The sequence below is a fragment of the Capra hircus genome, chromosome 4 (assembly GCF_001704415.2).
Source record: "Capra hircus breed San Clemente chromosome 4, ASM170441v1, whole genome shotgun sequence".
In the NCBI taxonomy this organism is placed as follows: Eukaryota; Metazoa; Chordata; class Mammalia; order Artiodactyla; family Bovidae; genus Capra; species Capra hircus.
In genome coordinates, this window is record NC_030811.1 from 32,335,284 (window position 1) to 32,479,462 (window position 144,179).

At 38.9% G+C, this 144,179-nt stretch overlaps 1 protein-coding gene across 1 annotated transcript; it reads left to right on the top strand.

Moving 5' to 3' along the window:
* Positions 6,185–88,727, top strand: IQUB (IQ motif and ubiquitin domain containing). Its single transcript, XM_005679403.3, has 14 exons — positions 6,185–6,307; positions 7,391–7,494; positions 11,530–11,933; positions 14,205–14,339; positions 18,667–18,828; positions 18,915–19,087; positions 19,290–19,445; positions 38,571–38,781; positions 56,633–56,808; positions 70,220–70,390; positions 75,118–75,294; positions 81,173–81,421; positions 82,451–82,636; positions 88,467–88,727. Exons 3-14 carry the CDS (start codon positions 11,534–11,536, stop codon positions 88,647–88,649), a joined length of 2,379 nt encoding a protein of 792 aa, XP_005679460.2. The 5' UTR covers positions 6,185–6,307; positions 7,391–7,494; positions 11,530–11,533; the 3' UTR covers positions 88,650–88,727.

Sequence of the window (144,179 nt, forward strand, 5' to 3'; positions counted from 1 at the left end):
TGGAAAACCATAGCCTTGACTAGACAGACCTTTGTTGGCAAAGTAATGTCTCTGCTTTTGAATATGCTATCTAGGTTGGTCATAACTTTCCTTCCAAGGAGTAAGTGGTGAAGATGATATGCAATGTGAGGTTTTTAGCCATTTTGGTTGAGTTACTTGGGTGTTTCTGGATCACTCCCATGAATACATATTAAAATGTGTCTGATTTTTCTCGTGTCTTCAGTCAGTTCAGTAGCTCAGTTATGTCTGACTCTTTGCAAGCCCATGGACTGCAGCAGGCCAGGCTTCCCTGTCCATCACCAACTCCCAGAGCCTGCTCAGACTCATGTCCATTGAGTCAGTGATGCCATCCGACCATCTCATCCTCTGTTGTCCCTTTCTCCTCCTGCCTTCAATCTTTCCCAGCATCAGGGTCTTTTCCAGTGAGTCATTTCTTTGCATCAGGTGGCCAAAGTATTGGAGCTTCATTTTCAGCATCAGTCCTTCCAATGAATATTCAGGACTGATTTCCTTTGGGATTGACTGGTTTGATCTTGCTGTCTAAGGGACTCTCAAGAGTATTCTCCAACACCATAATTCAAAACATCAATTCTTTGGCACTCAGCTTTCTTTATAGTCCAACTCTCACATCCATACATGACTACTGGAAAAACCATAGCTTTGACTAGATGGACCTTTGTTGGCAAAGTAATGTCTCTGCTTTTTAATATGCTGTCTGGGTTTGTCATAGCTTTTCTTTCAAGGAGCAAGCATCCTTTAATTTCATGGCTGCAGTTACCATCTGCAGTTATTTTGGAGCCCAAGAAAATAAAGTCTGACACTGCTTCCATTGCTTTCGCATCTATTTGCCGTGAAGTGATAGGACTGGATTCCATGATCTTTGTGTTTTGAATGTTTTAAGACAGCCATGTTCCCGTTCCCCTGCCTCTGTGTTTATAAAAGCATGTGTTGAAATGTCACTATTTTCAGCCTGAATCCCTTGTGTGTCTCTTGAGCACTGCCACCCCATAAGAAAACAAACTTGTTGTATTAAGACAATTAGGATTTAAGGAAAGCCTATTCCAATTCACTATTTTTCTCATAATTTCCTTCACTAAGAAGTGGCTGCTGCTGCTGCTGCTAAGTCGCTTCAGTAGTGTCCGGCTCTGTGCGACCCCCTAGATGGCAGCCCACCAGGCTCCCCCCGGTCCCTGGGATTCTCCAGGCAAGAACACTGGAGTGGGTTGCCATTTCCCTCTCCAATAAGAAGTGGCTAATAACTTCTAAATAAAAACATACAAATAAATTTGTCCAGTCCCCATCAATAATTCCTGTATTACATTCCCACTTTGACTTTGTCAAGGAGGAAGACATTTTCCTCTAGTCTTCTAGGTTCTTCTGACTGGTCTAAGACTTAAAATGACATGACATGGAATGGTAGTGCTCAAGAGTCACACAAGGGACCAGGCTGAAAATAAGGACATTTCAACACATGCTTTTTATAAACACAGAGGGAGGGCAATGGGAATATGCAAAGCACATATAGAAACATGAAACAGAAAAACAAAATTAAAAAAATTTGGTATATACTCTAAAGCTCAAATTTAGCTTGCTATGTACTGCTAGTGAATTTTCCAAATGGTCTTTCAGCTTACATTAGCTGCTAAACTATTGTGTGCTTACATGAAATGTATAGTGGATTAGCTTCCTTCTATACATAACTAGCTGAAAAGTATCTTAGGGATTTCTCATAATCTTCAAATATGTTGGTTTCTTTTTCAAGTGAACATTTTAGCCATTTTTAAAGATAAACATTACTGTTTTATGATAGAATATTTCACTTCTTTAATAAGCAAAGGAGGCTTAATTCATTTTCTTAGGGTAAATTCCCTGTCTAAATTATAAACTTCAAAAAATTTTTAAAAATGGAAAGTTTTTTCATAACTCATTTGCAAGTAAAACCTGATTGCATTGATATGAGGCTGTTTATGGTCTTTATCCCACTTTAATGTGATTATGAATATATTTTGCAACAGAAGTATTAATATATTTGATTCTGGAGTATTTCCCCAGACCCATTGAAAGTTTTACAGAATATACAGTATATATCCGTGTGTGTTTTAGTCACTCAGTTGTGTCTGATTCTTTGCTACCCTGTGGACTGTAGCCCGCCACCAGGCTCCTCTGTCCATGAAATATTTCAGTCAAGAATACTGGAGTGTGTTGCCATTCCCTTCTCCAGAGGATCTTCCCGACCCAGGGATCGAAATCTGGGTATCCTGCATGGCAGGCAGATTCTTTTCAATCTGAGCCACCAGGGAAGCCCAGTATATATTCATATTGCCATTCAAAATAGTGTAGGAAATGGAACCCCACTCCAGTATTCTTGCCTGGAAAATTCCATTGGCAGAGGAGCCTGTGGCGGGCTGCAGTCCATAGGGCCCCAAAGAATCAGACACAACTGAGCACACCAAAAAATCTGAAAGAACCTAGATTTCAAACACATCTGTCCCTTACGGTTACAGAAAAGGGACTATGTACTTCTAGCCCCTTAAGCTCATGAAGGTATAATGATCCAAATTCAGTTCATAATGATAATTTCCAAAGGATAATTTTCAGGTCCTTGGCTTAAATTCTTCTAATGCTTTTTTTCTCTAATTCAGCCATTTACATCAAAATATATTTTAGCCTGATGTAACAATGGGAATATTTTGAAATGCTTGATTTCATAAAGCCACTAGATGGCATCTTTGTAAAAATAAATGTTCATTGAATAAATAAAGGCTGAGATAAAAGTGGATTCCTATTTCATGAGAAACAGTGGTAAGTTATTTTGGGCAATAAATCCTGAGAAAACTGCATAGATTTATTGTGAAAAGTAAAATGGAAAATGGTATTTTGAATTACCTTTCCATCTCCAGACTTGAGGGTCTGATTGGTTGTTTTCAGCTGGCATTTACATCTATTTTGTATAACCAAACAATCATATACTTGTGTATGTATGTATGTGTGTATATATACATGTGAAAGTGAAGTTGCTCAGTCATGTTCGACTCTTTGTGATCCCATGGACTGTAGCCTACCAGGCTCCTCAGTCCATGGAATTTTCTAGGCAAGAGTACTGGAGTGGGTTGCCATTTCCTTCTTCAGGGGATCTTCCCAACGCAGGGATCGAACCCGGGTGTATGTGTGTGATTTTAATGTGCTTTGCAACCTAAGTAGACATCAATTAAGTTAGGCTTATATTGTAAAACTGAGTTGTATAACATTGCCTTCATCAGTTCAGTTCAGATGCTCAGTCGTGTCCGACTCTTTGTGACCCCATGAACCGCAGCTCGCCAGGCCCCCTGTCCATCACAAACTCCCGGAGTCCATCCAAACCCATGTCCATTGAGTCGGTGATGCCATCCAACCATCTCATCTTCTGTCGTCCACTTCTCCTCCTGCCCTCAATTCCTCCCAGCATCAGGGTCTTTTCAAATGAGTTAGATCTTCACATCAGGCGGCCAACGTACTGGAGTTTCAGCTTCAACATCAGTCCTTCCAATGAACACCCAGGACTGATCTCTTTAGCATGGACTGGTTGGATTTCCTTGCAGTCCAAGGGACTCTCAAGAGTCTTCTCCAACACCACAGTTCAAAAGCATCAATTCTTTGGTGCTCACCTTTCTTCACAGTCCAACTCTCACATCCATACATGACCACTGAGAAAACCATAGCCTTGACTAGATGGATCTTTGTTGGCAAAGAAATGTCTCTGCCTTTTAATATGCTGTCTAGGTTGGTCATAACTTTCTTTCCAAGGAGTAAGCATCTTTTAATTTCATGGCTGCAATCAACCATCTGCAGTGATTTTGGAGCCCAGAAAAATAAAGTCTGACACTGTTTCCTGTTTATTTGGCATGAAGTGATGGGACCAGATGCCATGACCTTAGTTTTCTGAATGTTGAGTTTTAAGCCAACTTTTTCACTCTCCTCTTTCACTTTCATCAAGAGGCTCTTTAGTTCTTCTTTTTCTGCCATAAGGGTGGTGTCATCTGCATATCTGAGGTTATTGATATTTCTCCTGGCAATCTTGATTCCAGCTTGTGTTTCATCCAACCCAGCATTTCTCATGATGTACTCTGCATATAAATTAAATAAGCAGAGTAACAATATACAGCCTTGACGTACTCCTTTTTCTATTTGGAACCAGTTTGTTGTTCCATGTCCAGTTCTAACTGTTGCTTCCTGACCTGCATACAGGTTTCTCAAGAGGCAGGTCAGGTGGTCTGGTATTCCCATCTCTTGAAGAATTTTCCACAGTTTATTGTGATCCACACAGTCAAAAGCTTTAGCATAGTCAATAAACCAGAAATGGATGTTTTTCTGGAACTCTCTTGCCTTTTCCATGATCCATTGGATGTTGGCAATTTGATCTCTGGTTCCTCTGCCTTTTCTAAAACCAGCTTGAACGTCTGAAAGTTCACGGTTCATGTATTGCTGAAGCCTGGCTTGGAGAATTTTACACATGATTTTACTAGGGTGTGAGATGAGTGCAATTGTGCGGTAGTTTAAGCATTCTTTGGCATTGCCTTTCTCTGGGATTGGAATGAAAACTGACCTTTTCCAATCCTGTAGTCACTGCTGAGTGTTCCAAATTTGCTGGCATATTGAATGTAGCACTTTCACAGCATCATCATGTAGGATTTGAAACAGCTCCACTGGAATTCCATCACCTCCACTAGCTTTGTTTGTAGTGATGCTTCCTAAGGGCCACTTGACTTCACAAACCAAGATGTCTGCCTCTAGGTGAGTGATCACACCATTGTGATTATCTGGGTCGCATGTAATCTTACATCCTTTTAAAATATCAAACAGTGTTAGGTCAAAGGCAGCATAGAATAGTGGTTTAAAATGGAGGATGTGCTGTCAGACTGCTTGGGTTTATTTCTGGCTTCCCTACCAAACATGTCTGGGCTTTAGCTTCCTTCTTAGAAAAAGGAAGCTGATCAGTTCTTCCTTAGTAAAATCTTTGTAAAAATTAAATTAGAAGTATAGGTAAAGTTCCTAGCAACAAATAACACAATAAATGCTAGCTATTATGAAGCACATGAGGTATTTTTTGCTAAATTTACATTAGAAATAAAATTGATATTTTCCCTCAATGATATGTGCTTCTTTAAAAACCTATAAATTCAATTGAAGGAATTTATATTGATAGAGAATAATTCTTTTATAATCCAATGATTAACAATAGCTTTGCTTCTTCAGACTTAAAAGAGGAATTATTTAATAGCCCCTATCTCCCTTTTGTCTTTGGCTGCCAGGGAAGCAAGAGCCAAGTTCTTAGTTTAACAAAAGCAAGTAGGCACCTGCTGTTGTACCTGCCTAGGTCTTCACTCTCATTTCATAGTTACATTTCCTCTAACTTTGATTTTTCATAAAGGGCAGATTGATGTCAGTATTTGTTTTGGAGAACCGTTCCATTTCACAAGTATGAAAAGACATCTTAGAGAGTGGTTACTGTCAGAACCACTTTAGTATCTAGGTAATGAGTAGATTAGTTTGCCAAGAAAGGTCCGCCTAGTCAAGGCTATGGTCATGTATGGACGTGTGAGTTGGACTGTGAAGAAAGCTGAGCGCCGAAGAATTGATGCTTTTGAACCGTGGTGTTGGAGAAGACTCTTGAGAGTCCCTTGGACTGCAAGGAGATCCAACCAGTCCATTCTAAAGGAGATCAGTCCTGGGTGTTCTTTGGAAGGAATGATGCTAAAGCTGAAACTCCAGTACTGTGGCCACCTCATGCGAAGAGTCGACTCATTGGAAAAGACTCTGATGCTGGGAGGGATTGGGTGTAGGAGGAGAAGGGGACAAAAGAGGATGAGATGGCTGGATGGCATCACCGACTCAATGGACGTGAGTCTGAGTGAACTCCGGGAGTTGGTGATGGACAGGGAGGCCTGGCGTGCTGCCACTCATGGGGTCGGAAAGAGTCGGACAAGACTGAGCGACTGAACTGAACTGAATGAGTAGGTAACAAACCCCTTCGCTCCCTCGCCCCGCCCCTCCCCCGGCCTCATTCCCTCTCTCCGCCCCTCCCCCGGCCTCATTCCCTCTCTCCGCCCCTTCTCTCCCTGGCTCCGCCCCTCCTCTCTGTCTTCCCCCAATCCCCCCACCCTTCCAGCGCGGGCACCGCCTCTTCTCGCGCGAACTGTGTCCTAGTGGGAGGGGGTGGTACCAGGGCCGTTGCTAGGAAACGGCCGGTAACAAAATTCGGCAAGTGTGGACTCCGGTTTTTAGGAGCCGGGAAACCGCTTCCACTGGACTAACTGCGTTTCTTGGTCAGGTAGGAGGATAGGTTCTGGCTGCCCTCTACTGGCCCGATCCTAGACCAACTCTGAGCGGGTGGCTAAGGCGCGGACTCTGAGGGCTCTGTGAGGGGTGCTGAAGCCGACCGGTCCCTGGGGACTGGCCAGTCCGGAATGTTCCACCTTTGCCTAAACAACTGTGCAAAGCATCCATCTCTTGGTTCCTTTTCTGGCTCCGGATCTATAATTTGGGAATGGAAGTAGCAGCATCAATCTAGGAGGTTACCTCCCCTCCAACCCCAAGTGCTTATCGTGGTTAATGACAGAGAAGCAAGACGTGTGTGCAACGCAGGTTTCCTATTAGAAACCGTTTGTTTAGCCATCTTTGTGGCCATTTACAGCTTTTAGTAAGTAGAGCGCTTCCAGACTCTCCTCTTTCACTTCTCTCCACCTAAGGTCTTTGCTGCACTTCTTAAACAACTTAAAAATTCAACAGGCTATTTCGTAGAAGGCAAAGCTGGATCTTTGTCTTACTACTTAAGCTTAGATATATCAACGAAATATACATTGTAGGTGAAAGGGGAACGTTTTTGTATGCAGTGAGAGTATTTTTTCTTTATAAACAGTTTTTGAAATTAGATAACATTTATGCTTGAATACATAATAATACAGTAAAGTTCAAACAGTAAAGAGAATGAATAGTGAAAATCTGCCTTCCACGCATGTTCCCCAACTCCTTGCCCTCCAGTTCACCTTCCAGAGTATTCTGAGCATATGCAAATATGTAGTTGTGTCTGTAACGTTGTATATAGTGGCATGTGCTTTTGTTGGGAGTCATTGGAAGGACATGACCGCGGTTTTACTCACTACCCAAGTGGGCAGTTGGAGACGCTCTCCCCCTCCAGTCCTTGGAATGTACCTTCCCTCATTGTTCCTGAAGGAGAGATGTGTTATTGAGACCAATGAAACTATACTATGACTGAATCCAGTTAAGGTCTCATAAACTCTTAGAATTTTGGTGGTGGATTTTGAGATTTACTTTCTTTAGGCTGTCCAAGTCAATCCTCTTTGTAAGTTTCCTTGCCACTTAACAGCCTGAAGTGGTCTGCCTCTTTCTTCAGTTATCCTTATCCGCTGTGTAGCAGGCTCACTTTTTTCTTTACCCAGAGAATTCTAGAGGTTTCGAACCAAGAGCTTTGTTTTTTCTGCTTAAGGGAACCATACAGTAAGTAGTAAGTTAGAACTGGCTTCTTCATTTAGCATAATTCATTGGAGAGTCACCCATGTTGTTGTGTGTATCAGTGGTTTATTCCTTTTTATTGATGGGTGGTATTCCATTTTATGAATGCATTATAGTATGTTTATTCATTCCTTAGCTAAGGAATGTTTGTGTTGTTTCCTGTCTCTGGTGATTAAAAATAAAAACTTTAATAACTTTTGTGTTGGGGCTTCCTTGGTGTCTCAGGGGTAAAGAATTGGCCTCAATGCAGGAACTGCTGGAGATCAGAGTTCAGCTGATCCCGGGGTGGAGAAGATCCTCTGGAGGAGGGCATGGCAACCCACTCCAGTACTTTTGCCTGGAGAATCCCATGGACAGAGGAGCCTGGCAGGCTACAGTCCATGGGGTCGCAAAGAGGTGGGCATGACTAAGCACGCACGCATGTGGAGGTTTTGAGTGATTGTAGTTTTTTATTCCACCTGAGTAAAGGACACAGAATTGCTGGGTCATATGATTAATATGTGTTTAATTTTACAAGAAGCTGACAGTTACCTCAAATGCTGTATCCATTTTCATTTTCACTATCAAGATACAAGAGTTTTCCACTCATATTTATACTCACTGGTTATTGTTGGGCTGAAATTATTTTTGGACTAATTTGGAATCTCATTGTGCTTTGAAGTTTCATTTCTCACTGACTAATGATATGGAGCATCTTTTCATGTGATTGTCCTTGAGGTCAGGATTAGACACAGGAAACTGAGGCAATTAGATTGAAAATTTTAGGTGGCATTTATTCTCAGGCACAGAAACACATATGGGGCAGAGCAGAGGCCTCATTTGTCTCAGTCTTGTCCTGGCCCTGCTTATTTGTGTTTTTGTGTATATTCTTTGGTGATGGATCTGCTTAAATCTTTTACTCATTTTATTTCACTGTTTTCTTTTTCCTTACTATTGAGTTTTGAGAATTCTCTATTTATTCTGGATCATGCTTGTGGTTGGTCGCTTAGTCATGTCCGACTCTTTATGACTCCATGGACTGTATCTCCTCTGTCCATGACATTTCCCAGGCAAGAATGCTAGAGTGGGTAGCCATTCCCTTCTCCAGGGGATCTTCCTGAGCCAGTGCATGTCTCCTGAACTGCAGGTGGATTCTTTACCATCTGAGCCACGAGAGATGCCCCCATATATTCTGGATATGAATCTTTTATGAAATATGAGTTTTGCAAAAAATTACATCCGAGTGTATGGTTTGACTGGATTCTTCTAGTTGTCTTTTTAAGTTCTTAATTTGTTACTATTGCCATTTAGAAGACGCCATTGTGGCCATTTTTTATAGGGAGAATGACCCACCAGATAGAAAGCATTACCTCAGATTCTCCAAAAAGGGCAGATAATTGTGTTACTAGGAGTTAAGCCTTCTTTATGCTGCTTTCTATTTATCTTGTTAGGTATATTTTTAAATTTTTCTCTATAGGAGAAAAAAAATCCAAAGATTTGTGGGTGACAGCCTAAAGAGGTTTCTTGAACTTCTTAAAAACTTGTTCAACTTTGTCTCATTTCATTTTTTTTCCTCCTTTTCTGGAATTTTAAAACTTTATTTCAGTTCTTTTATTGGTTCTTGAAATTTAACTATGCATATTTAATTTAACAGTATCTAGGATTAAGACTATCATATGTCAATTTTGTAAATAGTATAAGGAATTGATAATAGTTTATTCTCATCTTTCCCTTCCCAGGTACCTGTTTTTATTGTCTCATATTTTAATTTTCTGCTGTTTTTATTTTGTGTTGACAGTATTTACTTGGGTTTACCCATAGGTTTATGGTTTATTTGTTTGCCTTTCCTTCTTGCACTTCAGACTTATACTTGGGCCATTTTACTCCTCCTCATGCGTATCCTTTAAAAGTTCCTTTACAGCAGATATTTTGGTGATAACTTGCTTGTAAATGTTTCTGTTTTTCTCCTTGAAAGGTAGTTTTGCTTGGTGTACAATTCTGGGTTGATAGTTGCTTTCTTTTAATTAGCTCATTATTGCCTTGACTTCTGTTTTTCTGATGAGAAATTTGTAATGATTTCATTTTTCTTTCCTTTTCATTAATGCCACCAGATTAATATGACTCAAAAGAGAAGATGATATGTCCTTTATCACTGTTTGTTTTTCAGATCTTGTCTTTGTTATTCTGTAATTTAGTTATAATATATAACTATATACATAATTATAGCAATGTTATATAACATTACTAGAATTTATAGATATGAATTATTTCTATTTATCTTGTTAGGTACATTTTTATATGGTGCTTCCTGGACCTGTAGATTCATATTTTTAATTAGTTTAAAAATTTTTTCAGTCTTTAGCTTTTAAAATATTTTCTTTCTTTGTTTTCTTCTAGGACTCCAATTTGCCATATGCCAGATCAGGGGCTGGCAGACTTTTTCTGAAAAGGGCTTCACAGGCCACAGGCAGTCTCTGTTTTACACTTTTTTTTGTTTTTTGTTTTAATAGTACAAAGCTATTCTTAGCTCAAAGCAAGATATTGATAAATGCTTGGAAATATATGCTAGACTTTGTTTCTTTCTTTTTTTCATGGCCCTTAATCTCTTATATTTTTCATATCCTCTCTCTTTGCAACATTCTACATAAAATCTTTTCATTTATCTTCCAGTTTACTGCTTCTCTCTTCAGCTTTAATGCTGTATTCATTAAATTCAACAAGTATACATTTTTATTCTAAATAGTCTTTTGCTTTATTAATTTTTCATTAAAATTTTTTTTTCTCTATATAAGGATCTATGTTTAAAGTAGAAGTTCCAAACACAGCTTTCCCATCTCACTACCGTTTCAAGTTTTAATCTTCCCTGTGGTGCTGCCACAGCAATCAGCCTCAAGTCCACCTTCCCATCCCCTCTTCCTGGCAGCGTCTATAGGCAGGCTCCCGGCCACCCTGGGTCCTCAGTGCTCTGATCCAGCTCCTGGCTCTGAAGCCTGGCTCTGGGAGGCTCTGGTCTACCCTGGCCCAACCTCCTGTATACTGTCACACTGATTCCCAAGCCAAAGCCCTTGGTGGCTGTGGTTAAGGCCTTAGTGAGCTCCAAGATCAACCCACATTTGTTTGTTGGTGTGTGTGTTTTGTGGGCAGAGGTCACTGGACACCTCTGCTAGAGTTTGTGAGAGCAAAGCTGTATAGAGGGTGTGTGTGTGTGTGTTAGTCGCTCAGTTGTGTCCAATTCTTTGTGACCCCATGGTCTGTCCATGGAATTCACTAGGCAGGAATACTGGAGTGGGTTGCCATTCCCTTCTCCAGGGGTCTTCCCAACCCAGGGATCCAACCCAGGTCTCCCGCATTGCAGGCAGATTCTTTACCATATGAGCTACCAGGGAAGCCCAGTGTATACTTTCCAGCATATAGTTGCTATGGAGATAACAGGTTTCTTGATGCTTCTATTCAGTTGTAACACAGAAGCATAAATCCTGTGTTAGTTTTGTATTAAAAAAAAAAAATGGTTATAGAGACCTCCCTGGTGATCCAGTGGTGGAGACTCTATGCCCCAGTGCACAGGGCCTGGGTCTGATGCCTGGTCAGGGACCTAGATCCTGCATGCTATAGCTAAGAGTTCGCATGCCACAACTGAAAGATCCCACATGCCACAACTAAGACCCAGTGCTACCAGATAAATAAACAAATATTTTAGAAAAAGTTATTGAAAAAATTTTTCACAAGAAGAATTGGTTGGTCATTGAATAAGAAATGACAGTATATTTTAGAATGTTTTAAAATTACTTTCTTCACAGAAGATTTCTCTCAAATTTATTGTTTTGAGATTCTCTTTGGTATACATTTTTACTTTCTGTGGTGTTTTAATTAAAAATTCACCAATGTGTTTTTTTACCTAATGCCATTACTAAGAGAATATTAAATATATAATGAGCCACATTATAGTATATTGTAAGCATTACTGTATACCAGCAATTAATTTTATATTTGGTATAGAAGTTTTGTGTGTAGTGAATATACTTATTTATTTTTTCAATTCAGGACAATGTCTGAGCAGGAGGAAGAAGCTGATTCTCAGAATGCTGTTGACTCATCAAAACAAACAGAGGATGCTCTGAGGTCTATCGATATTCCAGTTCCCTCAGAGTCAGATCAAACTGAAGGCTATGAATCTGAACTAGATCCATCTGGTGGAGGCCGTGAAAAACGCATTGAGGACCTGAGTGACCAGAGCGTTTCAAGCCTGGAACTGAACGATGTCCAGCAACTCATGGACAGCGTTATGATAGCTGAACGAGCTGAAGATGGTGGAGGCTCTCTAGCGAAATCTGGGAGCGCAGTGCAGTCAGCCAGACCATATTCAAAAGCGTCCCTGACATTTATGGAAAAAGTAAAGGCTGTGAAGGAATCTCTGAGAATACCAATGAAAGATTCTTTAGCAACAGGTATTACCTAGGCAAGACAGACTAATTTTTTTTTTTTTGGCTTGATTTTTGTTTTTGTTTTTTGCTTGTCGATTTATTTTATACTTGGTATTACTTTCCCACTCCCTTATCCTATTCTGTGGCTGAGCCACATGAATCTTTTAATTTTGTGTGAAGCTTCTCCTCTATGCTGCAGTATTTCCTTTCCCTAAATAAAGGAAAATCAGTAAATCCTAAAGTGGTAGTTAATCTGTGTTTCCCAAATAAAATAGATTCTTTAAATGTTTAGGGAGAAATTTTTGAGTATAATTGTAATTCTTTTGTGTGCCATCTTGGAATTCATGCTACACAGCCAGCAACAGGTGGGATGGGAACTTGACCCTGTATTTTTCTAGTTTCTTCTCTAGTGCTCATTCCATATATCTTGTTGCTCTTATGTATTTCAATATTTCTTAGTGTTAACTTTATATTCAGCTTCAGAAAAGTCATTGTTGTCTTTCATTATGGATTAATATTAAAGACATAATGTTGATGGCATGGCATTTACAAGTTATTACTTTTTTGCTGGTAGCAAAGCAGAAGGGGAGCAGCAAGAAGGTGGTTACACAGATAATTCTACTTGGGTAGTAAAACTGACATCTCCTTCTCCTCGTTGTTCATAAGTTTTGAGAAAGTTTCCATCCATAGAGTGGAGAACATGGGCCATCATTTAACAATAACAGCAGCTTAGTCTGGCTGGTAAAATGTGGTTTCCAGGGAAGTATTAGCTCTTGCATGGTGTATCCCTCAAGTAAAGAATATAAAGGAGATGGAGGAGAAAGTAATCAAGCTCACTTATACCTAATTGAAGCTGTTATCCCCCAGTTTCATTATTTGGTGTAAATTTGGGCATCATTTTTTGGTATTTCTTCAACTATGATTATAGCTTATAACAAACACGTGGTGATTTAAAAGAAGTGGTCTTGGTCCTGTACTTTCTGAGACTCATAGATTCCTGAACACTGTTTCCCTTCCCAAAGCTTAGGAAATCACTGCCATGAAAAGTTTAACATATATTACTTGTAGAACTTTGAACCCAGGAAACAATTAAAATAGCTTTCTGATAATTTAACATCTGTAAGAGTGTTCTTCTTGAGAAAGAGCTGTGAAAATAAGCTTAAAGAACCTTAGCATCAACAATACCTTGTTACATTTCATGCTAGGATTACTGATAAATGTCTCATAGACCTTTATGAAAACTGTCATGTCAGACATCTAGAAATATACAAAACTGTTTTGGTTTGAAATGTGAACTCTTCATTCCATCTTACTTATGACATCTTCCCCATTAACATATAAAGTTTGTAGATATAAAAGTAAACAGTTTACCTCATAATAATTTTTGAAGTTTATTTCCTTCCTACAATTTGTGAACAGATAATCATTTTATAGTAATAGTTTTTCTCAATTTTTGACATGTAAGTGGCTTGATTTTTATTTTAGAGTCAGAAGTAAACTACACGATGTCTATTTTTTTGTGGCAAGTAGATTTGTGCATAGTTATTCCAGATATTTATAATAAACAGTGATTTTCTGTTTTACATTCTGCCAGTTACAGACACAGATCAATTATGGAAAGAAGAATGGACTTAGATGATCTTTTGTCATTGCAAGGTCAAAGAAAATTTTCTCTGAAAATTTCCCTATTGGTTTTTCTTAACTTCATGAATACGCATTGATTTCCCGATGCCTGTTATCGATATGTAATCAAAGCACGTACATTTCTAAGTTCAGGTCTCAGGTTCTCCCGTTGTAATACCACACAAAAACGCTTGATTTTTCTGAGATATTCCCTATGTTGATATCTGAATAGTATCTACCAGATATTGGGAATCTTTAAAAATTTAAATGATTTTAAAAGAATCTTTAAAAGCATTTTAGTCTCATTTCCTATTTCTCGTGGTATTCTGGGTGAGGAGGTAATCTCGAACATGCACAGATCCTCATAGTGGGCAGTGGAAGAGAGAGCTGAACTTCGAGCTGGAGCTGGGGGAGCAGGCGTTGACCATTGATGGTATTTCTTGAGATTATGGATTGATTTGCAAAGCAAAAATGTTGCAAATGAATGTTTGTCACTTCTCCTCCTAGAAAGTGAAAACTAACTCTTATCGTGGAGGCATGATGGGAGACATGTGGAAGCAACTTGCATTCCTTTGATCACAAATTGTCCCATAATTCTCTATCTGCATGTATACTATATGATGCTGACCCTTGCATTTAACTATGGCTCTTTCTTTCTCTTTTTATCTACAGTAAAAGTCATACTTCTTCCTGTGGGCCAGGAAATTGTAATTCCCTTTAAAGTTGACACTGTTGTAAATTGCCTGAAGGATCATTTTTCTTCCCTGTTAGGTGTCCCAGCTTTTGTCCTACAGATAAGATGTGCAGGTAAGCTTGGAGGCTAATAAAACTTATAAAGACTTCTTTAGTCTTAACATGGAAATAAGCAAGATCTTTGATTTGTAAAACTAAATATCTTGATGTTTACTGTTTGAACATTATATTGCTGCTATATACATTCTTTCATTCAACGAATTATTACTGAGGACAAAGTTCTGAATACTTTGCTAAGAACCAAAGATAGAAAGAAACATGAAATAAAATCCCTATTTTCAAGTTGCTCAAAGACCAGGAAGGAAGAAGGCATATGCAGTGGTTACTACACATCGTGTAAATGTTTTAATGGAGATGTGCTCAAAAAAAACTGTGAGAACAAGGAGGAAGAAAACTGGGAGATTCTAGAAAGCTTCATCTAATTAAAGTGATAATACTTGTGTTAAGTCCGAAAGAGGTGAGAAAACCTGGGTCTTTGGGGAAATGGTAAGAAGTTTAGAGGTACTACAAGTAAATTATTTATGGAGAGTAGGAGGAAATGAGGTTAAAAAAATAAATGATGAATGAGCATGTATAGAAAGAGAAGAGGACTAAAAATGATTTATCAGTCTTCTATATATTAAGGTCAATTCAGGTTCTGATGCTGTTCAAATTTATTTATATTTTGTGGGCAGTATGGAGTACCACGTCTTATATTAGCCTTGTACCATGACAGGTTGTAGTCATAATGACTGTGATAGAATTAAACAGATTGGCAAGGCTCAATAAATGTTTCTGTAGACTATGCCTACACAGATAATGACATTTTGTTTTTTAAAAGTTTTCATATTAACTTAAAAAGATGCCGCAAAGTTTCTAGGGCAATAATAAGAACATTTTTGGGGGGGAAATTCTAAGTGCTAAATAGGAAGAAGCCATACCTATTAGGTTCTTCCTCCTTGTCAAATCAGAGAAATTTCAAGATTATTTTTAGAAAACTATTATAATGAATGTACCCCAATAGTAAGATGTCAGTGTATTCAAACAACTGGTTATTAAAGTTTGATGGAGGGGAAAAAAAAAGTTTGATGGAGGAAACAAAGCTAAAATTTAAATAGTTTTTATAACAATGATGATACTGATGAAGATGATGTTGATGATGATGATGGCTAATTTAATGAGCTTTGGATCACAATAAACTGTGGAAAATTCTGAAAGAGGTGGGAATACCAGACCACCTGACCTGCCTCTTGAGAAACCTGTATGCAGGTCAGGAAGCAACAGTTAAAACTGGGCGTGGATAAACAGACTGGTTCCAAATAGAAAAAGGGGTACATCAAGGCTGTATATTGTCACCCTGCTTATTTAACTTATATGCAGAGTACATCATGAGAAACTCTGGAATGGAGGGAGCACAAGCTGGAATCAAGATTGCCGGGAGAAATATCAATAACCTCAGATATGCAGATGACACCACCTTTATGGCAGAAAATGAAGAACTAAAGAGCCTTTTGATGAAAGTGAAAGAGGAGAGTGAAAAAGTTGGCTTAAAACTCAACGTTCAGAAAACTAGGATCATGGCATCCGGTCCCATCACTTCATGGAAATAGATCGGGAAACAGTGGAAACAGTGGCTGACTTTATTTTTCTGAGCTCCAAAATGACTGCAGATGGTGATTGCAGCCATGAAATTAAAAGACACTTACTCCTTGGAAGGAAAGTTATGACCAACCTAGACAGCATATTAAAAAGCAGAGACATTACTTTGCCAACAAAGATCCATCTAGTCAAGGCTATGGTTTTTCCAGTGGTCATGTATGGATGTGAGAGTTGGACTGTGAAGAAAGCTGAGCACTGAAGAATTGATGCTTTTGAACTGTGGTGTTGGAGAAGACTCTTGAGAGTCCCTTGGACTGCAACCATTCCATCCTAAAGGAAATCAGTCCTGAATATTCATTGGAAGGACTGATGCTGAAGCTGAAACTCCAGTACGTTGGCCACCTGATGCGAAGAACTGACTCATTTGAAAAGACCGTGATGCTGGAAAAGATTGAGGGCAGAAGAAGGGAACGACAGAGGATGAGATGGTTGGATGGCATCATCAATGGACATAGGTTTGGATGGACTCTGGGAGTTGGTGATGGACAGGGAGGCCTGGTGTGCTGTGTTTCATGGGGTCGCGAAGAGTGGAGCACGACTGAGTGACTTCACTTTCACTTTTCACTTTCATGCATTGGAGAAGGAAATGGCAACCCACTACAGTGTTCTTGCCTGGAGAATCCCTGGGATGGCGGAGCCTGGTGGGCTGCCATCTGTGGGGTCGCACAGAGTCGTACACGACTGAAGCGACTTAGCAGCAGCAGCAGCATGTGCTAGTCCTTTTACAAAATGTTCTGTCTACATTATCACACTATCATTCAGTCTACACAACAGTCCCTTGAGGTAGATATTACTGTTACCTTTTTGAAGGGAGATGGAAGCTAAAGCTTAAGAAACTTATGCAAATTCCAACAGCTTATGAATGTCAAGAGTCTGAACTTAACTGTAGGCATGATTCCAGAAAGGGAATTTGGAACTGCTTGGCATTAACTATAAGGTAAAGTTCAAAACTGGAAAAGGAGAGTGTTTTGAGACTGGAGTAGCTAGCCAGTGGTACCTAAGAATCTTTCTTTGCATTTCATGACCTTTCGTCTTTATGTGTAAGTACCATGCATCACTGGGCTTTCCTGGTGGCTTAGATGGTAAAGAATCTGCCTACAATGCGGAACACCAGGCTTCGATCCCTGGGTTGGGAAAATCCCTTGGAGGAGGTCATGACAACCCACTTTAGTATTCTAGCCTGAAGGATCCTCATAGACAGAGCAGTCTGGTGGGCTACAGTCCATTGGGTCACAAAGAGTAGGACATGACTGAGCGATGAAGCTCAGCACAGCACTGCACATCGCCACTGGATAACAGACTTACGTCAGCAGCAATAATAAAAGCTTGATTCTGTGCCAACCATACTCTAAGATAGGTACTTTCTTCTAGTACTATAACTGAAGTTCAGGTTTGGTGGGGCTAAGCCTATTCTAGAAACAATTAGAAGAATGAAGAGAGCTCTGTATTAGTTTGGAGAGGATTCTCTATTAGTTTTCTATGGCTGTTGTAGCAATTGACAAAATTATTGGCTTAAAGCAACACATTAATTTTGGTTACAGTTCTGGGGTCCAAATATCCTAAATCAATTTCACTTGGATAAAGTCAAGGTGTCAGCAGTGCTTTTCGCTCTCTGGAGGTTCTGGGGAGAGTCTGTTTCCTTGCCTTTTGCATCTTCTAGACTTGCACTTCTTGCATTCTTGAGTTTCCTCATTTTCAAAGCCGGCAGCATAGCATATTTAAATCTCTACTTGTCATATCATCATCTCAGGATAATCTACCCTTCATAGATTCTGGGAATTAGTACATGGATATATTTTAGGGCCATTATTCAACCTATCACAAAATCCCTATAATGTTAATTTTTTAAAATTAAGAATTTAAGGTGAAATTGAAACTCAAAAATTTTTGAATGTGCTTTCTTGAACATAGCTAAAATAGACTAGTGGTATCTGACATATTTCTAAGAATGAGTAAAACAAACCTTTGCTATGTTAAATTCCTAATTGTAATTTAGGATGAACATACATGGGAAAGATTGATATAGATTCTGTCAGTATACAAAGCAGCAGCCAGTAACATTGTATGTATTTCTGTATGCCTTAAAATATAGAAATAAATTTACAGTGAATTTATGAACTAAACCAGTGGATTGAAGGTGTAAGTTCAAGCAATAAACATAAAAATAAAGTGATCATGTACCCCTTTTTTTCAGCAAGAAACAGGCTTAGCTCCACCTTGGCATGAATTAATTTATATGAATTTCTGATAATAGAAACAGAAAGGAAGGGATTCTTTAGACTCTGAGTATATACTTTTCTGCATTCAAGAGAAGGTATGTTAAACTAATCAGGCTTTCCCAGATAAGGATATGATCTATGCTTAATGTATAACACATTGTGATTCTTTTTAGAGAATCATTGCTTAGAATATGATTTTTCTCATATCATAGAATGTGTTTTTAATTTTTAAATGCTTATAGTTGCATGGTTATTGTATATTTGTATTTCTGATGAGTTGAGAGTTGTATTTTTACTTTCCTTTTAATGCTGAATTCTTGGTCAGGAATACCACCTTAATTTTTTCCATTGCGGAGTTTTCCATGCTAACAATACAGCAAGATATGGACATCATCAATATTTTTATTTGGTAATTAAACAATATACATTCATATAGGCACCTTTGATGTTTAACATTCCTTAAAATGAGTACATATAATCGTTTCTTTATCATAATATTTCTTATAATTTTATCTCATTTTTAGGAACAGTTCTTAAAAATCATGAGACACTACTACAACACGGAATTAAGCCCCAGGATGTTGTGCAAGTGGAAATGTTTTCTTCACATCCAGATCTATACCCAGTCAGAAGAATAGCTAGACCAGCTGAAGCCTCTCAGATCATAACAGTCAGAGTACAAACTGGTTTGTTATTTGATATCTTTTAGATAAATAATTCTAGAGTCTGTTTGTAGTTGAACTTTCATTTAAACTTGGTTTTATCTCCTCAGGCATTGATCAGTACCAGGAAGTAGCTGTTGAGATGATAAAATCTGATTTTCACAAACCATTTCTTGGTGGATTCAGACATAAAATAACAGGAATAGAATATCACAATGCTGGAACACAAACTGTACCTAAAAAGATTCCTGAAAAACTGAATGCTTTTTGTAGGGATACGCAGGTAATATTTTTATTTTTTCATATAGATTTTTGAAGCTGCAGAATCAGCACAGGTTATATTGTGTAGCTCTCTAAAATTAAAATCTTCTAAGGAATTATATGGTGATTAAAATAATGAAAAATACTACATTAAATATATACAAAATATGCTCTTTACTCAATTTATGTGTAGTGTGTACTTAATTTTTTTGTTTTTGTTTTAGACAGTTTTTCAGAAAGGAAAGCTCCAGCAAACTACAAATACAACGTCCACACAGATGACTAAAATTGGTGTGTATGTATCAAATATTACTGACAAACTGGTAAAACCAGGAAAATATTTTTCAGCAGCAGAATACCATGCTAAGAGATTACAGGCGGTAAGATAACTTATTAAAAGGGAAATATCAAAAAGTAAATTTATAAGCCAATTGTTTTTTGTGTATCTCTGTGTGTATTTCCCTAAGCACACTTGCTTATGGAACTCACATGGGTGTTGTTGTTGTTCAAGAAAAAATTATTCTTAACACTTGTTAACGATGGTAAGCAGATAATTCAAAAGGGAATATTACAATGGAGTTTTGAAATAGGGAAGAGAGATTAGGCTCAACTTTGAATGCAATAAGGAAAAGGGGGAAAATATAATCAAGGAACAGTGTAGCAGGGGGTCAATGAATGGAAAATTACAAAGAGAAAACATCTGGGGTATGGGGGAATCCTGGTTAAACCAGTCTAATAGGCCAGAGTGATTAGTCAACGAAGGGTGATCAGATGTCAAAGGTGGGATTTCTGGTTAAGCTGATTTAGTTGGTACGTGTGTGCATACTAAGTCGCTTCATTGTGTCTGACTCTTTTGAGACCCTGTGGACTGTAGCTTGCCAGGCTCTTCTGTCCAAGGGATTCTTCAGGCAAGAATTCTGGAGTGGGTTGCCATGCCCTCCTCCAGGGGAATCTTCCTGACCTAGGGATTGAACTCACATATGTTATGTGTCCTGCATTGGCAGGCGAGTTCTTTACCACTAGCGCCACCTGGGAAGCCCGATTTAGCTGGGCTCTTTCTAAAACTGAACAATTCATTGATGAACAGAGAAGCCCAAAAGTCAAGGCCTCGTTGGAAAAAAAGCTGAAGGGCACTTAATTAGAATGAGATCAAGAAGAGAAAGTTGTCAGTGTGTGCGTGTGCGTGTGTGTGTACACACACGTACACACACGCTAAGTTGCTTCAGTCGTGTCCAACTCTTTAGGACCCTATGGACTATAGCCTGCCAGGCTTCTCTGTCCTTGGGATTCTCCAGGCAAGAATCCTGGAGCGGGTTGATCCAGAATACTGGCTCCTCCTGTCTTCCCAACCCAGGGATTGAATTTACGACTCTTACAACCACCTGTGTTGGAGAGTTTTTCTTTTTTTCTTACCACTAGCACCACCTGGAAAGCCCAGTGTGAGTCAAGTTTTAATGCTACTAAAAAGCAGTCACTGTATCCAGTCACACCCCGGGATAAGGAACCAGAATCCTAAATGTTCCTAATCCTTCCCTTTCCTTTAATAAATCCCTTTCCTTTTTATTAGCTTTGTCCTCTCTATCCCTTGGCTTCAATCTTCCGTCCTTTGGCCTGAACCCTCTGACATTTGAATCACCTATATGGAACTTCATAAACTAATAGATCAATTGGATATTAAAATTATTTTATCTGATATTAAGAAAGTCACTCCATCACTTTTATATTATTCTTTACATGATCTGTTTTTTTTTTTTTTTTATCCTTTTGCTTTCAGTCTATTTGAGTCTTTGAATCTAGAGTATATTTCTTTTGGAGAGCATATAATTGGATCATGTCTCTTTATCCAATCTGATAATCTCTGACTTTTGATTGGAATGTTTAATAAATTTATATTTATAATGTGACTATTGATAAGACGAGTATATCAGCCATTTTGCTATTTGTTTTCTATATGCTGTGTGGCTCTCTGGTTCCCCTGTTCATTTAGTGCCTCCTTTTATGTTAAATAAGTGTTTTCTAGTACCATCTTAATTCTTTTTTTTTAATTAAAACTTTTATTTTCCATACAGTGTGTACTTTTTTTTAAAGTGTACAATTCAGTAATTAAAAAAATTTTTTTACTATGTAACTAGAGTTATGCAACCATTACCACATCAATTTTAGAATATTCTCATCATTCTAGAGAGCTTCCCTGGTGAGTCATTGGTAAAGAATCCACCTGCCAATGCAGGAGACGCGACTTTGATCCATGGGTTGGGAACATCCCCAGGAGAAGGAAATGGCAACCCACTCCAGTATTCTTGCCTGGAGAATCCCACAGAGGAGACTGGTGGGCTATAGTCCATGGGATTGCAAAAGAGTCAGACACAACTTACTGACTAAACAACATCATCATCCCAGAAAGAAAGACCACATCTAACAGTAGCCAGACCCTGTTTCCCCAGTCCTTTCTGCTTTAGACAACCACTCATATACTCTCTGCCTCTGTTGATTTGGCCATTCTGGATATTTCATATGCGTGTAATCATACAATGTATAGTCTCTGTGTTGCAACATGAGGAGCTCAGATGGTAAAGGATCTGCCTGCAATACAGGAGACCTGGGTTCGATCCTGGGTCAGGAAGATCCCCTGGAGAAGGAAATGGCAATCCACTCCCGTATTCTTGACATGGATAGAGGAGCCTTGTGAGCTACAGTCCATGGGGTCGCAAAGATTCAGACATGACTAGTGACTAACACACGCACATTGTATATACCCAATTGTATATACCTACTGTAGGTAGGTCAATATATATACACCGCATTTTGTTTATCCGTTTTTCAGTTGATGGACATTTGATTTTTTTCCCACCTGTTGGCTATTAGGAATAAAACTGCTATAATCATTCACATAAAAATTTTTATACAGGTATGTATTTTCATTCTCTTGAGTATATGCCTAGGAATGTATCTGCTAGATCAAATGGTAATTCCCTGTAACTTTTTGAGGAACCGCCAGGCTGTTTTCCAAGGCAGTTTTACCATATTTATATCACACCATCAGTGTGTAAGGATTCTAATTTCTCCATATCCTTATCAGCACTTTTGGATTATTCCCATCCTAGTGAGTGTGAAGTGGTATCTCATTGTGGTTTTGATTTGCATACCCTGTGGCTAATGATACAGAATATTTTTCATGTATTTATAAACAACTTGCATATATACTTTTAGGAGAAATGTATATTCAGATACTTGGCCCAATTTTAATGAAGTTTTTTTATTACTGCTTTATTGTTTAAGAATTAAAAAAAAATATTTGCTAAGCGGTTGCTCCAAGTATAATTTAGGCCTTTGAATATATATCTCATTTTATAGCAACATACTTCATATTAATACTAACTGAAATTCAATAAAAATTGAAACTTTGCTTCAATAGAACTCTGTTTATCCCTTCTTTGTGCTAGCTCTGCTATCATCATACGAACATGTATATTCTTTGTATGTTCTAAGTCTTATAATTCCTTTTATAATTATTGCTTCTATGCAGTTGACTTTTGTTTTTTACGTTTAAATGTATATATTTGTTTAAACATGCTCATTAAAAATAAGAAAAGCAAATAGCAATCACCTACATCTCACTTGAGTTAAAATTAACATTTCATATCATTTTCTTTCAGTTTGAAGACTTTTCTCTATATTTAAGTACACTGGTTTAGTTGATGGTATCCTAAAGGTCTCGGAGTCTCTTTTACTTTATCTTTTTCTCCTTTTCCTCAGAGTGGATAGTTTCTAATGATTTATCTTCAAGTTCATTCTTTTGCCAGTTAAAATCTGCTGTTGAGCCTGTTTTTTTGTATTTTCATTTCAGTTTTTTACTGTCAACCCCCAAATTTCTACTGGTTTTTTTTTTAATTTCTGTGTCTTTATTGATACTCCCTGACAATATATTTTAAACAAAAATTTATTTAATTTTTGTTTAACTCTAACTCTAACCCTGAACATAGTCAGTACGGTGCTTCCCTTCTGTTTTTCCAAATAGCATTGCATTTGGAATGCTAAGTTGTGTCCGACTCTTTGCAGCCCTATGAACTGTAGCCTGACAGGCTTCTTTATCCATGGGATTCTCCAGGCAAGAATATTCCTGACCCAGGGTTCAAACCTGCATCTCATGTCTCCTGCGGTGGCAGGTGGGTTCTTTACCACTTGCGCCACCTGGGAAGCCCTGCAAATGACATTAAAAAAAAAAAAAAGTAGAAAATTTCTCACTCAGATTTTTCTTTTTCTTACTTTCCATTGGGAGATAATTATGCACGGAATTTTAAAGAAGTTTCTTGTACACATAGCATTATATCATAAACATTTCTCTACCTTTTATTATAAATGATTTAATGGCATTATATTATGCCACAGTATAAACAGTGTAATTTAATTACTTTTGTAGGACATGTAGACATGTTTTAATGCTCTATAAATTGTAGTGTGCATTTAAAAAATACTTAGAGATGTTAGAAGTTGAATTACTAGGAGAAAAATGACTTTTCTTAAAGTCTTAAGATATTTCCAGTGTTTTTCAGAAATATTATACCAAATTATATGCCCAGAAACCATTTATAAGAGCCCATTCCATGCTGACTTCATAGTGAAGTGAAGTGAAGTTGCTTAGTTGTGTCTGACTCTTTGCGACCCCATGGACTGTAGTCTACCACACTCCTCCATCCCTGGGATTTTCCAGGCAAGGGTACTGGAGTACCCTTCATAGTAGCACATAACATTTAAAATTTTTTGTCTCCTTATAGATATTACATATATTTTTATATTTTCTCTCAACCTATCAATCATACTTACTTTATGATGTCTTTATTGTAAAATTTATTATTAATAATATTCCCTTTTATGGTTTTTGCATTTTATATATTGTTATAGAAGGCTGTATCACCCAATAGTCATAAATATAACTTTGTTTTAAAGTTTGTGTGTATTTGTATACACACAAATTTGTGTATCTGTATTTTTAAAAATTGACATCTTTACCCTATTAAACATTTGGAATTTCAGTTAAACATGACATATGAAGCAGATACATTTATCTGTGTTACCTCCTAGCATCATTTTGCTTCAGTAAAAAGAACTGAAAGCAGTGATTTTGTTTTTTGTGTGACAAGAAACCTGGATCTAAACTGCTATTCTAGCCCAATTAAGCCCATAACCTTGAGAGATGAGCCTTTACTGTGTCTGTTGACTCATGGTACTGAGGGAGACTGCTCTCCAGGGGGACCACAGGACTAACTTTATAGCTGACTTTATCAACGCCTGAAGTTATTTCAACCTAAATAATTTTTATTTTCTCAGTCGAAACTAATTTTCACAAAAGGAGAAGATGGAGCTGTTACAGAGTTTTGGGGAGGAGTGATGTTTTGGTGAAATTTAAGTGATACAATATTTTGATATACTGTTTTGGTATAAGACAGGTTGTGTGTAGATGGATCAACGTCGGGTCTGGACTGAGACATGGACCAGAGTCCTGTTCCTTTCATAACAAAGTTAGGAGGGAGATATGGAATGTCGTTTCTTCTCTGAAGTTCAGCACGTTGGTTGTGAATCAAGGCTGCTTCTCTCTGTCAAAATAATGTAGATCCTCCAGGCAAGAGTGGGATGTTTCATCCTTAGTGATCTAATTTCAGACGGCAAAGTTTGTGATAGATTATGATTTTAGGAAACAGAGTTTCTCAGAGTAAGAAAATCATGACTCAAAGAAGGGGTTTGTTATGACATTTTATAGCTGCAGAGTGTCCTTGGGAGAAATATTATTTCCTATTAACTTTGTAGCTGACTTTATTCATGCCTGGTATTTGAGCTCGATAGATTCTTATTTTCTCAGTCCAAACTAATTATTAATTTTTGTGGCTGGTGGCTCTGTGATGTCATTAGGAACCTGAACTCTTATTATGTTCCAATCCATTAATCTTATCATTGCTTCCCAGGCAGCACAGTGGTAAAAAATCTACCTGCCAGTGTAGGAGATGCAAGAGACATGGGTTTGATCCCTGGGTTGGGAAGGTCCTCTGGAGTAGGAAATGGCAACCCGTTCAAGTATTCTTGCCTGGAATATTCCATGGACAGAGGAGCTTGGTGGCCCCAGTCCATGGGGTCACAGAGTCAGACACAATGGAATGCATGCGCACAGGTGCGCGCGCGCACGCACACACACACACACACACACACACATCCCTTATTATTGTGAGCTTGGTACTATTGTGATGATAAAATGGTTTAGCAACCTTCAGCATAATGTCTGCATCTGCAAGAAGAAGGAAAAAGTCATGGAGCATGTCTCATGGAGGCCATTCAGCAATTTCCCCTGAAAGCCAGTGATTCAGGTTACAGCTCATTGGCCTGAACTGGGTCATGTGATTGTCCATGTTGGGAGTATGTGATAATTACATTTTTTAAGATCTATGTTGTTGCTCCTGAGTAAGATTGAAGTTTATATGGAAATAGGAGAGAAAAGCTGTTAGGTTTTCTCTACAGGTTTTCACTACAACACTTTTCAGACTCCAATAAAGTGATATTAAAGGAATAAGAAAACTATAAACATACAGGAACAAAGAATATATGATAAGAGAGAACAGTAAATGTCAGTCGATTTTTTAAAGTTCTATAAAGCAGATGGAGAAGTGTTAACTTGACTTACTTGAGCAGAGAAAGTGAAAATCTAAATGCCTGCCAAGGGGGATGGCATCAAAAACCAAATTAGTTTGCCCCATAGAATCTTGAAAGTGAATTGGAGGTTCTGTGGAAGACAGAAGTGAAATGTGAGCTGTAGACAGAGGGATTGGTTAAAATAAGAAGTAAATTTCAGTTTAATAAATTCTTCCATCTTGATTGATTCCTTTCTATATTTTGTTATGTTTATTTTATTCTTGAACTTCTAATACTAAGCTCAATGCTTAGTATTTAGTTTAAATCTTTCTTGTTGTGAATAAGATTATAGTGTGTTTGACTACTGATATTTTTCTAGTCATTCTTTCCATTCATATCATTTTGCTTTTTATTTATTTATTCTTGTTTGTTTATTACCTTTTTTGATTTGACTTAGTGACTTAGTTTACTTTTTTGATTTGACTAAACTTTTCATTTTTTTGTTTTCATAGTTTAGAAGTAGGTACTTTGTTTCTATTTTTTAGTGGCTACTCATAAAATTTTTTATTTTATTTTTTTTAATTTTAAAATCTTTAATTCTTACATGCGTTCCCAAACATGAACCCCCCTCCCACCTCCCTCCCCATAACATCTCTCTGGGTCATCCCCATGCACCAGCCCCAAGCATGCTGTATCCTGCGTCAGGCATAGACTGGTGATTCGATTCTTACATGATAGTATACATGTTTCAATGCCATTCTCCCAAATCATCCCACCCTCTCCCTCTCCCTCTGAGTCCAAAAGTCCGTTATACATATCTGTGTCTTTTTTGCTGTCTTGCATACAGGGTCGTCATTGCCATCTTTCTAAATTCCATATATATGTGTTAGTATACTGTATTGGTGTTTTTCTTTCTGGCTTACTTCATTCTGTATAATCGGCTCCAGTTTCATCCATCTCATCAGAACTGATTCAAATGAATTCTTTTTAACGGCTGAGTAATACTCCATTGTGTATATGTACCACAGCTTTCTTATCCATTCATCTGCTGATGGACATCTAGGTTGTTTCCATGTCCTGGCTATTATAAACAGTACTGCGATGAACATTGGGGTACATGTGTCTCTTTCAATTCTGGTTTCCTCGGTGTGTATGCCCAGCAGTGGGATTGCTGGGTCATACGGTAGTTCTATTTGCAATTTTTAAAGGAATCTCCACACTGTTTTCCATAGTGGCTGTACTAGTTTGCATTCCCACCAACAGTGTAGGAGGGTTCCCTTTTCTCCACACCCTCTCCAGCATTTATTGCTTGCAGATTTTTGGATCACAGCCATTCTGACTGGTGTGAAGTGGTACCTCATTGTGGTTTTGATTTGCATTTCTCTAATAATGAGTGATGTTGAGCATCTTTTCATGTGTTTGTTAGCCATCCGTATGTCTTCTTTGGAGAAATGTCTATTTAGTTCTTTGGCCCATTTTTTGATTGGGTCATTTATTTTCCTGGAATTGAGCTGCATAAGTTGCTTGTGTATTTTTCAGATTAGTTGTTTGTCAGTTGCTTCATTTGCTATTATTTTCTCCCATTCCGAAGGCTGTCTTTTCACCTTGCTTAGAGTTTCCTTTGTTGTGCAGAAGCTTTTAATTTTAATTAGGTCCCATTTGTTTATTTTTGCTTTTATTTCCAGAATTCTGGGAGGTGGATCATAGAGGATCCTGCTGTGATTTATGTCTGAGAGTGTTTTGCCTATGTTCTCCTCTAGGAGATTTATAGTTTCTGGTCTTACATTTAGATCTTTAATCCATTTTGAGTTTATTTTTGTGTGCAGTGTTAGAAAGTGATCTAGTTTCATTCTTTTACAAGTGGTTAACCAGTTTTCCCAGCACCACTTGTTAAAGAGATTGTCTTTACTCCATTGTATATTCTTGCCTCCTTTGTCAAAGATAAGGTGTCCATATGTGTGTGGATTTATCTCTGGGCTTTCTATTTTGTCCATTGATCTATATGTCTGTCTTTGTGCCAGTACCATACTGTTTTGATGACCGTGGCTTTGTAGTAGAGCCTGAAGTCAGGCAAGTTGATTCCTCCAGTTCCATTCTTATTTCTTAAGATTGCTTTGGCAATTCGAGGTTTTTTGTATTTCCATACAAATCTTGAAATTATTTGTTCTAGTTCTGTGAAAAATATGGCTGGTAGCTTGATAGGGATTGCATTGAATTTGTAAATTGCTTTGGGTAGTTTACTCATTTTCACTATATTGATTCTTCCGATCCATGAACATGGTATATTCCTCCATCTATTAGTGTCCTCTTTGATTTCTTTCATCAGTGTTTTATAGTTTTCTATATATAGGTCTTTAGTTTCTTTAGGTAGATATATTCCTAAGTATTTTATTCTTTTCGTTGCAATGGTGAATGGAATTGTTTCCTTAATTTCTTTTTCTACTTTCTCATTATTAGTGTATAGGAATGCCAGGGATTTCTGTGTGTTGATTTTATATCCTGCAACTTTACTGTATTCATTGATTAGCTCTAGTAATTTTCTGGTGGAGTCTTTAGGGTTTTCTATGTAGAGGATCATGTCATCTGCAAACAGTGAAAGTTTTACTTCTTCTTTTCCAATTTGGATTCCTTTTATTTCTTTTTCTGCTCTGATTGCTGTGGCCAAAACTTCCAGAACTATGTTGAATAGTAGCGGTGAAAGTGGGCACCCTTGTCTTGTTCCTGACTTTAGGGGAAATGCTTTCAATTTTTCACCATTGAGGATAATGTTTGCTGTGGGTTTGTCATATATAGCTTTTATTATGTTGAGGTATGTTCCTTCTATTCCTGCTTTCTGGAGAGTTTTTATCATAAATGGATGTTGAATTTTGTCAAAGGCCTTCTCTGCATCTATTGAGATAATCATATGGTTTTTATTTTTCAATTTGTTAATGTGGTGAATTACATTGATTGATTTGCAGATATTGAAGAATCCTTGCATCCCTGGGATAAAGCCCACTTGGTCATGGTGTATGATCTTTTTAATGTGTTGTTGGATTCTGATTGCTAGAATTTTGTTGAGGAGTTTTGCATCTGTGTTCATCAGTGATATTGGCCTGTAGTTTTCTCTTTTGGTGACATCTTTGTCAGGTTTTGGTATTAGGGTGATGGTGGCCTCATAGAATGAGTTTGGAAGTTTACCTTCCTCTGCAATTTTCTGGAAGAGTTTGAGGAGGATAGGTGTTAGCTCTTCTCGAAATTTTTGGTAGAATTCAGCTGTGAAGCCGTCTGGACCTGGGCTTTTGTTTGCTGGAAGATTTCTGATTACAATTTCAATTTCTGTGCTTGTGATGGGTCTGTTAAGATTTTCTATTTCTTCCTGGTTCAGTTTTGGAAAATTGTACTTTTCTAAGAATTTGTCCATTTCTTCCACGTTGTCCATTTTATTAGCATACAACTGCTGATAGTAGTCTCTTATGATCCTTTGTATTTCTGTGTTGTCTGTTGTGATCTCTCCATTTTCATTTCTAATTTTATTGATTTGATTTTTCTCTCTTTGCTTCTTGATGAGTCTGGCTAATGGTTTGTCAATTTTATTTATCCTTTCAAAGAACCAGCTTTTGGCTTTGTTGATTTTTTTCTATGGTCTCTTTTGTTTCTTTCGCATTTATTTCTGCCCTAATTTTTAAGATTTCTTTCCTTCTACTAACTCTGGGGTTCTCCAATTCTTCCTTTTCTAGTTGCTTTAGTTGTAGAGTTAGGTTATTTATTTGACTTTTTTCTTGTTTCCTGAGGTATGCCTGTATTGCTATGAACTTTCCTCTTAGCACTGCTTTTATAGTGTCCCACAGGTTTTGGGTTGTTGTGTTTTCATTTTCATTAGTTTCTATGCATATTTCGATTTCTTTTTTGATTTCTTCTGTGATTTGTTGGTTATTCAGAAGTGTGTTGTTCAACCTCCATATGTTGGAATTTTTAATAGTTTTTCTCCTGTAATTGAGATCTAATCTTAATGCATTATGGTCAGAAAAGATGCTTGGAATGATTTTGATCTTTTTAATTTATCAAGTTTAGATTTGTGGCCCAGGATGTGATCTATCCTGGAGAAGATTCCATGAGCCCTTGAAAAAAAGGTGAAATTGATTGTTTTGGGGTGAAATGTCCTATAGATATCAATTAGGTCTAACTGATCTAATGTATCATTTAAAGTTTGCGTTTCTTTGTTAATTTTCTGTTTAGTTGAGCTGTCCATAGGTATGAGTGGGGTATTAAAGTCTTCCACTATTATTGTGTTATTGTTGATTTCCCCTTTCATATTGTTAGCATTTGTCTTACATATTGCGGTGCTCCTATATTGGGTGCATATATATTTATAATTGTTATATCTTCTTCTTGGATTGTTCCTTTGATCATTATGTAGTGGCCTTCTTTGTCTCTTTTTACAGCCTTTGTTTTAAAGTCTATTTTATCAGATATGAGTATTGCCACTCCTGCTTTCTTTTGGTCTCTATTTGCGTGGTATATCTTTTTCCAGCCCATCCCTTTCAGTCTGAATGTGTCCCTTGTTTTGAGGTGGGTCTCTTGTAAGCAGCATATAGAGGGGTCTTGTTTTTGTATCCATTCGGCCAGTCTTTGCCTTTTGGTTGGGGCGTTCAACCCATTTACATTTAAGGTAATTATTGATAAGTATGATCCCGTTACCATTTACTTTATTGTTTTGGGTTCAGGTTTATACACCCTTTTCGTGTTTCCTGTCTAGAGAATATCCTTTAGCATTTGTTGGAGAGCTGGTTTGGTGGTGCTGAATTCTCTCAGCTTTTGCTTGTCTGTAAAGCTTTTGATTTCTCCTTCGTATTTGAATGAGATCCTTGCTGGGTACAGTAATCTGGGCTGTAGGTTATTGTCTTTCATCACTTTAAGTATGTCTTGCCATTCCCTCCTGGCCTGAAGAGTTTCTATTGAAAGATCAGCTGTTATCCTTATGGGAATCCCCTTGTGTGTTATTTGTTGTTTTTCCCTTGCTGCTTTTAATATTTGTTCTTTGTGTTTGATCTTTAATTTGATTAATATGTGTCTTGGGGTGTTTCGCCTTGGGTTTATCCTATTTGGAACTCTCTGGGTTTCTTGGACTTGGGTGATTATTTCCTTCCCCATTTTAGGGAAGTTTTCGACTATTATCTCCTCAAGGATTTTCTCATGATCTTTCTTTCTGTCTTCTTCTTCTGGGACTCCTATAATTCGAATGTTGGAGCATTTCATATTGTCCTGGAGGTCTCTGAGATTGTCCTCGTTTCTTTTAATTCGTTTTTCTTGTTTCCTCTCTGATTCATTTATTTCTACCATTCTATCTTCTATTTCACTAATCCTATCTTCTGCCTCCATTATTCTACTATTTGTTGCCTCCAGAGTGTTTCTGATCTCATTTATTGCGTTATTCATTATATTATGACTCTTTTTTATTTCTTCTAGGTCCTTGTTAAACCTTTCTTGCATCTTCTCAATCCTTGTCTCTAGGCTATTTATCTGTGATTCCATTTTGATTTCAAGATTTTGGATCATTTTCACTATCAATATTCGGAATTCCTTCTCAGGTAGATTCCCTACTTCTTCCTCTTTTGTTTGGTTTGGTGGGCAACTCTCCTGTTCCTTTACCTGCTGAGTATTCCTCTGTCTCTTCATCTTGGTTATATTGCTGCATTTGGGGTGGCCTTTTTATATTCTGGTAATTTGTGGGGTTCTCTTTATTATGGAGCTTCCTCACTGTGGGTGGGGTTCTATCAGTGGCTTGTCAAAGTTTCCTGGTTAGGGAGGCTTGTGTTGGAGTTCTGGTGGGTGGAGCTGGCTTTCTTCTCTCTGGAGTGCAATGGAGTGACCAGTAATGGGTTATGAGACATCAAAGGTTTTGGAATAATTTTGAGCTGCCTGTATATTGAAGCTCAGGGGAGTGTTCCTGTGTTGCTGGAGAATTTGCGTGGTATGTCTTGTTTTGGAACTTGTTGGCCCTTGGGTGGAGCTTGGTTTCAGTGTAGGTATGAAGGCATTTGATGAGCTCCTATTGCTTAATGTTCCCTGAATTCAAGAGTTCTCTAATGTTTTCAGGCTTTGGATTTTAATGCACCTAAAATTTTTGTGAAAAGTGAAAGTGTCGGTTGATCAGTCGTGTCCAACTCTTTGCGACCCCATGGACCATAGCCTGCCTGGGTCCTCTGTCCATGAAATTCTCCAGGCAAGAATACTGGAGTGGGTAGCCATTCCCTTCTCCAGGGGATCTTCCCAACACAGGATCAAACCCAGGTCTCCTGTATTACAGGCAGATTCTTTACCATCTGAGCCACCAGGGAAGCCCCAATTTTTTATACCAGATGCATATTTAATCAGGCTGTATATTTTTTTCCATGAATAAGTCAAGGACCCTAGCTGGCTTTTTTTCATTTCTTTATCCTTCTCCTTCACTCTTCCATTCAGTGAGGATTTGATATTGGAATTACAATTGTATATATATCATTATAATTTACAATATAATTATGACTTGATTATTCTTATATATTTACATTGATATTATATATGATTTTTTCAAATAATAAAGGTTATAGCCTAAAACCTTTTTTGAAAGTTTTTGTTCACTTCTTTAAATTTTCATCTTCAATTTATTGTTCTTCTTAGTGCATATTTTCTAGTAATTGTTTCAGAGATTATTATGCATTTGAGGTGAACCATGTAAGTCCTATTGAATCAACCTCATTTTGGGTTTTAGTTTGAGTGGGTATAGTAGGTTAGATTCAAACTTATTTTCAGAATTATTTTCTTTTATACCTTTGTAGCAGTTTTTTATTAAAACAGGTACAAAGATAGTGTATCTGATGTAAATGGGATTCTCAGTTCTTTGTTTCCTCTTTGTGGAAGCTTTTAGGATTTTAATCTGTAGGCCTCCCCAATGGCTCAGTGGGTAAAGTATTCGCCTATGATGCAGGAGACACAGGTTTGATTCCTGGGTTAGGAAGAACCCCCGGAAAAGGAAATGGCAACCCATTCAAGTATTCTTGCCTGAAGAATCCCACGGACAGAGGAGCTTGGCGGGCTACAGTCCATGGGGTTGCAAAGAGTTGGATGGATATGACTGAATGAGCATGAACTAATCTTATTGTGATGTACTTTAGATGTGGTGATGGTTCCTTTCTGTCTGAGTCTCTCTTTAGTTTGGTGAAATGTTCTTCCATTATATTTTGAACTATTTCTCTAATCCAACTTTCCTCATTCTGTCTGAAACCTGTATCAGACATATTTTGGTGTGTCTGCATTTATCTTCCATGTTTCTCGATTTTCTTCCATTCTTTCTAATTTTTACAACCTTTCACCCTGTGTTCTAAAAGATTTTCTTGCCTAAGTTTCTTGCTTACTGATTCCCTCTTTAGTTTAGTTCAGTTCAGTCGCTCAGTTGTGTCCGACTCTTTGAGACCCCATGAATTGCAGCACACCAGGCCTCCCTGTCCATCACCCACTCCTGGAGTTCATTCAAACTCACGTCCATTGAGCCAATGATGCCATCCGGCCATCTCTTCCTCTGTCGTCCCCTTTTCCTCCTGCCCCCAATCCCTCCCAGCATCAGGGTCTTTTCCAATGAGTCAACTCTTCGCATGAGGTGGCCACAGTACTGGAGTTTCAGCTTTAGCATCATCCCTTCCAAAGAACACCCAGGGCTGATCTCCTTTAGGATGGACTGGTTGGATCTCCTTGCAGTCCAAGGGACTCTGAAGAGTCTTCTCCAATACCACAGTTCAAAAGCATCAATTCTTCAGTGCTTAGCTTTCTTCACAGTCCAACTCTCACATCCATACATGACCACTGGAAAAACCATAGCCTTGACTAGACAGACCTTTGTTGGCAAAGTAATGTCTCTGCTTTTCAATATGCTATCTAGGTTGGTCATAACTTTCCTTCCAAGGAATAAGTGTCTTTTAATTTCATGGCTGCAATCACCATCTGCAGTGATTTTGGAGCCCCCAAAATAAAGTCTGACACTGTTTCCACCGTTTCCCCATCTATTTCTGATGGACCAGATGCCATGATCTTTGTTTTCTGAATGTTGAGCTTTAAGCCAACTTTTTCACTCTCCTCTTTCACTTTCATCAAAAGGCTGCCCTCTTAGACTCCACATATTCTGCAGATTAGCAGAATAAACTTCTATTAATAATTATTGGCTGATACTTATTCTTCTCATTGTAGTAAATCTTTAGCTGGGCATGAAACTAGAACAGGCTTCCCATGTGACGCTAGTGATAAAGAACCCACCTGCCAGTGTTGGAGACACAAGATACGCAGATTCAGTTGCTGGGTTGGGAAGCTCCTCTGGAGGAGGAAATGGCAACCCACTCCAATATTCTTTCCTGGAGACTGCAATGGACAGAGGAGCCTGGCAGGCTGTAGTCCATGGGGTCACAAAGGATTGGACACGACTGAGCACAGCACAGCACAGAAGAGGCTATAACGTTGAAAACTACATTTTACAACCTCTTTTCTATGTTGGTGAGGCCTGGGGAAAGAAATGGGAGTGGAAATGACGTGTGCCCACTCTGGATACTGCTCTTGAAGTGATTGGGTTGCAGTTCTTTTGTCTTTTTTCCCTTTCGACAGGCTAGAAGATGATGATAAATTGACCAACCCCTAAGATATGCAAGGAGGAAGCCACCTGTAATATTAACACAGAGCTTCCTACTAGCCCTAAACTGATTGCCAATCCAGGCCCAATCCCTAGATTATCACATGAGAAGGGAAAAACTGTTGTTTAAACAACTGGGTCTTAGTATTTTTAATGAGTTCAATAAGTTTAATAGCCCCCAAGCTAAACCCACAATACTGATTTTTTTTTTTTTAATTTCAAAAAGTAAACTTTGGTCACAGTCTTTTGTTGCTTCCGTTGTGTGATTCAGTGGCCTTTTCTTTCCCTCTGAACATGTTAACCCTGTCTAGTTTGGTCTTGTTTTTTGTTTCATTTTTCTCTTTAAGAATGGTTCTAAGCCTTTGGCAGGCATCAGAACATCTGGAAAATGTGTGAATATACAGAATCCATGCCTACCCCAGAGTTTCCAATTAAGTAACTCTGGGGTAAGGCCTGAGAATTTTCGTTTCTAACAATTTTCCAGTTGCTGCTGCTGCTGGTACTCTGATCACCATACTTTGAGAACCTTCGTTTTAGTGATTCTCTTCCACATAAATGTAATTTCTTCTACATTAAATGAAGAACCTTTTATATTGTTGTTTCCTCTCAAATCTTTGTCTATTCTTGGAGGTGTACTCCAGAGTATTTGAAATTCCTGATGTCCAGTGTGTTATAACATATTTCTTTATTGTAGCCTAACTAACCCCAGTGGCTTTAGGGGATGGGCAAGGCTTAATTCTGGATGGCATCTAGTTTTCTGGAGAGGAGGCTTGTATTCATCCTGGCTGTCACCAGCCTTCTGGGACCCTAACCACTCTTGTGTGTGCTAGTCACTTGGTCGTGTTCAACTCTTGCAACCCCATGGACTGTAGCCCACCAGGCTCCTCTGTCCATGGGATTCTCAAGAATACTGGAGTGGGTTGCCATTCCCTTCACCAGACGATCTTCCAGACTCAGGGAATGAACTCACGTCTCCTTCATTGCAGGTAGAGTCTTTACCATCCGAAGCACCAGGAAAGCCCACTCTTACTAACTTAGAGGCAAATACCTCCGGTGATCTCTGTCTGAGTTGCTTTAGAGGAGCCTGTCTCTTTTGCATTTATCAAGCAGTCATCTTTTTAGTTACCCTAAGGCCCCTTCTCGTCACAGGATCCACCAATTCTGGGACTGAAACATCTTAGAGACACTTCTGCGTTTTCTAGCTAGCCTCTCCGGTACATAATTAGGCTGTAGATTCCTTCAGTGTTTTCTCTCCATGGCGGATTTTCCAGTACAGAGTGGAAATCCTGCTAGAAAAATTCTGAAAGAGCCATAACACTAATTCCTTCTTCAATTTATTCCACTTGTCTCCTTTCTTAAAGGGATTTTTTTCACAGTTTCTGTTCTGTTGGAGGACTCCTTCAGTATGATCCAGTGTCTTTACTTATTTCTGCTCCTATAATTTTTATGTAATTATTAGGGATTAGGATGAGGGGAAAGGATGTGTCAAGCCTATTCTCTACTCTCAATCTTTATCTAACCTCTCTATATTTTACCTTTTTTAAAATGAGTTTCAGTTCAGTTCAGTTGCTGTCCGACTCTTTGTGACCTCATGAATCTCAGCATGCCAGGCCTCCCTGTCCATCACCAACTCCCGGAGTTCACTCAGACTCACGTCCATCGAGTCGGTGATGCCATCCAGCCATCTCATCCTCTGTCGACCCCTTCTCCTCCTGCCCCCAATCCCTCCCAGCATCAGAGTCTTTTCCAATGAGTCAACTCTTTGCATGAGGTGGCCAAAGTACTGGAGTTTCAGCTTTAGAATCATTCCCTCCAAAGAAATCCCAAGGCTGATCTCCTTCAGAATGGACTGGTTGGATCTTCTTGTAGTCCAAGGGACTCTCAAGAGTCTTCTCCAACACCACAGTTCAAAAGCATCAATTCTTCGGTGCTCAGCCTTCTTCACAGTCCAACTCTCACATCCATACATGACCACTGGAAAAACCATAGCCTTGACTAGATGGACCTTAGTTGGCAAACTTAGTAAGTAAAAAACAAAAACTCTCTCACTTATGTCACAAGCTTTTTTAGACTCTAGTACTATACTGTATCTCCAGACATATATATTTTTCTCACAATTTAATAAATACATGTTTGCTTTGGTGTTTCCACCAAGTGTAACTTATGTGCTGTGTGGCTGCGTGCTAAGTCACTTCAGTTGTGTCTGACTCTTTGCAACCACATGGACTGTAGCTCGCCAGGCTCCTCTGTCTATGGGATTCTCCAGGCAAGAATACTGGAGTGGGTTGTCCTGCCCTCCCCAGGGGATCTTCCTGACCCAGGGATTGAACGCATGTCTCCCATGTCTCCTGTACTGACAGGTGGTTTCTTTACCACTAGCGCCACCTAGGAAGCCCTACTACGTGCTTGTTGTTCAGTTGCTCAGTCATGTCTGACTCTGTGACCCCATGGACTGTGGCACACCAGGTCTTCCTGTCCTTCACCATCTTCCAGAGCTTGCTCAAACTCATGTCCATTGAGTTGGTGATGCCATCCAATGATCTTGTCTTCTGTCATCCCCTTCTCCTCCTGACTTCAATCTTTCCCAGCATCAGGGTCTTTTCCAATGAGTCAGTTCTTTGCATCAGGTGGCCAAAGTATTGGAGTTTCAGCTTCAGCATCAGTCCTTCCAGTGAAGATTCAGAATTGATTTCCTTTAGGACTGCACCATTTTTAAAAGATATGAGCCTAAGCTAATGACAAGAAAAAGTAGAGATAAATTAATATTCATAACAAGAGTAGTATTTATTGAGGACCTGTGGTGTACCAGGCTTGAGCTAAGCACTTATGTGCACAATACTGTTATTATCACTGTTTTGCAGATGAGGGTACTAAATCCGAGATGGCAGGTAACTTACCAAAAATTAACTAACTAGTGAGTAGTAGGAAGAGGGAAGATTTAAACTAATTTTTATTCCGGAGTCTGTGCTCTTAACATCATACTAACTGTCTCCTATGAAGGTATATAAACTGGAAAATTCTGAAAGAGATGGGAATACCAGACCACCTAACCTGCCTCTTGAGAAACCTATATGCAGGTCAGGAAGCAACAGTTAGAACTGGACATGGAACAACAGACTGGTTCCAAATAGGAAAAGGAGTACGTCAAGGCTGTATATTGTCACCCTGCTTATTTAACTTATATGAAGAGTACATCATGAGAAACGCTGGACTGGAAGAAACACAAGCTGGAATCAAGATTGCCGGGAGAAATATCAATAACCTCAGATATGCAGATGACACCACCCTTATGGCAGAAAGTGAAGAGGAGCTCAAAAGCCTCTTGATGAAAGTGAAAGAGGAGAGCGAAAAAGTTGGCTTAAAACTCAATATTCAGAAAACGAAGATCATGGCATCTGGTCCCATCACTTCATGGGAAATAGATGGGGAACCAGTGGAAACTGTGTCAGACTTTATTTTCAGGGGGCTCCAAAATCACTGCAGATGGTGACTGCAGCCATGAAATTAAAAAAACGCTTACTCCTTGGAAGAAAAGTTATGACCAACCTAGATAGTATATTCAAAAGCAGAGACATTACTTTGCCGACTAAGGTCCATCTAGTCAAGGCTATGGTTTTTCCTATGGTCATGTATGGATGTGAGAGTCGGACTGTGAAGAAGGCTGAGCGCCGAAGAATTGATGCTTTTGAACTGTGGTGTTGGAGAGGACTCTTGAGAGTCCCTTGGACTGCAAGAGATCCAACCAGTGCATTCTGAAGGAGATCAACCCTGGGATTTCTTTGGAAGGAATGATTCTAAAGCTGAAGCTCCAGTACTTTGGGCACCTCATGCAAAGAGTTGACTCACTGGAAAAGACCCTGATGCTGGGAGGGATTGGGGGCAGGAGGAGAAGGGGACGACAGAGGATGAGATGGCTGGATGGCATCATGGACTCGATGGATGTGAGTCTGAGTGAACTCTGGGTGATGGTGATGGACAGGGAGGCCTGGCGTGCTGCTATTCATGGGGTCGCAAAGAGTCGGACACGACTGAGCAACTGAACTGAACTGATGAAGGTATACCTGCTACTAGATTTCACAGTCAGATAGCTGTTGTATTTCTGTTAGAACGTATGTGAGAATTTATGGCATAGAGCTAAAGCTAGACACTCAGTATTTTTTAGTACTTGTTGAATTGCTATAGAAATAATCATTGTTTCTTTTCCTTGTCTAATAAGGTTGACCATATTTTATTTTCTTTAATTTAACTGTAGATAATTGTGATACAGACTTACTACAGACGATGGCACGCTAAAGTTGTGGTAGAGGATTTAAGAAGACAGAAAATGTTCAGGTTGCAGTGGGAAGCAGAGGAAGAACACAGGAAGATAAGAGAAAAAGAAGAGTGGATGAAACTGGATTATTACCGGAGGCATAATCCTCAAACAAAAGAAGATTTTGAACTTCTTTATAATGCACTAGAACGTAAGTTTGAAATAGTCTTTGCATAAAATATTAATTTTTCATTAGTAGGGAAAACAAGTTTACTAAAGACAAAAGGAAGACCTTGTTATTTTAAGAAGTTGTCTGGGGAATCTGGACTAGAAAATTTTAAAATATGAATAGTGTCTTAGATTTGGGACAGGAATTAAGGCCAGAGTAAAATTGAAAATGCTTTTATATTAACAACAGGTAAATAAACTATTCAGTTTAGATAGATAAACTATTCAGTTTTAGTGTATTATCTCATTTGATCCTTATCCCTGTGAGATAGAAAGTATTGTCCTGTCTGATTGTCTTAATGGTCTTAGAAATCTGTGAACTCAGAGTTGGACTGTCTTGAACCCCTCAGTCCAGCATCCTGCCTCTGATTCTCCTCTTTAGAGGAGATACCTTTTCTATTCCCCTCTACAATGATTATAAATATTAATATATGTGTGTGTATACACATACATAGGACTTCCTAGGTGGCAGTAACAGTAAGGAAACTACCTGCAATGAAGGAGATGTAAGAGACACGGGTTTGATTCCTGTGATGTGAAGAAGTCCTGGAGGAGGGCATGACAACCCACTCCAGTATTCTTGCCTGGAGAATCCCATGGACTGAGGAGCCTGGCGGGTAATAGTCCATAAGGTCGCAGAGAGTCGGACACAACCAAAGTGACTCAGCACACACGCACACACACACACACACACACACACACATGTATTCTCTGCACGTTGCATTTTTATGGCTTGTTTCTTCCACAGGATGTGTGCTAGTCATTGACACAGTTAAAAAGCCTTAGTTATTTGTACAAGCCAATCACTCCTTACTTTCGGCAGGATACACTATTTTTCTTGAAGCCTTTTCTCAGTGCCCAGCTTCTAATCTCATCCTAAATGTCACCTACACAAAGGCTTCTGTGACAGACAATGCATCTTGGATATCCAAATTATTATATCATGGGTCTCACTGCACCCCCAATTTTACTTTATAATACCACAATTGGTAACAATACATTTTTAATGTTAATATTTACCACTGGATTGTCAGCTCCATAAGCAAATGACTCATTTATTTTTTGGATGATCTCTTTTTTTGTACTTACCTCAACAAATATTGGTAGAATGATTAAATGAATGAACGAGGGGGAACACAAGGATGTAGCAATTCAGCTGTCTCTAGCTTCTCCTTTCCCAGCAGTACCTCTAAAGTGGAAGTAACCAGAAGAGTTATTTATTACCTTAGATACTAGAAAGTAAAGTTGCGCTCTTGGGATAACAGATAAGAATTTAAAAAATTAAAAATAGCCACAGGTTTTGTTTTTTTTTTTAGTTGAACACAACCTTTTTATCCAAAGAAATAATAGTCTTTGACATCTCTGTAATTGCTCATAACACTAACTTCAAGCAGCTTTTCATACTGTCACTTTGTTTCTTTATATACTGTGTGTGTGTGGATGTCATTTCGTGTTCTGTTACTCATGTCATCCTTTCCTTTCTAATCGAATACAATTTTAGGTGTCAGATGTTGAGTCTATTTAAGTAGCCCTATGATACTGTGCTGTTTCCTGAAGATGAAACAATTAAACACCAGGTTTAACAAAGCAATAGTATTAATACATCTGTCTCTTTTATAACATGCAAAATTGAATGGCTTTGGGAATGTGGCAGTATTTGGAGGTAACAGTTAAACTTGCTCCTGAGGTTTCTGTGTCTGCTTTCCCTTTCTCCTAATCACTGACCTCTGCAAATACTGCTTTATTTTAAATGTCACTTCTATTTCCATCTTCTCTCAGATGAAAGCAAAGTTTGTTTCTTAGTGTTAATAGTTAAATAGTGAGCACTGCTTGCAAGTTGTCTGTGAAAGGTCTTATTGACAAGTATAAAAGTAAAGTTGTATTATAGCAGGGCTCTATTCAAATAATATTCTAAATTTATAAGGATAGACCAAAAGGTATCATTGTTATCTTGTTTGGTTAACAGGCAACTGTGTAAACTAGTGGAAAATATGCTTAATGAGATTCTACCATTTCTACTTATTAATGGTATTTACTTGGACAAGTTACTCCTTACTACTAAGCCTCAGTTTCTTTATCTATAAAAGGACTTAATAATTTCTGGCGTATCTACTTCAGAGGGCTTTATAAGTGAAAAATACAAAATATTACATTTATGAGAGTACTTAAAAAATACAAAGATATATGCATCTGTAAGTTACTGTTATACAGTAAATAATTTTACATAAATTTTCTAAATTAAAGAAGAACAGAGATATTTTATATGTATGGCTAAAATTGCAACCCTCTCCAGCATTCTTGCCTGGAGAATCCCATGGATAGAGGAGCCTGGCGGGCTATAGTCTATGGGGTTGCAAGAGTTGGACACGACTTAGATGATTTATATGGAAGAAAATGAAAATGGAATTTCTTACACAAGAAGAGACATCTTTTAGTTTTCTTCTAGGCCTAAAATTCTGAATAAGAACTTCAAGGATAATATTGTTAAAGTTCTGCTTTTGGGGGGAATTAAAATTCTGGTTCACAAACTAATTTATAATAATAATTTTCATTCTATATTCTTTACTCTGGTCTTTGAAACTGTTGCCCTCTTGTGGTTCATAGTAACAATTGCATAGTTTTGTAAAACTGATATCAAAGTTTAACTTTTTCTCCAGATAACCTGTTCCTCAGTAATAAAAGCAAAATAAGTCAATTTAGGAGAATGATTTTAACTATGTAAGTTAATATGCTATATCAAAGACAAGACTATCTTAGGGCAACATTTGATTTTTATGTCTTTTTTTTTATACATATATAGCAGTATGTTGAGGGTGACTTCTTTTGTTATCTAAACTTACTGTTATCTCAGTAACAGTAGATGACCTGTAGATATCAGCCTGAGGATATTAACAGCATGGCTTGTGCTCAGAGATCTTTTCCTTGCCCTGTGACTCTGTACATACTGTTCTCTTAACTGTTCATGTCCGTACTTTAGGGCACCAGACAGGACCTTGCTCATTAGGTCTAGGCAATGTTTGTTGAATTGACTGTTCTACCCTTTGGTGATAGAAGCAAGGTCCGATGCTGTAAAGAGCAATATTGCATAGGAACCTGGAATGTTAGGTCCATGAATCAAAGCAAATTGGAAGTGGTCAAACAGAAGATGGCAAGAGTGAACATCGACATTCTATGAATCCGTGAACTAAAATGGACTGGAATGGGTGAATTAACTCAGATGACCATTATATTTACTACTGTGGACAGAAATCCCTTAGAAGAAATGGAGTAGCCATCATAGTCAACAAAGGAGTCTGAAATGCAGTACTTGGATGCAATCTCAAAACGACAGAATGGTCTCTGTTCATTTCCAAGGCAAACCATTCAGTATCAGGGTAATCCAAGTCTATGCCCCAACCAGTAATGCTGAAGAAGCTGAAGTTGAATGGTTCTATTAAGACCTACCAGGCCTTTTAGAATTAACACCCCCAAAAGATGTCCTTTTCATTATAGGGGACTGGAATGCAAAAGTAGGAGTCAAGAAACACCTGGAGCAACAGGCAGATTTGGCCTTGGAATGCGGAATGAAGCAGGGAAAAGGCTAATAGAGTTTTGCCAAGAGAACACACTGGTCATAGCAGACACCGTCTCCCAACAACACAAGAGAAAACTCTACACATGGACATCACCAGATGGCCAGCACCGAAATCAGACTGATGATATTATTTGCAACCAGAGATGAAGAAGCTCTATACAGTCAGCGAAAACAAGACCGGGAACTGACTGTGGCCCAGATCATGAACTCCTTATTGCCAAATTCAGACTGAAATAGAAGAAAGTGGGGAAAACCACTAGACCATTCAGGTATGACCTAAATCAAATCCCTTATGATTATACAATGGAAGTGAGAAATAGATCTAAGGGACTAGATCTGATAGATAGAGTGCCTGATGAACTATGGACGGAGGTTCATGACATTGTACAGGAGACAGGGATCAAGACCATCCCCATGGAACAGAAATGCAAAAAAGCAAAATGGCTGTCTGAGGAGGACTTACAAATAGCTGTGAAAAGAAGAGAAGCAAAAAGCAAAGGAAAATGGAAAGATATAAGCATCTGAATGCAGAGTTCCAAAGAATAGCAAGGAGAGATAAGAAAACCTTCCTCAGCGATCAATGCAAAGAAAAAGAGGAAAACAACAGAATGGGAAAGGCTAGAGATCTCTTCAGAAAATTAGAGATACCAAGGGAACATTTCATGCAAGGATGGGCTCGATAAAGGACAGAAATGATATGGACTTAACAGAAGCAGAAGATATTAAGAGGTGGCAAGAATACACAGAAGAACTGTACAAAAAAGATCTTCACGACCCAGATAATCATGATGGTGTGATCACTCACCTAGAACCAGTCATCCTGGAATGTGAAGTCAAGTGGACCTTAGAAAGCATCACTATGAGCAAAGCTAGTGGAGGTGATGGCATTCCATTTGAACTATTTCAAATCCTGAAAGATGATGCTGTGAAAGTGCTGGACTCAACACGCCAGCAAATTTGGAAAATTTGGCCTCAGAAGTGGCCACAGGACTGGAAAAGGTCAGTTTTCATTCCAGTCCCAAAGAAAGGCAATGCCAAAGAATGCTCAAACTACCGCACAATTGCACTCATCTCACACGCTAGTAAAGTCATGCACAAAATTCTCCAAGCCAGGCTTCAGCAATAGGTGAACTGTGAACTTCCAGATGTTCTAGCTGGTTTTAGAAAAGGCACAGGAACCAGAGATCAAATTGCCAGCATCCACTGGATCATCAAAAAAGCAAGAGAGTTCCAGAAAAACATCTATTTCTGCTTTATTGACTATGCTAAAGCCTTTGACTATGTGGATCACAACAAACTGTGGAAAATTCTTTAAGAGATGGGACTACCAGACCATCTGACCTGCCTCTTGAGAAATCTGTATACAGGTCAGGTAACAACAGTTAGAACTGGACCTTGAAAAACAGACTGGTTCCAAATAGGGAGAGCAGTACGTCAAGGCTGTATGTTGTCACCGTGCTTATTTAACTTATATGCAGAGTATGTCATGAGAAACATTGGGCTGGATGTAGCACAAGCTGGAATCAAGATTGCTGGGAAAAATATTCGTTACCTGAGATATTCAGATGACTCCACGCTTATGGCAGAAAGTGAAGAACTAAAGGGCCTTTTGATGAAAGTGAAAGAGGAGAGTGAAAAAGTTGGCATAAAGCTCAACATTCAGAAAACGAAGATCATGGCATCAGGTCCCATCACTTCATGGCAAATAGATAGGGAAACAGTGGAAATAGTGGATGACTTCATTTTTGGGGGCTCCAAAATCACTGCAGATGGTGATTGCAGCCATGAAATTAAAAGACACTTACTCCTTGGAAGAAAAGTTATGACCAACCTAGACAGCATATTAAGAAGCAGAGACATTACTTTGCCAACAAAGGTCCATCTAGTCAAGGCTATGGTTTTTCCAGTAGTCATGTATGGATGTGAGAGTTGGACTGTGAAGAAAGTTGAGCACAGAAGAATTGATGCTTTTGAACTGTGGTGTTAGAGAAGACTCTTGAGAGTCCCTTGGACTGCAAGGGATCCACCCAGTCCATCTTAAAGGAGATCAGTCCTGATTGTTCATTGGAAGGACTGATGTTGAAACTGAAATTCCAATACCTTGGCCACCTGCTGCGAAGAGCTGACTCATTTGAAAAGACCATGATGCTGGGAATGATTGAGAGCAGGAGGAGAAGGGGACAACAGAGGATGAGATGGCTAGATGGCATTACCGATTCAATGGACATGAGTTTGGGTAAACTCCGGGAGTTGGTGATGGACAGGGAGGCCTGGTGTGCTGCAGTCAATGGGGTTGCAAAGAGTTGGACACAGCTGAGCGACTGAACTGAACTGAAGTGACCCTTTGTTTTGTTTGAACTTGTGCTAATGGTGTTCTCTTTTTTAATTATTACCTCTTAATCTCAAGGTCCCTTGACTTCTAGCCTCTGGCGACTTCATGGGCTCCATCCATTGACAGATCTGACCCTGGGATTCAATATGACTCTTTCTTGGTTCTTTCCATTCAGGGTTCCAGTTTGTCATGAGAAATTTAAAAGCAAATGCATAGAGATTTCCAGTGATGGGGACAATATTGTATATTCTGCTGTTTCTTGCTTGAAAATAGCAAGTTAATTCTATATCAGAAATTTTAGAATGTGTATGGACTTTATATTTTATTACTGCCCTTTCATTTTATAGTTGAACTTGAGACCGGGGAAGATAATTGCATTCTTTCAAATGAACCAGTTGCTTTAATATCTTTTTCTTTGAGAATACTGGAGGTTACTGACATCTGTTATGGGCTGCATTGTGTTCCCCTCAAATTCAAATGTTGAAGCTCTATCTTCAGTCCTCAGAATGTGACAATATTGGGAACTAGGTTCTTTAAAGAACTAATGAAGAAAAAGCGGGGTCCTATGGGACCTGGATCCAGTATGACTTTAAGAAGAGGCCATAAGGACACGTTTGCACAGAGGGATGACCGTGTGGAGACACTGGAAGAAGGTGCCCGTTTATGAACCCGGGAGCGAGGCCCTCAGGAGAGACTGATTTAGCCGTCACCTTGATCTTGAACTCCTATCCCTCAGAACTGTGAGAAAATAAGTTTCTGTTCTTTAAGCCACCCAGACTGTGGTACTTTGTTATGACAGCCCTAGCAAACTAATGCAGGATTCCAATTTTTTTGTTTGTTTGCTTTTTTTATCATTCCCAGGGAGCAAATATTTTATGAGACTAGGAAGACTCTCTCATCTTTCTCATTGTCTTCTGTGTATAGTTCTAGAAACTGTCAAATCAGTTATAAAATCAGCTTTTTATAGCTGTTCCTGGTTCCTGTGTTTTTCTGTTCCTTATTGGTAGTTGAGTTATAGTATTTTTCTGATGCCATGTTTTAACCTTTACATGGAGGTTGTTCATCTAATAGAGAATTCTATTGGAAATAAGATCCATTATTTTCATAGTTCTAATTAGCCTCATTGGGTTTTTTTTGGGGGGGGGGTTGTTTCTTTTTTTAAAGTCATACTAATAATTTAAACAAAATGTAAAATCTGAATATATATGGATATAAAAGTATTTGAAAACATATATATAGGTATAGATTCACCTAGTTAATCTAACTGACCAGGATATTGCTTTTTGAGGTTGGCAAAATAGTTTAAATAATATTCTAGTGGCTTAAATTTATTACCAGTACCAAAAATTTCTAATGTAAAACTAGGAAGTAAAATATGCTTACTAATATCATTCAATTTTTATTTGCTTTTTGGGAACATCCATATAATCCCATGAGGTAAATATTCTCAGTTATTTCCACAAGCAAGCAATTTTCATCTTTATTCATATACTGCCTTTTAGTATATAGATATTGTCAAATTTTAAAATTTTTTGGTTGGTAAAATTACTCTTAAAAACTACTGGTAAAAACTACTCATCAATCATGGATTTTCTGGACTTCATAACATAATTTAGTTCTTAAATTTACAACCCTTTTGCTGAATACAATTTAGCTTTTAAATTCACAAATAGACCAAGCTGTACAGTATCTGAATAATGTATTCCTGGTAAAGGACAGAATGGACTCTTATGAAGAGCATGACTGACAAATCTTTGACCTTAGCAGGATGATTTCAAATTGAAATTTGAGAGGAGGAAGAAATAATCTGACGAAACTGTAAACTGGATGTCATGAAAGTTAGTGGTTTTAACAGAAGAGGGCCAGAAACAACACTTAACGGCTTCAGATACTTAACCTTTCGATGCAGAGACTAGTGTTAAAAGTAAACCTAAACTTTTAATGAAAGGAAAGTGTAAATTCTAATTAAGTAAGTTATATATAAATGTAATGTATTCTGAAATAATCTTGCAATGCAACGTGAGTAATAATCATGCTTGGAATGTAACAACTGAGAGTACACTGTACTTAACTGAATTATATGTAATAGAACGTGAGAGGAAGTAACCTTATGTCAAAGGATATTTACCCAAAGGAAGTCTTTAAACCTAATGATGAAAAATGATAGGCTTTGGGGTAAAGATAACTGAAATGAAAAGCAAAAATTCTGTCCCAGTAGAAGGATTTTATGGTCTTTCCAATGAGCGACAGGCAAAGAGACATGTTCACTTCTTTGATAAGGCATTATACCTTTCTCACTTTTGTATGTACCATCAAACCTTATAAGGTTCCTTTCAGATAATAACTGTTCAAAAATTACTGTTGAGTATTTTGAATTGGCAAGGAAGTGATAGGATTTTGGCAAGTATAATACCTGATCAGGGAACTAGGCTTTTGAAGTTCAGAGAAAAAATAGGTTTGAATCTATGGCCAGAGTGCAGTTCATGAGATTCTGAAGCTTCATCATTCTGACAATAAAGTAATAAATCATCTCTATGTAAATAGAAAGAATTGCATGTTAGCAAGGAGATTATATACTTTTTAAGTTAGTTATTACAATAAATCAAAAGAATGTCTGGAGGTCCTAAAGATCTTACTAGACCCACTCCCATAATTTACATTTTAAGATAACAGGATTAGCCAGAAGGTTTTCAGGAAGGAGAAACTGTCCTAAAGCAGGATACATTGTTGTTATAATATCCTTCAGCACAGTACAGTCTCTCAGTCATGTACAACTCTTTGCAAACCCGTGAATCGCAGCACGCCGGGCCTCCCTGTCCATCACCAGCTCCCGGACTTAACCAAACTCATGTCCATCGAGTCAGTAATGCCATCCAGCCATCTCATCCTCTGTCGTCCCCTTCTCCTCCTGCACCCAGTCCCTCCCAGGATCAGGGTCTTTTCCAATGAGTCAACTCTTTGCTTGAGATGGCCAAAGTATTGGAGTTTCAGCTTCAGCATCAGTCCTTCCAAAGAACACCCAAGACTGATCTCCTTTAGGACGGACTGGTAGGGTCTCCTTGCAGTCCAAGGGACTCTCAAGAGTCTTCTCCAACACCACAGTTCAAAAGCATCAATTCTTCAGCGCTCAGCCTTCTTCACAGTCCAACTCTCACATCCATACATGACCACTGGAAAAACCATAGCCTTGACTAGATGGACCTTTGTTCGCAAAGTAATGTCTCTGCTTTTGAATATGCTGTCTAGGTTGGTCATATCTTTCCTTCCAAGGAGTAAGCGTCTTTTAATTTCATGGCTGCAGTCACCATCTGCAGTGATTTTGGAGCCCCCTCAAAATAAAGTCTGACACTGTTTCCACTGTTTCCCCATCTATTTGCCATGAAGTGATGGGACCAGATGCCATGATATTCGTTTTCTGAATGTTGAGCTTTAAGCCAACTTTTTCACTCTCCTCTTTCACTTTCATCAAGAGGCTCTTTAGTTCTTCACTTTCTGCCATAAGGGTGGTGTCATCTGCATATCTGAGGTTATTGATATTTCTCCTGGCAATCTTGATTCCAGCTTGTACTTCTTCCAGCACAGCGTTTCTCATGATGTACTCTGCATATAAGTTAAATAAGCAGGGTGACAATATACAGCCTTGACATACTCCTTTTCCTATTTGGAACCAGTCTGTTGTTCCATGTCTGGTTCTAACTGTTGCTTCCTGACCTCCATATAGGTTTCTCAAGAGGCAGGTCAGGTAGTCTTATATTCCCATCTCTTTCAGAATTGTCCACAGTTTATTGTGATCCACACTATCAAAGGCTTTGGCTGAGTCAATAAAGCAAAAATCAATGTTTTTTTCTGAAACTCTCTTGCTTTTTCGATGATCCAGCAGATGTTGGCAATTTGATCTCTGGTTCCTCTGCCTTTTCTAAAACCAGCTTGAACATCTGGAAGTTCACGGTTCACGTATTGCTAAAGCCTGGCTTGGAGAATTTTGAACATGACTTTACTAGCATGTGAGATGAGTGCAATTGTGTGGTAGTTTGAGCATTCTTTGGCATTGCCTTTCTTTGGGATTGGAATGAAAACGGACCTTTTCCAGTCCTGTGGCCACTGCTGAGTTTTCCAAATTTGCTGGCATATTGAGTGCAGCACTGTCACAGCATCATCTTTCAGGATTTGAAATAGCTCAACTGGAATTCCATCACCTCCACTAGCTTTGTTTGTAGTGATGCTTTCTAAGGCCCACTTGACTTCACATTCCAGGATGTCTGGCTCTAGGTGAGTGATCACACCGTTGTGATTATTTTGGTCATGAAGATCTTTTTTGTACAGTTCTTCTGTGTATTCTTGCCACCTCTTCTTAATATCTTCTTCGGTTAGGTCCATACCATTTCTGTCCTTTATTGAGCCAATCTTTGCATGAAATGTTCCCTTGGTATCTATAATTTTCTTGAAGAGATCTCTAGTCTTTCCCATTCTGTTATTTTCCTCTATTTCTTTGCATTGATTGCTGAGGAAGATTTTCTTATCTCTCCTTGCTATTCTTTGGAACTCTGCATTTAGATGCTTATATCTCTCCTTTCCTCCTTTGCTTTTTGCTTCTCTTCTTCTCACAGCTATTTGTAAGTCCTCCTCAGACAGCCATTTTGCTTTTTTGTATTTCTGTTCCATGGGGATGGTCTTTATCCCTGTCTCCCGTACAATGTCACGAACCTCCGTCCATAGTTCATCAGGCACTCTATCTATCAGATCTAGTCCCTTAAATCTATTTCTCACTTCCACTGTATAATCATAAGGGATTTGATTTAGGTCATACCTGAACCTGCTTTCTTCAATTTTAGTCTGAATTTGGCAATAAGGAGCTCATGATCTGAGTCACAGTCAGTGCCCGGTCTTCTTTTTGCTGACTGTATAGAGCTTCTCCATCTTTGGCTGCAGAGAATATAATCAGTCTGATTTCGGTGTTGACCATCTGGTGATGTCCATGTGTAGAGTCTTCTCTTGCGTTGTTGGAAGAGGGTGTTTGCTATGACCAGTGCGTTCTCTTGGCAAAACTCTATTAACCTTTGCTCTGCTTCATTCTGTACTCCAAGGCCTAATTTGCCTATTACTCCAGGTGTTTCTGACTTCCTACTTTTGCATTCCAGTCCCCTATAATGAAAAGGACATCTTTTTTGGGTGTTAGTTCTAAAAGATCTTATAGGTCTTCATAGAACCTTTCAACTTCAGCTTCTTCAGTGTTACTGGTTGGGGCGTAGGCTTGGAAAGTAAAAGTGATGTATCTCAGTCATGTCCAACTCTTTGTGACCCCATGGACTGTAGCCTACCAGGCCTGTCCCTCCATGGGAGTCTCCACGCAAGAATACTGGAGTGGGTTGCCATTTCCTTCTCCAGAGGATCTTCCCAACCCAGGGATCAAACCTGGATCTCCTGCATTGCAGGCAGACGCTTTAACCTCTGAGCCACTCGGGTGGGTAGACTTTCCCTTCTCCAGGGGATCTTCCCAACTCAGGGATCGAACCCAGGTCTCCCACATTGCAGGCAGATTCTTTACCAGCTGAGCCACCAGGGAGGCCCATAGGCTTGGATTACCGTGATATTGAATAGTTTGCCTTGGAAATGAACAGAGACATTCTGTCGTTTTTGAGATTGCATCTGAGTACTGCATTTTGGACTCTCTTGTTGGCTATGATGGCTACTCCATTTCTTCTAAGGGATTCCTGCCCACAGTAGTAGATATAATGGTCATCTGAGTTATATTCAACCATCCCAGTTTATTTTAGTTTGCAGATTCATAGAATGTCGACGTTCACTTTTGCCATCTCCCGTTTGACCACTTCATATATGCCTTGATTCGTGGACCTAACATTTATGGGCCTAACATGGACCTAACATATAATCCTTAGTACAGAGTTTAAACTGAGTTGTTTGTTGTGTAATCATCAGTTCAGTGTTTAAAGGAAACAGTTTTATGTGACTAAGACTAAGGAATGTAGAGATTAAAAAAAAAGTCTGTCCTTTCTTCCTGTTTGTGAATTCCAGACCCTATCTTCTCCTTGAGAACCCCAGACCCCTCTCTCCTTGGGGACCCCCAGACTTCTTATCAGCCTGGCTAGGAATTGACTCTCTCACCATCCTCCCTGCCCCAATTCACAATGTTCAGGTGCCTGATTTAAATTTGTGCTGTGCTGTGCTTAGTTGCTCAGTCATGTCCAACTCTTTGAAACCCCGTGGACTGTAGCCCACCAGGTACTTCTGTCCATGGGATTCTCCAGGCAAGAACACTGCAGTGGGTTGCCATGCCCTCCTCCAGGGATCTTCCACATTGCAGGTGGATTCTTTATTGTCTGAACCACTGGGGAAGCCCGATTTAAATTTGAGGCTTAATTATATAAAATCCTCCCAAATTGACCTTTTGCAATTTTTATTTCACCCCATGCATTGTGATACGTAGTGCTTTTTTTTTTTTTTAATTATTGCCTTATAGTTCTCCAGGCAAGAATACTGAAATGCGTAGCAATCCCTTCTCCAGGAAATCTTCCTGACCCAAGGATCCAACCTGGGTCTCCTGTTTTGTAGGCAGATTTTACTGTCTAAGCCACCAGAGAAGCCCCTTTATTTCCATAATGGTTGATAATCATACCTTTTTTTGATTTAAGTATTATTTTTGATAGAATTTCTTACATTTCTAAGCAGATAGGAATATATTTCTTTTTTAAACTTTGTTATTAATTGTAGTTGAATTGCACTGTGTCCAAAAAAATGCAGTGTTTGTCATTTATGATTTTGGGGGTTTATGTTTTCTTCCATTCCTGCTCCTAGAATTTATTTCTTCTTGTTCAGAGTCATGTCTGACTCTTTGTGACCCTTTGGACTGCAGCACACCAGGCTCCCTTGTCCTTCACTATCTTCTGGAGTTTGCTCAAACTCATATCCATTGTGTTGATGATGTCGCCCAACCACCTCATCCTCTGTTGCCCCTTCTCCTCCTGACATCAGTCTTTTCCAACATCAGGGTCTTTTCCAGTGAGTTGGCTCTTCATATCAGGTGGCCAGAGTATTGGAGCTTCAGCATCAGTCCTTCCAATGAATATTCAAGGTTGATTTTCTTTAAATTTAGTTAAATTTTTAGAATTTACTTAAATTTATATAAATGCTTCATAGAGCTTTGAAAATAAGATATACTTTCATCTTTGATGTTTAGAGCTTGATGTATATTAATTTCAACTTGTTAATCATACTGTGGCAATTTGATTTTTAACTCTTTATTTGACTCTCATAGATTAACTCATTTATATTATGTTTATATAAAATAAAATATACTCACCACAGTAGTGTTTATAACTGATAGAAGTTTTGCTTTATATGGCTTAATGGGCTGTGATTTTCAGTATAAATATTCATGACGGTCATCATAAAATTGATGAAAGTCATACCTTTCATCATAAAATTATCTTCTCCAAGGTTTGAATTTTTAGTCTTTTCCCTCCTATTTTCAAAATATTAATATAGCTGCATCTGTTTTTTGTTGTTGTTGTTGTTCATATTTATCATCCTTTTGTGCTTAACTGTAGTCTTTGGCATCACTCTAAGTGTACCTCTGGAAAATATTATGTCATTGGATTTTAAAAAATATACATTTTATTTTCAGTCAAAAATTGAGCCATTTCATAGTTTTAAATGTAGCCATTATGCCTGATTTTGCTTCTCTCATCTTGCTTTATGCATTTTGTTTCTAATTTTTGGGTCTTTTTCTGCACAAACATTTATGATTGTTAATATTTTCTGCAATGATTTGAAATGTAAGCATTCTTTTTTTTTATTTCTTCTTAAAGTTTGTCAAAGATGTTCTTAAAAGAGGTAAACGCTCAGATGGATTTATAGCCCACCCTTTTCTCTAGTTCTGAGTCCTTGAATTAAGGTTTGCTACCTTCTGCTAGAGCGTTCACTTTCTGAGATGAGATAGCAGCTGTTTGAGGGACGACACTTGTGCCTCCTTGAGTGTTTTCCAGTGGTAGCTGCAACTATGTCTTAAAGAACTTCCCTGAAAGTTTCTACCACATGGATCACACCTCTCTCTGATTTCTAGTATTGCTTCCAGTCTCTCCTTCTCCTCCCCCTATTTCATATTTCTTGTATCATTTCTAGAAGAACATAGGAGAGGGCAGCTAGCAGCCTGTATAAAAACCTTCATCTTGTCAGAAACTTGGCATGTCGTATATTAAAAAGAAACTAGACGTGGATGGGACATGAAATTATGTCAAATTATATACAGTTTGAGAAAGGGAAGTGTTTTTGTCTAGAAAAGAGAAAATCTAAGTGGTCTCTGACAGTTATCTTTGGTGCCATGTTGTGCAGAGTAGACTGACTATGTTTTGCCTCACAGGCTAGGACTAGGACCAGGGTGAGCAAATTAAATCTGTCCACGCTGCTAGGAGGAGAATCCATCTTATATGGGGACGAGTGTTGAACTGTTTAATTTCTAAAGTTCTTTCCAACACTGTTTTTCCTTTAATGTAACTTTGACATTTTTTGCAATGTTGGATATAAAACAGTTTTCTTCCCCAGATTTAGCATGTATAAGAAATGAATGTAGTGCTTGTTAAAATAAGTATATCTGAGCCCAGAAATTTTGATTTGTTTAAGTTTGGGGTAGGATCTAGTACTCTGTATTTTCTCGGGTTAATTTTAAGTCTGTAGCGTAATCTTTAGGTAAATTAAGTCTATAAAAATGCTATTATTTGGCATTTTATGATTTACTTTTAGAGTGTATTTCATGTAACACATTCTTTAAAAATGTTTTTTTATATTGGAGTATAATTGATTCACAATGTTGTGTGAAAGTCGCTTAGTCGTGTTGGAGTGGGTAGCCTTTCCCTTCTCCAGGGGATCTTCCCAACCCAGAGATTGAAACCAGGTCTCTCAAATTGCAGGCATATTCTTTACCAGCTGAGCCACAAGGGAAGCCCAAGAATACTGGAGTGGGTAGCCTCCCCCTTCTCCAGGGGATCTTCCCAACCCAGGAATCAAACCAGGGTCTCCTGCATTGCAGGCGGATTCTTTACCAACTGAGCTATCAGGGAAACAATGTTGTGTGAGTTTCAGGTATACAGCAAAGTGGTTTATACACACACACACATGCATATATATATTCTTTTTCAGATTCTTTTCCCTCTCCCCTATAGGTTATTATAGAGTACTGAGTTCAATTACCTCTGCTATGCAGTAGGTCCTTGTTGATTATCTATTTTATATATTATAGTGTGCAACACATTCTTTGTTGATAATAACTAACACTTGTAGTGTGCAACACATTTTTTATTGATAGTAACCATCATTGTGCACAAAGCTGGTGGAAGTTATGGAATTCTAGTTGAGCTATTTTAAATTTGAAAAGATGATGCTGTTAAAGTGCTGCACTCAATATGCCAGCAAATTTGGAAAACTGAGCAGTGGCCACAGGACTAGAAAAGGTCAGTTTTCATTCCAATCCCAAAGAAAGGCAATGCCAAGCAATGTTCAAACTACTTTATAGTTGCACTCTTTTCACATGCTAGCAAGGTAATGCTCAAAATCCTTCAAGCTAGGGTTCAACAATATGTGCACCAAGAACTTCCCGATGTACAAGCTGGATTTAGACAAGGCAGAGGAACCAGAGATCAAATTGCCAACATCCACTGGATCATAGAGAAAGCAAGAGAATTCCGGAAAAACATCTACTTCTGCTTCACTGACTAAGCTAAAGATTTTGAATGTGTGAATCATAACAAACTGTGGAAGATTCTTAAAGTGATGGGAATACCAGACCACCTTACCTGCTTCCTGAGAAACCTGTATGCAGGTCAAAAAACAACAGTTAGAACCAGATGTGGAACAACAGACTGGTTCCAAATTGGGAAAGGAATATGTCAAGGCTGTATATTGTCACCCTACTAATTTAACTTCTGTGAAGAGTACATCACGTGAAATGCTTGGTTGGATGAAGCATAAGCTGGAATTAAGATTGTGGGGAGAAATATTAATAACCTCAGATATGCAAGTGACACCATCCTTTAGCAGAAAGCAAAAAGGAACTAAAGAGCCTCTTGATGAAGATGAAAGAGGAGAGTGAAGAAGCTGGCTTAAAACTCAACATTCAGAAAACTAATATCATGGCATCTGGTCCCATCACTTCATGGCAAATAGATGGGGAAATGATAGAAACAGTGAGAGACTTTATTTTGGGGGGCTCCAAAATCACTGTAGATGGTGACTGCAGCCATGAAATTAAAACACGCTTGCTCCTTGGAAGAAAAGCTATGACAAACCTAGACAGTGTATTACAAAGTAGAGACATTATTTTGCCAACAAAGTATAGTCAAAGCTATGGTTTTTCCGTTAGTCACGTATGGATATGATAGGTGGACCATAAGGAAGCAGAAAGCTGAAGAATTGATGCCTTTAAACTGTGGTATTGGAGAAGACACTTGGAGTCCCTTGGACTGCAAGGAGATCAAACCAGTCAATCGTAAAGGAAACCAACTCTGAATATTCATTGGAAGGACATGCTGAAGCTGAAGCTCCAGTACTTCGGTCACCTGATGTGAAGAGCTGACTCATTTGAAAAGATCCTGATGCTGGGAAAGATTGAAGGCGGGAGGAGAAGGGGACGACAGAGGATGAGATGATTGGATGGTATCACCAACTCAATGAACATGAGTTTGAGCAAACTCTGGGAGATGGTAAAGGACGGGGAAGCCTGGCATGCTGCAGTCCATGTGGTTGCAAAGAATTGTACACAACTGAGGGACTGGATAACAGCAACAACATTTTGGTGGTGTCCAACACTAAGTCATGTCCAACTCTTATGTTCCCATGAAATGTAGCCCACCAAGGTATCTGTCCATGGGATTTCCCAGGCAAGAATACTGCAGTGGGTTGCCATTTCCTTCTCCAGGGGATCTTTCTAACCCAGGGATAAAACCCTGCTTTGCAGGTTTGCTTTTTACTGAGTGAGCCACCAGAGAAGTCCTCAAACCCGCACTTTAAAATGTTGTAAATATTATTTTAACTTAATTCATTGGTTTGAGTTCAGTGTAAATGTAATTATTTTATAACATTTGCTGATACAATTAGGATAAAAGAGATGGAAAATGGTACTAAAAGTGCTAGTAATGAAGAAAACAATTGAAGTCAACAATTGTACATAAAACTGTCAATTTGGGTACTGGCAGAAGCAGACACCAGGATGGAGTTTGAAGTAAAGATAAAGGGAAGAGAGCAGGGAAAGACAGAGAGTCTTCAGATTGAGATAGGAGTTGACACCTGTGAAAGTTGAGAGAGGGAACGAAAAGGATGGGGGATGGAGATCCTCAGACAGACAGAACTCTGAGGCAATCTTAGCTGGCCAGATGGTCAGCTCTGATATAATAACTGGCCACAGAAGATGCCACGGTTGGGCAGCCATGGCCAGGCCCTTCTCCCATGGTTCTTACTTTTTTGACTGACAGCTTAGTGAGAAGAGTATGGCCTCTGCTCCAACATGGTGCAGATCTGAAATGCTGTAGCTGGTACTGTCAGCCACCTGCCTCCTAGCTACAGTCACTCTCTTAGAGGGAAGCTGAGCAAGACACATTCGTGGCTGCTTTAAATCCAGGCTGTCTTTTTCCCAATACTGGGGGTGTGTGTATGCTTACCTGGAGGCATAATTTGACATCATCTGTCCTGATGTCTTATGACTTGTGTTTGCTTGACTCTATTTTATTGCTGTGTCTCAGCTTCCATTTCATCCTGTTTTTTCATGTATCAGGTGTACAATATGAGTGATGCTATTCATGTATAATTTTATTTAAATTGATATAAAAATAAAATACTGCTTGTGAGGATGTGATAGTAAAAAATGCTCTGTAAAGATGTGGGTGTTTAAAAACTCAAGAGTCTTTCATATTATTCCTCTAGTCTGGCGGCAAGAAGAACTCACACGCATTAACCAATTTTTGACTGGAGCTGAAAGGAAAGCTGCTTTGTGTGAACTTCTGGAAAAAGAGACGCAGATAATTGCTTCCATTGGGAGACATAGATATATCACTTACACAGAGAACCAGGAAGCAGAGATACAAAGTTTTTTGGATAAGGTTAGTGAAGTAACATTATTTATATATGAATGTGTCCTGAGTTTAAAAATATAGAGGAATGAACTAAGGAAGACAATTACATTGTAAGAATTTTCATGAGTTTTGTTTAGTATTTTTGGTGACATAATTTTTGAAATTTTGTATAATTTTGAAATTATTGAAAGTTTGTATAATTTTTCTTCTTTTCTTATGTAGCTTTAGATTTTCACTGCTGCCTAGAATAATGATTGATAAGTAACATGAAATTAACATGTTCTTAACAAAAGAGCTTTGGCCGTGAAGGAAAACATGGAGATACCATCCTTGTGACTCTGTTCATTTAGACTTAGGCTGCCTATAGAAATTAGGTGAATTGCACACCCCACTGAAATGTAGACTATAGCAGTCACAGAATGTGTGAATCTGTGGTGCCCATAGTAAGCAACCTGGGCTAAGAGCTATGGATTAGTGTTTCTGCTTTTGCTTATCAGGTCATTAACTGACTGAAAATTTCTAACCAAAAGGATATGTGATTATTGAAAACCATGAAAACATACAATTAAGTGAAAAACTAAAGTAATTACCCTTTTGTGGTAAAACTGCCTGTTTGATATTGGATAGCTTGTTTCCATAGTGACCAATTTCCTTTTATAAACTTGTTCTCTCCAAACAATTAAAAGCCTATCCAGCCACAAGAAGAAAAGGGATGGAGTTCTTTAAAATATTTGCCGGTAATGATTCTAATAGTTATGTGATTCTTGTTATTTGAGAACATTTATTTAAAAAACCACAATTTTTGATATTATAAATGCCTCCTACTTATCTCGTATGCTCTCCTGTTTGATCTCAGTTTTTCTTTTGGCTTTAACTCCTGCCTGCATCCTGGAGCTCCCTACAGTTTCAGGCCAGAACTCTCTTCAGTTCAGTTCAGTGCAGTCACTTAGTCATGTCTGACTCTTTGCGACCCCATGAATTGCAGCATGCCAGGCCTCCCTGTCCATCACCAACTCCTGGAGTTTACTCAAACTTATGTCCGTTGAATCGGTGATACCATCCAGCCATCTCATCCTCTGTTGTCCCCTTCTCCTCCTGCCCCCAATCCCTCCCAGCATCAGGGTCTTTTACAATGAGTCAACTCTTCGCATGAGGTGGCCAAAGTATTGGAGTTTCAGCTTTAGCATCAGTCCTTCCAATGAACACCCAGGACTGATCTCCTTTAGGATGGACTGATTGGATCTTACAGTCCAGGGGACTCACAAGAGTCTTCTCTAACACCACAGTTCAAAAGCATCAGTTCTTCGGCGCTCAGCCTTCTTCACAGTCCAACTCTCACATCCATACATGACCACTGGAGAAACCACAGCCTTGACTAGACAGACCCTTTGTTGGCAAAGTAATGTCTCTGCTTTTTAATATGCTATCTAGGTTGGTCATAACTTTCCTTCCAAGGAGTAAGTGTCTTTTTTAGGACCTTGCAAATCATGTACTGAATTGCCTACTCTCTTGCTCCTTGGTTGTCCCACAGTACAACTCAAGCTGACATGTCAACCCCTGCTTCATCTCGTCTTACCATTCCTTGTCCCCTCATCTCCAAACTGAGGCTCCTATTCTGTAGCACTCACATAGTTTATCTCCATGAAGGTTTCATCATGCACTTAAGTTGCTTCAGGCAGAAACCTGGGCGTTATTCTTGATGTCCTGCTTAGTCACCATGTTCTCTGTTCTACTAGTTTAATCATTGCCTCAATTCTTTACTTCTTCCTTACTAATGGCCTACCACTGCCTGCAGGGAGGTGGCTCTGCCATGCCACATTGATGACCTTGCATGTCTCTAAACAGGCCATGTAGGCAGAGACTTAAACTGCAGCTAATGTGAGTCTTGGTGGAATGCCTTGTTCTCCTGCTGGAACTCGAGAGGGTGGGAAGCTTCTGAGATGTTATGGAGCACCTCGGCTTTCCTGCTTCCCTCTCTCTCCCTGGGAGGCTGTCATGGGAAGGTTTCACCTTGGCTGTGTGAGCTGGATACTGATTTACTTGGATCTCGGTTTCCTTCCCATCTGGATTCCTTTATGTCCCCAAATGAGGCTTTCAACCTCCAGGTTCACTTCTTTATTCCCTCCCCCATCCTCCATATTGCTGCCATAGGGACCTCCTCCCACACAGCTCCTCCCTTGCCCTCTGGGAACAAGGACTTTTATTGTCGATTCTTGGCACACTTGACCCATCCCATCATCCCTGCTCATGCACCACAGCCAGACTGTTCCAATTTCACTCAGTTGCACATTCACAGAAAAACCACATGCTCTCAGTGCTTTTGCTTCTTCTGTGGCCTCTGCATGTAGCATCCTTTCTTTCCTTCCTCAGTAACCAGCTACTCACCCTTCAAAACAAGCCCAGAGACCCCTTCTTCCGAGAAGGACTACTGACCCTCCTGCTTTAGCCTGTACTGTATACCTTCATGGTCTTCCCTGGTGGCGCTGATGGTGACAAATCCATCTGCCAGTGCAGGAGACATAAGAGACACATGTTCTTTCCTGGGGTTGGGAAGGTGCCCTGGAGAAGGAAATGACAACCCACTCCAGTGTTCTTGCCTGGAGAATCCCATGGACAGAGGAGCCTGGCCGGCTACAGTCCATAGTGTTGCAAAGAGTCAGGTATGACTGAAGCGACTTAGCACACTTGCGTGCATATACCTTCATAAGACTTCCTTTCACTTCTGTCTTAGTGCATAGTGCTCAGTTTTATCGTCAGGATTATGTCTGAATCCTCCTGGATCTGAGCTTCTTAAGGCAAGAGCTATCTTTTTATCTCCATATCCTCATATCCTAGCTCAGTGCTCATCACAGAGTATCAATAAGTGCTTGTGGAGGAAGGTAGGGAGGAAAAATAAGGAACAGAAATAATCCTTTTGTAGTTTTATATTTCAAGTACTATAAGAAAATATGCAATGTAGATGCTATCGTTTCAAATGCTTAAATATCTTCATTCTAGAAACGATGAGTCCTACAGTATGGAAGCCATAATATTCACACTTCTCCTGAATCATATTTTGAACTAAACATAATTCCTTTTAGCATGTTGCTTTTTGTTGAATCCAACATCATCACTGGGTACTGTGTTCCTTATGTATCTGATTGTTAACTATAAGAGGACAGCATGAACCCAGGGCTCAAGAAGGAGCTGGAGGCCTCTGAAGTACCAGTGGACTGGGAAGAAGGTGACACTTACCTGCCTTCTTTAAGACTGAACCTTGTGCAGGGTTTCCTGCTTGTGCTTTATCTGCTGCTTTATTTCCTTTCAGTTCAGTTCAGTGCCGTCACGCAGTGGTGTCCGAACCTTTGCGACCCCATGAATCACAGCATGCCAGGCCTCCGTGTCTATCACCAACTCCCGGAGTTCACTCAAACTCACGTCCATCGAGTCGGTGATGCCATCCAGCCATCTCATCCTCTGTTGTCCCCTTCTCCTTCTGCCCCCAATTCCTCCCAGCATTAGGGTCTTTTCCAATGAGTCAACCCTTCGCATGAGGTGGCCAAAGTACTGGAGTTTCAGCTTTAGCATCATCCCTTCCAAAGAAATCCCAGGGTTGATCTTCAGAATGGATTGGTTGGATCTCCTTGCAGTCCAAGGGACTCTCAAGAGGCTTCTCCAACACCACAGTTCAAAAGCATCAATTCTTTGGCGCTCAGCCTTCTTCACAGTCCGACTCTCACATCCATACATGACTACTGAAAAAACCATAGCCTTGATGAGATGAACCTTTGTCAGCAAAGTAATATCTCTGCTTTTGAATATGCTATCTAGGTTGGCCATAACTTTCCTTCCAAGGAGTAACCGTTTTTTAATTTCATGGCTGCAATCACCATCTGCAGTGATTTTGGAGCCCCCCCAAAAATAAAGTCTGACACTGTTTCCACTATTTCCCCATCTATTTCCCATGAAGTGATGGGACCAGATGCCATGATCTTTGTTTTCTGAATGTTGAGATTTAAGCCAACTTTTTCACTCTCCTCTTTCACTTTTATCAAGAGGCTTTTTAGTTCCTCTTCACTTTCTGCCATAAGGGTGGTGTCATCTGCATATCTGAGGTTATTGATATTTCTCCTGGCAATCTTGATTCCAGCTTGTGCTTCCTCCAGCCCAGCGTTTCTCATGATGTACTCTGCATATAAGTTAAATAAGCAGGATGACAATATACAGCCTTGACGTACTCCTTTTCCTATTTGGAAACAGTCTGTTGTTCCATGTCCAGTTCTAACTGTTGCTTCCTGACCTCCATATAGGTTTGTCAAGAGGCAGGTCAGGTACTCTGGTATTCCCATCTCTTTCAGAATTGTCCACAGTTTATTGTGATCCACACAGGCAAAGGCTTTGGCATAGTCAATAAAGCAGAAATAGATGTTTTTCTGGAACTCTCTTGCTGTTTTAGTGATCCAGAGGATGTTGGCAGTTTGATCTCTGGTTCCTCTGCCTTTTCTAAGACCAGCTTGAACATCCCGAAGTTCACGGTTCACATATTGCTGAAGCCTGGTTTGGAGAATTTTGAGCATGACTTCACTAGCGTGTGAGATGAGTGCAATTGTGTGGTAGTTTGAGCATTCTATGGCATTGCCTTTCTTTGGGACTGGAATGAAAACTGACCTTTTCCAATCCTGTGGCCACTGCTGAGTTTTCCAAATTTGCTGGCATATTGAGTGCAGCACTGTCACAGCATCATCTTTCAGGATTTGAAATAGTTCAAATGGAATGCCATCCTCTCCACTAGCTTTGTTTGTAGTGATACTTCCTAAGGCCCACTTGACTTCACATTCCAGGATGTCTGGCTCTAGGTGAGTGATCACACCATCGTGATTATCTTGGTCGTGAAGATCTTTTTTGTACAGTTCTTCTGTGTATTCTTGCCACCTCTTCTTAATATCTTCTGCTTCTGTTAGGTCCCTACCATTTCTGTCCTTTATCGAGCCCATCTTTGCATGAAATGTTCCCTTGGTATCTCTAATTTTCTTGACGAGATCTTTAGTCTTTCCCATTCTGTTGTTTTCCTCTATTTCTTTGCATTGATTGCTGAGGAAGGTTTTCTTATCTCTCCTTGCTATTTTTTGGAACTCTGCATTCAAATGGCAATATCTTTCCTTTTCTCCTTTGCTTTTCACTTCTCTTCTTTTCACAGCTATTTGTAAGTCCTCCTCAGACAGCCATTTTGCTTTTTTGCATTTCTTTTCCATAGGGATGGTATTGATCCCTGTCTCCTGTACAATGTCACAAACTTCCGTCCATAGTTCATCAGGCAATCTGTGTATCAGATCTAGTCCCTTAAATCTATTTCTCACTTCCACTGTATAATCATTAGGGATTTGATTTAGGTCATACCTGAATGGTCTAGTGGTTTTCCCTACTTTCTTCAATTTAAGTCTGAATTTGGCAATAAAGAGTTCATGATCTGAGCTTCTGGAGCCAGTTGATGATGGTTACTCCTGTTGTCAAGTATAGCTAAGAAGTTCTTTAAATTTCTCCAAGAAAGATGAGATGGGGACATTTTGTTCATGAGAATTCCTGTGAAGAAGATGTTATTTTGTTGTTATTTGTTTTGTTTTGTTTTTGTTTGGTAAATATGTTGATTAGTTTAGGGGTAAAATCTGAGACCCTCAATGATCCTGAGTATAGGAAGAATTGCCAGGTAATTGTGCCAGAAACATGGAGGTCTTTGAGTTGCTGGAGAGATAGGAAGGGCAGAACACAGTTAGAAGTCAGTGGAGCACAGTGTGGCTTCTGTAATTTCATTAATTACATCACTAGCTAATAGAAGTATTTAGTGCAAGAGGATTCTTTTTTTTTTTTTTTTTTTAATGTAAGAGGAAAAGGAACAAGAGAAATGACTAGGCCTTAACATCCAGACTGATTCAGGGCAACATACAAAGATGCAAGATCAGAAGATTGCAAAAAGGATGAAAAAGTTGGCCACAAGAACTTGTAGAAATTACTAAAAAGGGTTTTTTTGGGTTGGAGGTTTTAGAATTGGGGTTCTGAACCTATGGTTACCCCAGCTGATAAACCACTTAATCTCACCAATCTCCAGGCTAAGACTCAGAAGAAATGGACGTTTTAGCTGATGAAAGAGAACGTTGCCTCAGTTTTGACCAAAATGTTACATAGGGCAAGAAGAACACACCATGGACTGGAACAACTACACCTGAAGTCAATCCTCATTCTATGAGATAACATAATTCATCCATTCTCTAAAAATATTGACTAATGGTGGCTTTTGGCCTGCTTTTAACCTCCTATAGTAAATTGTGAAATCTTTGTTATTCTAACACAAAATTAATTTAAATTACCTTTTTGTATACAGTGCCATAATGAACATCGTAGAAAACAGTTAAGGTAGATTTTACAGTTAGTCCTTTGTTATAAATTCTGATACCAGTTCTCCTCCTTTTCATGCCTGTCTGCCTCTTCCCACCCAGCCCTACCCATGCCTGGCAATGACTTTAATAAGTATTTAGGAGGAGTCAGCACTGATTTCATAAAACTTGAAGTAACTTATTATATAGGTTTTTTTGATTGCTAAGAAAAAAATAGCTTGAATTAATCCTCAAGGCTAGACCATTTTGAAATGTAAATACTAACAATCAGGGTCATGATGTAGATTTTAAGATTCACATTTAGTGCCATAACATATGGATATGTAAAGAGAATATTTACTTTCCTATAATTTGAAAATAACTTTGGAAAATAAAATTTCATGGTTTGGTTTTAATTTAATTTCAATGTGTCTAAGTATTATATAGTATATTGAATTAATAGTTATATTTTATCAAGGACACAGAATTTCTCTTGAGTAATGAATGATTATTGTTTTGAATTAGTCCAATAAAAGCACTGAACTAATCAGTTATTAGGGGTTCTATACTAAGCCTATATTCTCCATAAAAGGGTTAATCTATTTAACCCTTTAAGATTTTTGAAGCATTATTTAAACAGTCTAATTTTATCCTATCAAACACTGACAGCCACAGGTTGTCAAATGTTAAAAACTCACAAATTGACAGAGGTGAAGAAATTCAGGTCAAGAAATTTTAAAGAAAAATCATCAACCAGTTTCTAATATATCTTGGGTGCTGCTTATCCAAACTGTGTAAAGAGACAATTTGAATTTGAATTTTTGCAAGAGGTTTTCCCTGGAGTCAAGGCCATTTATTTCTTTGAATCTCTTTGATTCACATGCCGTGTCTCAGAATCACAAGCTAAAAAACTGCAGTCTGTTAACTGTGTCATTTAGTTTTGTTTTTCTCCGCACTCAGGTGGCCAGCAGCTAATGGGATGGGAAAATGCAACCAGCTCTTGGCTCTCTCTCAGCACCACAGTACACAGGGGTGTCCTCTGTGGATGAACAAAATCCCTTGGCTGTGTAAAAGAAAAGTTGATCACTACCCAGTAGCTCTGGGGGTTAGTGTTATTCTTCATTTGTGCCCTGAGGGACTAGAGTATTAATTTAGGGAAAAGGAAAGACCTCCTCTCATAGTGTAGCCCTTTCTTCTCTTTGGTGGAAGCTTGCTGCTCTCAAGGTTTTTGTTATCTCACCACCCTCCCGTCCTCAAAGTGTGTCTTCCTGCTGTTCTTCTGTTTCTCTCCTCCAGAATCTATGCTGTCTCATTTGTTGGCACCTAAATGGAATTTATTATGTTCTTGTTTTCTGAAGCAATTTAAGAACATGACTATTGTACATCTGTTATTACAGCCACAGCATTCAAAGGAAAAAAAAAAATAGAAAAGAGAAGTAAGCAAAGTTGACATTTTCCTGCATCAGAGTAATTTAAAAAAATGCCTTAAAGACTGAAATCAAAAAAGCTTAGACTTGAAGACCACGTTATCTGTGTTGACAGTAATATATCCAAGTATCAAAACAACTTTGCCAAAGATTTTTTTAAAAATATCTTTTCAGTGTTGACAGTAGGGAACTCAAACTTTGAATCTAGGGCTCTTTGATTGTATCACTTAGTTTACTTTTAACCTGGCTAATTCTTAGTTATTCTTCAGTTTTATCTTAGATATTATTTTCTTTTCACCAGTTAAGTGCTTCATATCAACTTGAAGTTACCTGTTTACCGGCATCAGAAGCATAATCAACTTTTATTTCAATTATTTTTAAATTTTTCTATGCCCTTAGACTGGAGTTCATGAAATTGAAATTTATCTACTTGCTACCTAGTACATGGAACAATATACAGTAAACACAGTAAATATTTCTTGAATGAATGAGTGACTATTTTAGGCCCTGTGAAATACATAAAACTACATAAGAAATTTATTTCTTATACTCTGCAAGGAGAAATAGAATTAGCAAACAAAATAATTATAGAACTATTTGGACCCAAATTGCATTGCCCTGAGTTATTGAAATATAGATACTGCATATTCTGTGTGTGTGTTTGTTTTTAACAAATATAATAGAACTTTGGATAATAGTGATTTCAGTGGTTTCATACCACAGTAGTTAAGAATCTTTACAAAAAAGTTAGGATTTAAGTTAAAAATTGAACGGTAGAAAGATTTGATATTGAATATATTTGGAAACAAAGATCATTCTGTTGTTTTTTAGATTGCATCTAAGTACTGTATTTCGGACTCTTGCTGACCATGATGGCTACTCCATTTCTTCTAAGGGATTCCTGCCCGCAGTAGTAGATACAATGGTCATCTGAGTTAAATTCACCCATTCAGTCCATTTTAGTTCGCTGATTCCTAGAATGTCGACGTTCACTCTTGCCATCTCCTGTTTGACCACTTCCAATTTGCCTTGATTTATGGACCTGACACTCCAGGTTCCGATTCAGTGTTGCTCTGTACAGCATTGGACCTTGCTTCTATCACCAGCCACATCCACAGCTGGGTATTGTTTTTGCTTTGGCTCCATCCCTTCATTCTTTCTGGAGTTATTTCTCCACTGATTTCTAGTAGCACATTGGGCACCTACTGACCGGGGGAGTTCCTCTTTCAGTATACTATCATTTTCTCTTTTCACACTGTTCATGGGGTTCTCAAGGCAAGAATACTGAAGCGGTTTGCCATTCCCTTCTCCAGTGGACCACATTCTGTCAGACCTCTCCACCATGACCCGTCCGTCTTCGGTGGCCCCACGGGCATGGCTTAGTTCCATTGAGTTAGACAAGGCTGTGGTCCTAATGTGATTAGATTGACTAGTTTTCTGTGATTATGGTTTCAGTGTGTCTGCCCTCTGATGCCCTCTTGCAACACCTACCGTCTTACTTGGGTTTCTCTTACCTTGGGCATGGGTATCTCTTCACGGCTGCTCCAGCAAAGCTCAGCTGCTGCTCCTTACCTTGGACGAGGGGTATCTCCTCACCGCCGCCCCCCACCCCTGACCTTGAACGTGGAATAGCTCCTCTAGCAAGAAGAAATAAGAAAGCCTTCCTTAGCGATCAATGCAAAGAAATAGAGGAAAACAACAGAATGGGAAAGACTAGAGATCTCTTCAAGAAAATTAGAGATACCAAGGGAATATTTCATGCAAAGATGGGCTCAATAAAGGACAGAAATGGTAGGGACCTAACAGAAGCAGAAGATATTAAGAAGAGGTGGCAAGAATACATGGAAGAACTGTACAAAAAAGATCTTCATGACCAAGATAATCATGATGGTGTGATCACTCACCTAGAGCCAGACATCCTGGAGTGTGAAGTCAAGTGGGCCTTAGAAAGCATCCCTATGAACAAAGCTAGAGGAGGTGATGGCATTCCAGTTGAACTGTTTCAAATCCTGAAAGATGATGCTGTGAAAGTGCTGCACTCAATATGCCAGCAAATTTGGAAAACTCAGCAGTGGCCACAGGATTGGAAAAGGTCAGTTTTCATTCCAGTCCCAAAGAAAGGCAATGCCATAGAATGCTCAAACTACCGCACAATTGTACTCATCTCACACGCTAGTGAGGTCATGCTCAAAATTCTCCAAGCCAGGCTTTAGCAATACGTGAACCATGCACTTCCAGATGTTCAAGCTGGTCTTAGAAAAGGCAGAGGAACCAGATATCAAACTGCCAACATCCGCTGTATCATGGAGAAAGCAAGAGAGTTCCAGAAAAACATCTATTTCTGCTTTATTGACTATACCAAAGCCTTTGCCTGTGTGGATCACAATGAACTGTGGAAAATTCTGAAAGAGATGGGAATACCAGAGCACCTGACCTGCCTCTTGAGAAACCTATATGCAGGTCAGGAAGCAACAGTTAGAACCAGACATGGAACAACACACTGGTTCCAAATGGAAAAAGGAGTACGTCAAGGCTGTATATTGTCACCCTACTCATTTAACTTCTATGCAGAGTACATCATGAGAAACGCTGGGCTGGAAGAAGGACAAGCTGGAATCAAGATTGCCGGGAGAAATATCAATAACCTCAGATATGCAGATGACACCATCTTTATGGCAGAAAGTGAAGAGGAACTAAAAAGCCTCTTGATGAAAGTGAAAGAGGAGAGTGAAAAAATTGGCTTAAAGCTCAACATTCAGAAAACAAAGATCATGGCATCTGGTTCCAACACTTCATGGGAAATAGATGGGGAAATAGTGGAAACAGTGTCAGACTTTATTTTTGGGGGCTCCAAAATCACTGCAGATGGTGATTGTAGCTGTGAAATTAAAAGATGCTTACTCTTTGGAAGGAAAGTTATGACCAACCTAGATAGCATATTGAAAAGCAGAGACATTACTTTGCCAACGAAGGTCCGTCTAGTTAAGGCTATGGTTTTTCCTGTGGTCATGTATGGATGTGAGAGTTGCACTGTAAAGAAAGCTGAGTGCCTAAGAACTGATGCTTTTGAACTGTGGTGTTGGAGAAGACTCTTGAGAGTCCCTTGGATTGCAAGGAGATCCAACTTGTCCATTCTGAAGATCAGCCCTGGGATTTCTTTGGAGGGAATGATGCTGAAGCTGAAACTCCAGTACTTTGGCCACCTCATGCTGGGAGGAATTGGGGGCAGGAGGAGAAGGGGACAACAGAGGATGAGATGGCTGGATGGCATCACTGACTCGATGGACATGAGTGTGAGTGAACTCCGGGAGTTGGTGATGGACAGGGAGGCCTGGCGTGCTGCAGTTCATGGGGTCACAAAGCGTCGGACATGACTGAGCGACTGGACTGAACTGAAGTGAACTGATATTTGGAAAATATACAGAGTATTACTATATTGTAGTATCTTAAATGGGACCAAAAACTTGGAGGAAAGGTAGAATTAAATCAACAGCACAGCTGAGAAGAACCAGAATAGAGTAGATGAACTAAGCATTTCATTAAAAGGTTATTGTACTTGGATTATTACAAATGAAATAACTTATCAGCCTGCAGAACTGAAGGTATTGTTCACATTACTGGAAGAAAAGAAAAGATATTACATTTAATAGCATTTCCCTGAGTAAAACTCTGCAGATTAAGGCTTTAGACTTTAAAAGATTGCTATATGGAATGTAGCCTAAGATTGCTTATTCCTTAGAAGTTTCAAAAAGAGCTTTGAAATAAATATTATATTTCAATAACACTCTGAGATCTACCCCAAACAAGAGTATATCCATGAAAACAATATATTAAAAAAATTTCCAAGTGATAATAATTAAATCATAAAATATTTTTATTGAGCTATTTCCCCTTTATAATTGTAATAAATCTTATTAATTCTGTCTGATAATTAACTTTACATTATTTAATATTAGATTTGTGTTCTAAAAATAGAAATTAATCAGAGAGCTGCAGCTTTTCATTTGCTAGATTAAAACTAGAACTGAGGATCTAAAGTTTCTAATGAAGATTCCTAGCTCTGCACAACATCCACTTTACCTTTGATCAGAAAATGATGCCATTACTTTGAAAACATATCAAATACATTTGTTGTTAAATAGTAGTTTGGTAGTTTTCAATGTAATTGAGCTAATATGAAATGTAAAAAAAAGGTAAATTGAGGCTGTAACTAAGAATTCCTCATACTATTGTCATACTAAATAAATACAGGCTTGTCGAGTTTCTCTATCTGGCTATCCTACATTCCTGATGATTTGTTCCAATATGTGGGCTTCTCTTTAAGCTTTAAACTGAATCAAATTTGAGACTGAAATGCTTGCAAGTATGACATAAATTAAACTACAGGTCTCCCAAGCCTCAAATTATCAGTCTACAACAAATAGAGCATTGAATGGTTAGAAGTCCTGATCAACACAGTCACCTTTTTTGATAAATTATAATCAGGGAAGGAAACTCAGCACCTTTATACCTTAAAGTAGAAGAGTCACTGAGTTTTCACTATGCTCTTTCTAGGTCAACAAATCTTCCCTTAAAGTTGTGGTAGTCTTGGCAGGAGGGAACAATAGCACTGGCAAACATAGTCTTTAAATATTCTGTGGTGTCCTGAGTCAGCTAGGACTCACTATTTCCTGTCTCTGAATTCTTAGAGTGGGACTCCCTATATGAGCTTCAGGAAAAATTAACTCCGTCTTTGACCTTCAGTTCAGGAGGTTGGCTAGGTTGAGATGCACCAAGCCAGATCTGGAAATAGAAAGTGAGAATCTTACCGATCACCAGGGAGACAGGGGCCAAAGCACTACTAAGATAGCTAAATACAGATGTTTTACTGTGGACATCTGCTTTGTAAAGAACTGTGAACTTGTTATGGATTTATTTTTATGGGAAACGGAACTATAACTAAGTTCCATTTCACTATAGTTGTAAGTCTGACACATTGAGGATTGTAACAATTGTTCCGCAAAGGTTTTTCTCAATTGTCAAGGCACATTCATCCAATTCAATATAATTGAACCAAGTACACTATCTTTTTAGCATTCTAAATAGCATGTTTTCCCAAGGAGGTAATGAGTTATTTCACAAATCAATCAAGCTAACCGTCATACTTTGTTGTTGTTTAGTCACTCAGTTGTGTCCAACGCTTTTGCAACCCTATGGACTGCAGTAGCGTACCAGGCTGCTCTGTCTATCGCATTTCCTAGGCATGAGTACTAGTGTGAGTTGCCATTTCCTCCTCCAGGGCATCTTCTGGACCCAGGGATCAAACCTGAGCCTCCTGCGTCTCCTACACTAGCAGGCGGATTCTTTACCACTGAGCCACCAGGGAAACCCAGCAATCGTGCTAGTTAGTACAAATTAGTAGCAAATTCTGAATCTTGAGAAAACATTTGCACTTCTGTAGACTGAAGCTCTCTGATATTTTTCCTCCTAAATTGTTTTACTTTCCTGTGGTCTACCAATTATTTAATTAATTTCTAGTTAGAGCTGACTTAGTGACTGAACAACAAAGTTTTAGTGATATTTTTATTCATAAATCACCTGATAATAAGGTTAACTTACAGTAGACAGAATAAAATTATTTTTGAAACTTTAATTAACTGATAGTTATAATATTATTTTTTTAAGTGTTCAGCTCCAAAGACGTGGAGAAGATTTGATGGCAAAATAATTGAGATGGATACACAATTTACCATCAGAGCCAGAGAGCTGCAAAACATCTATAACTGCATCATGCTGAAGAATGTCTCTCAAGATGAGAGGCTGGACGTACTCTTAACGCTTAAACATACTGTAAAGGTACATTAACCTTCTCTTAGGTTTTGGGTGTCATATCACCAGTAAAAATATTGAATACTAAAATGAATAAGATGCTTTCTATTAAGTAATTATAAAGATAATAAATTATTAATTTTATTTTGTCAACAATATATCATTTGGGTACAATTTGGGGAGGATATGGTTTACGCATTAGTATTTGTCTAAAAGTTCTTAAACTATGTATTATGATACATACTAATGTAAATATCACACAGTGAATAGTCTAAATATAAATGTCTCTCTAATGAATGCAGATATATATAACATGAGATTAATACTCAATAAAACAGCAATTATTGTCTATATATTTTGACATTTGTGATGAAAATTTTATTTTTATCCATTTTAAAGCAGCATTTGTATATAAGTATTTTTATTTCTTTTTCCTTATCAGTTATTGACTTAAGGCACATTAAGTAGTTGAGTAAATGGGTCTGATCGAAAGTTCAGTCTCCATAGTTCTTTCGCATTACTGCCCATCTTGAAAGCAAAGGCATGAACTCAGTTAAGTACTGGCTGACTTTTCAGAGATGTGTGTCTCGTAACTATGTCTTTGAAGTTAAAGATTGTTAGGAGGAGAGGGAGAAGCAGTAGGTTCAGAGGTAGGAAATAAACATGATATCTCTAGAGGGCAATAAAATGACCAAACTGGAAAAAAGAGAGTTCCGGTAGGGAGTGCAGTAGAAATCCTCTTACCTGATGTAATTAGGACCATTAGCTGGTTAATTAAAAGAGTCAGAGGGTAGACTCACAAAAGATAAGTTGTGCATATCTTAATACATTAAACCTAACATAACCACATAAACATTTACTGAACGATATTTGATATAGGATCAAAGTCTTTAAGCATAATTCGAATTCTGATTCTATTTATTGTGGCTGTACAACCTTAGATAAGTTCTTGAATATTTCTGAAACTATTGTTATCTGTAAAATTAGTTGCTCTGAGGATATAAATATATACCTGTGTATATACTTATACATACATCTGTATATACAATATAAATAAAATATATAATTTGTATGTGTCTATATTTACAAATAGGGATCCCTCAATAAATAAGAAGTATTATTTTGATGACAATTACTCATACAGACCAGTGAATCTTGAACTTGAATATACATTAGAATCATCTGGGCAGCTTGAAAGAGAGAAAGAGTTATATAGAGAAATGGGGAGAGAGAATATAAGAATAAATTAATAGGAATGATATCTAGACCCCATTTCAGAACAGGTCAATCAGATACTCAAGTGTGATAGCAATGTTAAGATTTTTTAAAATCATTCCAGGTCATTGTAATGTGCTCTCAAAGACTACCGATGCAGATCCTTTTATTAGCCATACTAAGTATGCATTAAAAAAAACAGAACATTTTATAATTACTGACTTTACCTTCTGATTCCTTCATTCAAACTATGTTTCTTGTAGTCCCTCTTGGGAAGTTGGAGCAACTTAATTCTATTTTATTAATTCTAAATACTTCTACTTTAATCACTTAACTCTTATTTAGCCTTTCTTATTCAATCATTTCAAGTATTTTATTTAAAATGATTGTGAATTATATAAATATACAGAAATAAACATATCAAGTATATATCTGCAAATGTAAAACTACCAACCCTGTTGCCATCTCCCTGGGCCCAAAACAGGACTTTGTCAGCATCTTCCTTTCTCTTCATATTTTCAATTTACTTTCTCATCCTCTAAAAATAATTACCATGCTTTCTTTTTCTGTTTTTTTTTTTTAATGTTGTTTATTTATTTATTTATATTTGCTCTGGATCTTTGTTGCTACATGTAGGCTTTCTTTAGTTGCGGCAAGCGGGGGATACTCTCTAGTTGAGGTGTGCAGACTTCTCATTATGGTGGCTTCTTTTGTTGAGGAACACAGGCTCTAAGTGCGTGGGCGTACTTGCCCTGCAATTGGTGGAATCTGTCTGGACCAAGGATCAAGCCAGTGTCCCCTGCACTGGCAGGCGGATTCTCAACTACTGGACGACCAGAGAAGTCCCATACTTACTTTTCATGGTAGCCATTTCCTTGATTTTTCTTCCTATTTACCAAACAGTAGAATGGAAAAGACTAGAGATCTCTTCAAGGAAATTAAAGATAACAAGGGAACATTTCATGCAAAGATGGGCTCAATAAAGGACAGAAATAGTATGGACTTAACAGAACCAGAAGACATTAAGAAGAGGTGGCAAGAATACACAGAAGAACTGTACAAAAGAGGTCTTCATGACCCAGATAATTACAATGGTGTGATCACTCATCTAGAGCCAGACATCCTGGAATGTGAAGTCAAGTGGGCCTTAGAAAGCATCACTACAAACAAAGCTAGTGGAAGTGATGGAATTCCAGTTGAGCTAATTCAAATATTAAAAGATGATGCTGTGAAAGTGCTGCACTCAATATGCCAGCAAATTTGGAAAACTCAGCAGTGGCCACAGGACTGGAAAAGGTCCGTTTTCATTCCAATCCCAAAGAAAGGCAATGCCAAAGAATGCTCAAACTACCACACAGTTGCACTCATCTCACATGCTGGTAAAGTCATGCTCAAAATTCTCCAAGCCAGGCTTCAGCAATACGTGAACCGTGAACTTCCAGATGTTCAAGCTGGTTTTAGAAAAGGCAGAACCAGAGATCAAATTGCCAACATCCACTGGATCATTGAAAAAGCAAGAGAGTTCCAGAAAAACATCTATTTCTGCTTTATTGACTATGCCAAAGCCTTTGCCTGTGTGGATCACAATAAACTGTGGAAAATTTTGAAATAGATGGGAATACCAGAGCACCTGACCTGCCTCTTGAGAAACCTATATGCAGGTCAGGAAGCAACTGTTAGAACTGGACATGGAACAACAGACTGGTTCCAAATAGGAAAAAGAGTGCATCAAGGCTGTATATTATCACTCTACTTATTTAACTTATACGCAGAGTACATCATGAGAAATGCTGGGCTGGAAGAAACAAAAGCTGGAATCAAGATTATTGGGAGAAATATCAATAACCTCAGATATGCAGATGACACCACCCTTATGGCAGAAAGTGAAGAACTAAAGAGCCTCCTGATGAAAGTGAAAGAGGAGAGTGGAAAAGTTGGCTTAAAGCTCAACATTCAGAAAACTAAGATCATGGCATCCAGTCCCATCACTGCATGGCAAATAGATGGGGAAACAGCGGCTGACTTTATTTTTCTGGGCTCCAAAATCACTGCAGATGGTGATTGCAGCCATGAAATTAAAAGACGCTTACTCCTTGGAAGAAAAGCTATGACCAACCTAGACAGCATATTAAGAAGTAGAGACATTACTTTGTCAACGAAGGTCCATCTAGTCAAGGCTATGGTTTTTCCAGTGGTCATGTATGGATGTGAGAGTTGGACTATAAAGAAAGCTGAGTGACAAAGAATTGATGCTTTTGAACTGTGGTGTTGGAGAAGCCTCTTGAGAGTCCCTTGGACTGCAAGGAGATCCAACCAGTCCATCCTAAAGGAGATCAGTCCTGGGTGTTCATTGGAAGGACTGATGTTGAAACTGAAACTCCAATACTTTGGCCACCTAATGCGAAGAGCTGACTCATTGGAAAAGACCCAGATGCTGGGAAAGATTGAGGGCAGGAGGAGAAGGGGACGACAGAGGATGAGATGATTGGATGGCATCACCGACTCAATGGCCATGAGTTTGGGTAAAGTCCGGGAGTTGGTGATGGACAGGGAGGCCTTGCGTGTTGTGGTTCATGGGATCGCAAAGAGTCGGACACAACTGAGCGACTAAATTGAACTGATGCATCTCTAGTTAATATACTGTAGTGTTGCTTTTTTTGAATTTTATTTAAATGGAATGAGACAGTATTATTTTGTGCCTTGCTTCATTTGCTAAACTTTAATTTGTAAGATTTAAATTTGTTATTATATATAGCTCTAGTTAATTCATTTCTGTATATTAGATAATACCTTATTGTATGAACCAAAAGTGTTAATCACTCACAGTCACTCAGTTGTGTCTGACTCTTTGTGAACCCATGGACTGTAGCCCACCAGGCTTCTCTGTTCATGGCATTCTCCATGCAGAAAAACTGGAATGGGTAGCCATTCCCTTCTCCATGGGATCTTCCTGACCCAGGGATTGAACCTGGGTCTTCTGTGTTGTAGTGGATTCTTTACCATCTGAGCCACCTACTTTTTCGCTTATTTATGCAATCAGCTTATTTATGGATATTTGGTTATTTCTGATTTTGAACTGGTTTGAACAATGACTCCATGAACATTTCTTTAAAGCACTTTAGTAGAATTGCTGGGTTGTAGATTACGGATATCTTAAATTCCAGTAGATAATGTCAATTTCTTTTCCAAATTAGTGGTCTCCATCTATACTTATGGGGTTTCCTGGTGATTCAGCTGATAAAGAATCTACCTGCAATGCGAGAGACTTGGGTTCAATCCTTGGGTTGGAAAGATCCCCTGGAGAAGGGAACAGCTACCCACTCCAGTATTTTGGCCTGGAGAATTCCATGGACTATTCATGGGGTCGCAAAGAGTTGGACATGATTGAGTGACTTTCACTTTCACTTTCATCTATACTTAAGTTAGCAATGGTTCATTACTTTTGGAATCTAGTTTTAGCTTGTTTGGGTGATAACTTTAGAAACTAACTTGATGATGTTTAATGTTCTATACAAAATATGTATGTGTATTTTACACAGGAACATGAATGTAAACTGACTCAGGAAATCCTGGAATTGATTGACAGGGAGGTTGACCTTATGATGAGAGGAGTCAAACATCAGAATCTTGAAGGACTCAGAAAAAGGATCGCAACACTCTTTTTTCATTACATCAAAACACCTCTGTTTAATCCAGAAGTTGCAAGATACCTTAAGGTACTCTACCCTTTCCCCACCCTGTATTCCTTTATTAGAACTCTATGCTCAGAGGAGCCTGGTGCAGGCTCCTGTCCATGGGGTGGCAAAGAGTTGGACACAACTAAGCGACTTCACTTTTCATGCTATAGTAAAATGAGGTATATTCCAATTTTGCTTTAGTACTCTACTAGGGGTCCATGTGGAAGATCATCTTATTGATGAAATTTCTTTGAATTATATTTTTTCTGTTGATAAATGAACCATTTAACATTTTCTGTTTGTGTTTCCAACCTTGAATTCTCTCCTACTCTCTGGATCAAGTGTCCAGTTGAATACTGTACTATATTGAATACCTCACAGTCTCTCACACCTTCCAGCTTTTGCACATTCTGGTGCTTCCACCTGGAATGTTGTCCCTGACTTTACCCAGCCAGCTCCTCTTTATTTTTTAGGACTCAGTTCACACGTACTCTTCTTCATTAGGCCTCAGAGAGAGTTAATCTCTTCATTTCTGAGATTCTACATGCACCTTTGTGTTCCTTTATAATACTTACCACATAGTTATAATTATTACTGAGCTGATTCACGTAGATATCCTGCAAGAACTTCAAATGTAATATGTATTTGAATTAAATTGCTTTTTCCAACTCCAATATGCTTAGCCATCTTTGGAGATTTTTCTTTCTAAAAACTTTGCCATCTTAGTTTGCAAGACTATTTAAAACACGATGCAGGATACAGCATGCTTGGGGCTGGTGCATGGGGATGACCCAGAGGGATGTTGTGGGGAGGGAGGCGGGAGGGGGGTTCATGTTTGGGATTGCATGTACACCCGTGGTGGATTCATGTCAATGTATGGCAGAACCAATACAGTATTGTAAAGTAAAATAAAGTAAAAAGAAAAAGAAAAAAAAAAAAAGGAAAAAACACGTTTAGTAAATTTTTGAGGCGCTTGTTAAAGAGTTTGAAATATTAATAGTGTTGTTCCAATGATTATTTTTAGAGTAATAATCTCTAATAATTTAAGAAGCTGACCAAACATCTACTTTGCTTTTAGAAACTTTTAGAAAAAGTAAAAGTGTTTGATTTTTATATTCTCTCTTTTAATGAATTTTTGAAACTTAATTATATTGCAGGAGAACTTTAAAATGTAACAAAAGTTCAAGAGAAAAGTTGACCATCAAAATATTTATCATTGTTCTGTGTTTCCAAACTACTTTTTAGTCTTCTATGGACTTACGCAATTTTCATATGCTTGCGGTAGTATAATAGAATTCAATGTTCTATACATTCACATAACATTATACCATTTTATTCACTTTTTAAATTTACCTTTGGTAAAATCCAATGTTTTTGATAAGTTTTGACAAATGCAGTGTTGTGTAATCAACAGCCAATAGCACAATCAAGATAAAATAGTCTTTTCACCTCCCTGAAATTGCCTCATTATGCTACTTTATAATCAGTCCTTCCCCTGGATGCCTAACCCTTGGCAAACACTGTTCAGCATTTTATTTCTGTAGTTATACCTAACCCTGTCCTATAAATGGAATCATATAATATGTACAAGCATACCATGTTTTATTGCACTTTGCTTTATTGAACTTTGCAGCTGCTGCTTTTCTTTCTTTCTTTCTTTTAAGTAAATTGAAGATTGTGGCAACCCTTCATTGAGCAAACCTATTGGCACAATTTTTCCAACAGCTTTTGCTCACTTTGTGTCTCTGTGTCACAGTTTGGTAAATTCTTAGAATGTTTCAGACTTTCTCATGTTTATTATGTTTGTTACAGTGATTTGTGGTCATTGATCTTTGATGTTGCTATTATAATTGTTTTGGGACATCATAAACCTTGCCCATATAAGACAGCAAATTCAATTGCTGTGTGTATTCTGACTGCTCTACCAACTGGTGGTGCTTCCTTCTCTCTTCCTCTCCTCAGTTCAGTCCAGTTCAGTCACTTAGTCGTGTCCGACTCTGCAACCACATGACTTGCAGCACACCAGGCCTTCTCCTCAGACAACCCCTATTCCTTCAGACACAACATTATTGAAATTAGGCGAGTTAATAACCTTACAAAAGCCTCTAAGGGTTTAAGTGAAAAGAAGAGTTGCACACCTCTCCCTTTAAATCAAAAGCTGGAAATGATTAAACTTAATGAGAATAGGCCAAAAGCTAAGCCTCTTGCACCAGTTAGCCAACTTGTGAATGCAAAGGACAAGTTCTTGAAGGAAATTGAAAGTGCTACTCCAGTGAACACATGAGTGATAAGAAATTGAAACAGCCCTATTGCTGGTATGTAGAGAGTTTGAGTCGTCTGGATAGAAGATCAGACTTACCATAACATTTCCATAAGCCAAAGCTTGGTCCAGAGCAAGGCCCTAATGGTCTTCATTTTCTTGAAGGCTGAGAGAGGTAAGAAAGCTGCATTAGAAAAGTTTGAAGCTCACAGTGGTTGGTTCATGAGATTTAGGGAAAAGAGCTCTCCATAACATAAACGTAGAAGCAACAAGTTATCCAGAAGATCTTGCCAAGATAATTAATGAAGATGGCTGCACTACACAGTAGATTTTTGGTATAGATGAAATGGCCTTATACTGGAAGAAGATGATATCTAGGACTTTTATAGCTAGAGAGAAGTCAAATTCCTAGCTTCAAAGCCTTAAAGGACAGACTGACTCTCTCAGCTAATGCACCTGGTGACTTTTAAGTTTAAGCTAGTGCTCATTTACTATTCTGAAAATACTAGGGGCCCTTAAGATTTATTACCAAGCTGTTCTGCTTGTGCTCTGTAAATGGAACAACAGAGTTTATATAACAGCACATCTTTTTCTAACCATGGTTTAGTTAATGTTAATATTTTAAGCACACTGTTGAGACCTACTGCTGAAAAAAAAAAAAAGATTCCATTCAAAAAAAAAAAGAAAAGCAACTAGTAGTATACAAGGAAACTCTTAGACTATCAGCTGACTTTTCAACAGAAACTTTGCAGGCCGGAAAGGATTGGCATAATATAGTCAAAGTGAGAAAAGGGGGGGAAAAAAAAAAACTACCATCGAGAATATTCTACCTGGCAAGGCTATCATTCAGATTGGCAAGGGAGATAGAGTTTTACTAACAACCAAAGCTTAAATAATTCAGCATCACTAAACCACCTGTACAAGAAATTTTAAAGGACTACTCTAAGCAGAAAAGACTACAGCTAGAAATAAGAAAATTATGAAAGCAAAGATCTTATTAGTAAAGGCAAACATACAGTAAAGATAGTAGATCAACCACTTAGACAGCTAGTAGGAAGGTTAAAAGACAAAAGTAGTAAAACCATCTATCCACAATAAGTAATTAAAGGATACAAAAAACAAAAGATGTAAACTATAATGTCAGCAATATTAACAATGGCAGTGGTGGCTGGTGGAATAAAAATATAGGGATATTAGAACATGTTTGAATTGAAGGGAACATCAACTTAAAAATAATACATGTTGTTGTATATTAACCTCACGGTAACCACAAGCCAAAAACCTGTAATAGATAAACACACAAAAGAGAAAATCCAAACATAACACTAAAGAAAGTCATCAAATCATAAGAGGAAGAGAACAAAAGAAGAAAAGAGCAACAAAAATAATAACCATAAACCAACCAGAAGACAGTAAACAAAATGGTTATAAGTACATCCCTATCAATAATTTCTTTAAATGTAAATGGACTAGATGCTCCAAATAAAAGATATAGAATGGCTGAATGGATTAAAAAAAATACGAGAGCCATGTATATGTTGCCTACAGGAGACTTTCTTCAGATCTAAAGAAACAGACAGACTGAGAGTGAAGGGATGGAAAAGGGTATTCCATGCAAATGAAAGCAAAAAGAAAACTGGAGTGCATGCTTAGTTGTGCTTATTTGCTCAGTCACGTCTGACTCTTTGTGACTCCATGGACTGTAGCCCACCAGGCTCCTCTGTCCATGGGGATTCTCCAGGCAAGAATACTGGAGTGGGTTGCCATGCCCTCCTCCAGGGGATCTTCCCAAACCAGGGATCAAACCCAGGTCTCCTCCATTGCAGGTGGATTCTTTAATGTCTGAGCCACCAGGGACAAGATAGACTTTAAAACAAAGATTGTGCTAAGACAAAGAAGGACATTACATAATTATAACGTGATCAATCCAACAAGAAGATAACAATTGTAAATATATATGTATCAAACCAGGATTAGCTAAATATGTAAAGGAAATGCAACAAACATAAAGGAAAAGATTGACAGTAACACAGTGATAGTAGGGGATTTTAACACCCCACTTCCATCAATGGACAGATCATTGAAACAGAAAATCGATAAGGAAACAGTGGCATTAAATGACATTTTAGACCAAATGACTTAATAGATGTATGTATATGAAACGTTCCCTCCAAAAGCAGTGAAATACACAATCCTTTCAAGAGCTCATGGAACATTCTCCAGTATAGATCTCATGCTAGGCCACAAAACAAGTCTCAATAAATTTAAGAAGACTGAAATCTATCAATCATCTTTTCCAACCACAATGGTATGAGAATGGAAATCAGCTACCAAAAAAAAAAAAAAAAACCTGCAAAAAACACAAACATTAGGAGGTTAAGCAATGTGAGCTAAATGACCAATGGTTCACTGAATAAATCAAACAGAAAATTAAAAAAATACCTGGTGACAAATAAAAATGAAAAGACAATGATCCAAAATTAATGAGATGCAGTAAAAGCAGTTCTAAGAGGAAAGTTGATAGTGATACAAACCTACTTCAGGAAATAAGAAAAGAATAAGCCACCTAACATTACACCTATGCAAACTAGAAAAAGAACAAACAAACACAAAATTAGTAGAAGGAAAGAAATAATACAAATCAGAGCAGAAATAAATAAAATAGAGATTAATAATAAACCTAAGAGCTGGTTCTTTGAAAAGATAAACAAAATTGATTAACCTTTAGACAGACTCATCAAAAAAAATAGAGGTACCAAGTCAATAAAATCAGAAATAAAAAAGGAAATAAAGTTACAACCAACACTACAGAAATACAGAGGATTGTAGGAGACTTTACTATGAACAGTGTATATACCAATAAAGTGGACAAACTACAAGAGATAGAGAAAATCTTACAAATATACAGTCTCCCAAGAATGAATCTGGAAGAAATAGAAATAGTGAACAGACCAATTACCAGTAATGAAATTGAATCAGTAATCAAAAATTCCCAACAAACAAAAGCTCATGACCAGACTGCTTCACAGGAAATGGTACTAAACATTTAAAGAATTAGCATTTATCCTTCCCAAACTACTCCAAAAAGCTGAAGGGGAAAGAATATTTCCAAACTCACTCTTTGAGGCCAGCATCACCATGATACTGAAACCAGGCAAAGACATCACAGAAAATTACACACAGATATCACTCATGAACATACATGCTTAAGTCCTCAACAAAAGATTAGCAAACTGAATTCAACAGCTTTTATTTATATATGAATTTATCTACTGCCTGTAAGAAAAATTAATACAGAATAGCACCAAAAATCTAAATTCTTCTATAAATAAGTGTCAAAGGACTTTTTTTCTGTTCTTTCTGGAAGGTTTTCTTACTATTGCAACTCAAAGCCTCTAACTACTCATTTTTTTCAGCCAGTTAATTTTCTAGGTGATTTTACCACATGTATTTAAAAGTTGATGAACAATAGAGTGTTAACATTTTGACAGAGTGAATGAATATGACTTGAAATTTAAATTTTTCATAGAAAGTTAGGGAAAAATATAACTTTTAAATTAACCAACTATTTATCTCATTCTAAGATAAGTTAGCCCTTAACATTTGGCCTGGCTATTAAACTTTTCTTTCTTTCTTTTTTTTTTTTTTATTGTTTAGGTCCCTCAGGACCCACTGAAGTTCTATAGGAAAATTTACTTTTGCCACAGTTGCCAGCTCTATTTGCCTTCTGCAGAGTTTCCTGTATCATCCACCTCACACCGCATTTACCAATGTCGTCAGTGCATTAACCTTGACAATGAGAGTCGAAAACGAGAATCATATTTGAAGTACAAATGTTTACTTCAACGGCTCTACTGTTCAGAAGCTGATTATGAAGATGGTTCTGAAATTGCTTTCCTGATACAGGTATGATGAGTAAATGTTGCCAATCATGGATGAAACCTGTTCATTGATTTTACAGAAAAGATTTCTGCTTTCCCATCCAAACCTTTTAAAATAATGGTTCTTCTTCCTGTGTTTATTCTTTCTGAAGCTTGCCCCTCTGGCAGTCCTAAGTTTATATATGCAGTCCTCTTGATAAAAAGTCATTTCAAGAGCTGTAGCTAATATGGTTTAAATTTTTAAAAAGTTTATAAGCAGTTATTTCATTTCCCCCCTTGTTCTCTTTTTTTTTTCACTGAAACAATGATGTTTTTAATAACTAAATGAATTGCTTATTCTTTTTCACATCTTAATTTCCTAATTTCTAAAATGGGAATAAAATGATCTGCAAGTAACCCTGAGGATAAGCTGAAAGTTACTAATGAATTTTAGAAAATACTTAATACCCTATAAATATAAGGTAAAATTAGCATGTTGGAAGAAATACACACTGCTTTCTCTGGATGCAGTCATGACTGTGAGACTGGTAACATAGTTTGGGCAGAGTGAGCAGAGATTGGGCTTCCCTGGTAGCTCAGCTGGTAAAGAATCCACCTGTATTGCAAGAGACCCTGGTTCGATTCTCTGGTTGGGAAGATCCCCTGGGGAAAAGATGGGCTACCCACTCTAGTATTCTTGGGCTTCCTTGGTGACTCAGCTGGTAAGGAATCCACCTGCAATGCGGGAGGCCTGTGTTCGATCCCTGGGTTGGGAAGATCCCTGGGTTGGGAAGAACGAGATGGTGACCCACTCCAGTACTGTTGCCTGAAAATTTCCATGGACAGAGGGGCCTGGCGGGCTAAGTCCATGGGGTCCCAAGAGTCGGACACGACTTAGTGACTAAACCACCAGCACCACCGTGTGTGCTGAAAACCTCATGAATAATGTTTCCCTTTAAAAAATACACTGAATTTGTTTTCTCAAGGAATATAATAGTCTTAAAGAAATTTTATGGTTAGAATAAAATTTTATGTTTAGAATATTTTTATTTTAAAAATATGTTTTGACATGCAGCTACAAGATATTCAGTACCTGACAGAGAATATCTGGGCATCCCAGTCTGTGCTCAGTGCTTGGAAGGATCTCAATGATCTGGTCATGGTCAGATGGGATAAGTCTGTGGAATGGTCTCCCTGGAACTGCATTCTTCTTACCAAAGATGAAGGCGCTACTCATCTCAAACTAAAGAGTATTGAAGAGGTAAGAAAGTCAATCTGTGACCTTAGTTTGATCACTGGAATTACTAGAAGTACCTTGATTGCCTTTTAGGGCTTCCCTGATAGCTTAGCTGTTAAAGAATCCACCCACAATGCAGGAGATCTGGGTTTGATCCCTGGGTTGGGAAGATCCCCTGGAGAAGGGAAAGGCTACCCACTCCAGTATTCTGGCCTGGGGAATTTCATAGGCTCTATAGTCCATGGGGTCGCAAAGAGTTGGACATGACTGAGTAACTTTCACTTTCACTTGACTGCCTTTTACTACATTCCATGCATAATTTGAATAGTTGCATTGGATTAAGCAACAGAGAACCCATGGATAACAGTAACAAATACCTGGATGGTATGTATGGCAGAAATTGAAATTTAAAGGAGGTTAAGGCACATAAGGGAAAAGGCAATGGCACCCCACTCCAGTGCTCTTGCCTGGAGAATCCCACGGATGGGGGAGCCTGGTGGGCTGCAGTCCATGGGGTTGCTGGGAGTCAGACATGACTTAGCGATTTCACTTTCACTTTTCACTTTCATGCACTGGAGAAGGAAATGGCAACCCACTCTAGTATTCTTGCCTGGAGAATCCCAGGGACGGGGGAGCCTGGTGGGCTGCCGTCTATGGGGTCGCACAGAGTTGGACACTACTGAAGTGACTTGGCAGCAGCTTGGCAGCAAGGCACATAAGAGATAAAGATAAAACATCTGGAAGTCTTACAAGTACCTAATATGAGACCACTCCCTCCTAATAATAGCAAGTTCAAGCACATTAGTACCACAGTAAATTTCACAAGAGCCAGGGACACTGTTTAGTTTTTTGTGTCTATATCTCTAATACTTACAACAGTGTCACAGAGTAGATAATTAATATGTATTTGTTGAATGAATAAATGAATACTATCACCAGATAGGTATTATGGAACCTAGAATCTGTCCTTTGATTATTCTTCACAGGTCTGCCTAAAAGCACACTAACTTCTCAGATAAATTCTGTTCATAATTTTGTGTACTAAATGGCAGTCCTACCAATGGAGTGTAGTTCTGAGGCTTAATTTTTCATTTTCTTCCAACTAGCTAGAAGTGGGAAAAGTGCTATAAAAATTAAACACCATTTAATTTCAGTAACTTACAAGATGCAATCTGTAAAACATTTTGATGAATAGAATTGAGGGGTCCCTGATGAGTTCTCAGAAAGCTCCGTTTGCACTAAGTAAACCTATGATCCCAACAGCTGATACTGAATCTCTGCTTCCCACTGATTAAATTGCTGTACTTATTTGATGCAAGATGTCAGCTAAGGGAAAATAAAGAAATGACTTCAAACATAATAGTCATTTTGAATCATGCTCTTCCCTGTATGTGTTTTTATTGAGGAGGGGGAAGGTGTAAAGAGGAGGAAGTAATTAAATTGTTCGCCTTTTTGAATAATTTTCCAGTAGATGCCAGGATAAGAAAAACTTCACCCTAGGGATTAGAGGAAAGGGTAACAAACTGAAGCCGTGTTAAATATTATATTTAGTGAACTAAGCTGCCCCATAAATATTCAGTCACTGGAAGCCTAGCCAATACTAGCAGAATCATTTCATATAGGAACCATAGTGGAATTGAAATTCATTCCCAAAGGTGATATTCCGCTGCTTCTTCAATTAATGCGCAAACTCCCTTTGTGTATTTAATCAAGTTACTGCAGTATCAAATTAAATGTTTTATTCACATGCATTTCTAATTTCAGGATCTTACTGAATTTCTGTAAATAGAGCTCCATTTACACTAAGTAAGCCTAGTGTAAATAAAGAAGTAACTTCAAACATAATTGTTATTTCAGACAAACTAAATTGCTGTTTTATGGTTTGGGGCTGGTGTAATCTTTTAAGTATTAATATTCATCCTAGTTAAAGAACAGTTTATGTCTTGTGGCAAAGTAAAACATTTCCAGAATTTCCTAAATACACAGAGCTATTTGCTATCAAAGGGCTTCCCTGGTGGCACTAGTGGTAGAGAACCCGCCTGCCAGTCCAGGAGACATAGGAGAGGCAGGTTTAATCCCTGGGTTGGGAAAATCCTCTGCAGAAGAAAATGGCAACCCACTCCAGTAATCCTGCCTGGAGAATCCCATGAACAGAGCCTGGTGAGCTACAGTCCATAGGGTTGCAAAGAGTCGGACACTACTGAAGCGACTTAAGACACATTTGCTATCTCATTGAGAAAAAAATTACTCAACAGTTAAAATAATCTTGACTCCTACAGTCAGTCATGACACAAATTGTAGGAAAAGCATGGAAAAAGTTCTGTTCTCTGAACTGTATATGAGGTAGTTCAGTTTCTCACAGTGTGTACATTGGCCAAAGTAGGAAAATGGTGGATTTAAAGTCAGAAGATCTGACCTAGTATTTCCCCATCTGTCACTGAGGATCCACAGGACATTAGGAACTGCCTTCTTTGCTTTGTAAAATTTTATAAAAGTTAGCTAAAAACATGAATCTGGTATAGAAGATTAGAGTGCTATGCTTAATCACTCAGTCGGATCTGACTCTTTGTGATCCCATGGACTGTAGCCTGCCAGGTTCCTCTATCCTTGGGATTCTCCAGGCAAGAATGCTGGAGTGGATTGCCATTTCCTCCTCCAGGGGCTTTTCCTAACTCAGGTCTCCCTCACTGCAGGTGGATTCTTTACTGTCTAAGCCACCAGGCAAATCACAGAGGGTAAGAGTAGCCTTAGCTTTAATTCTGACTCTATCACTTATGAGTTGCAAGAAGCTGGGCAAGTTTGTTGCTGACTCAATACCCCAGTTTTTTCATATATAACGTGGGGATGATGAATATTGGATATTTTTCCATATTATATTATTCTTTAAGAGTTACTTATTGTTCTTTTTATTGTTTGTAACATACGGTGATATTCTCTTTAATGATTGATTTGGCTTTGTTTATGCACTTTGAAAATCTAGAAGGTTCTCTACGTGTATTGTTTAATGTTGTATTAATATTAATATAACATAAATGTGACAGTACCCCTTGAGTGAAATATGGGCTAAGAAGTGTTGGGAGGAGGTTAGATGAGGGGTTTTTTCTTTTTTTTGTCACACTATGCTTCATGAGATCTTAGTTTCTTCATCAGGGATTGAACCCGGGCCCCCTGCTTTGGGAGCATGGAGTGATAACCATTGGCATGCCAGTGAACTCCCTAGGTGAATTTGTCTGTAGAGAAGAATTTTTTTTTAATTAAAGTATAGTTGATTTATAACATTATAGTTAGTTTCAAGTATAAAACATGTTTCAATAGTTTTATAGATTATATTCTATTTAAAGTCATTATAAAACAATGGCTATATTTACCTATGCTGTACAGTATATTCTTGTTGCTTGTCTATTTATACAAAGTAGTTTGTGTTTCTTAATCCTGTTTTGCCCCACACCTTCCTTTTTCCCACTGGTAGTCACTAGTTTGTTCTTTGTATCTATGACTTGTTTCTGTTTTGTTTTTGTATGTATATTTGCTGTATTTTTTAGATTGCACATGTAAGTGATAATATAAAGTATTTTCTTTCTCTTTCTGACTTCTTTCTCTAAGCATAATGCTTCCTAGGTCCATCTGTGTTGTTAATGGCAGCTTTTCTTTCTTTTTTAATTGCGTATTATTCCATTGTGTATATATGTATATATACCCTGGAGAGGAAACCTTAAAATAAGCCCAGGATACTTCTATGTAATGCTTTCTGTAAGAATGCCGTGTCCTCTGGCTCCTATTCTCCAGGGCTTTCTTTACCTTGACACTGTGGAAGCATCTTTAGGAAGGAGATATCTGGCCTTTCAGAAAACAAATTTTAGGAGGAGGCACAGATAGTCTTTGTGATTTGGTTGAAAAAAAGAGTCAGGTAAAATTAATAAAGAAAATAAATGGTGTTTGTTAATTCAACCAGAATTTGCTTTTGAATCTGAGGGTTACTGTGATGAGTGCTTGGGGAAAAACAGAGAAATCTAATGGACACAATTCTTGATCATCTCAGTTGCATTTGAGCTTAGCTGTAAATAACAAATTAAGCAATTTGCAAGCAAGTTAATTTAACAAATTAACCAAATATGCGGCTGCTTTTCTTATATAAAAGGAATCCAGAGTCTGGCAATGACAGGGTGGTTGTATGGTAGCTCTACAATGTTCTCAAAAATTCAGGCCCTCTAACTTCTTCCACAGCCATATTTAAACTGGCTTTAATCCTAATGATTGTGTACTCTTAGAGATAGATAGCTACTTTATCTCCTGCATTATACCCACCTCCTAGATACAGCAAAAGCCTAAAGGTACTTGACAGGTGAGGCTTCCCACTCCCAAAGAGCTTCCCTGTAAGCTTTATCCAGTGACTTCTTTTTAAAAAATGTACACATATACATATGTGTGTGTATATATATTCACTTATATGTATATTTATGCCATGTATATATGTGTGTGTATGTGTATATATGTGCATATATATATATATATACACACATGTGCATGAAAGTGAAAGTCTCTCAGCCATGTCCAACTCTTTGCAACCCCATGGGCTACACAGTCCATGGAATTCTCTAGGCCAGAATACTGGAGTGGGTAGCCTTTCCCTTCTCCAGGAGATCTTCCCAACCCAGGGATCAAACCTAGGTCTCCCACATTGCAGGCAGATTCTTTACCAGCTGAGTCACCAGGGAAGCCCAAGAATACTGGAGTGGGTAGCCTCTCCTTTCTCCTGTGGATCTTCCCGACCCAGGAATCCAACCTGGGTCTCCTGCATTGCAAGCAGATTCTTTACCAACTGAGCTCTCAAGGAATATCAGAAAACTTGTCATATGATCAACCCTAGCTATAATAAAGGCTAAGAAAGCTAAGCATGTCACAGAATACACAATCGGGCCCATGTGTAAAATCAGGCCTCTAAATATGAACGGAAGAGAGAATGAATATTGGGTTGGCAACTTGCAGTGTGCCCCTTTTATTAGAAAACAGATGTTTTCTTTGTCTGTAGTGTGGCAAAGCTACCTAACAGAGAAAGTTCAAAGTGCTGTTACAGCTGTGGAGAGACAGGAAGTGTAAATATTAGTTAATAACAAAGGAAAATGGAAACGCACAAAAATTTGTTAAAGGCAGGAAGATTATTTTCTGTTTAGAAGACAGAAGAGAAATAGTTCAGACACATCTGTGGTAGTAAAAAGAGTGACAAAAAAGAAATTTACATGGTCACAGCACCATTGTTCATTTATTTAATTTTTATTTTATTATTGAAGAATAATTGCTTTACAATGTTGAATTAGTTTCTGCTGTACATTGTGATCTTTATTTTGAACTCTGGAGATATAGGGAGAAGGACTAATTTTAGAAAAAACTTCAAGTTGGTAATTGTATCAGTACTGAAATAGATTTAAAGAGAACCAAGGTGACAAGAGCATTCACACAAAAATATTGATTGACTGTTTACCTAAGGTGCCCAGAGACACATGGATGAAAAAGACCCAGTTTGAATCTCTAAGGAGTCTTCTTTGTTATCACGGAAGAGACTTGCAAGTAGATAGTAAAGTCCAAGGCAGAATGAATTAAAAATTACATTAAAAATACACGAAAGTGCTTGCAGGTATGGAAGAAGGAGGGGTTTGTTTGGACTCAGGTCAGAGAGAAAATCTAGAAAGACTTCCAGGTTTAAGTATCAAAAGCTGAGCCCTGTAAAATGATGGACAAAGTGAGGGGGAAAAAAAGTTTAAGAACTGACAAGCAAAGGCACTGAGGCATAAAAGTGTTTTTGTTTGGCAAGATTTATCTATGACATTTAATACAATCTGACTTTTTGTCTTTTCAGGGATATGAACCCTTGTTTATTCACAAGATCAAACACAAACACTTCCTGGCTAAGAACTATTTTTCTCAAATTCCGCTACTGGCTTCATTTTTACTTGATGATGGTGAAGTAGAGGAAATCAGAAAGAAGCATCAGTCAGAACCAACAACTAAGATTTTAGAAGTCCACAGGCCTGGTCCTTAGAAGATCCAGGACTCTGTTTGATGATCAGAATTTTTGTCCACGGCTAATAGAGTAATACAGAGGTCACACACTACAGAAGTAGAATTTTATCCTTTTACTGATTTTAATTGTTATACTGTCATAAGTTTTATGGAGAAAACATCCCCATTGCTTTATTGTTAGATAGTGTGAAATTTAAATATAATTTTGTTACTGAAATTAACATTTTAAAGAGAACATTTTATTTTTACTTTTTCTACATTAATTTATTTAAAATTTCATATACATCATATTAGAGGTAAAATCAATATACAAACAATCAGAGAAGGGCAAGTAGAGGACTGTGAGCATTCCCCTGTTGCCCTGGAGTAAGGCATCTGACTATATAGCACCTGCTCACAGTGATGGGAGAATGAATGGTGGAGTACAACTGAGGTGGGGGAGCAACCAGAGCTGTTGGATCATACGTGAAAAAGGGCAGCACCTCAATTTAGGGCTAGGAAAATAACCACAAAGAGTGAAAAAGATAGGCTCAACAGCAGAGAGACTTTCCTTAAAAAAGTCAGGTCTTCTGGTAAATTCTTTTCCATCTCGCTGAAACTACAGCTCTCTTTTTATATAAATGTCCAAATATCCATAGCAGAAGGGGCAGGAGATGGTGTCAGGCTGGAGGGCAGTCAACAGGGAAGAAGTTCAGTTGTGGCCTGCTATTACAGAACCCTGGCCTCAGGATACCTGAAAGCAACTAGCTAAGAAGTTAATTCCCCTGCCTTTGAAGTAAAGTATCTGCATTCTGTCTGCATTCCTCTAGTTTATTACCTGATGAGCATGCCTCCCTTAGCCCACTAACAAATGAAAACCCACAGAAGGGGTTTCCTTCCTTCTTACACGACTGAAGCGACTTAGCAGCAGGAAGACTGTATTATATGGATAAAGGCCTAAACAACCGAACAGAACAAAGTGTTATATCCCAGTGTCACAAAAACAAAGCTGATAGAGAAAGGAGAGTCACCATATACACAAAGATTCAAAAATCAAAGAGATCCTTTTGAGGAGTGAAAATACGTATTTACTTAACAAATCTCTTAACTGCGTTAAGGACATTCAATAGCATTTTTCATCCTTTGGAAAAATACTAGGAAAAATTACTATTACTTAAATAATTACAATAAATAAATAGATACAATAAAATAGTTGCTGAATCACAAAAACACACAGATGGCAATGAAGAACAGATCTGGTACTTGAAAGCTAAAACTAGCACGGAGATTGGGTGATTTAGCATAAGATAGTCCCCTGGAATTCAGAAGAAAATTCCGAGAAATGAGGTAAATGAGCAAAACAATAAGTTTAACAGATTTCTTTTTTTGTCCACCCTAGAAATAGCATAAGCCTAAAATGGAGTATAGAAGGAGAAACAATTAACGAAGATTTAAAACCGATTTCCCTAACTAAAAAGACATATATCCTTAGTGGTATAAAGTGTCTACCAAGAACTAGGAAAATTAATGTAGAGACACACATAGACACAACTTCATGACATTTCTGGATTTCAAAAATTTTGGACAAATTCCAAACATTCAAGTTGGAGAGGAAAAACCACAGACACACACACCAAGTCAGTAACAATAACATTAGATTTATCTTCCCCAGTGCTAAATGCCAGAAGGTAAAGGAGGAACATTTCTATTGAAGAATTTTGAATTTTGAGCGTAAAAAAATGAATTGAGAGTTTTACTTTCAGGCAATTTTTTTTTTTTTTGGAGTTGGGGATGAAAACAACAGAAAGACATTGTTAGGCAAGAGGCATGTCATCACTCTGTGTGGACTCATTCTGTACTCCAGCTGACCTCGACACTGTGGAGGAATGACTTGGGCATGATAGTCTGTATGAGAAATGGCGGTGAGCACCAAAATTTCAAGATTCTTTCTAAAGGATCATCACTTGAATGGTTATGGAACAATGTAAGAACACAAATTTTTTCAAAAAAGTCTCCACTGCAAAAAACAAAAATCTGAATCAGAAACACAAAAATAACCTGAGTGTTCTAACTAAATTCTGTTGTAGGAAGATCCAGGGGGGTAAAGTGTTCCAGATCTTTTCAAGGGGAGATGAGCAAATGGATAAGTATGTAGGAAAGAAGATACTCAAATATGTAGTTAAAAAATTTAAAGGCAACTCCTATCAGAATGAAGATGGAATTATAAGCCCCACATTTCTAGAGAAACAAGGGAACAGCAGCAAACAGGAGAACTATTGTGAAATAAAGAGGTTTTGTGTGTATGCTTGTCTTTTAGGTTAAGAGGAAGGAGGTATACATGAGAGAAAAACAAGATTAAAAATATCACAGTGCACACATTTGAGTGGGTTAAAATTCTAGTAAAGGACAGTTATTCTCATGTGGCTTCAAAGGAGTGAATTATGTGTGCCAGATATTAATCCCCAATAAAATGACATTTAAGGATATTTAGCAACACTATTCTAAAGGAGATCAGCCCTGGGGGTTCTTTGGAAGGAATGATGCTAAAGCTGAAACTCCAGTACTTTGGCCACCTCATGCGAAGAGTTGACTCATTGGAAAAGACTCTGATGCTGGGAGGGATTGGGGGCAGGAGGAGAAGGGGACAACAGAGGATGAGATGGCTGGATGGCATCACTGACTCGATGGACGTGGGTCTGAGTGGACTCCGGGAGTTGGTGATGGACAGGGAGGCCTGGCGTGCTGCGATTCATGGGGTCGCAGAGAGTTGGGCACAACTGAGCGACTGAACTCAACTCAACTGAGCAACACTATATCAGTCATATGGAAATAGACACCTCCTATAAGTCCAAAATAATTGGCAATATTCATTTCAAGGATGAAATTGAGAACAAAAATAACAGAGCAAAAGAAGTTACTTAATTTTGGTAAATTGTTTTTCAGAATATAAATTAATAATCTGTACATTAGGTATGAAAGTAAGTTTAAAACAAAAAGTCAATTGGGAAACAATTCTCCACAGGTTTTTTAATGTTTCTGCATGTCTCTTGAGCAGAAGTACTTAGTTCTTTTTTTCCAAGGATATTTGTAAAACAAGCAGTCTTAAAAGACAGAGGTAGTGTTTACTGTTCACTATAAAAGACTCAGCATCTCTTAGCCCGCATTCTCAGCCTGTAAAGCAGCTCACTGTGTGCTGCTGAGGGAATGTGTCACCCTGAGGGAATTAGGGCAAAATGCTGATATTCTGGCTGCTGTTTCTGTGAACAATAAATTGTGCTTTATCTCTGACCCAGGAGTTTCATGTCTTCTCCTATCGTTTATGAACTCGTAGCACCAAACTTGTTAGCTTGCAGTTAGTGTAACATTTCAGATACTTCACAGTTCTTGACTCAGAAAACCTTCAAAATGAAAAAAGAGAGAAATGAGTCATTTCCTTCTCCAATGCATGAAAGTGAAAAATGAAAGTGAAGTTGCTCAGTCGTGTTCAACTCTTAGCGACGCATGGACTGCGGCCCACCAGGCTCCTCCATCCATGGGATTTTCCAGGCAAGAGTGCTGGAGTGGGGTGTCATTGCCTTCTCCGGAAATGAGTCGAGAAGTAGAAAATACTGTTTTTCTTGTCTTTCCAGGAACACTGGGTGGGTGATGGCAATTCTCTAACCATTTGAAGTGAGGCAGAATTATGTAACTAATGCTTTTGCTTTATGTAATTTAAGTAGATTATCTCATGTCACTTTTGAGCAATGAAGGAATGAAAGATTCTGATTCTACGAGATATTCTTCTAATATATAAAAAAATAATGAATACTCCCCACCTCATGAGACGATTGGGGGCAGGAGGAGAAGGGGACAACAGAGGATGAGATGGCTGGATGGCATCACTGACTCGATGGACATGGAGTTTGAGTAAACTCCAGAAGTTGGTGATGGACAGGGAGGCCTGGCATGCTGCAGTCCCTGGGGTCGCAAATAGTTGGACACGACTGAGCGACTGAATTGAACTGAATATGCGGAGTGCAATAACATCATGATTTCTCAGTGCATCACCAGTGGAGGAATGGAATGGGGTGAAGATGGAAGATAAGCTTAGGGGGGTCAAAGGGCTGAGGCAATTAGTTTGATGACAAAGATTGTGTCATAAGATGGTCTTTCTTACACTAGAGAGAATCCATAAAGAAAAAGATACATTGAAAATCTTCAATGTCCAACACAGACCCAGACAGAAATTTGGAAAGCCCTTAAGAAAACTCTAAAGAAATTATCTCCTGTATATAGAGGGAAGAAATGGCTAGGGATTAAGTCTGGAACCTGATTGTAAGGTGTGTAGAGTTGTCACAGATGTGCACCTAGGTTAGATTTCCTGCTAAGGTAAGTATACTAGTGAGGAAGAAAAAGGTAATGGTCTGGTATGAGTTAGCCTGTACTGTATACCGAAAGAGTTGCAGGATTATGTCAATTCTTACTTAGAGCCAGGGGAGTCCATACAAGAATTTTTGTAAGGGTATGAGCCTGAAAAGTGTAAAACACAAGATTGTATCAAGCCAAACTGAAGTTCTTGCCTAGAATTCAGGATTTAATGTGTTGGCTTGAAGCCATGAGAATTGCTGGATATGTTACCTGGAGGCTAAATGCAAAAGTAGCCTATATCAGTGAGTTTGAAATGCCTGAACTTCACTGGAAAACATTACTCAGGAAGATGAGTTGTCGCAGGGTTATGTGAAGCTTTCTTAGACACTTCTTAAAGGTGTCTACACTGCACAAAAAGAAGATCTTCACCACGGCTTTAAGAAATACGAGCATAAATGGATTACTAGCATCCTTGAAAAATTTGTGGTGGCTGTTCCATGTAAACTGGAGATGACTGTGGTGGCTGCAGTGATATCTGACAGCCTGATTTAAAGGGAATAATGCAATCCTCAGTGCTAGAAGCCAGGTTGAAACTTAACCATCAGGAAACTAGTGGGCAGAGTTATAATAAGAACCCTAGGGGCAGAGTCCCTGCAAGGATTTATAACAATGGTTAATTGGTAATCAGATCTACAGGCATGAAATGGACAGCTGTATTACTGAATAGTTTCTTAGGGAGTCTGTAACAAATTACCATAAATTAGGTGGTTTAAAGCAACAGGGATTTCTTCTCTCATAGTTCTGGAGGCCAGAGGCCTGAAATCAAGGTGTGAGCTGAGCCTCTTTCTCCCTCTGTGTCCTATGGGAGAATTCCTCTGGCTTCTGCTGGCTCCAGGCGTTCTTTCCAGGCTGTTTTGACCACATCACTCCAGTTTATACCTCTGTTGTCACCTCGTCTTCTCCTCTTTGTGTATCTGTGTCTTCTCTTCTGTCCCTTATCAGGACGCCTATCATTGGATTAAGATCCTACCTGGCTGATCTGGGATGATCTCATCTCAAGATCCTTCACATCAGCACATGATCACATCTGGAAATATTCTTTGCTCAAATAAAGTCACATTTACTTGGTTTTAGGAACCACCATTCAATCCACTATAGCAGCCTACTATGGTTCATTTGACATATATTAGCAGAAAAATTCTAGTCCTGAAGGGCAGAAAAATTTTATTTAAGGTACAGTAGTGAGGCATCATGGACTCTTACAGAGTTCTCAGACTTAAACTATCTCACAGTTAAAGAGGTATATTAAAAATTTTAAGAGTTTAGCAAAAAAAAAAAAAAAAAGAACAAAAGAAAATAATGTAGTAAATGCTCTTGGCTTGAGAAAAATGTATATCCTGTTGGAGAATATAGTCTGTAGATATCCATTATATTCAGGTGATTGAGGGTGTTGTTGAATTCAATTATGTCCTCACTGAATTGCTGCCTACTGGATCTATTTATAATAGAGGGGTACTGAAGTCTCCAACTGTGAAAGTGGATTCATCTATTTCTTGCAGTTCTATCAGTTTTTGACTCATGCAATTTGAGGCTCTGTTGTTAGGTGCATACACGTTAAGGATTGTTATGTCCTCTTGGATAACTGACCCCTTTATCACTATGTAATGCCACTGATTATGGGGCTTCCCAGGTGGTGCAGTTGTAAAGAATCTGCCTGCAACGCAGGAGACGCAGGCAGACAAGGGTTCCATCCTTGGGTCGGGAAGATCCCTTGAAGTAGGAAATGGCAACCCGCTCCAGTATTCTTGCCTGAATCCCATGGACAGAAGAGCCTGGAAGTCTGCAGTCCATGTGGTCGCAAAGAGTCAGACACAACTGAGCATACACGTATGCATGCACACACACACAATGCCGCTCTCTATCCCTGAGCTTTCCTTGTTCTGATGTCTGCTTGATCTGAAATTAATGTAGCTACTCATGCTCTCTTTTGATTAGTATTAGCACAGAGTAGCTTTTTCCACTCATTTACTTTTCATCTGTATTAAAATTGTCTTTGTATTTAAAGTGAGTTTTATGGAGGTGACTTTTATGAACCCACCTGCAATGCAGGAGACCTGCAATCCCTGTGTTGGGAAGATTCTCTGGAGAAGGGAATGGCTACCAACTCCAGTATGCTGGACTGGAGAATTCCATGGACAGAGGAGCCAGTCCATGGGGTCGCAAAGAGTCAGTCATAACTGAGCGGCTTTCACTTTCAGTTTATGGAGGCAACATATACGTGGGTATTGTTTGATGAAACACCTTGACAATTTCTGTGTTTTAATTGGTGCATTTAAACTAGTGACTTTTAAAGTGATGGTAATGTAGCTGGAGTAATTTTAATATCTTTCATGTTTCTTACTACCTTCTTTCTGTTATATAAGTTCTATGTTCTTACTCTGTTTTCTGTTCTTTTTCTGCTGTTTTTGGTTTTAACTTAGTATTTTATATGGATCTATTGTCTCTCCTTTCTTAGTTATATTTACTCTAATATTCTTATGGTCTCATCAGATACATTTGTTGTTTAAATTTTCCCATAGTTCCCGTATTATTTAGTGGTTGACTTCCCTGGTGGTTCAGGTGGCAAAGATTCTGCCTTCAATGCAGGAAACCCAGGTTCGGTCCCTGGGTTGGGAAGATCCCCTGGAGAAGGCAATAGCTACCCACTCCAGTACTCCTGCCTGGAAAATTTCATGTACAAGAGGAGCTGGATGGGCTACACTCCATACGATTGCAAAGAGTCAGACATGACTGAGTAACTAATCTTTTCACACTTCAGTGATTATCCTAGAGTTGGCCATATACCTTTACAACTAATTTGAGGCCACTTTCAAATACCACTGTACCACTTCACAGGTAGTTGTAGTGACTTATAACAACAAAATAATCCTAATTCCTCCCTTTCATCCATTGTATTGTGGCTGTCATTTGTTTCCCTTATGTAAGTATCAGTTCAGTTCAGTTGAGTCGCTCAGTCGTGTCCAACTCTTTGCGACCCCGTGAATCGCAGCACGCCGGGCCTCCCTGTCCATCACTGACTCCTGGAGTTTACTCAAACTCATATCTATCGAGTCAGTGATGCCATCCAGCCATCTCATCCTCTGTCGTGTCCTTTTCCTCCTGCCCCCAATCCCTCCCAGCATCAGGGTCTTTTCCAGTGAGTCAACTCTTTGCATGAGGTTGCCAAAGTATTAGAGTTTCAGCTTTAGCATCAGTCCTTCCAATGAACCCCCAGGACTGACCTCCTTCAGAATGGACTGGTTGGATCTCCTTGCAGTCCAAGGGACTCTCAAAAGTCTTCTCCAACACCGCAGTTCAAAAGCATCAGTTCTTCGGCGCTCAGCCTTCTTCACAGTCCAACTCTCACATCCATACATGACCCCTGGAAATACCATAGCCTTGATTAGACAGACCTTTGCTGGCAAAGTAATGACTCTGCTTTTGAATATGCTATCTAGGTTGGTCATAACTTTCCTTCCAAGGGGTAAGCATCTTTTAATTTCATGGCTGCAATCACCATCTGCAGTGATAAAGTCTGACACTGTTTCCATTGTTTCCCCATCTATTTGCCATGAAGTGATGGGACCAGATGCCATGATCTTCGTTTTCTGAATGTTGAGCTTTAGGCCAGCTTTTTCACTCTTCACTTTCACTTTCATCAAGAGGCTTTTTAGTTCCTCTTCACTTTCTGCCATAAGGGTGGTATCATCTGCATATCTGAGGTTATTGATATTTCTCCCGGCAATCTTAATTCCAGCTTTTCTCATGATGTACTCTGCATATCAGTTAAATAAGCAGGGTGACAATATACAGCCTTGATGTACTCCTTTTCCTATTTGGAATCAGTCTGTTGTTCCATGTCCAGTTCTAACTGTTGCTTCCTGACCTGCATACAGATTTCTCAAGAGGCAGGTCAGGTGGTGTGGTATTCCCATCTCTTTCAGAATTTTCCATAGTTTATTGTGATCCACACAGTCAAAGGCTTTGGCATAGTCAATAAAGCAGAAATAGATGTTTTTCTGGAACTTTCTTGCTTTTTCCATGATCCAGTGGATGTTGACAATTTGATCTCTTGTTCCTCTGCCTTTTCTAAAACCAGCTTGAATATCTGGAAGTTCACGGTTCATGTATTGCTGAAGCCTGGCTTGGAGAATTTTGAGCATTACTTTACTAGCATGTGAGATGAGTGCAATTGTGGGGTAGTTTGAACATTCTTTGGCATTGCCTTTTACTGGGACTGGAATGAAAACTGACCTTTTCCAGTCCTGTGGCCACTGCTGAGTTTTCCAAATTTGCTGGCATATTGAGTGCAGCACTTTCACAGCATCATCTTTCAAGATTTGAAATAGCTCAACTGGATTTTCATGGAACTGTTCAAATTCAGCTTCTTCAGCGTTACTGGTTGGGGCATAGACTTGGATTACTGTGATATTGAATGGTTTGCCTTGGAAACGAACAGAGATCATTCTGTTGTTTTTGAGATTGCTTCTAAGTACTGTATTTTGGACTCTTTTGTTGACCATGATGGCTACTCCATTTTTTCTAAGGGATTCCTGCCCTAGGTAGTAGATATAATGTATCTCAGTTCAGTTCATTCAGTCGTGTCCGACTCTTTGTGACCCCATGAATTGCAGCACTCTAGGCCTCCCTGCCCATCACCATCTCCTGGAGTTCACTCAAACTCACGTTCATCAGGTCAGTGATCCCATCCAGCAATCTCATCCTCTATCATCCCCTCTTCCTCCTGCCCCCAATCCATCCCAGCATCAGAGTCTTTTCCAGTGAGTCAACTCTCCGCATGAGGTGGCCAAAGTGCTGGAGTTTTGCTTTAGCATCAGTCCTTCCAAAGAACACCCAGGGCTGATCTCCTTTAGAATGGACTGGTTGGATCTCTTTGCAGTCCAAGGGACTCTCAAGAGTCTCCTCCAACACCACGTTCAAAAGCATCAATTCTTCAGCACTCAGCTTTCTTCACAGTCCAACTCTCACATCCATACATGACCACAGGAAAAACCATAGCCTTGACTAGCTGGACCTTAGTCAGCAAAATAATGTCCCTGCTTTTTAATATGCTACCTAGAATGTATCTAGATATTATGTATATAAGTAGTAGATAAGGACTTCCCTGATGGCTCAAAGGGTAAAGCGTCTGTCTGCAATGCAGGAGACCTGGGTTCGATCCTTGGGTTGGGAAGATATTCTGGAGAAGGAAATGGCAACCCACTCCAGTACTAATGCCTGGAAAATCCCATGGATGGAGGAGCCTGGTAGGCTACAGTCCATGGAGCCTCAAAGAGTCAGACACAACTGAGCGACTTCACTTTCACTGTCATACATAAGCATATATATGTGTGTATAGTCAATACATTTTGCTAATTAATTATTCTTAATTAATCTAACAAATTTATCTGTTAGATTAAGAACAAGAATAGCAAAAGTTTTAATTTTATCTGCAATTATTATAGTGTTTTTACCTCTAGCATTTTGTTTTGTTTCTCTCTTAGGATTTCCATCTCTCTCCTTACATTGCCCATCTATTCATGCATATTGTCTACATTATCCACTAGAGCCCTTAGCATATTAATTAGAGCTGTGTTAGTTTCCTGATCTCATAATTCCAATATCCCTGCCATATCTGGGTCTGGTTTTGATTCTTGCTCTATCTCTTCAAACTGTGTTTTTTGTCTTTTAGTGTGTGTTGTAATTTTTTTTTTAAATTAGTAATGGGGCACTAATTGGGTAAAGAGAACTGCTATAATGTAGGACTTCAGTAATGTGATGGTAAGGTGTTGGGGGAGGGGAAATATTCTCTAGTTACATGATTGAGTGTCAGTCTTTTAGTGAGTCTGGTTTGTGACTTCACAGGTACTCACTGGTTTCTGTTTTTCTTTCTCACTTACTGGGACAGGATGGACTAGAGTGAGACAAAATTGGGCGTTTCCCTTCTCCCAGGTCAGTTAGGCTCTGATAAAGTCCTAGTAGATTTGTCTCTGGTTAGTTTCTCCAGAGGGCAGACTATGTTCAGAAGAAAAGAATAATCTGGAATATTTTGAAATGATTCATTTCTCTATGCAGCTTTCTAGAAGCATGAGGGGATTTTTCTCTCGTGTTCACTGTGAGAATCTTGTAAAGCTCCAGGAAATAAAACTTACAAATATGTGGATATCTCTGATGATTTGGTCCCATGGATTTTCTTTCTTTTTTTTCTTTACTTCACAATATTGGTTTTGCCATACATTGACATGAATCCATCACAGGTGTACATGTGTTCCCTATCCTGAACCCTCCTCCCACCTCCCTCCCCATACCATCCCTCTGGGTCATTCCAGTGCACCAGTCCCGAGTATCCTGTATCATGCATTGAACCTGGACTGGTGATTCGTTTCACATATGATAATATACATGTTTCAATGCCATTCTCCCAAATCATCCCACCCTTGCCCTCTCCCACAGAGTCCAAAAGACCATTCTATACATCTGTGTCTCTTTTGCTGTCTTGCATACAGGGTTATCGTTATCGTCTTTCTAAATTCCATATGTATGTGTTAGTATACTGTATCGGTGTTTTTCTTTCTGGCTTACTTCACTCTGTAAAATAGGCTCCAATTTCACCTACCTCATTAGAACTGATTCAAATATATTTTTAATGGGTGAGTAATACTCCATTGTGTATATGTACCACAGCTTTCTTATCCATTCATCTGCTAATGGACATCTAGGTTGCTTCCATGTCCTGGCTATTATAAACAGTGCTGCGATGAACATTGGGGTATACGTGTTTCTTTCACTTCTGGTTTCTTCAGTGTGTATGCCCAGAAGTGGGATTGCTGGGTCATATGGCAGTTCTATTTCCAGTTTTTAAAGGAATCTCCACACTGTTCTCCACAGTGGCTGTACTAGTCTGCATTCCCACCAACAGTGTAAGATGGTTCCCTTTTCTCCACACCCTCTCCAGCATTTATTGCTTGTAGAATTTTGTATAGCAGCCATTCTGACTGGCGTGAAGTGGTACCTCATTGTGGTGTTGATTTGCATTTCTCTGATAATGAGTGATGTAGAGCATCTTTTCATGTGTTTGTTAGCTATCTGTATGTCTTCTTTGGAGAAACGTCTGTTTAGTTCTTTGGCCCACTTTTTGACTGGGTCGTTTATTTTTCTGGAATTGAGCTTCAGGAGTTGCTTGTATATTTTTGAGATTAATTCTTTGTCAGTTGCTTCATTTGCTATTATTTTCTCCCATTCTGAAGGCTGTCTTTTCACCTTGCTTATAGTTTCCTTTGTTGTGCAGAAGCTTTTAATTTTAATTAGGTCCCATTTGTTTATTTTTGCTTTTATTTCCAATATTCTGGGAAGTGGATCATAGAGGATCCTGCTGTGATTTATGTTGGAGAGTGTTTTGCCTATGTTCTCCTCTATGAGCTTTATAGTTTCTGGTCTACGTTTAGATCTTTAATCCATTTTGAGTTTACTTTTGTGTATGGTGTTAGAAAGTGTTCTAGTTTCATTCTTTTACAAGTGGTTGACCAGGTTTTCCAGCACCACTTGTTAAAAAGATTGTCTTTTCTCCATTGTATATTCTTGGCTCCTTTGTCAAAGATAAGGTGTCCGTAGGTGCGTGGATTTATCTCTGGGCTTTCTATTTTGTTCCATTGATCTATATTTCTGTCTTTGTGCCAGTACCATACTGTCTTGATGACTGTGGCTTTGTAGTAGAGCCTGAGGTCAGGCAGGTTGATTCCTCCAGTTCCATTCTTCTTTCTCAAGAGTGCTTTGGCTATTCAAGGCTTTTTGTATTTCCATACAAATTGTGAAATTATTTGTTCTAGCTCTTTGCCGTTGGTAGCTTGATAGGGATTGCATTGAATCTATACATTGCTTTGGGTAGTATACTCATTTTCACGATATTGATTCTTCTGATCCATGAACACGGTATATCTCTCCATCTATTAGTGTCCTCTTTGATTTCTTTCACCAGTGTTTTATAGTTTTCTATATATAGGTCTTTAGTTTCTTTAGGTAGATATATTCCTAAGTATTTTATTCTTTTCATTGCAATGGTGAATGGAATTGTTTCCTTAATTTCTCTTTCTGTTTTCTCATTGTTAGTGTATAGGAATGCAAGAGATTTCTGTGTGTTGATTTTATATCCTGCAACTTTACTAAGTCTTTAGGGTTTTCTATGTAGAGGATCATGTCATCTGCAAACAGTGAGAGTTTTACTTCTTCCTCTCCAACTTGGATTCCTTTTATTTCTTTTTCTGCTCTGATTGCTGTGGCCAAAACGTCCAAAACCATGTTGAATAGTAGTGGTGACAGTGGGCACCCTTGTCTTGTTCCTGACTTTAGGGGAAATGCTTTCAATTTTTCACCATTGAGGATAATGTTTGCTGTGGATTTGTCATATATAGCTTTTATTATGTTGAGGCATGCTCCTTCTATTCCTGCTTTCTGGAGGATTTTTTTTTAATCATAAATGGATGTTGAATTTTGTTAAAGGCTTTCTCTCCATCTATTGAGATAACTATATGGCTTTTATTTTTCAATTTGTTAATGTGGTGTATTACATTGATCGATTTGCAGATATTGAAGAATCCTTGCATCCCTGGGATAAAGCCCACTTGGTCATGATGTATCATCTTTTTAATGTATTGTTGGATTCTGATTGCTAGAATTTTGTTGAGGAGTTTTGCCATCTATGTTCATCAGTGATACTGGCCTGTAGTTTTCTTTTTTTGTGGCATCTTTGTCAGGCTTTGGTATTAGGGTGATGGTGGCCTCATAGAATGAGTTTGGAAGTTTACCTTCCTCTGCAATTTTCTGGAAGAGTTTGAGTAGGATAGGTGTTAGCTCTTCTCGAAATTTTTGGTAGAATTCAGCTGTGAAGCCGTCTGGACCTGGGCTTTTATTTGCTGGAAGATTTTTGATTACAGTTTCAATTTCCAAGCTTGTGATGGATCTGTTAAGATTTTCTATTTCTTCCTGGTTCAGTTTTGGAAGGTTGTACTTTTCTAAGAATTTGTCCATTTCTTCCAAGTTGTCCATTTTATTGGCATATAATTGCTAATAGTAGTCTCTTATGATCCTTTGTATTTCTGTGTTGTCTGTTGTGATCTCTCCATTTTCATTTCTAATTTTATTGATTTGATTCTTCTCCCTTTGTTTCTTGATGAGTCTGGCTAATGGTTTGTCAGTTTTATTTATCCTCTCAAAGAACCAACTTTTCGCTTTGTTGATTTTTGCTATGGTCTCTTTTGTTTCTTTTGCATTTATTTTTTCCCTAATTTTTAAGATTTCTTTCCTTCTACTAACTCTGGGGTTCTTCATTTCTTCCTTTTCTAGTTGCTTTAGGTGTGTAGAGTTAGGTCATTTCTTTGATTTTTTTCTTGTTTCTTGAGGCAAGCCTGTATTGCTATGAACCTTCCCCTTAGCACTGCTTTTACAGTGTCCCACAGGTTTTGGGTTGTTGTGTTTTTCTTTTCATTCATTTCTATGCATATTTTTATTTCTTTTTTGATTTCTTCTGTGATTTGTTGGTTATTCAGCAGCATGTCATTCAGCCTCCATATGTTGGAATTTTTAATAGTTTTTCTCCTGTAATTGAACTCTAATCTTACTGCATTGTGATCACAAAAGATTCTTGGAATGATTTCAATTTTGTTTTAAATTTACCAAGGCTAGATTTATGGCCCAGGATGTGATCTATCCTGGAGAAGGTTCCGTGAGCACTTGAGAAAAAGGTGAAATTGATTGTTTTGGGGTGAAATGTCCTATAGATATCAATTAGGTCTAACTGGTCTATTGTATCATTTACAGTTTGTGTTTCCTTGTTAATTTTCTGTTTAGTTGATCTGTCCATAGGTGTGAGTGGGGTATTAAAGTCTCCCACTATTATTGTGTTACTGTTAATTTCCCCTTTCATACTTGTTAGCATTTGTCTTACATATTGTGGTGCTCCTATGTTGGGTGCATATATATTTATAATTGTTACATCTTCTTCTTGGACTGATCCTTTGATCATTATGTAGTGTCCTTCTTTGTCTTTTTTCACAGCCTTTGTTTTAAAGTCTATTTTATCTGATATGAGTATTGCTACTCCTGCTTTCTTTTGGTCTCTATTTGCGTGGAATATCTTTTTCCAGCCCTTCACTTTCAGTCTGTATGTGTCCCTTGTTTCAAGGTGGGTCTCTTGTAGACAACATATATGGGGGTCTTGTTTTTGTATCCATTCAGCCAGTCTTTGTCTTTGGGTTGGGGCATTCAACCCATTTACATTTAAGGTAATTATTGATAAGTATGATCCCATTGTCATTTACTTTATTGTTTTGGGTTCAAGTTTATACACCCTTTCTGTGTTTCTTGTCTAGAGAAGATCCTGTAGCATTTGTTGGAGAGCTGGTTTGGTGGTGCTGAATTCTCTCAGCTTTTGCTTGTCTGTAAAGCTTTTGATTTCTCCTTCATATTTGAATGAGATCCTTGCTGGGTATAGCAATCTGGACTGTAGGTTATTTTCTTTCATCACGTTAAGTATGTCCTGCCATTCCCTCCTGGAGAAGGCAATGGCACCCCACTCCAGCACTCTTGCCTGGAAAATCCCATGGATGGAGGAGCCTGGTAGGCTGCAGTCCATGGGGTCGCGAAGAGTCGGACACGACTGAGTGACTTCCCTTTCACTTTTCATTTTCATGCATTGGAGAAGGAAATGGCAACCCACTCTGGTGTTCTTGCCTGGAGAATCCAAGGGATGGGGGAACCTGGTGGGCTGCCATCTATGGGGTCACACAGAGTCGGACATGACTGAACTCACTTAGCAGCAGCAGCCATACCCTCCTGGCCTGAAGAGTTTCTATTGAAAGATGAGCTGTTATCCTTACGGGAATCCCCTTGTGTGTTATTTGTTGTTTTTCCCTTGCTGGTTTTAATATTTGTTCTTTGTGTTTGACCTTTGTTAATTTGATTAATATGTGTCTTGGGGTGTTTCGCCTTAGGTTGATCCTGTTTGGGACTCTCTGGGTTTCTTGGACTTGGGTGATTATTTCCTTCCCCATTTTAGGGAAGTTTTCAACTATTATCTCCTCAAGTATTTTCTCATGGTCTTTCTTTTTGTCTTCTTCTTCTGGGACTCCTATGATTCGAATGTTGGGGCATTTAACATTGTCCCAGAGGTCTCTGAGATTGTCCTCATTTCTTTTACTTTGTTTTTCTTTTTTTCCTATCTGTTTCATTTATTTCTACCATTCTATCTTCTACCTCAGTTATCTTATCTTCTGCCTCCGTTATTCTACTGTTGGTTCCCTGCAGAGTGTTTTTGATCTCATTTATTGCACTATTCATTATATATTGACTCTTTTTCTTATCTTCTAAGTGAAAGTGAAGTAGCTCAGTCGTGTCCGACTCTTTGCGACCCCGTGGATTGTAGCCTACCAGCCTCTTCCCTCCATGGGATTCTCCAGGCAAGAATACTGGAATGGGTTGCCGTTTCTTTCTCCATTATTTCTTTTAGATGCTTGTTAAAACTTTCTTGCATCTTCTCAATCCTTGTCTCCAGGCTATTTATCTGTAACTCCATTTTGTTTTCAAGATTTTGGATCATTTTCACTGTCATTATTTGGAATTCTTTATCAGGTAGATTTCCTATCTCTTCCTCTATTGTTTGGTTTGGTGGGCATTTATCCTGTTCCTTTACCTACTGGGTATTTCTCTGCCTCTTCATCTTGTTTATATTGCTGTGTTTGGGGTGGCCTTTCTGTATTCTGGCAGTTTGTGGAGTTCTCTTTATTGTGGAGTTTCCTCACTGTGGGTGGGGTTGGATGGGTGGCTTGTCAAGGTTTCCTGGTTAGGGAAGCTTGTGTCAGTGTTCTTTTGGGTGGAGATGGATTTCTTCTCTCTGGAGTGCAATGAAGTGTCCAATACTGAGTTATGAGATGTCAATGGGTTTGGAGTGACTTTGGGGAGCCTGTATATTGAAGCTCAGGGCTATGTTCCTGTGTTGCTGGAGAATTTGTGTGCTATGTCTTGCTCTGGAACTTGTTGGCCCTTGGGTGGTGCTTGTTTCAGTGTAGGTATGGAGGTGTCTGATGAGCTCCTATCAATTAATGTTCCCTGGAGTCAGGAGTTCTCTGGTATTCTCAGGATTTGGACTTAAGCCTCCTGCCTCTGGTTTTCAGTCTTATTCTTACAGTACCCTCAAGACTTCTCCATCTGTCACTTCCAAGGTGGTTCTCTCTGTTTTAGCTTCTTCTGTTTGCTGGTCTCTTCCGTGTCTAATTTCTGCCCTGACACAAGGGGGCGGTGGTGGACACTTTTTTAGGCTCACTTGTTCAGTCGTGCTGTGGGGAGGGAGGAACACTGCAAACAAATAACACTGGCGGGTGTGGGGAGTGCTCGCAGAGTCTCGGGTTTGCCCCCGCTCACAGCATGTGTGCTTTCCCTGGCTACACTGCTTAGGCTCTAGGTTGCTCTGCCAGGAACTGTCTGAGGCCGGCCCTGGGTTGCATGCACTTCCCAGGTCTAAGCCGCTCAGGTTCAGGTACTCGGGTACTCCTCAAAGGCGCAGACTCAGTTGGGCCTGCGTTTTGTGCCCTTCCCAGGTCCGAGCAGCTCAGATGACCAGGTGCTTGGCGAGCGCGGTCGCTGTGACTTATCGCCTCCCCTGTCCCTGCCGCTCGGTTTTCTGGGTGTACAACCAGCGCACCTTCTCAGGCGGATGTCGACCGTCCAGAACCCCAAGAAGCCTTGGTTAGCAACAAAGCCTGCTTGCAGTTTGGGAAATGATGCCTCTCTGGGGCCGTGATTGCCCCCTTCCAGCTCTGGCTGCCCTTGCCTGCCTCCGGCAGGGGATGGGCCGGTCCACAGCTGGCTATCTCTGCTCACTCCTTTGTTCTGTGAGCAGTCCTTGCAGTGTCTTAGGGTAGGGCTTTTTGCAGGGTAGCTATCTCACAGTCTGGTTTGCTATCTCAAGTTTGTTCCCTCAGATTGCCCTGGGGCATTCAGGCCCGGTCCTTACTCTAAGCAATGCGGCTCTCGTCTCCCTGCCCAGCCCCCGCTTGCTAGTGGAGGATGCGGGCGTCTGCGCTGCTTCTCCACTGGGAGTTACCGTTGGGCACATAATCTGTGGATTTTAATTATTTATTTATTTTTCCTCCCAGTTATGTTGCCCTCTGAGGTTCCAAGGCTCGCCACAGACTTGCCAGTGAGAGTGTTTCCTGGTGTTTGGAAACTGTTTTTGAAGACTCCCTTCCCGTGACGGATCTCTGTCACTACCTCTTTTGTCTCTCTTTTTATCTTTTATATTTTTTCCTACCTCCTTTTGAAGACAATGGGCTGCTTTTCTGGGTTCCTGATGTCCTCTGCCAGCATTCAGAAGTTGTTTTGTGGAATTTACTCAGTGTTCAAATGTTCTTTTGATGAATTTGTTGGGGAGAAAGTGGTCTCCCTGTCCTATTCCTCTGCCATCTTAGGACCGCCCCCTGGATTTTCTGTCTCTCAGACGGGGTCCACACGGAGCCTGTAGCAATTCATCAATTATAATTCAGGGTCTCTGTCCAGGCACTGGTTCCCATAGAGGCTTCTGCTCTAATAGGTTGTAATTTTCTGTATTTGTCTGTCATTCTCTCCATTATTGGGGGTGGGGGTTCATCCTGTGACCTTACTTTTCTTACAGATATAAGAAGACCTGTTGATTTTTCAGTTTGTTTAGCTTTTTACTTGGTAGGGCAGAATGCTGACTTCTAGACTTTTACATGCTGCACTGGAAATTAGAAGTCCCCTGGATGCTCTTGACTTGGACAGAATTCTGATAATCCTTTTACCAACTTAAATTTAATGCACTGTCAATATTTCAAAACATTTCTTATACAACATCTGATGCACATAAAATAGATTAAAATATTATCAATGAATGTTAACTTAAAAAATATATACTTGTACTCAACTTTCAATCTTAATGGTTCAAAGGAAATATTTTCATCTTTTTAAATATTTTCATTCATAAATATGTATTTATATAATCAGGAAAGGAAAATATATGAATTATGAACCTCTTAAACATGAACAGTTTGTGATAATTACAAAGCCTCAAAATCTGCTTTTCATAGGATCTTGTAGACAGCTGTTGCAAGATGTTTGTGAAATGTAAACTGAATTTGAATTTCTTCTCTCCCACATACAATTCAGAATTAAATTAGAATCTTAACAAATACAAGCAAAGAGTAATTGTTCTCAGATTCTAGAGAGTTGACCTTTTTACATCATGTCAAAGCTGAAGTAAGAGCGTATCAAAACTGAATTCAGCAATGTTTAATCACTGCTGATTCAAGTTACTTGATGTGAAGATGAATATAGGGGATGCAGACACAAATCAATCTGAACAGAATATAAGTTTTGTACAACTCAGAAGTCCTTGTTTTTTCTGACTCTCCAGCAAAACAATATACTGGAATTTGGCATTTCACGTCAGTATTGGATTTGTGAATTGAATTAGATATAAGAACAAGTAATGGAAAGAAGGAAATTGGGTCATTTTTTCCTAAGAGCTCTTCAAATTGTTCTCATCTCTACTTATAAGCCTGTCTCTCTTTGACAGAATGCCTTTTCACGTGCTAGATATCCACCGGTTATCTTTTCTGCCTTCACTTCCCTGCTTCTGCTTATTCCAATCCTATGTTATCTTTCAAGGTCAGCCCAACTGCACTTCATTCATTTATTTACTCATTTATTCAACATATATTTCTTGAGTTTAATATGGGCTAGTTATTATGCCTTGGGGCCATATGTCAAGTAAAACAATATGCTGATAGGAGACACGTGATATTAGGTTTACCCTTCAATGACTGGTCATTTTCTTAGCACGCTACCTGGTTATAAACGTACAATAGTGACATGGTGCAGTGGGCATTTGTCCAAAGCTGTTGTATCCTAGTTCGGCCCAAGTGTCATCCCTTGTCCTCACTGTTTCCTTTTAATGTACATGAAAGTGATTCAAGAGAATTGAACTCTACCTTCTGGAGGTGAAGTTTTCAGGTGTAGAAAATGTGAATAACTACCGCTGAGATCTTGCAGCTATAAACTGTACAAGTGTTCAAGAAGTTATTATGAACTCTCAGTGGCACTTACTCAGAAAAAACTTCCCCAACTTCACAGGGGCCTTATCTGCAGATGGATTGCTCTGTCTCTCCTCCCACTCAGCTTGGCTTCCTGCTAATGCTTCTGTTTGGCAGCTCCCAATGGTCTTCCTAACCTGCATTTATCTTTCCCAAATTAGAGGCAGCTGGGCAATTTTAGGAAGACAACAACTCGCTAATTCTCTCTTTTCTAATTTGTAAAGCCGGTAATTCTCTCAAACTTCAGGAGGCTCTGAAACAAAGCAGTGCATGTGGTCTTAAAGTTTTTAGGCTTTATTAGTTTGCAAATATTCTCTGACAATGTAAAAGTTTTTAAAATATCGATTATTAGAATAAAATATTATATATGGTGATAGCTCTATTCTTCTTACTTGTTTTTAAATTGATATGAATAAAACCGACTAGAGTTGGTTTCCCAGTGTAAGAAACTATTTAATTTCTGTCAACAAAGGTCCGTCTAGTCAAGGCTGTGGTTTTTCCAGTAGTCATGTATGGATGTGAGAGTTGGACTATAATGCAGTGCAGAAGAATTGATGCTTTTGAACTGTGGTATTGGAGAAGACTCTTGAGAGTCCCTTGGACTGCAAGGAAATCCACCAAGTCCATCCTAAAGGAGATCAGTCCTGGGTGTTCATTGGAAGGACTGATGTTGAAGCTGAAACTCCCAATACTTTGGCCACCTGATGCAGAGAGCTGACTCATTTAAAAAGACCCTGATGCTAGGAAAGATTGAGGGCAGGAGGAGAAGGGGACGACAGAGGATGAGATGGTTGGATGGCATCACTGACTCAATGGACATGGGTTTGAGTGGACTGTGGGAGTTGGTGATGGACAGGGAGGCCTGCTGTGCTGTAGTTCATGGGGTCACAAAGAGTCGGACATGACTGAGTGACTGAAGTGAACTGAACTGAACTGATGCACAGCAAGTAGCCAGAAAAAGACCTTTGAATTGAAAAAAAAAAAAAAATTTAAGTTGCTTTCTAATAAAGAATTTAAAAAATGCTTATTTGCTTACAAAATCCTCACCCTTTTTATATTAACAATATATTTTTGTAATTGTTTTCTTTGGACGAAATTCCAAAGATACTACTTTTAGCACAGGTTAATGTCTGCTATTTTTTCCAGCTTTTAAATGACATTATTATTTGACTTAACTCATTTTGATCTGCCATTTAAACCATCTTTTCCTTGTGACTAACTCTTAAGGATAAGCTTTCTTATGTAGGCCAAAATGCCGCATACTCTTCAGTCTTCCTCCATGAGTTATGGAAGTGCAGAAAAGGAAAGTGACCTGGGGTATCTGACACATCATAACAGTACTTTGTTTTAAAAACATCAACACGCTAATAAAAATGCTAGGATAAAAGCTAGCAAAAAACTGTCCTTTTTTTAAAGTAAAAACTGTATTTTAAAAGACATAAATCTGGCAACCTCTGACTCATGAAAAGGATCCCAAATCCCCCAATAATACCTATAGTAACAATTTTTATTTTCAATGACTTAAGTGTGTACATAAATTAATTTTACTGCCTCATTTTATTGTTGAGGTAAAATTTGCAAGCAGTGAAATGTGTGGATCCTAAATGTATTAGTCAATGGATTTTAAAAAATATGTACACCTGTGTATACAGTTAGACCATCAAGTTATAAAACATTTATGTTACCTCAGAAAGTATTTTTGTGACTTTATAATCAGTTCCTACCCACCATAGACTATCACTTGTCTGATTTCAATCATCCAATAATAGCATTGCCAGTTCTTAGGTTTTATAAAAGACTCTTGTGCTTAGTTTCTTGTTGCTCTCTATAACATTTCCAAGATTCACTAACGGATGTCTCAGCAGCTTGTTCATATTTATTGTTGAGTGATATTTTATTTGGATTATTTCCAGTGGTTTTTTTTTTTTTTTTTGGCTGTTATGAATAAGCTTCTATGAACTTTCTTTTCAGTTCATTTCAGTCATTCAGTCGTGTCCGACTCTTTGTGACCCCATGAACCGCAGCACGCCAGGCCTCCCTGTCCATCACCAACTCCCGGAGTCCGCCCAAACCCATGTCCATCGAGTTGGTGATGCCATCCAACCATCTCATCCTCTGTCGTCCCCTTCACTTCCTGCCTTCAATCTTTCCTAGCATCAGGGTCTTTTCAAATGAGTCAGCTCTCTGCATCAGGTGGCCAAAGCATTGGAGTTTCAACTTCAACATCAGTCCTTCCAATGAACACCCAGGACTGATCTCCTTTCTTTTATCAAGACTTTTAAGAGACATTTGCTCTCATTTCTGTTGACTAAATATAAAGAATTGAAATTGTTAGGTTGTCGGCTATGTGTATCTTTGACTTTAGCAGAAAATGCTAATTGATTTTCCAAATTGGTTGTATTATTTTATACCCCCACTAACAACATACACGAGTTTTCTTTGCTTGGCATCCTCACCAGCAGTTGGTGGTGTTGGCCTTTTTATTATGTTGCTGGAGATAGGTGACATCTCTTTGTAATTTTAATTTGCATTTCCTTGATGGCTAATGATGTTGAACAGTTCTCAGGTTCATATTGATCATTCTTATGCGTTCTATTGTAATACGTATTTTCAAGTGTTTTGCCCACTCTTTAATTGAATTGTTTTTCTTATTATTTAGGTGTAAATGTTTTTTATAAATTCTGGATACAGGTCCTTTGTTAGATTCATGTATTTTGGATATTTTCTCCTAGTTTATGGCTCTCTGTTTAATCTTATTAATGATGTCTTTTCACAAGTAACAGTTTGCAACTTGTTAAAATCCAACTGATCAACTGTTCCTCTGGCAGTTTATACTTTTTGTTTCCACTCTAAGAAGTTTTCCTTCCTCAAAGTTGAGCAGATATTATTTCTTTCTACTTTCTAGTTTAAGCTTTATAGCTAGGTCCTTGATCCATCTTGAATTAATTTCTGTACATTATGTGAGATAAGGATTGACTAAAGTTTCTTTTTTAAATTTTTTATTTTTTTGGTTTTCAATTTCTTCTTTTGAACTTATAAAGGAAATTTATTTTATATAAAGTTAACTCATGCCTGTGATGAAAACTATTCAAATAATAATACAGATTAAATACTTATAATAATTTCTATTGGATACTAAGTTTATACATGCAATACTTTTCTCTCTTCCTTCACTTTCTCTGTCCTTCATCTTACACCCCCTTCCCTAGAATGTTAACAGTCTTGAATAACACATGGTAAAACTCTCAACGAATTGGTGTTTTCTGCATATCCTCTTTTCAAACTCTATTTAAAATGCTTGTAAATCATATATAAAATCAATGATCCTGTGCATAATATCAAAGTTTGAATGATGTAACTCAAATGTAATAGGCTAATAACTGGAAATTACTCTAGTTCTAAAGTTTTCTGTCTTTTTTTATTAATATGGAAGATATCTAGTTGTTCTTATATCATTTATTGAAAAGATTTTTCTCCCTTCTTTTATTGGTAACTTAATTGAATTTCTCTATTGTTTGCTGTATATTTCATTGGCACTTGCTCTTTTATTGATTCATTGTTTCTAGTTTTGAGGGGTTAATTTACTTATTTTTTCCTAATCTTCAAGTGAAATTTAGTAAATTGATGTAAAATCTCTTTTCTCATAGATTAGTTTCATCTTATAAATTTCCCTCTAGGCAGTGCTTTAGCTGTATTCAACAAATGTAATATGTTGTAAATGCAATATAGTTTTATTTTATAAAAATGCAAAACAGCCAAGTGCTGCTCTTTGAATAAAATCATTATTTTCCAAGATGAAGATTCAGTCATATATCTTTTATATATTTGACTCTGTACATAATATTACCCAGATTCATATAACCTAAAGGCACATTTCTAAGAAGAAAAGTTTGAGGCAGGTTCTTATTCACATGCAATTATGTATACAATGCATGATTTGACTTTGGGCATAAAATTACATCCTCTGAAATAATGCATGAGTATATCAGACTGACTGAATGTATTAGGTTTTTAAAATTATTCAATCTAAGAAAGGAGTGTTCACTCAAACAAAATTTATTTTAGTAGTCTATTCATCTATGAAATCTAGATGTTGAATGTTTTAAACTGTTAATGTCAAATCATTCCAAGTTTTCTGCCTTTTCTCTCTCACTTTCTCTTCCTGTTCTCTGAATTGTTCTGATGAGATATTATGAGCAAAACTAAATATGCCTCTGAAAAGTTCATATTTATTGAAAGAGATTGACCATATCTCTGGGAAGGAGTGCCATTCAGGAAACCAAATGATGAACGTTGTGCAACGGTCTGTATTTTTATCTGTCAGCAATGCTCAGGTAGAGAAATGCCTGAGAAAAATGCCTAGAGAAATCACCTGTCCAAAGTAGAAATGCCAGTTAGCATCATGTGTGGCCCTAAAACACACAAATTAGCTAGAATAATGTGATTGATTCTGAAGGTTTAATAGCATATCCCACTTACAATTTTATAGTGTCTCCATATATGTTGTTTAGGCTTGAACGTATATTCATAAAGAAGCTAGAGAATGGGAAGGTGTTGTTGAAAGGGTCCGTGGCACACTTGAAGAGACTTGGGCTTTAGTACTGATGCTGCATTGTGCTATGTGTTTAACTTTGGATAAGCAACTTAATTTCTCTGTCTTTGCAATGAAACATTTGACCCAGACAATGTCTCTGGTGCTTACATTTCCAGAATTTTAAGTCTATAAGAAACACAAACCAGACCCAAATTTGGATAGACTCAGGAGAAGGGTAACATCTGAAATGGTTCTTCAGAGTTCTGTGGCAGTTGCTGATCCTCTCCCAAACTAAACTATGAGGGAACTTTCCCCATATTCTTCCCCATCAGTTCAGTGTGTGCCCTGTGGGATTTATGGAGGAAAGCATGCAAGAGACTTCAAGACCTTTTATCTGTGGGTATCTGGCCTTCAAGAGCTTCACCTTGTCACACTAGCCTGTGCTCGTCCCTTTGTAACTTATTAAATTTTTTCAGCTGGCTCTCTGCTGGTGTCTGTGGTATCTGACAGCATCCACCACAGTTAAGCAACTACTTCTTCCTGTAGGCATCTGTCATCGGATTTCTGTCCTTTGTTTGCCTTGTGCCCTCAGTGATCTTATTGGTTAAGGGAAACTTGTTAATTTGACTTCTTTTTTTTCAGATTTTTCTTTGTTGCAAAAGTGGGAATAATGCTTTTTCTGTTTTCCAAGGTGAAACTAATACTATAGCAATTGGATATTCCTCATAGTCCATGTAACCACCTTTTCAAGGATGACATGTACATTATATTTTCACAATTCTTCTTGCCTCACAGAACTTTATCTTGATGAAATCAGTATATATTAGTGCTTGAAAGTCTTTTATTGATCGCAGTCACACTTCTCTGCAACAAAAAGTTATATAAACTGGAATTCCAATTTTTTGGCGATGTCATTAAATCACTTAAATTCATGAATTGTATGCTGGAACGCATGTCTTCCCAGGTGGCTCTAGTGGTAAACAACCTGCCTGCCAGTGCAGGAGATATGAGAGACACAGGTTCAATCCCTGGGTCGGGAAGATCCCCTGGAAGAAGAAATGGCAACCCACTCCAGTATTCTTGCCTGGAGAATCCCATGGACAGAGGAGTCTGGTGGACTAGGGTCACAGAGTTAGACATGACTGAGCAACTGAGCTTACATATATATCCTCAAAGACAGCACAGTCAGTCAAATTAGATTTCATTTCTGTCAGAAATTCTGGCTCTCTTTTGCAGTTTACATAAACAATTACCTAAATGTGAACTTATAGGATATTATAAAACTGAGATAAATTATGGAATAGACCTCATTAAAGATTATGAAAAGCAGTCAATTCAAGGTTAAAATTATATAAAGACTAATGTAATGAATACTACTGTAGCTAATATAACTACTGTAATTAAGTTCTTAGAGAATTTTAAAGATAATAATGAATTATACGCTATTATTCACTACTTAATTTTACTAATGCATTGGGTGACTAGCTAATATTATTTATGAAGCAAAGAAGATGCTAAAAGGCATAGTATTGCTTGAATAAATGGGTGTACATTCATATATCAGACTAATGTTCAGCTTTAGGGAATAATTTAAACAGAATTATGTATGAAATGTCAAAAGTAGGTCCATTAATTTCTTTAGATTTTAAGATTAAACTTTTCTGATGTATTGATACTAATAAAAGAAAGAAGTATACACTACTAAAAACTAATTGACCCAGTAGTTACTGTGTATTTTTATGTACTATAGACTATGCTAAATATTAAACATTTTATGAAGTAAATTAAAAGGGGTAGTGAAAACTTTATTATATATACTATATATAATGTATATATATATTATGAGACATGTGTGTATCTATATACATTTTACTGTACTAGGTTTTTAATTTTATTACTTCATTGTATGCTTTAATTTTTCTGAGTTTAGATGATATAACTTTAAATTTGCATCTGCAGATCTTATTGTAATTAGAATGAGGTGATACTTCTTCTTCGGTTATTTACAGGAACTTTTTATTCCACCTAATCTCTCATTCTGTGGGTGAATACTGAAAAAAATGGAAACGCTCACACTTAAGTTTAAAAAAAAATCCATGTTCAGCATTTATATTTTCTTTCACATTGCTAAGAGATGAGATATTGTGAAAATGGAGATGGAAAGTAGAGTCTTCTTGATGTTAGGAAAGAATGCAAATGAATGATGGAGGTATGTGAAGTTAATTCCTTTAAAACTATAGGAAGTTTTAAAAGTTGTCCATGTGCCCTCATAGTTGTCCATGCGCCCTCCTTGTCCCGGGGCCATGCATTATAGGTTGAAAATTGCTGAATTTGCCTTCCTTTCTCACATTATTGCTGGCTTTTAGCTCTCCTGGTGCAGAATTTCTGGGGCCATCACTGGCCTAACTTCTGTAGACATTTGAGCATGTAAATCTATAGTATGGCAAAGGAGGTAAGAGGGGAAAAAAAAAAGTAGGAAAAGGGATTAAAGTAGAGGGAAAGTAGAAAAAGGAAAGAAGCAAATATCAATCTATCTATAGAGAGAATGAGATTATAACATGCACATACACACAAACACCTACAGACATAAGGATGAGAGCCTGCTGCAACTTGAAAACAGATATAGTACTTAGTACTTTTATAAGTACTTGATCAAGATAACTGTTTCTCATTTTGGTGTAAATGTTAGGGTGACTTATAACTTCCCTTTGAAATATCTATTGATCACTTGTTCCCAAGTAGAGAGTCCATTGCAATCACCAAAGCATCTTTAAAAAAATCTGAACTTAGTGAGTCAGAATTTCTGGGGTAGAATCCTGGACTGTCTGGAGACACATGCACAACCTATGGTTTACATGTATTATTGCATCTTCACAAGACACCGTCAATATCTAGGAAACTTAAAACACAATATGAGGATATTTAGGAAGGATGACAGAGAAGGGAAGAAAAAAATCCTCAGGAGTTACAAAATAAGAAAACAAAGATACAGCTTGCATTTGTGGGCATATATAAGGAAAAGAACAAGAAGAGGTCCACATGCATGAAAACCTCCCTTGATTTCTGAGTTTTGGAGGCTAGAGAAGAGAAAGGATTAACCCCATGTGTTAGGACGCTAGAGGAACTGGCTGACAAGGAGGCAGGGTGCAGGGTCTGAAAACATAAGAATGAGAGGAAACTGGGAGGCTAACTGTGCTAACATCAGACTTTGTCCACTTTATAAACAAGCCCCTTTTCACCTCAGACTTTTTTCCAATAATATTCACCATCTATGGTTTCTTAGCTTTCTATTTCTATGATGAATGAGTGAGTGAAGTCGCTCAGTCGTGTCCGACTCTTTGCAACCCCATAGACTGTAGCACACCAGGCTGTTCTGTCCATGGGATTTTCCAGGCAAGGGTACTGGAGTGGGTTGCCATTTCCTTCCCAGAGGATCTTCCCGACCCAGGGATCGAACCCTGGTCTCCCACATTGCAGGCAGACGTGAGTCTTGTTCTTTTCATAATCAGTGGGAGGTGAACTCTTCTAGTGATCCAGTGCATTTTCCTGCCACCCTCCCTCCCCAAAAAGGAGGCAACAAATGTAAGAGTGAATATGGATTCCAAAATGCTTTCACTAATGAAAACACCTTCACTTGTTGGCCATTCCACAGTCTACAAGTCCTCCCAGGTGGGAAATTCCTATTACTTAACCAATCATTTTTCATGTCACAGTCTATGCTTATGCTTTCTGTTCCATTGCAAGAGAAGATGGAGAAGCATTTTTAAAATGACAGTTTCTCGTTTGATACCTGAAATATTACACTTAAGTTTGTACCCAATATTTATTCTTTATTTCCATGTATGTGTGCTCAGTCACTCAGTCACGTCTGACTCTTTGCAACCCCATGAACTGCCGCTTGCCAGGCTCCTCAGTCCATGGAATTTTCCAGGCCAGAATACTGGAGTGGGTTGCCATTTCCTTCTCCACGTCATCTTCCGTACCCAGGGACTGAACCCAGGTCTCCTGCTTAGCAGGCAGATTCTTTACCACTGAGCCACCTGGGAAGACTTTTATTTTCATAGATATTATCATAAATTTTGACATTCTTTATATAGGGATACAGTATAGAAATCTTATTTCACCTCGTTCTCTTTAACTCCAGCTTTACTGTCTGAGAGGTGCCACAAGGCACTTTTCCTCAAGGCCATTCTTGATTTCAGGTGACAAAAAACAGGCTACCCTCTGTAGGTGTATTGACTCATGCCTCCTATTTTTTCTGGAGTCCAAGTCTATAATCGGTTTCTCTGTAAATCTACCTCTTTGAAACTAAATGTTCAGAAAGGAAACCTAAACTGATGTGAGGCTAAGGTTTTTCAGCACAAGTAATCTCTCAAACCTTTATTTCACTATTCTTCGCTCCAGCTATTAAAATTCATAGCAGCAAACTCTGTGAACACTGGATCTATGTGGGCTGGAGGTAAATTTAGGCCTTAATGGAGGATGTCACTCACAAGGCAAGATAATTTCAGGATGGTCTCTTTGCATTTGAATTTTAAAGCACTACAGCAGGAAGAAAGGACTCTTGCCAGTGTAAATTTATGTATGGATTTGGCTTTTGAAAAGTATCTTTAGAATCAACATATGGATCCCTGAGATCCTATAATAAGCCTGGATAATGAAAGATCACTTATTTTTATTTCATTTTATTTTTAAAGATGAATTTATGCATTTTAATATCCACAAGAGCCAAAACTATATTTCTGTAGGAGAAAGAAATATATGATAGTCCAAAAGCCTGAAGCCAGTTATCTCCTACCACACAACGTTATATGATGATCTCATTTGGCCTTTAGAAAAACAATGTGAAGTAGATGAAGTCTAAACAGTGACCATGATCTGGAAAACTAGGCTTTTCATTCTAGTGGTGTACTCCATCCCAGATAAGATGGAAGTAATACTATAAAGTTAATTTTGACTTAAATAGAAAAAAATTAATAAACAGCAAAATGTTAAGATCATGGTATTAGATAAAGGACTGTGTAAAAATTCACAGAACAGTCCACCGCCAAGAGAGAATTTTGCTGCATGTAAATAAAAAGAAAAAATTAACTACGATGTGAAAGGAACTAAAGATGGAAGATCAGTTCAGTTCAGTTCAGTCCCTCAGTTGTGTCTGACTCTTTGTGATCCCAGAGACTGCAGCACGCCAGGCCTCCCTGTCCATCACCAAGCCCCGGAGTTTACCCAAACTCATGTCCACTGAGTAGGTGATGCCATCCAGCCATCCAGCCATCTCATCCTCTGTCGTCTCCATCTCCTCCTGCCTTCAATCTTTCCCAGCATCAGGGTCTTTTCCAGTGAGTCAGTTCTTCGTATCAGGTGGCCAAAGTATTGGAGTTTCAACTTCAGCATCAGTCCTTCCAATGAATATTCAGGACTGATTTCCTTTAGGATGAACTGATTGGATCTCCTTGCAGTCCAAGGGACTCTCAAGAGTCTTCTCCAACACCACAGTTCAAAAGCATCAATTCTTTGGCACTCAGCTTTCTTTATAGTTCAACTCTCACATCCATACATGACCACTGGAATCAAGATTGCTGGGAGAAATATCAATAACCTTAGGAAACCATTGGAAAAGCCATAGCCTTGACTAGACGAACCTTTGTTGGCAAAGTAATGTCTTTGCTTTTTAATATGCTATCTAGGTTGGTCATAACTTTTCTTCCAAGGAGTAAGTATCTTTTAATTTCATGGCTGCAATCACCATCTGCAGTGATTTTGGAGCCCCCCAAAATAAAGTCTGTCACTGTTTCCACTGTTTCTCCATCTATTTGCCATGAAGTGATGGTACCAGATGCCATGATCTTCGTTTTCTGAATGTTGAGCTTTAAGCCAACTTTTTCACTCTCCACTTTCACTTTCACCAAGAGGCTTTTTAGTTCCTCTTCACTTTCTGCCATAAGGGTGGTGTCATTCATCTGCATATCTGAGGTTATTGATATTCTCCCAGCAATCTTGATTCCAGCTTGTGCTTCATTCAATAGACTTTGGAAACTGATTTTAACTAGTTCAAAGGAATGTCATAACCACATCGAAGGAAGTGGGAATGAAAGGAAATGACTTAAGTAGCTTTGCAAAGCAGAGTTTTGACTGGATAATGTAAGACCAAATTACTAAACATGATCATTGAACACTGGTTGGTAAATTTGTTTCCTACAAGGGTATGGATTAGCAATACTGAAACTATATGTAAGCTAAAAGTAAACAAAAAATATGTTGTACATAATGTTAGCAAAGGTTTTTAACTATTGAAGAAAGACATTACAAATAAGAAAATAGGGAAGGCTAGAACTGTGGCACTAAATTGGAGTCAGAGGTATCAATGTAAACTCATGTTTTAAAATATTCCAAGAGATAGATACAGAAATAAACATGTATTTGTGCATATATGTAGCTGAGTGTACATAAACATATTTCTTAACTCTGCCCACAAAGAGGTCCTACTAGCTTTGATACCCCAGTAGCAGTAAGCACACCTAGTGTCTCAATCTTTATTTCTAAATAGCCTTCTCCATATAAAGAACAAGCTTCCTTGGAGAAGTGATTGGTTCTAGGGCTGGGTCAGGTACAATATCAATACAAAATGAGCCTGGACTATTTCATAATTTCAGGAACTATAAAAGTACAAAACGAAAGACACTTGTCAAGAGACCATAGGAGCCTACCTGAAGGAACTCCTAATAGATAAAGAGAAATTTTTGAGAAGCCAAATAAATAATAGCCGCAAGATTATAACCAGTGATGGTTAATTTTGTGTGTCAACTTGGCTCCACCATGGTGCCCAGATATTTGGTCAAACATTATTCTATATGTTTATGTGAAGGTGTTTTTTTTTTAAAGATGAGATTAAGCAGATTACTTTCCATAATGTGGATGGACTTCATCCAATCAGTTGTCCTGAATATAAAACAAAAACTGATTTCCCTTGAGCAAAAAGAAATTATGCAAACTGACTGCTTTGGGATTCATACTACAACTCTTTCCTGGAACTCCAACCTATTGACCTCCTCTGTAGACATCCTGGAATGTGAAGTCAAGTGGGCCTTAGGAAGCATCACTATGAACAAAGCTAGTGGAGGTGATGCAATTCCAGCTGAGCTATTTCAAATCCTAAAAGACGATGCTGTGAAAATACTACAATCTATAAGCCAGCAAAATTTGGAAAACTCAGCAGTGGCCATAGGACTGGAAAAGGTCAGTTTTCATTTCAATCCCAAAGAAAAGCAATGCCAAAGAATGCTCAAGCTACTGCACAATTGCACTCATTTCTCACACTAGCAAGTTAATACTCAAAATTCTTCAAGCTAGGTTTCAACAGTATGTGAATCATGAACTTTCAGATGTTCAAGCTGAATTTTGAAAAGGCAGAGGAACCAGAGATCAAATTGCCAACATCCAATGGATCAAAAAAGCAAGAGAGTTCCAGGAAAACATCTACTACTGCTCTATTGACTAAGCCAAAGGCTTTGTGTGGATCACAATAACATGTGGAAAATTCTGAAAGAGATGGAAATACCAGACCACTTGACCTGCCTCCTGAGATCTGTGTGCAAGTTAAGAAACAACAATTAGAATTGGACATGGAACAACAGACTGGTTCCAAATCAGGAAAGGAGTATATCAAGGCTGTATGTTGTCATCCTGCTTATCTAACTTATATGCAGAGTACATCATGAAAAAAGCTGGGCTGGAAGAAGCGCAAGCTTAAATCAAGATTGCCAGGAGAAATATCAATAACCTCAGATAAGTAGAGGACACCACCCTTATGGCAGAAATTGAAGAAGAACTAAAGAGTCTCTTGATGACAGTGAAAGAGGAGAGTGAAAAGGTTGGCCTAAAACTCAACATTCAGAAAATTAAGATCATGGCATCCAGTCCTACCACTTCACGGGAAACAGATGGGAAAACAATGAGAGATTTTATTTTTGGGGCCTCCAAAATCGCTTCAGATAGTGATTGCAGCCATGAAATTAAAAGATACTTACTCCTTGAAAGGAAAGTTGTGACCAACCCAGACAGCATATTAAAAAGCAGAGACATTACTTTGCCAACAAAGGTCTGCCTAGTCAAAGCTATGGGTTTCGCGGTATGTTTTTCCAGGTATAGATGTGAGAGTTGGACTATAAAGAAAGCTGAGCATCGAAGAACTGATACTTTTGACCTTGGTGTTGGAGAAGACTCTTGAGAGTCCCTTGGACTGCAAGGAGATCCAACTGTCACTCCTAAAGGAATTCAGTCCTGAATATTCATTGGAAGGACTGATGCTGAAGCTGAAACTCCAATATTTTGGCCACCTGATGTGAAGAACTAACTCATTGGAAAAGACTCTGATGCTGGGAAAGACTGACAGCAGGAGGAGAAGGGGACAACAGAAGATGAGATGGCTGGATGGCATCACTGACTCGATGGACATAAGTTTGAGCAAGCTCTAGGAGCTGGTGATGGACAGGGAAGCCTGGCATGCTAGAGTCCATGGGGTTGCAAAGAGTCGGACACGACTGAGTGACTGAACTGAACTGTAGATTTTAGACCTGCTCCTCTGCATTAGTGTGAGTTAATTCCTTGAAACTCTTCTCTCAGTTTTTATTCAAGCACACACACACACACACACACCAGATATGTGTATATACATGTATATGTATATATACACACATGTCCTGTTCATTCTGTCTCTCTGGAGGACCCTTGATAACCCAAAGAATAAGATAAATATCCATGAGTCCATGCTAATATAAATAAGTAAATAAATAACTGGGAAAACTCTTCATTACAGAAGAATTCCACTTAATAAGTGAAGAAGGGAAAAGGGAAACACAAAAATCACTTTAGAACACCAGAATGATTGTCATGGGCAAGACCCATCCATGGATACTCAATGGGTAAAATAGGATATTTAAGTAGTCTCAAAGTGTCTACCTCAAAGTATATATTAATTACAATGAAACTGTAGTAACTTTAAGCAGACAGCCAACAGATACCACCTTAACCAAGTGATGAAGGAAAACATCACCAGTGATAAGGCATATTCAGTTCAGTTCAGTTCAGTCGCTCAGTCATGTCCAGCTCTTTGCGACCCCATCAATTGCAGCACGCCAGGCCTCCCTGTCCATCACCAACTCCTGGAGTTCACTCAGACTCACGTCCATCGAGTCCGTGATGCCATCCAGCCATCTCATCCTCTGTCGTCCCCTTCTCCTCCTGCCCCTAATCCCTCCCAGCATCAGAGTCCTTACCAATGAGTCAACTCTTCACATGAGGTGGCCAAAGTACTGGAGTTTCAGCTTTAGCATCATTCCTTCCAAAAAAACCCCAGGGCTGATCTCCTTCAGAATGGACTGGTTAGATCTCTTGCAGTCCAATAGACTCTCAAGAGTCTCCTCCAACACCACAGTTCAAAAGCATCAATTCTTCGGCCCTCAGCCTTCTTCACAGTCCAACTCTCACATCCATACATGACCACAGGAAAAACCACAGCCTTGACTAGATGGACCTTAGTCGGCAAAGTAATGTCTCTGCTTTTGAATATACTATCTAGGTTGGTCATAACTTTTCTTCCAAGGAGTAGACATCTTTAATTTCATGGCTGCAGTCACCATCTGCAGTGATTTTGGAACCCCAAAAAATAAAGTCTGACACTGTTTCCACGGTTTCCCCATCTATTTCCCATGAAGTGATGGGACCGGATGCCATGATCTTCGTTTTCTGAATGTTGAGCTTTAAGCCAACTTTTTCACTCTCCTCTTTCACTTTCATCAAGAAGCTTTTTAGCTCCTCTTCAATTTCTGCCATAAGGGTGGTGTCATCTGCATATCTGAGGTTATTGATATTTCTCCCAGCAACCTTGATTCCAGCTTGTGTTTCTTCCAGTCCAGCGTTTCTCATGATGTACTCTTCATAGAAGTTAAATAAGCAGGGTGACAATATACAGCCTTGATGTACTCCTTTTCCTATTTGGAACCAGTCTGTTGTTCCATGTCCAGTTCTAACTGTTGCTTCCTGACCTGCATACAGATTTCTCAAGAGGCGGGTTAGGTGGTCTGGTATATTATTACATATTAAAATCAGTAAGTTGTTCATAGCACGGGCAGCTGTGGCGGCGCACATAGCGTGGCTGAGAGGAGCTACCCCATGTCAGAGGTCAGGGGCAGAACCCAGGAGGACCCCATGCCCGAGGGGCAGTGGCCAAGAAGAGTTACCCTACATCCAAGGAGCAGTGGCTGTGCTGGCGCAGGAGGGCCTAGAGGAGCTATTCCACGTTCAAGGTCAGGAGGGGCAGCAGTGAGGAGATACCCCTCATCCACGGTAAGGAGCAATGACTGCATTTTGCTCGAGCAGCTGTGAGGAGATACCCCAAGTCCAAGGTAAGAGAAACCCAAGTAAGATGGTAGGTGTTGCAAGAGGGCTTCAGAGGGCAGACACACTGAAATCATAATCACAGAAAACTGGTCAATCTAATCACACCAGGACCACAGCCTTGTCTAACTCAATGAAACTAAGCCATGCCCGCGGGGCCACCTAAGATGGGTGGGTCATGGTGGAGAGGTCTGACAGACTGTGGTCCACTGGAGAAGGGAATGGCAAACCACTTCAGTATTCTTGCCTTGAGAACCCCATGAACAGTATGAAAAGGCAAAATGATAGGACACTGAAAGAGGAACTCCACAGGTCAGTAGGTGCCCGGTATGCAACTGGTGAACAGTGGAGAAATAACTCCAGAAAGAAGGAAGGGATGGAACCAAAGCAAAAACAATACCCAGCCGTGGATGTGACTGGTGATAGAAGCAAGAGCCGATGCTGTAAAGAGCAATATTGCATAGGAACCTGGAATGTCAGGTCCATGAATCACAGCAAATTGGAAGTGGTCAAACCAGAGATGGCAAGAGTGAATGTTGACATTCTAGGAATCAGTGAACTAAAGTGGACCGGAATGGGTGAATTTAAGTCAGATGACCATTATATCTATTACTGCAGGCAGGAATCCCTTAGAAGAAATGGAGTAGCCATCATGGTCAACAAGAGAGTCCAAAATACAGTACTTGGATGCAGTCTCAAAAACAACAGACTGATCTCTGTTCGTTTCCAAGGCAAACAAATCATTCAATATCACAGTAATCCAAATCTATGCCCCAACCAGTAATGTTGAAGAAGATGAAGTTGAACGGTTCTATGAAGACCTACAAGACCTTTTAGAACTTACACCCAAAAAAGATGTCCTTTTAGGGGACTGGAATGCAAAAGTAGGAAGTCAAGAAACACCTGGAGTAACAGGCAAATTTGGCCTTGGAATACGGAATGAAGCAGGGCAAAGACTAATAGAGTTTTGCCAAAAAAATGCACTGGTCATAGCAAACACCCTTTCCCAACAACACAAGAGAAGACTCTACACATGGACATCACCAGATAGGCAACACTGAAATCAGTTTGTTTATATTCTTTGCAGCCAAAGATGGAGAAGCTCTATACAGTCAACATAAACAAGATCAGGAACTGACTGTGGCTCAGATAATGAACTCCTTATTACCAAATTCAGACTTTTACTGAAGAAAGTAGGGAAAACCACTAGGTCATTCAGGTATGACCTAAATCAAATCCCTTATGATTATACAGTGAAAGTGAGAAATAGATGCAAGGCACTAGATCTGATAGATAGAGTGCCTGATGAACTATGGAATGAGATTCGTGGTATTGTACAGGAGACACGGATTAAGACCATCCTCATGGAAAAGAAATGCAAAAAAGCAAAATGGCTGTCTAGGGAGGCCTTACAAATAGCTGTGAAAAGAAGAGAGGTGAAAAACAAAGGAGAAAAGGAAAGATATAAGCATCTGAATGCAGAGTTCCAGAGAATAGCAAGGAGAGATAAGAAAGCCTTCTTCAGCGATCAGTGCAAAGAAATAGAGGAAAACAACAGAATGGGAAAGACTAGAGATCTGTTCAAGAAAATTAGAGATACTAAGGGAACATTTCATGCAAAGATGGCTCAATAAAGGACAGAAATGGTATGGACTTAACAGAAGCCGAAGATATTAAGAAGTGGCAAGAATACACAGAAGAACTGTACAAAAAAGAGCTTCATGACCCAGATAATCACGATGGTGTGATCACTTACCTAGAGCCAGACATCCTGGAATGTGAAGTCAAGTGGGCCTTAGAAAGCATCACTATGAACAAAGCTACTGGAGGTGATGGCATTCCATTTGAGCTATTTCAAATCCTGAAAGATGATGTTGTGAAAGTGCTGCACTCAATATGCCAGCAAATTTGGAAAACTCAGCAGTGGCCACAGGACTGGAAAAGGTCCGTTTTCATTCCAATCCCAAAGGAAGGCAATGCCAAAGAATGCTCAAACTACCACACAGTTGCATTCATCTCACATGCTAGTAAAGTAATGCTCAAAGTTCTCCAAGCCAGGCTTCAGCAGTACGTGAACTGCGAACTTCCTGATGTTCATACTGCTTTTAGAAAAGGCAGATGAATCAGAGATCAAACTGGCAACATCCGCTGGATCATCGAAAAAGCAAGAGAGTTCCAGAAAAACATCTATTTTTGCTTTATTGACTATGCCAAAGCCTTTGACTGTGTGGATCACAATAAACTATGGACAATTCTGAAAGAGATGGGAATACCAGACCACCTAACCTGCCTCTTGAGAAACGTATATGCAGGTCAGGGAGCAACAGTTAGAACTGGACATGGAACAACAGCCTGTTTCCAAATAGGAAAAGGAGTACGTCAAGGCTGTATATTGTCACCCTGCTTATTTAACTTATACGCAGAGTACATCATGAGAAATGCTGGGCTGGAAGAAGCACAGGCTGGAATCAAGATTGCTGGGAGAAATATCAATAACCTCATATATGCAGATGACACCACCCTTACGGCAGAAAGTGAAGAGGAACTAAAGAGCCTCTTGATGAAAGTGAAAGAGGAGTGTGAAAAAGTTGGCTTAAAGCTCAACATTGAGAAAATGAAGATCATGGCATCCGGTCCCATCACTTCATGGCAAATAGATGGGGAAACTGTGGAAACAGTGTCAGACTTTATTTTTGGGGGTTCCAAAATCACTGCAGATGGTGACTGCAGCCATGAAATTAAAGATGTCTACTCCTTGGAAGAAAAGTTATGACCAACCTAGATAGCATATTGAAAAGCAGAGACATTACTTTACCAACAAAGGTCCATCTAGTCAAGGCTATGGTTTTTCCAGTGATCATGTATGAATGTGAGAGTCAGACTGTGAAGAAGGCTGAGCACCGAAGAATAGATGCTTTTGAACTGTGGTGCTGGAGAAGACTCTTGAGAGTCCCTTGGACTGCAAGGAGATCCAACCAGTCCATTCTGAAGGAGATCAGCCCTGGGATTTCTTTGGAAGAAATAATGCTAAAGCTGAAACTCCAGTACTTTGGCCACATCATGCGAAGAGTTGACTCCATTGGAAAAGACTTTGATGCTGGGAGGGATTGGGGGCAGCAGGAGAAGGGGACGACAGAGGATGAGATGGCTGGATGGCATCACTGAGACTCAATGGACGTGAGTCTGAGTGAACTCCGGGAGTTGAAGGACAAGGAGGCTTGGCGTGCTTTGATTCATGGGGTCACAAAGAGTTGGACACAACTGAGCGACTGACCTGAACTGAACTGAATAAGGCATATTGATATATCATGTAATTTCTGATGTGCTGCAATGAGAAGGGAACATCATCTCTGTGGAATTCTCCCACAAATCCATGACCTTGTCTTAACATGAGAAAATATGAGACCAACCCACATTGAGGGACATTTTATAAAATACCTGATGAGTACTCCCCAAAAGTGTCAAGATACTGAAAGCTAGTAAGGAAAGACCAAAGACCTATCACAGATTGGAGGACCTAAGGGTACATGACAATTAAACTCAATGTGGTAGCCTGAATGGGCTTCCCAGGTGGCTTAAGTGGTAAAGAATCTGTCTGCCAATGCAGGAGATACAAGAGACACCGGTTTGATCCCTGGGTTGGGAACATACCTTGGAATAGGAAATGGAAACTTGCTCCAATATTCTTGCCTGGAAAATTCCATGGACAGAGGAGCCTGGTTGGCTATAGTCCTTGATGTTGCAGATTCAGATATGACTGAGCGACTGAAGATACATACACACCCCGTATTGAACCCTAGACTAAAAAAGGGATATTGGTGGGAAAGCTAGGGCAGTCTAATCTAGTCTTTCATCATTAGTGTTGGTTAATACTTTTTTAAAGCAATGTTAATTTTTTAATTTTGATAATTATACCAAAATTATGTAAGATATGAACATTAGAAAAATTTGGGGGAAGGGCTCAGAGAGCGTTCTATACTATCTTTGAATTTTAAAATCTAAAATTTCAATATAAAATGCTGAAAATATGCAATCCTATTTAGAGTCCATCAGATGCCTTTAAAGGAATGATATGAGTTCTATTTAAAACAGTACTTACATTATGCTAGAAATTATATCATTTCAACTGTTAAACCATATGACAGCATTTTTTTAAATCTCAACATAAAAATGTACAAGAGGTACAAAGGTTTCAAAATTCCTCTAGGAGGTAATTAAGCAAAGATATTCAAAGTCTGTTGGTCTTGGTGATTTGTCTTAAGTCAATTTATCTCATCAAGCCCACCAGTTCTTTGCTTGCATGTTTCATTTATTTGGGTGGCTTGGAGTTGTGTTAGAGATTATTTTGTAGGTTTAATGCAATCAGAAACCACACCTGGACCCCCCTGTTGTGCCAAGCAGGTAACATAAATGAGTGAAGCTGACGAGGTCTAAGAATGAAAACAGATGAGGTCTAAGAATGAAGACAGTACCAAGTACTATGAGTGATGGCAACTAAGAAACTAAGCCTGAGTCTGGTGGATAGTAGGGGCTGAACTGGAATGCGCATGTTTCATTTAATAAGGGCAAACCCAGAGGGATGGTACGGGGAGGGAGGAGGGAGGGGCGTTCAGGTTGGGGAACACGTGTTTACCTGTGGCAGATTCATGTCAATGTATGGCAAAACCAATACAATATTGTAAAGTAAAACAAACAAACAAAAAAGATTAAAAAAAAAAAATAAGGGCAACTCAAGGACTGGGGATCTGACTTGTCCAGAGGAGCCAGAACTGTGTATATTTATGTGAACTCTCCCAGTCTTTAAGTGTTGGAAAACAACCTGAAAGTTTTGGGTTGTAAAATAACTTTTAAGATACCATGCAGTCCAAACCAAGCACATCTGCTTGCTTTTGTCTTTGTTTATTTCATCATCCCTTGTTCCGTTCCCTTCCCCATTCCTCCCAGGTAGCCAATATAGAAATTAAAAGTTGATATTTTTAATATTTATGTAATAATTTTATATACTCTTTGTTCTTAGTTTCAAGAACAATTCCTAAAGTTAAAAACACAACAAAACAAAATAAAAATATGGAAACTTGTTTGAATTTTTACTTATATATAATCCTCTGTAAATTAATTTCATTAACTGCTTAAAGATTTATCATCCCTTGATAATAATGATGGTGCTGATGATAAAAAATTGAGCATTTTCTATGAGTAAAACACCACTCTGAATTATTTAATTCTCAAAATAATTCTATGAGGTATATTTTAAGTAATTATTCTGAATATGAAGGAGCAAAAATTTGATGAGGTTAAACTATCTACTAAGGTAACAGAGCTGTATGTCTTTAAGCCATGCTTTTGATCGTGACACTGAATAAGACAAGTGCCTCATGGGGCGGAGTTGCCAGATAACACACCAAATATACAGTTAAATCTGAATGTTTATTTGCTATATTTTTGTTTGTTAAATCTAGCAAGTCTACTGTAGTGGTAATTCTCTGCATTTATGTATCCCAAATCATTTGAAAAAAGGCAGAGAATTGAAGAGAACTTTCATTAAACCAGAAAAGTGATTAATTAGGCATCTCTTCTAGTACACTTTCTTCCTCTTGATCAACATGCCTTTTCATTCTCAAAAGCTTTAAAGTGCATCAGAACAGAACAAAACAGAGCATGGTGATATTCATTAATGGCATTTTAATTTCACTTTTATCTGTGCTTATCTATATGAGTAATTTACATCATTATAATGATTATAACAAGGTAAGCTGCTTGTATTGTGTTTCAGCCATCTTACAAAGCCCTACTGGGGCTCAGAAGGTATCCTGCTTCCCCATCTAGATTCCCTGATGTCTACTGTTAAGTGTCTTACATTTTGAATAAATTGAGAAAAATCTATATGCTAGTGCTCCAGTTAAGTAAGCAGCCAGGTTGTTGTTCAGTCACTCAGTCATGTCTGACTCTTTGCAACCCCATGGATTGCAGCATGCCAGACTTCCCTGTCCTTCACTACATTCCAGAATTTGCTCAAACTCATTCATGTCCATTGAGTCAGTGGTGCCATCCAACCTTCTCATCCTCTGTGGTCCCCTTCTCATGCCTTCAATCTTTCCCAACATCAGGGTCTATTTTCATGAGTTAGGTCTTCACATCAGGTGGCCAAAGTATTGGAGCCTCAGCTTCAATATCAGTCCTTCCAATGAATATTCAGCCAGGAAAGACAATTTATTAGACCAAGGAGGGGCTTCATGGTCCTGTTTCACATTTATGTGGAATTTACATCTTTTTCTTGGCAAGGCACCAAGGAAAACAAGCCTGGATTCAAAGTCAGGGAGACAGAGGCAAGGAATGAGAGTGTCTGGTGAGGGTTTGGGGAGTGGGAATACCCAGGGTGGTTAACGGGGAGACGTTCTTTGGGAAAGAGAAAGGCAGAACTTTCTCCAATCTTACCAGTACATCTGGGGAATAGATATGTGAGTGGTACTGTTGCTTGTTGCTTGTCAGGCTGACTTGGATTTCAAGCCCTTTTCCCTTTCTGGTGTTAATTTTACTTGCCATGTCATCATTCTAATTTTAATTCCACAGCTCCTTTTTTTTTTTTTTTTCTTTAGAACTGATTGCTTCCACTACATGTATCTCCAAGAGATTTCCCTGCAATTATTGTGGGAGACAATGATTGGTGAGGGAGGATGGGCAGGGGATTTACAACCAGAGTTCTGTGATATTTTTATCCTTTGCATAATTTATTCTGGCTACAATGTTTAGAAGCAAATATCTCCTTTTTTTTAGGCTGAAGTTTGAAGTCTAGGTAGAGTTTCTCCCTTGCAAGTCTCCTAAGTATAGCAAAAGCATTTCTTTTTGAATCGAAAAGCCACAATGATTTGCCAAAGGGCCAATGCTAAGCAAAATTCGGAACCTGGAAAAATGGATGGGGGCTCCCTCTTACCCTCCCAGGTAGTCATTCATTCTGGTGGCACTTCTGTGATCTCAAATATAAGGTTCTGATTCCTTCATATTACATTCTGTTTTCCTACCAGATATACAGGTCTTCCCTCTTTCTGCTACTTGTCAGTTCTTTGCTTATTTGGTTATGTATTAATTCATTTTGCAAGTGATTGTTAATATCTGCCGAGTACTTGGCTGTTCTAGGTGCTGAGGTACAGCACAACAGTATATGAATGAAGCAATGTCCTTGAACCCATATGTGTGTCTAGGGGAGGAGACAAATAATGGATAAATAACACGTAGTGTGAGTGGATATGTATATAATGTACAAATACGTAAGTATGTATAAGTACAGTTGTCCTTTAGTATAACATCAGGGAATGATTCCAAACCCCCGCAGATACCAAAATCTGCAAATGCTTGTGCTGTGATGTTCTTAGTTGCTCAGTCATGTCCAACTCTTTGCAACCCCATAGACCATAGCCTGCCAGGCTCCTCTGTCTATGGCCTTCTCCAGGGAAGAATACTGCAGTGGGTTGCCATACCTTCCTCCAGGGGATCTTCCCAACCTAGAGATCAAACCCAGGTCTCCAGCATTGCATACGGATTCTTTACTGTCTGAGCCACCAGGGAATGCTTAAATCTCTTATACTGAATATAAAATAGCTAGTATGGTCGGCCATCCATGCCTCTGGATGTGGAACTCATGGATACGGAGGGCTGACTATATTGAAAGATAAAGGTATAAATATATAGTGTCAGCTGGAGATAAATGCCATTAAGAAAAGTTAAGGTTAGAAGAGAGAAGTTCTACTAGTGACAGTGGTCAGGAAAGGCTCTTTGATGGGATGTATTTGAACAGCAACCTAATTGAAGCAAAGGAGTAAACCAGGAAAATACCTCGAGGTGGAGAGATCTGTGCAGAGGAACAGAAAGAGCCAAGACCTTGAGGCTTGAACAGCAAGAAAGCCAGTGGGGCAGGAGATGAATTCCAAGTGGCAGGCAGGGGGCAAAGTGCACAGGGCCTTGTAACGACTTTTACTGTTAAGGGAGGCTGATGGAAGGTCAGAGATACAGAAAAGTAACAAGATGAAATTGATATTGGGAGACTCAATAGCACTTCCCAAACCCACCACATTTTTTTTTTTTTCATGCACCTGTAGCTTTGTACGTACTATTACTCCTGCCTTCTAATGCTCTCTCTCGCTCCGTCTCTGCCTCTATTGTATTTTGTGCAAACGTCTGTTATACCATATTACAGTATGCTGTGATTATTCATTGGGAGATTATCTCAATTGTGCGGGTATAGATGAAGCCATGGGTATTCTCATGATCTATCCACAGAATAATAGAGCCATCCCTTTTCAAACTGTTGAGTGGATTAATGAACGATGTTGTGTTTTAGCTTCTTGTTTCACTGCGAAGTAAAGTTTCACATTAGAAATCTCCTTAACTGAAGATTGGCTTAATAATACACCACATAAACTTGGCTTTTGCTTATTTTTTCTAGTAAGTAGAGTTTAAAAGCCAACTAGAGTCAATAGCCTGTTTTAATATGCAGTATTCTCCAAGTTATGATCAACCTAGACAGCATATTAAAAAGCAGAGACGTTAGTTTGCCAACAAAGGTCCATCTAGTCAAGTCTATGGTTTTTCCAGTAGTCATGTATGGATGTGAGCGTTGGACTATAAAGAAAGCTGAGCACCGAAGAACTGATGCTTTTGAACTGCGATATTGGAGAAGGAGACTGCAAGGAGATCCAACCAGTGCATCCTAAAGGAAATCAGTCCTGAATATTCACTGGAAGGACTGATGCTGAAGCTGAAACTCCAACACTTTGGCCACCTGATGCCAAGAGCTGACTCATTTGAAAAGACCCTGATGCTGGGAAAGATTGAAGGCAGGAGGAGAAGGGGATGATAGAGGATGAGATGGTTGGATGGTATCACTGACTCAAGAGACATGAGTTTGAGTGAACTCCAGGTGTTGGTGATGGACAGGGAGGCCTGGTGTGCTGCAATCCATGGGGTTGCAGAGTCAGACATGACTGAGTGACTCAACTGAACTGAACTGATTCTCTAACAAAGAAGTTTTTCTTGAAACTGTGCGCAGTTCTTTTAACGGGCATTTTTAAAGACATGTATTAACCTGGGACTGTTAAGATACAAGCCAGTTTAATGGTATAATTCTTCTTTATATTCTTTATAAAATCTCTAAGTGTGCCAGGGACTGTCTGCTAGTGTGTGTGTGCTAAGTCATTCAGTTCTGTCCTACTCAGTGTGAGTCCATGGACTGCGGCCCGCCAAGCTCCTCTGTCCGTGGGGTTCTCCAGGCAAGGATACTGGAGTGGGTTGCCATGCCCTCCTCCAGGGGATCTTCCCGACCCAGGAATGGAACCTGCATCTCCTATGCCTCCTGCCTTGGCAGGTGGGTTCTTTACCACTAGAACCCCCCGGGAAGTCCCCTGTTTGCTAATACTCAGCTACAACCCCTCTCTTCCCTGCAGTCTTCTGTTTGCAGGAAGACTGGAACCATTTTCTTAGAATCCTTTGAGGGCTGGGTTTCAGATAGCTGTTCCAGTCGGAGTAACGGAAGTGAAACAAAAAGGCAGGAGGAAGGTAGTGCTCCTCTGTTCCTGGCCCTGGTGGTGGCAGGATTCTTCAGTGGTGGCGGTGGATCAGCAGCCTTGGCGACAGCTGCTCTCTAGAGTTAGCACTGGAGACCCAGGACAAGCAGCTGGGACCAGGCCTTCCCCGTTGCAGTGGCTGAGTCTCCAGTAGGGTCAGTGGTGAGTCTAACCTCCTGGCTCTGGAGCCTCAGTGGCAGCAGCTTCCTGGTCTTTGAGTGACACCCTGTCTCTGTGTTGCTCAGCCAGACCTACTAACACATTTGTTATCAATTCCCTGAACAAAATCCTCCTTTGTTGGAAATACCTAGAACAATTTCTGTTTGCCTTACCGGAAACTGACTGATAAGGAGCAGAACACATTTTTACATTCTCAGATAGTGACCAAAACAGCCTGGAAATCACATTCTTTTCCTTACTCTAGTTTCTAAGTACATACTTCTAACTGGTATTATTAAAAATAATGCATTTTCAAGCTAAATAACATTCCTGCTTTCTTTAGTTTTTTTTTTTTTTAAACTTATAAAGGAAATAATGTTTCCCACAAAGCCCAGCATGGTTCTAAGCATCACATGTCCAAAAATATGCTTTTTGAATTACAGCTAAATTAAAGTACAAAAGGACCTGCAAAACTAGTAAAATAGGATGAATTCTCTGAAGTGTGTCTTCGTGGCCAATACAGAAAGTCAGGCCCAAGACAGAGTAACGGTGACTCTGACTTTTCCTGCTTTAGTGCTGTCTGTTGTCAATGGAAGGATGCAAAATGTTGTGCAGGCTTTCTCTAGCTTATTCATATAAATGTTCCATTTCAATAGGTGAGTGACACCTCAGCCAACTCCATGTTCATGGACTCTGAAGTAACCCACTGTCTCTTTAATGAGTGCAGTTCTGCAGATAAAACCCTGTCTGGGAGTGAATAGATCAGTACAGGACTCAAGGAGTATTTGAATTGTTTGGGAAATAGTTACTTGGTAGTGTGCAAAAGCTAATTGCCTTGTAGTTGTGTAAATAGTAAAGCAGGACTTAGTGAAGCAACCCTACTTCCAGGCCAAGTGATTGTATATATAATGGGATACAGGATTAAGAGAGAGAGAGAAGGGGCAAAAGCCTGAGTATAATGAAAGAGAGTTTGGACTTGAGTATAGTGAAAAGAGTATTTGATGTGTGGCTGAATTGAGTGGATTTTAAATGTACCCACTGATTCTGGGTTCTACTCACTAGGGTTTTTTTCCTTTTCATTTATTTCATCTTCTCTCTCTCTCTCTCTCTTATGTTTTCAAAATGAATAATCCGAATAGATGATATATGTCCTTTGGGAGGACAATAGCCAGTGAGTAATTTGAATTTGATGTAAATATGAAAAAGTTGAATTTAGTGCCTCAAACAGGAATACTTTCAAAAAAATAAAAAGGCTGAGGAGCCAGGATTGCCAAAGGCAACTAATTTTCAGACTGAAAGAAAAAGTTGGCCTGACCAGTTTCCTTTATGTCATTCTCTGGAGAGTAGGTATTGTGAACTTTACAGATGAGTCAACATTTGATTTGATGGAAACAGTGATCATCATTCTTCTTATCTCCAACCAGCTACAATTTATGGGATATTTGGGAGAAGCAAAGAAAAGTAGTGACTCAAAATGGAATTAGTGCAGTTCTAAACAGAAACGGAGGGATGGATTTGGGAGACCACATGAGAAAAGACTCACTGAGACCAGCTGACCTACCTGGTGTGGAGAGAGCAAAGGGAGGAGTCCAAGAGGAGCTTAAAGGTTCACACCTAAGAACCTGGTTTTGTTCATGGAGTGGAATGTATGGAGTTCTAAGGGTACAGAAAGGAGGACTGGCTGTAAGTGCCTTAAATGCCTTGCTATTTTCCAAGTTACAGTTCTCTCTCTAGTCATAGAGCAATCTGCCATTGAATTGTTTAGTCATGATTTTCCGTGCTTTATTCAGGCTCCCTTCACTTCCTGTCAGGAGTCCACCGCACACAGTTTCAGGGGGATTTCTCACCTGCCAATGCTCAAAGCAAAGGCAATAGATTTTACATCAGAAAGATGCAATGAGGAAGATTTACTTCAAAAGAGTAGAAAAGTCTGCTGAAATGCTGAGAGATTTCCTCCTAGAGTCTGAATCATTTATACCCCCTAAAGTCATGGTTAAGCAATTTTAATGTTATCAAATTACAGTTCCAAGTAGGAAGACAAGAGCAGATTTGTACCAGGTTGGAAAATGTGTAAGTACGTTCAAGGAGTTCAGCATGATGGCTTGATATATTGTGAAATGATTACCACAATAGGTTCAACTAACATCCATCTTCTCTTACAGACACAATACGTAGAAGAGAAAGGAGAAAAAAATAAAGGAAAAATATTCTCCTTGTGATGAGGACTCAGATTTACTAACAACAACTTTTCTGTGTGTTATCCAGCAGTGTTAACTATTGTGATATGTTGACCATTACATTCCGAGATTCATTTTTTTCTTATAACTGGAAGTTTGTACCTTTTGACCACCATCACCCATCTCTCCCACCATTTACCTTGTGCCTCTCATAAGCAGCAATCTGTTCTCTCTATGAGCTTAGGGTTTGTTTGTTTTTTAAGATTCCACATATAAGTGAAATCATATGGCATTTGATTTTTCTCTGACTTATTTTCTCTGATTTTTCTCTTCACTTAGCATAGTGCCCTAAGGTCTATCACGTTGTCACAAATGACAAGATCTTCTTCTTTTTCTCAAATGAGCAATGATCCGTTGTATAGATATATACCATTTCTGTCCTTTATCGAGCCCATCTTTGCATGAAATGTTCCCTTGGTATCTCTAATTTTCTTGAAGAGATCTCTAGTCTTTCCCATTCTGTTGTTTTCCTCTATTTCTTTGGACTGATCAGTGAGGAAGGCGTTCTTATCTCTCCTTGTTATTCTTTGGAACTCTGCATTCAGATGCTTATATCTTTCCTTTTCTCCTTTGCTTTTCTCAGCTATTTGTAAGGCCTCCTCAGACAACCATTTTGCTTTTTTGCATTTCTTTTCCATGAGGATGGTCTTGATCCCTGTCTCCTGTACAATGTCACGAACCTCCGACCATAGTTCATCAGTCACTCTGTCTATCAGATCTAATCCCTTAAATCTATTTCTCACTTCCACTGTATAATCATAAGGGATTTGATTTAGGGCCTGCCTGAATGGTCTAGTGGTTTTCCCTGCTTTCTTCAATTTCAGTCTGAATTTGGCAATAAGGAGCTCATGATCTGAGCCATAGTCAACTCTCGGTCTTGTTTTTGCTGACTGTATAGAGCTTCTCCATCTTTGGCTGCAAAGAATATAATCAATCTGATTTCGGTCTTTGTCCAATCATCCATCAAGGGTCACTGAAGTTGTTCTCATGTTTTGGCTATTATAAAATTATGTTTCAGTGAACATGGGGGTGTGTATATCTTTTTGAAATAGTGTCTTTGTTCCTTTCAGATAAATATCCAGAAGTGGAATTGCTGGGTCATATGATAGTTCTATTTTTAATTTTTTGAGGAACCTCTGTAATGTTTCCTATAGTGATTGTAACAATTTACAGTCTCACTGACAGTGCACAAATATTCCTTTTTCTCCACGTTCTCACTGCTGCTGCTGCTGCTAAGTCACTTCAGTCGTGTCCGACTCTGTGTGACCCCATAGACGGCAGCCCACCAGGCTCCCCCGTCCCTGGGATTCTCCAGGCAAGAACACTGGAGTGGGTTGCCATTTCCTTCTCTGATGCATGAGAGTGAAAAGTGAAAGTGAAGTCGCTCAGTCGTGTCCGACTCTTTGCGACCCCATGGACTGCAGCCTACCAGGCTCCTCCGTCCATGGGATTTTCCAGGCAAGAGTACTGGAGTAGGGTGCCATTGCCTTCTCCTAACACTAGTTATTTCTTGTCTTTTTGATAATAACTATTCTAACATGCGTGAGGTGATATCTCGTGGTTTTAATTTGCATTTCCCTGATGAGTGATGTCAAGCATCTGTTCATGTAACTGTTGGCCATATGTACGTCTTCTTTGGAAAAACGTCTTTTCAGATTCTCTGTTTTTTAGTCAAATTGTTTGGGGTTTCTTTTTGCTGTTGAGCTGTATGAGTTGTTTATGTATTTTAAATATGTATTTGAATATCAGATGTATGACTTGCAAATATTTTTTTCATTCAGTAGGTTACCGTTTTTAACTGGGGTTTTTAAATGGAGTTTGAATTTTGTCAAATTTTCATTAAAAATGCATGATTTTTCTCCTTTTTAAATGTGATGAATGTATTATTGGATTCCCAACACTGAATCACCTTGGAGTCCTGATGTAAATGCTAGTTGGTTATGATACATTGCTTTTTAATTCATTTTTCAAGTGTCCTTGCTAATCACTTAAAATTTCTGTACTAATTTTCTGAAAGGAGATGTCTTTCAAAAGATATCTTTCTATACTTTTAGTGCAATTTTTAACATATTTTGACATTAAATGTGAATCTGCCTCATAAAAATAATTTTTCAGTTTTTTTCCTAGGGTTTAGAATAATTTAAAATAGCTTTAGGATTACTTGAGCTTAATCCAATAAAATTCCCTTGTGAAACTAGTTGAGCTTCATACATTTTAACATGAAAGTTATTTTTACAATTTTCTTAATCTTTTTATGGTTAAAGGTGTCTTTGGACTTTTTATCTCAATTGGGCCAATTCTGCTAAATTAATTGTCCTAATAGACTAATAATTTATACTAGAATTTCAAATCTATTTCCAGAAAATTATATGAAGTTACCCAGTCAATATGACAGCTTTTTATTTCTCAATTATACTTTCAATATATCTTTACTTTTAAAATTCAAATTAAGCTAACATTTTCTAGTCAGTATTCAAGTCTTATGTGGTGTCAATATATTTTATTATTTTTTTCAGTTCTCTCTCACACTGGTTTATTTGCTTACGCATTTGCTGTTTTTATTATTTTGAGCTCATACTTGGCTGAACTTAATCTAAGAGGCATGAATCAGGAAGAACTACCCCCAGAAAATATTTTCTGCTGGGACCCAGAGGGTAGCGTTACTCTGAAACTGTGTGGTTGACACAGAGATATAGCATCTAGATCCAGTTTCAAGAGAGAACTTGCTGCTCCACTGCAGAGAGTGTGCTGAATAGACAACCTCCAGTTTTTATCCACTTGGGTTCTGCTCAGTTGTAGGAAGCCACTGCATTCAGCTGTAGGAAGCCACTCAGCTGTAGGAAGCCACTGGTATCCATGTATCTCCTCCCTCCTGAGCCTCCCTTACCGCCAACCCCCATCCCACCCCTAGGTCATCACAGAGCACCGGGCTGAGCTCCCTGTGTAACATGAAAGATTTAACAATAATCAAAGGCATACAGATCACTTGTGGGGCTTAGAGCGGAGCTTCTAGTATGTGCAAATGCTGAGCACCTTATTTTGTATATATTATACTGATTTATACGATCTTCAAGAGATCATGAAGCAGGTGTAATGGCCTGGCTATACCTACCCCATTTGAAATACTCACTCCAGATCACCCCACTGGGTGGGCCGAGGCTTTGTCCTACATCGCTATTTCTTTTCCTCCTCCACCCCATCCTACTCCCTCTCTATTCTCTTCCCAGGTGTTCATCCCTAGCAAACAACCCCCTCAATCTCTTACCTCATCTCTGCTTCTGAAGAACCAAACCTGCCATAGACCACTTTAATTCTATTTTATTGACATAGGTTTCTCATGACCTTGCAAATAACTTACACATGAATATCAGGTCCAAAAGTCAGCAGTTCTATAGTTATAAATTCCAAGAGGAGACAGATGACACATTTACAGCTCAGAGGGACTAGATGGTTGGCATAAAGTCACAAAGGATTGTGGTACTATCTTGTGGCTTCTTTGCTGTGATAAGCAAATCTAGGAACAAGTCAAGTTAAATCAAACCAGATTTGCTGTTTTCAATGCATTTTTAAAGAGGCAATAGGCTCTACTGATTTCAAATAAAAAATTATTAACATGAAAGATTTTTAATGTATTAAAATTTATTTTTAATTGGAGGATGATTGCTCCAATTAAAGTGTTGGCTTCTGCCTTACAACAATGTGAATCAGCCATAAATATATGGATATCCTCTCCCTTGTGAGCCTCCCTCCCCCACCCCCCCATCCCACCCCTCCCCCGCATCCCACCCCTCTAGGCAGTCACAGAGCACTGGCCTGAGCTCCCTATGTAACAGGAAAGATTTGGTAATAACCAAAGGCACACAGATCATGTGTGGTGTTTAGAGTGGAGCTGCCAGTGTGTGCAAACTCGGAGCACCTTATTTTGTATATATGGTACTGATTTATATGATCTTCAAGCACAGGTATGACAGCTGTTAAACAGAGATTATGTCAAGACATTTATGATATAAAAGCAATGAACATTTCTTCTGTTTTGCAAACATTCTTGCTTCTAGAATTCCATGCTGGGTAAACTCTGGGTTAACGACGAGAACCAGTTTTGGCTCTGCCCTTTTCTCACTTTTCCCAAAGCTATCCTGTTCCTCGCTCTTCTTTCCATATGTCTCTGCAAATGCTGTAATAGGGTCGATGGCGATGTGAGTGTGACAGCTTGACTAAAAGGAAAGCCTAACATGCATTCTGAAAAAAGCCACAGTGACAACACTTTGGGTACGGCAAAGGTGACAGATGCTGCTGGGAGGAGGGCTATACTTTTCATGGCCACGGAGCACCTTTCTTGGGGCCAACATTATGTTCCTCCCAACAAACCATGTGTCAATGCCTCCAAATGCACCTTCTGTGATGGAATAACAGAAGCGCCAATCTTTGAGGCTGTAATCGCTCATGCTGTAATTGCTCTTGTTATGCACTCAGTCCCATCAACAGGGTTTTCCCTACTGGTGGGAAAGAGCTTTTGCAGGAATAGAGAGATTCTGCTTCTGTGCTGCCTCATGTTTACGTATCAGGTCCCTGATCGACTGTGAGATACAGGGTTGAACAGAGAAGGAACTGGGTGATGTGGGTCTGATCTGGCCCTGACATAAACCCTCTGAATTGAATTCACATCCATTGTTGCTGCTTTTCTCTAAGCAAGGGGAGGGGGGGGCATTTCTGATTAATTCAGAATCATTTTTTTAGTCTCACTGATTTTCTTGGAAAGGTTTTAATTCCTTTCTTCTTTTTTTTTTTCACTTATGCCTCATGTATTTTTATTTTTTAAAGGACAGCTGATCTATATATACTGCAATTCAGACTCCTTCCATTTGGCCAAATTGACCAGGGATTCCTTTATCATACACGCTGGAGAGATCAAATAGATGGGGAAACAATGGAAACAGTGACAGACTTTATTTTCTTGGGCTCCAAAATCACTGTAGATGGTGACTGCAGCCATGAAATTAAAAGACGCTTGCTCCTTGGAAGAATGACAAACCTAGACACTGTATTAAAAAGCAGAGATATCACTTTGCCAACAAAGATCTGTATAGTCAAAGTTATGGTTTTTCCAGTAGTCATGCACAGATGTGAGAGTTGGACCAAAAAGAAGGCTCAGCTCCGAAGAATTGATGCTCTGGAACTCTGGTGCTGGAGAAGACTTGAGACTCCCTTGGACAGCAAGGAGTTCAAACCAGTTAATCCTAAAGGAAATCAGTCTTGAATATTCACTGGAAGGACTGATGCTGAAGCTGAAGCTTCAACACTTTAGCCACTTCATGCAAAGAACTGACTCATTAGAAAAGACTCTGATGCTAGGAAAGACAGAAGGCAGGAGGAGAAGGGACCACAGAGGATGAGATGGTTGAATGACATCACTGACTTGATGGATATGAGTTTGAGCAAACCCCAGGAGATAGTGCAGGAAAGGAAGCCTGGCATGCTGCAGTCCATGGGGTCGCAGAGTCAGAGACGATTGAGCAATTGAACAACAACAACTGGAAAGATCTGCCTTGAGGGACAAGGCTTGTTACCTTAGGGTCTGCTCTTTGAGGTCAAGACCACCAAGGAGCTAATCTACCAAGTAAAGGAGAGTCCTTTGGGAATTCCAAAAACACAGTCCACTGGGAGTTTTGGTCTACTCTAGCAAGCCCGTCTTCCGAGCCTTTGTTCTCTTTTCACACACTGCCAGACTGTTCTGGTATTGCTACCCATCTAATGGGAGCTAACACTTTCCCAAGCATCTAAAAACCTCCCCAGCTGTGCTTCAGGACTGAGGCTCTTGACAGGATATTAGAGTCTGTCTTACAGGAAGTGTGCCCTCATATTGATAAACTCTGCTTTATCCAGCCTTATGGTTTGCCACCCCTTGGTCCAGCACCCTTTGCAACCCTCCCAGGCATATTTTCCTGGTTCCAGCTAGTAGAATCTGGGGCCTATAACTCCTTCAGAGTAAAATCTGAGGAATGGAAACAATATAGAGAACAAGAAGGAGCTATGGAGTTTCAGGAAGAGTCTAGTGTCATCATGATATGGTTGGGAATTCTGAAATGTAAATTGTACCACAAACACTGTCCCATCTTGGGACTGGGAGTGGAGCTGTTAGATTCCTGTCCAGTCAATCACTGGCCATTGCAGTGGGACAAATGGTGTCAAGATAGCTTCAGTCATCCCAGGTATGCCTCCAAAGGAGGCTGGAGGTGTGAATTGTTAGCTGAAGCACCCTACAGCAACTAGGGCTTGGATACATCAGGGATGGCAGGAGTTCTAAGCAGGACACCAAGACAGTCTGTTGTAGCATTTATCAAAATGCTTCTGATATGTTAATGCTTATGATATGGTAATTGGCAAATCTTCGCTAACATTTTAATCAGAGTGTATTATTCTCTGTTTTCTATGTTTACAACATGTTGTTTGAACCCCTACTTCTGGTTGATTTAAAGTTTTTGAGCTATAGTTAGTTGTTTATGTGGCTCTGTTCCACCTGAATTGTAAATTCCTTGGGGGCAGTCATTCTCCACTGTATTTCACAGAGTGAACTTCTAGACAGTATTTAATAATTTAAAATAAACAGTTTTTTGGCTAAACCATGTGGTATGTGAGACCTTGGTTCCCCACCTGGGGATCAAACCCATGCTCCATGCAGGAAGCACAGAATCTTAACCACTGGACCACTAGGGAAGTCCCAGTTTTAATAATGTTTTTAAAATGTGTTTGATGGTATGCATCACAGTTGGCAGAACAAAGCCTACAGCAATTCTTTTTGTAAAGAAAAGTATTCTCAATTTATCTTTTAGGTGAAACTGAATCTCCATATGCCACGTTTGCTTAGTGGTATCTGCCAGCAGAGGTCTCAGCAATTCTTGGAATGAAATGGTTATATAAACGTACAACCTGAGCAAACTCTTTTGAGTTTACTTTGTAACTGATAGACAATCAATGATGGTGTCCTTGGGAAAAGATATGGTTGTGTTCTCAGAGAAAATCCTTGAATAGGGATTAATTAGAGTAAATGTGGAGATGAAGTTTACTTAAGTAAACTTTAGAGATACCTAGAGAAAAATGAATCTTGTGACTTTTCCTCTCCAGTTTGGTAGAAAAAAAATGCCTGCCATCCAGCTAATAGCAGTAGGGTTGAAAACAAGCAAACAAACAAACAAAACAATGCTTTGGCAAGAAAATGTCAAACATGGGAAGAAGCTTTTTGAACTGTTAAGAGGCAGACAGGGATGATATGAATTAAATCAGTTCTCTTCGTAGGGTAAGTCTTCTTTAAGACATGAACACTTTCACTAGTTCATTTTTTCATTAATTGGTTGCTTTTGCAATCCAGTTAAAATTATTCTTTGTACAAATGTCCTCTGATGCTTAATCTAGCCATCTTTCATTCAGCCCAAGACTGAGGTACAGAGTCAAGTAGGTAACTTACCAAAAAAATCTGAAAAGTGCAACTGTTAATTAGGTCCCAAGGTTTCCCTGGTGGCTTAGTGGTAAAGAATCCACCTGCAATGCACAAGACATGAGTTTGACTCCTGGGTCAGGAAGCAAGAGAATCGGGCACGACTGAGTGACTGAACACCAAGGCTCTAGAGGAGAGTCCATCCTTTGTTGCCCCTGAATGTCTCCTTGATGGAACTACAAAATTTGCTAAGTTCTGCTATCAGCCTTTGATCAATTTACCAGTTTTGAATTACTATTGAACAAACTGGCTTGGAATTGAATCTTTTTAGCCTCAAGGAGAAACTAAAAGAAAGACCTTCATGCTGTTTATTTGTTGTACCAAGATCAGTATGTATATTTAGCATGCAATCAATATTTGTTGAATGAATATATATTTTTACTTTTATGACAATATTTATTTTTATACAAGTTTACTGTATTAACAGTTTATCTCACTGTGTTATTGAAATTTCTACTTTAAATTATTTAAAATAGAGAACTTTTAGCATATGGGATTACTAAAGATTGGAAGAGATTTGCTTAAACATACTTTAATTTAGCTGAGTACATTTGAAAAGATGTTTATAGGCTCATGAATACTTTTTCAGTGACGTCTGAGTTAGGAGTATCTGTTAATAAGAATTCGGAAAACAAAAATGAGATGTTTAGAGAGAGTTGGCATTTTGTCATATTTAGATTTTTAAACTGATGCTAGGTGTATTCTCAGATTTGCTGTAACCTGAGGACTCAGGTTAACTCCCTGGCACATCTGTCAAGGTCCACAGACACTGGCTTCCACCTCTTGCAGGAGGTTCTCCTTCTCCATGCTGCACATACGAGGCTGGCTCATGTCTCTGTGTCAGAACTAAACCTCCGTATGTTGTGAATAACTGGAGAAGGCAAACTGTATCAAATCGAGGCAAGTTTCTTGTACTTCCTTTTCTTGGCATAGGTTTAAATCATGGCACAATTATTTTCAATCCCTATCATTTTTCTCATTTTACAAGGAGACATCTTCCTTCAGCTTCCATCTAGTATATGATTACATCGTAAACACATGATGCTGCTATACATTTACAAACACATTTCTAATCTTCATAATATCCTGGCAAGTTTGGTATTAGTGTGCTTTTTTTGTGGGATTCCCAGGTGGCTCAGTGATAAAGAATCTGCCTATCAATGTAAGAGTGGGCCCGATCCCTGGGTTGGGAAGATCCCCTGGTGGAAGAAATGGCGGCCCACTTCAGTATTCTTGCTGGAAAATCTCATTGACAAAGGAGCCTGGCAGGCTATACAGTCCATGGAGTTGAAAAGAGTCGGACACGACTGAAGCAACCAAGCATGTGTGCATGAGCAGGTCTTATATTACAGACAAGAAAATGAGGCTTAAAGAAGCTTACAAGCAAATGGCAACTGTAGAACTGGAATCTTTGTTTTACTCCAAAACTATGTTGTTTCCAGTATTCCCTGCAAGCATGCTACATCCTAAATGAAGAGTTGGTGACTGTCTTGATACACACCCTCTTCCACTCTTGGCTTCCAAACCATCCTGCTTGTCCCTTAGAATAATCACTATGAGAAGAAGATTTTTTCTTATGTGGGTCCTAAGTTCACTCACACTTGACTCTTAAACTTGTTCTCTTAAAAAAAAAAAAAAATTAAAGCTGATGATTCAGCCACCTGAAAGAGGCGTATATTCTGGAATAGAATCAACTTTGGGTTTCAAATCCT

Bases quoted from the DNA above. Each gene is read 5' to 3' on its own strand.
- IQUB (XM_005679403.3), top strand. From the start codon at position 11,534: ATGTCTGAGCAGGAGGAAGAAGCTGATTCTCAGAATGCTGTTGACTCA. The intron at 11,934-14,204 runs GTATTACCTAGG...TTTTATCTACAG, and splicing joins GAAAGATTCTTTAGCAACAG to TAAAAGTCATACTTCTTCCT. The intron at 82,637-88,466 runs GTAAGAAAGTCA...TTGTCTTTTCAG, and splicing joins AACTAAAGAGTATTGAAGAG to GGATATGAACCCTTGTTTAT.